The following is a 144,179-nucleotide window of genomic DNA, read 5'->3' as shown; positions in this document are numbered from 1 at the left end:
AAGCGCTGGAAATTACACTATGAAGGCTAAAACACAAACTGACCACAATGCCAACAAAAGGCGCAGCCCTTAGGGTTTAATATGCCCATCGTATTTATTAAGGGGCGGCAGTAAAAGTGGCTTACTAATTCAAAGTAAACAAAGCTACAGTTCTAAAGATCCTAAATTCTGTTATGCAAAACTCTCAATGTGGATCTTGCCCACACACTCCTGAATGTACAGTGTAAAATGAAAGATCTTAATTACATCTCTGAGCTGTAGTGCACCATTCTCCTTACCTATAAATCATCAAACCAAACTCTCATGGTTTTCTACATGTATAATCTTCCACAAGGAAACAGCCCTTAATTTTTAGGTCTCGCATAGGCAGCGCATGCGCTACCTCTACGAGGCATCAAGTAATTAGTATGTTGGGGTGAAGCTCCACCTATTGCCTGTCATTTCTGTTGCTGCTTGCCATTAGTTGAACGTAGTCATTGCTCTTGTTAGCGGGTTTTTAATTGGCTATTGATGCGATACTCACTTCCGGTTAAGACCGGAAGCAGCAGCACCTAACTACTGTGTTTGCCCGCGCTCTTCGGTGCGCACTATTTTCTTTTAGGCGGCCGGCCACGCGCGCTTTCACTTTCGATGCTGGCAGAATACTTGCGACTTCTCACCGAGCACAGTGCCAGACTCTCGCAGCTGCTGTGTCCCACTCGTTAATCTCAGCAACTGCATGCCGTCTACAAACGCCATGGAAATGCTGCCGCTCTCGCCACTTTCGCCTCTATGACATGGCTGACAGCAGTGGGCGGGCCTGAGGTGCTAGCGTCACTTGGAAGATGGCAACTGCATGCTGTCTACAAACGCCATGGAAATGCTGCCACTCTAGCCACTTTCACCTCTATGGCATGGCTGACAGCAGTGGGCGGGCCTGAGGTGCTAGCGTCACTTGGAAGATGGTGACGTCCTTTGTTGTGGTGCGGACAGGAGCAGTGCGATGTTCGCTGAAGGCTGCGTGAGGCGCCGAGCATCAGGTAATGGGCAGTAATATGTTTGTATGACCAGTAGCGACCACAGCCAATGCTTTCTGAAAGTCGGCCCATGGGCAGGAGCAGCTCAAAGGGATTGACCTAGTCTGTCTACAGCAGGGCACCCGGAATGTGCGCATTCCAGCCCCTGCCACCCTCCTTAATGCTGCTGCTCTACGCTGCTACGTCTCCACTGAGGCGATTTCAGGCGTGAGACAGGCAAAATAATACATTTTGGCGTAAAAAAATCCAGATCATCTCGCATGCACTGGGTCTATTAACGTGTATGCATTTGCCAACATCCTAAGACCCCCTGCGCAGGAATGCCGGGGCTCGGGCCAGGTTCCGAGGACTTGCTGCCAGTACCCCCACAGCCATTCATTTAACACTGCTAAGGAAGGGTTGTCAACATCCGACAGCTACCTATTACCAGACTGCCCGGGTGGTTTCAAAAGTCGTGTCTGTATCCCGTGACCAGTGGCTCGGATGCTGGCAGCATTGTAAGGGCACACCATCACATCTCAGCTTCACCGGGCTGGCCAGCTCCTGTCTGGTTTCTCTCCCTCCCTCACTCCACTGCCACGCTCACTCCTGTCTCCCCGTGCCTCTCACTTTTTTCTGTCCTGTGTGCCAGGTGTATATAACCCAGCACTAGTATTTACAAGTCACACTACTGTCGCTATCCCTTCACACTGCTCATGTTCTTACTCTGCCCCTCTTTCGCTGCTCTACCAGCTGCTCCTCTGGCCCACTCTTACCTTGTCTCACACAACTCCCTTTCCCTCTAATTCTACCCTCTCTCATTTTAGACTGCTGCTGTGTGCTACCCGGGCAGTTCCTGCTGTTTGTCAAATGCTTTCTCAGTCTGCTGCTCCTGTGTGGCAGGTCCCACCCGCTCTACTCCTCCTGCCCCCTCCCCCCCTTTGTCCTGTTCTTACTGTCTCCTCTGTCCCTTGCTCCTGTGGAGTCCATTTTTTTCTCAGTGATCTCATTGACTATAAAGGCTCCACTTCAAATGTATGATCATGTTTTACTTTTGGAATGTGCTGCTTTAATCGAAATGTATCCTAAATGCTCACTTTAAGGTCATTCCTGTACCTACTGTATGCTGAGCAATGTTTCAATAAAAATTGTTTGGAAACAAAAGCATTTTCTCACACAGTGCTTCTGATATGTATCCTGCCCCTCGCACCTCTGCACTTGCTGCTCCCAGTCTCCCTCACACACCTCATCTGTCTAAAGAAGGGTTGTCAACATCCTATTACCAGACTCCTAACGCTCCTGCACCTGCCCTGTTACAATTTTCCGCTCCACAATGGTGAACAAGATGAACTAGAAATCGCTACATTACCATGCATTGGTAACATCTGGTATTTCTATTTCTATTGCTACAACGCTGCACACCTGTGACAGACAGAAAGCGCTATGCAACAATATGATTGATTTTCACAGACTGAATCACTTGATTCTTGTAAACAGCGTAAGGCACATTGGCTGCTCATTACTGCATTTTAGATTCACTCCAGAGGTACTAGATATATCATATATAATATTGTTTCATTATTTAATGGCATTTGTAAAGTCGTGTTATGGTATGCGCCTTATTTTTGCAATAAGCAACAGAGAGCTGAGAAATTAGCGTAATTTCAATGTTGCAATCCAATAATTAATTATACAAATGAATTGTTTTGCTGTGACAATACCTTTTATTTATCTGTTTTCAAAACCAACACATAAATACAAAGTTTGTCATTTACAATACCAGTACCTCCAAGTCTTGCAAATGCAAGACCTATTGCATTGCAAATGCTTGTTATATTTGCAGTCCTAGGTTTTTGCATAGCAGTTGGAACAGGGAAATCGCTCCTAGTGTGTTTGAAAAACATCATTGACATCATATAGGAATCGGGAGTCTTCACAAACATACTGCACTTTCGAGCACGAGATTTGCGGATTATCTCTTGCAGGGTAATGGCTGCAATCCATGTTCACCCAGGACCTTGTCCTACTGTAAGTACGTGGTATGGGCAGGGTTATATTTCTGCCATCATCGCTTGCAAGCAGGCAAGGTTAAGCGAAAGAGACATAGTTAATTAACAAAATGGTGCTATAAAGAATGTTTTTAGATGAATGGACAATTTAGGCATAACGTGGGAAACATACCTTGCAGGGTTCAAGCCGACACCAAGGGGTCGATTCCGATTCGGGAAAAAAAACGTCCGTACGATTTGTATCCGGAGCCCTCTCCGTATGAATCGTACCCATCCGTCCGAGTCGCGAAGTACGTTCCGTATTCCGTGAATCCGTCCGAATCGTCGCGATCCGTACGTATTACAAGGCTGAAACCGTGAACCGTACGACTCGTACACATACCGTACGACTCGTACACATGCCGTATGACCTGACGAGTACGATCCGGACCGGGGTATGAGGACGCGATTCGTACGGTCCACGTCAGGTAAGGGCGAGTCGTACGGAAAAGCACACAAACACATACACACCGTACAGTCCGTATCCCCCATAAACGCAGGGGTACGCACCGTACCCCTGCGATCATGGGGTGTACGACATGTACCCCCATTGTACGATCGGTGTACGAGCCGTACCCCCATTGTACGATCGGTGTACGAGCCATACCCCCATTGTACGATCGGTGTACGAGCCGTACCCCCATTGTACGATCGGTGTATGATCCGTACCCCATGTACGATCGGTGTACGAGCCGTTCACCCAGGGTACGGCTCGTACACCGGATCGTACAATGGGGGTACGGCTCGTACACCGATGTACATGGGGTACGGCTCGTACACCGATCGTTCAATGGGGGTACAGCTCGTACACCGATCGTACCTGGGGTACGGCTCATACACCCATCGTACAATGGGGGTACGGCTCGTACACCGATCGTACATGCGGTATGGCTCGTACACCGATCGTACAATGGGGGTACGGCTCGTACACCAATCGTACAATGGGGGTACGGCTCTTACACCGATCGTACAATGGGGGTACGGCTCGTACACCGATCATACAATGGGGGTACGGCTCGTACACCGATCGTACAATGGGGGTACAGCTCGTACACCCCATGATCGCAGGGGTACGGTGCGTACCCCTGCGATCATGGGGGGTACGCACCGTACCCGGGGAGGCCGTTCCGTACCTGTTTCGGAGCGAACTCTGCTTTTACGGCTGTTTTCAGCTCCCGTAGAAAAAGGGTCGTAGGGTGCGTACCCGACACGTATCGTACTTGCTGGGTCCTAAAAACCACCCGCAAACCTACAGATGTCGCATACAGCGGGTTCTGAGGGAGAATCGTACAGAGATTAGAGTCGTACGGTGTCTTGTACTACTCATACTGAATACGGCTCCTGGTACGAATCGTACTTCATCGTACATACAGGACGTTTACAGGTACGAATCGTACAGGGAAAAAACGCTCCGTACGACGATTCGGAGTGCTTTAAACCGGATCGGAATCGACCCATGTGTTACGAAACACAATGAATGCTGATCACCCGCCCCGGCCTTCCTGAAACTTCTTCGATTTATCTGTTAGCAAGCAATTTTCCAGATACTCTAAATAATCTCGGAGAAACAAGCTGCTGTTCGGGGAGGACATTAAATGACTCCGGTGAGATTAAAAATCCGTACAACGCCAATATGTCACCGTAATAAATGCAGTAGGCTCGTTTTTTCAATATACCAAGGAAATGGCCAGGTGAGCAATTGGTCACGGTGGGATTGATAACTAGCAAGCTGCGAGGGACGTTCTATGCAGGATGAAGATAACAGCGGCCCCTGACCCTTGATAGTAAGACTGGGTGAAATGAGGATTTGAGAAAAAGGAAAATTGTGCCCTGTGTGGCGCTGTACCTGAGAGCAGGAGCTCCATGTTGCTGTTCATGACCGTGGCATTTACTCTTCCGTTGGATGCGTTGAAGTTAGTGACCGAGCTACCTCGTGCGCCACCATATGGCGCTGCACGCTCCTGCAAGGAAATCGCCAGACGTGCACGCGTAGCCATTGCAAGCAGTGCAACGCGTGCATGTATTTGCGGGGAAAGCTGTGCAGATGGCATTAGGACTCTCTCCTACACAGCGCATGTGCGCTGCGTAGGCGAGGCCTAAAAACGAGGAAAAATATAGCATTTCTTTAGCCCCTCCCCTTTTACTTTATAAAGATTTAAAAAAAGATCGCTTCCAATAATGCCTCTGGATTTACAAAAAATGGTAATAGTTGCCTTGGTTCTGTCACAGATTGACTACTGTAATGCTCTCTATTTGTGAGCACAGAAGCGCCTGCAGTCGAAGCTTCAGTCTTTGCAGAAGGCAGCAGCCCACTTACTGCTAAAAATTCCCAAATTTACTTTCATATCAAAGAGCATTAGAGATCTACACTGGCTGCCTGTCCAGAACAGGATAAAATCTAAGGCCGTATGCATTGTAAATCAGGCTCTGCATTGGTTCCCTATGTTAGAGCGAGTCTGTCATTTTGGTTGCTGCTCTAATCTTTTTAGGGAGGAGAGTATAAATGCACACGCTGACGCGATTATGCAGTGGGTGTGCCGCTGTGGTGCCAAAGGCAAGCCCGTCTGCGCCCGTCCGTGGCCGGAATGCGCCATGCACCATGACCCCTGGTAATTTTACCACCCTGGCTTATATGAAAGATGAGCTGCTACGTATTGGTAATACGAGTAAGCAAAGATGCCGTGTACCCTTTGACTTGAATTGGAGTGTTAAACAAACTTGTTGTCCTGTTTGCAAATATGCTCCTGACACTAATCAAATTGGGTGTCTGAGTCACAAGGCTATTTTGACACCCACTCAACCCTCACAGAAACCTGAACGAATGGATCAGGCACTTATCTGTGCGCTGCTAAATACTAGGTCACTCGTTAAACATAAAAATGAATTTGCAGACTTTATGGTACAGCCTAAACCGTATTTTATATTCCTTACGGAAACTTGGACTGATAGCACATTGGATCCAGATTTTAAAATTGCCATCCCGGAAGGATATGAGATGTCTAGAGTAGATAGAGATGGGAAAGTGGACAAGGGATCACGATTATTTATCGCAACCATAATAAAGCTGTATTATTTACTCCTATTTCTCATTTAGAGAGTGAAGCCCTGATGTTTCTTTTTAAAATTAATAATGTGGAATTCAATGGTGTCCTAATCTATTGACCACCAGGTCCTAGGAATAGTTTTATAAGACATTTATGTAGTCTTGCATGGAGTTTACATGTTTTACCCTACTGGGTGGTTTTAGTTTTCATTTAGACTTCAAGGAAAACCTGGTTGACTGCCTGATGTTCCAATCTAAGACAGATAGTTACGGAGCCGACTCACATGGCTAGCCATACCCTTGTTTGGACTTTTACTAATTAGTTAAAGGAAACAAGGTTAGGAAAGGGATAGATACAGCAACAGCAGTTTCCCAAGAAGCAGTAAAAGAACCTGAAGGGGAAGCTGGAAAGAACTGCATAGCAATGGTAGGATCTGGGGAAATAATTAGCCGAGGAACCGACATCAGCAAATTAGACAATGGAAAAATAACGCTCCCTAGTATTAACCTACTGCCAGAATCGGCTCAATACACGATAATATTGACTGGGGTACCAGAGTGTCAAAAGGGTAAAACTGAATCTTATAGCGAACTAAAAAATAAAGTCACCTTCTGGCTCAATAAAAATAGATCACTTACGGGGAATGTGAATGCCGAGATTATATTCGTCCGTAGAGTGAGCTGGATAGGCCAGAGAGTGAAGGAGCAAAGTGGGCACTGCATCATTGTTAATTTCAGAGACATGCGGGCGGTCAGATATATTTGTGACTGGCAAGACCATAGAGGTGATGGGGGTATCCAAAGTCTCAACTTGAATTATTTTTACCCATGCTCTGCTTTTAATATGCCCTTTACTAGATTATATGCGAGACCAACGTACCAAAGAGGCCCAATCCCTGCGCAGTACAGTGAATTTGGCATTCCCACATTTAATCGATATGACATGCTGCAGGGATTAGAAGGGGTTGATTGACTTGAGCTCAGCCCACATATTGAAAAACCGGATAGCCCCATGGAAAAGGGAAATTTGATCCGGGGGGAAGTGATCATAACGGCCCAAAAAATTAGGGTTGAACAGGATAAAGATTGAGGTGAAACTAATAATAAAAACACAGGCTCTACGACTAACGGTGGTCATGGCGCAAACTTATTAACATCTTAGGTTGCGGATAACTTTGGCACCCCAGGTATAGTGGAGGTTGGAAAAAGGATGGGTATTTGGCCAGTATTATTTTGGAATATTGCGGGACTTAAAACTAAAATATCGAATGGCATTTGGGTTAAGCTGGTAAATATGTACGATATTGTCAGTCTACAAGAGACCTGGACATTAGAGGCCATACACTTATGTGGTTTTAAAACCTTCCATTCCCCAGCAATTGGCTCAACTCATGGGAGGGCTAAAGGGGGGTCATTGTACTTATGTGTCAAACCAATTTAAGTGTTGTAAGATTGAAATGGTTTTTGACAATAGGTACTATCACATAATTAGAGCAACTATTGACCCGTACCTCTATGTAATCATTGTGAATTTTTATACCAATATACCGGTGGTAATTATGGAAGAAATATTTACAACCCTAGGTAAAAACATTAAGCATCTGCTTGAAGGAAGTGCAAAAACAGTCTGTATTATATGGGGTGGGACTTTAATTGCAATCTGTGTAAACGTGGGGAAAATGGTACCTGTGGCCTTATGTTGGATAGGGACACAAGCCTGAGCCATTTCGAACACACCATCTGTGGAAACTATCTAAATGAACTATTATTTGCGTATGACTTAGGTTTTGCCAATAGAATCGGCTGTAGTGATGTCCCATTTAGTCCAACGTTCAATGGGAGAGGTGCTTACACCACTATAGATTTTGTATTAATTTCAGCCAACTATGGTGGAAAGGTCCAGGACTTAAGACTTTTGGATAACCCCTTAAGTGATCACTTCCCTCTAAGTTTGGAGATTGCAGATTTAACTAATGATAAGCCCAGGTTACGTGCACCGATTGTGCATATAAATGATATTGTCTTGAGCAGGCAGAATGGCTATTCCTTAAAATGGAGTAAAATTGTACCGGGTGATTATTTTGACCCAACTAATAAAAAAATGTATCTCTAGTTTTAATGTATGTTTAGATGTAAATGCGGACGTCTTAGAAGTGATTACAAATGTTAAAACTATTGTTGAAAACATCAAAGAGAGTCTCTGGGTGGAATCAAAAATTTTTAAAGAAAAATTATCAAGCTGGTTTGATACTGACTGTACAAAAACTTACTAAAAACGTAAGCGTGCCTTAAATGCTCCCTTAAGAGATATTACCCTTGTTAAAGTACTACGGAAGGATTATAAGAGAACTTTAAAAATAAGGAAGGAAACTATTAAAAAGGAAGCTTGGGTAGCATTGTGTGAGGCCTCCCAGAATAAAGACTTGGCAGCTTTCTGGAGGATAATGAATGCGCCCCTCTTTTCTGACAATGTTAAGGCTAGGGTGGAAATCGCCATCCCCGAAAATGAGTGGGTTAGACATTTTGAAGACCTGTATCGGCAGGAGAGTAAATGGGTACAACCTCATACCCGGGATTATGCTGGGACCGAAATGGTACAGACTAGAACCTTGATAGCATTGGACATTACCTTAAAAGAAGTAGAAGCGAGCATAAAGGCTAGCGCTGGAGGTAAGGCGCTGGGCCCCGATGGCGTTCCAGTTGACCTTTATTAGAACAACATGGATCTTTGGGGCCCGCTCCTTACCCAGGTTTTTAATGCTACTTGTTCCAAGGGTCTGCTGCCTTCATGGTGTGAGTCAATTATTGTTCCCATATTTAAAAAGGGCAATAGATCTGGCTGCCATTGCTATCGCCCTATCTCACTACTTGACTCTACCATTAAGATTTTTGGTCAAGTAATTTTAAATAGGCTGCAAGCATGGGAGGAGGAGTATTCCATAATTAGTGAACTCCAGTACGGTTTTAGGAAGGGGCTGGGTACAATTGACCAATGCCTTAATCTGCATATACTTACAGAAAAGTATGCTACAGCCAAGGGTGGTCTTATGTTTTTAACTTTTGTCGACTTGACGTCGGCTTTTGACTGCGTCGCCCATTCCATGCTATGGCGGATATTACAGAATTTAGGGGTAGATATAAACATAATTAATTACCTCAGAGAACTTTATGCAGGGGCTAATGCCCGAGTTAGATATGGGAAAAACGGAGAGTGTACTGACACCTTCAGTGTCGCGAGAGGGGTGCGACAAGGCTGTGCCCTTGCTCCTTTTCTCATTACAATTTACATTAATGACTTGGAAAGAGTACTATTAGAGGAGTGTAGGGATATGCCGCGTGTCGGAAGAAGATCTATTCCGGCTCTCCTGTATGCCGACGATGAGGTCCTGATGGCCAGGACCACGCTGGCCATGCAAACGATGTTTAATACTTTTACAGTCTTCATGTCCAGACTAAACTTGAAGTTAAACTGTACTAAAATGTTTAGCATGATCTATGGCTGCAGGCAACATAAAAGAGATAAAATCATTTATGTCGGTCAAAAACCCCTCGAACCCACCCCTACTTTCCCATATCTGGGCGTATTATTCGATCAAACTGGTCGATGGAATAATATGATTTATACCAGGCGTCTACTGTTTTGTAAATCTATAATGGCGCTGAAAGGTTTTAGTAAAAGGATAGGTAAAAAACCACCATGGGAACTCCTTACTGTGTACAGAGCAACTTGCGTGTCAATTGCTACCTACGGTGCAGGACTGTGGGGACATGCAAATGTAAAACTGTTGCAGACGGTGGAGAATACCCTCCTGAGATTCCTCCTAGCAGTCCCTGAAAGCACATCAACCCATGTTTGCCACGTTGAGCTGGGGGTACCTTTTCTAGAAGATATAATACAGGTTGCTCCTGTTCTACTGTGGCATAGGGTGTGGACGACGGAGGAATGTGCTTTTAATCGCTCTATTCTTAGGGATGCAATGAGTCTAGAGAATCGAGGCAAAGTGAGGTGGTTAAGTTATGTAATGTCCTTTATGGTAAACATAGGTCACATGGAATATTATGAGGACCCCTCATCCATGAATCTTGTCCCTAGGAAAACTCTAAAGGATACATGCATGAGGTTTTTGGGCAAACAAAGAACTAGTGCAGAAATGTTGAAGAAAACTGTGGCCGCCCACCAATTAATAATGATCTCAGAACAAATGCAACCCTATATTGGACTATCTATGAGCAACTTTGAAAGATTTTTACTTACGCGCTTTAGATTTAACATGCTTTTTAGGCTTCTTAGTTTCCCTGTCATGAATTTTTGGGGTAAACAACTTATTAAGTGCCCCTGTGAAGATCTATCTGAACAGTCAGACATCCACATTCTTTTCTTTTGCAGATTTTATACCAATCCCAGAAAAATTTGGATTGTCCCCTTACTAATGATCATGGATTTTAATCAGTGTCGTCCTGCTTTTTTAGTATTGCAACGGCTTGATAATATTTTTACAGTAGCATCCCTGTCCGTATATTTGAAAACTGTTTTTAAATTTCGGAAATCTATCATTTGAATGTACTCTATTTAGGTTAAGTAAATTATTTAACCTGGATTGCATAATTACTGTGTTTTTATTTGTACTTTTATGGTTGTTTTCTGTTTTAAATAACCGAATAAAGTTTAAATGAATGAATGGTACTAATAACTTAGAAATTGGTTTCAATAATAATAATGATATCCTTTGATATGGACTGACCTTAGTGCAGTATTTTATAAGCTAGTGGTACTAGTAGAAGCATCACGAGCTTCTAACTTGAGAAAGTCCATTAAAGGGTGCCCTTGGCGGAGGATTATTACATTTGAGCTAGATCTTGTTTTACACAGTTATAGTCCACTTTTAGACACCGATATTGATTCTGCTGCCCACAACTTATCAAGCTGAATTGATTCTAGGGTCACTCAGCTTGCCCCATAAAAAGAAAGACTGCGCAATAGCAAAAATCCATCAGCCCCATCGTATTCATACAAACTGAGAAAACTCAGAATGAAAGGCAGGGCGCAAGAGCAAAGATGGAGGAAATACTATAGTTTGGAAGAGAATAATAAGTACAAACTAGTTATTGAGGACTATAAAGTGGCTATTGTCTCACCAAATCTAAGTTATTTACTGAGAATATTATTTGTCTGGGAACTTTACTAGAGAACCCTTCAAAACTGTCATCGCTCTTTCGAATTTTGACCAGAGTAAACCATTTACGCCAGATCAAGAATTTTGTAACAAACTTGCTGAATTATTTTGTATGAAAGTAAGTAGTGTTTACGAGGAGTTCTCTGCTAATCAGAATATAAGTCACTTGGCTGATGCTGCTAACTCCGTTCTTTTAAAGCCTGTTGATAACATTAATGCAGTGGTTCCCAATTTTTTTTTACCCCCGGCTCCCTTGACCTGTTGGCCGTTGGCCATGGCTCCCCATCATGTTACTTTTTTTGGGCAGATGGGGAGGATGTAAGCCCAGCCTTGGGAGTACTTCTATTTTTCTCACTGAAAAGATTTGGGATGAAGCCGATGAAGGTATTATAATCATGGAGTCTGGGAAAGTGTGTAGATAGTAGGCTTTGATATGTGTGACAGGTCATGATAAGACCTTTAGGTCAGTACTTTCATGTAGTCATTTTACTCACAAATGAGTTTTGAATAACTATTGCTTTAACACCAGACGTTGCATGTATGCCTGCTTGTGCACGTGGTGCTCTGTCACTAACATATGTGGCTTTATACAACAAATTGCATTGTTTGCATAGATGGGGAAATGTGGCATTCCGGCAGCATAGTGTGATTGTGCAGGTTGCATGATGAAGCATGTGAAATTCTGGATCATGGAATGGAATGGTGGCAATCACAAAACTAGGCTGATGTGGCGTATGGCCCTTGATCCTGTCACCCACTCTTTCTCTCTCTCTCTCAGAGAGCCTTGTTAGTCTAGCAGGGAAGGAAAAGCAAACCACTTCACTGGTAGAGATACATCTGGTATTTACAACACTAAAAAATCAAAATGCCAAAACTGAAATAGCATGCATTACAATTTACCAAGTGCAGCATATTTCACTGTGTGTTTTGGTAAAGCTTCAGATACGATGACAGCCAATACGGAAAGGCACTGTTTAGTGCAGTGCATTACTCACTTTACCAAGATGCTGCCAGGACATATTCTCCATAGTTTTCTTTGTTATCTGGGTCAGGTACTCACTTGCATGTTGTTTTTACTAAAGGAGGATTGGTAGGACCAATACAGGGGCACTGTCGCCCCTACAGCAGAGAGATGCAAAAGCTGTGACCCAGAGACACACAGAAAGTGATCCCGTGCAGAAACTGCTCAGGTGATAATGCAGAGCTCCAGCGCTAAGTAGGTTAAGCACAGTACTGGCACAAGTTTGGACCACAAATGAATGAGCATGCAATTACCAAATGTAACAGTAAGCAATACTGTTTTTAAACTATAAGATTTTGAACATATTCCTTTTAAATAGAAAACTCTTGTTTATAGTGTTTTTTTGTGTTAAATAGTGGGCATTTGCAGGATCTATATACAACTACTGCAACTCAATTTGGAGAAAAAAACCAAATGTGGTAGTAAATATGTTCTTGAATGTTTAAATGTTGCAAATGTGCTGCAATTTGAAATAACATGAGTTTAAGGTGCCTGCAACCAACATCTTTGTGTACCCAACAAGTTCTGTGGGGGGGGGGGGGCGTGCCTGTCAGTCCTCTTCGAATCTATGCACATGAGGTACTTTAGTCAGTGTGTTAATCCAGTTTTTATTGTTGTGATTTTATTGTATGGTTTGTGCTTATGTTATTTAATCGCGAAGCTTCATAGAATTCCTACCTCACAAAAACACAGGTCAAGAGTGCGCTGCTGTACACTGAAGGCTTCTTTAAAGGCAGGGTTTATTCACCAGGCACACTATTCAGTCTCCAGCTCTACCATAGCTGCCATCACTGTGTTCCCAACGTGTAATCAACACTTCAGTAAAGGCTTCCAATGGTGACGTCTGCGCCTTCTCCCTCCTCCCCTTGTAAAGCCTCTCCGGTCAGCCCCTCTCTCCATCCAGGCTTCTTTCTCCTCCGACTCGACCTGCTCTTTTAACCCCAGCTTGCCAGGTTCAGCCCAGGTCTCCGCGCAGCAGCTGCATCCAGAGCTTTATTTACAAACACGAGTGAATCTCGCCCAACCCCCCCGGCGGCCCCTGTAGGTACTGCGCCCCTCAGCAGTATTTCCCTGTTTGTGTACAGCCATGCATTGCTACTGTGGATCACGGACTTTCTCAACAAGTACATTTGTATTTTTTTAATGGATTTTTGTTATTAATGGCATTTCCGCATCTTCCATACCATGAATATGGTTCCCTTACGGTGCGTTTGGTGCGTGGCGCCCCTGGGTCGTTTTTACGGCGGACTGGGGTGCTGCAGCGCACAGATTGGGAATCACTGCCTTAATGAATCATGGAATGGTTTCCCTCCTTTAATGGAGGAAAGAGCAAAAAGATTGCTGGAAACCTCTAAATCAGGATCACCTATGGACCAGTGTCCGCCTTATGTATTACAACTGGTTCCCAGCACAGTTGCGACCTATCTTGTCAAACTTCTAAATAAAGTACTTACTTCAGGGCACTTTCCAGAAGTTTGGAAAAAAAACTCTGGTACGCCCGATCTTAAAAAAACCGTTCCAAGATCCCACAGATGTCAAGAACTACTGGCCTATATCCTGCCTACCGCTTCCCACTAAGATTTTAGAGAAAGCTTTAAATGAAAATTTGATAGCCTTTTTGGAGGAAAATGATTATCTGGACCCATTGTAACACAGCTTTAGGCCACCACACTGAACAGAAACATTATTAATTGCAGCTACTGAGGAGATTCAAATGCAGATGAGAAGGGGAGGGAAGACGGCACTCATTTTGTTGGAACTCTCAGCCGCGTTTGACATGGTTAACCATCAAATACTTACCAACCTGGGGATTACGGATAATAGAGAACAGACTGGGGTGCTTGGAGGGCATGCATCAAACTCTTTTTCTCTTCCTTGTGGGGTGCCTCAGGGATCATCATTATCCACAACATTATTCAACATCTATGTCTCCCAATTGGCACAACTTATTCGATCTCACGTTTTTTTCTGCAAAATCATATGCAGATGATACACAGATAGTGGTATCAATGAAATCGGAGTTGGACGGTATGGCCAAAGAATTTAACAACTGTTTGGCACATATTACAAGCTGGATACAGGAAAACGGACTCAAGTTGAATACTGAGGTGATACTCTTTGGAAAACAATACCTCTTTCTGGAATGATTCTCGTGGGCTGTTACTGATGGGCCGTTTCCATCTCCAGTTTGAAAAGTAAAACATCTTAGAGTCATGTTCGATGACCAACTCTGTTTCTCAGAACAGATCAATTAATAACATCTTCATGTTTTTAGCTTATGAAGATTTAAAAAAAGATCTTTCTCTTCATCCCACTGGAATGCTATCTAATTCATAGCACAGAAGTGCCTGCAGTCAAAACTTCAGTCTTTGCAGAATGTGTCAGCCCTCTTACTGCTAAAAGTTCCAAACCTTACTTCCACATCAAAGAGCATTAGCTTTCTACACAAGCTGCCTGTTCAGGACAGGGTAAAATTGAAGGCCTTATGCATGGTACACCAGGCTCTGCATGGATCTGTCCCTTCCATGTTTCAAAAGTCCCTGAGGTGGCATGTCCCTCGTTGTAACTTGAGATCATCTGCCACCAGGTTGGTGGCGATCCCTAAGCTAAAAAGGTGAATTGGGGTGGTAGAAGTGTCTTCCATTTGGCCTGTAAGCTGTGGAATTCCAATTCTTTCTCATTGAGGTCTCAAACAAGCAGGCTGGGTTTCAGAAAATCATTGAAGACCTGGCGTTTGCCTCCAGGGTTTAAGTTAGTCACTCTCTTTCTCGGTCGGTGATAGCATCATGAGGGCTAATACACCTTGACATTCACATGCTTTCAAAAAATATTACTTACATATACATATACACAAATCTTCATGAGACATCCCAAGCCCGACTCCATCTTCTTCTAAATGTGTTATCCCTACTGTTCTACTGCAATCTTGGTCCTAGGGAATTCTTCTCATTTCTTTTCATACACCTTTGTTAATTGTCTGTTGTCAAGTTCATTTATTTCAGCCTTTTATTTTTCTGTCTTACACACAGTTCATCGCATGCCATAACAGTTCTTTAGATTTCTGAGTAGTACGTGTTAAGTTCTTGATTGTAATTCCGTATTTCAGAAATTTAATTAATGTTGTTGAAGTGTGGCATATCATGGGGGTTCAAATGTCTCAGTTAATTGGGATTTGACCTGGTGCATTTGGCACATTCTCTGAATAATAAGTCCATTCGTGTGCAGAATGCTTGCAACAAGATACTCTTGCTCTCTTGGATCTCTTGTCTGTTTATCTTCTTCTAAAATCACTTATACCATTAGATTATATTTCCTTGATGATAATTTGTGGTATATATTCAACCGACACACTTGATCTCAATGGCTTCCTACCATTTAGCCATTACGGTCTCTATAGGGATCTTTCTCTTCTCACACTTGTTCCTTTGCCTGGAACATTTCATTGCTCTTATGATGCTTCAACTGTCCATTTATCCTCACCTCTCAATCCGTCTTCTTCAGTGTTGGTTCCCACACTGCATTGCAAGATTTCAAGAACTTGTACCTGTGTGAGCTGTCCTTCTGGACGTACTGACACAGAAGCTCTTGGATTTGGCTCAAAGAACACTGTTTCTTCATACGGAAACCTCGCTCTTTGCGTATACGAGGCATGCACCCAATTACTTATCCCTGTGCATTTGACAGCAGTGTTGATAAACAAGATGACCTGGTAGGGGCCTTTCCACCTGGGCTCCAAGTAGGATTTTTGCACATACTTTTTACCAAACATGTCATCTGGGTTAAGGTTGTGACACTGCTCTTGATGTGGACTGGCAACAGCAGCTCCAACCTGGTGAGTTATAGAACACACCACATCAGCTGTTCATTTGCTGTTATCGAGTACCATGTCACATGTGATATTTACAAGTGCATTTGCAGTCACATCAGGCTGTCTCGTAGCACATCCAGGAGAATTTTGTGTGGCGATAATCCAGTTCTCCTGTAAGGGGTGCTTCAAAGACTCATCAAATACAACAGCAAAGCATCAGATCATTTCAGAGATGTAGATGTACAGACTTTGGCCAATCAAGACTTCAACATTACATTTACCTGCTTAACTATCACCAAAGCCTCTGGAGAATAGCTATAGAGTAATCTCTGTTCCACTTGATGAGAAAAACACAGCATTGTAATGACCTCATTATTAAAATGGGTCCCTCGGTCTGACTTCAGAGAAACCAAGAATCCGAAACATTGAATGAGTTTACATAACAGCAGTTTAGCTACAGTGAGGCTGTCATTTCTCTGTGTTGATGTAGGCTTCCACTCATGCACACTATACCAAAGACAGATCTCAGACGATTGCATTTTGATAAAGTTTAACTGCATCCTATTAAAGGGTCATCCTGATCTTCTAAAGTGGCTAAGTGTTTACAGGGGTTCTTTTACCTACATCCATTCACTGGCATGTAAGACACCTATGGCATTGCTCTTTAGCTCAAACTCTGAATCAGGGATTAAAACATTCTGTTCAAACACCCTACCCATGGCATCCCTTCCAATGTGTGCAGAACCATGGAAATGTTGTGTCATGAGAAACAACAGGCTGTCTGGTAACACTGGTCTTCCATCAGCTGGAACTCAAACATCATTTGCATTTCAAACACATCCTGCTCTGATACATCCTTGCTGTTCTGCCTATACAACTTTTTCTTGAAGTCATTTTACTTCCTCCCAAGGATCAGTCACTGATAGCAACATCGAAAAGGTAGTGTCCTCATCATATTCATTTGTATATCCTCCACTAAATGTGCATGTCAAATCACAAGCGCACAATATCGTGCAACTTCATTAGCAGGCTGTTTTCCATCTGTGACATAGTCATTGCCACTTCTGTCAGCTGTACATTTAAAAACAACAATATCTTACTGTAACTGCAAAGCCTCTAATAATGTCATCACATATTTCCAATTTCTGATATGGGAGCCAGATGATTAAATAAATCCCCTCTGTGACCATAACTGCCCAAAACCATAGACCATATCAAAGCCATACTGCTATCTGTAAATATAGTCACTCGCGATTAAGCTGAAAGACAGCAAGCTCTTCTGCGGGCAATTAAGTCTGCCAGTTGTGCAGAGGTAACACTTCGAAGCCAAGAGGCTTCTACCACTTCTCTCGTTCCCTCACTGTTTTGTAAACATGAACCATCCACAAAAAGTATATAGTAGGGCTCACCAAGAGGTTCATCTTTCATGTCTGGTTTTGGTTTAGTGCAATAATCCACAATATCTAGGCAGTCATGTTCAGCTTCATCCTCATCAATTTCACTTCCAGGCAAAGGTAAAAATGTAGCTGGATTGATTGTTCGACACCTCTTCAGGCCAACATTTTCCGAACAAGTATTTGTTTTTCATATTTTGTAAGTCTGCTGTTTGTCAAGTACTATATTTTGCTGCTGGCGAGCAAAATGTTCACCGAGTGAGGGGCAATCACATGAAGAGGGTGTCTCATCAGTATGCCCTCACATCTGCTTTAAGGCAACCAGGCAGTCCTGCAGCAACAGGGTGAAGAGTAGTTGAAAATATGCAACAGGTCTTTGAGACTCTCCATTCAACTGAGTAAGCACTGAGAGAGCACAGTCCTCCTACTCACTGCAAAACAATGTGACCATTTTACTGTATTCAGGCTTTCTTAGTGCAGGCACGACAGAGACTTTCTCTCAGGTTTAGGAATGCTTTCAAGCAATGGTTTTCCCATGGAAACGGGTCAGGCACGTTCTTGTGCGGCAGCCTCAATGAAGGCTTGGCCACTGGGAAAATGTTTGATATCAACTGTGTACAATAGTCAACTATTCCCAGGAGCATTCTGACTTCATTCTGAGTTCTGAAAGGGCTCATCTTCAGAATTGTCTCTTCTGTGACATCTTTCTTATTCCCTTCTCAATGAGATTTCCAAAATATAGGACTTCTTTTTGATAGTATTATAGTTTACGTGGGGACACCTTGTACCTGTTCTCAGTCAGATGATTTAAAATAGCAATTGTCTCCTGTTTACTAGCTTCTTGCATACTTGATGCCACAAGCAGGTGATCAATATATTGCACAAGCACTGAATTGCAAGGTGTCTGCTGAGTCTCATGATTTTTTTTCGAGATCTGATTAAAGATTGAAAGACTCTCTGTATAAGCTTGTGGACCTCGGTACCATGCCAAAACTCTATCTCTAATACAAATGAGAACAAGAATTGACTGTCCTCATGCAATGGAAGAAAGAAAAAGGCCTAACAGAAATCCACAACGGTACACCATACTGCTGTGCAGGAAATTCGAAATAGTATTGTTGCTGGATATAGTAACACGGGACAACATAGGACAACTATGTGGTTAATTTTTCGAAGATCCTGTACAGTTCCATATTTTCCATTGCGCTTCGGTAAACCCATAATAGGTGAGTTGCATGGAGTTCCAACAATTGCGTTAAAAAAACCCTTGTTTTAACATGTTTTCAATTACTGGTGTTATTTGAGCCACTGTCTTTGATGTTAAATTATATGGTAGTGTTCTCGGAAAAACTACTTTTGGTTTTATTGTGATTCAGATCAGTTCTGCATCTTTGATTATTCTGATGTCTTTCCCTGAAAAATCCCATACTTCTGATTTTACAGTTTTTGTAAATTGAGATGTAAATCCTCTACCCTTCTCACAGGATACAATCCTACAGTTTTTCCTTGTCAGGACATTTTAAATTCAACATCTTCATCATGCATTTCAAATTCAACACTATCGGTGTGCGGTAAATGGTGCAATTTAATTTGCACAAGAGATTCCTTCATAACAGATTTACAATACTTGAGTCCCATAGCACAAATTCATGATCTTCCTCAAATGAACCTATTTTTTACAGGATTCTTGTCTGAAACAGGATTTGTTAAGTTTTTATTTGTGACACCTCCAACTTGGATGTTCTGTCCCATGGGGGGTAGGTCAGGAACATCTGCTGTTCTAACTGTGGAAAGGGTAGCTCCTGCGTCAATGAGAAATGACACTTGGTGGCCATTAACCTCTCCTTCAAACAGTTGAAACTCTCATTCTCCAACATGGGGAACTGTTGACACAGATTCTAATTTTGAAATGGATTTGAATTTGCTCTTGATACTTGAGTGATATTGAATCTGGGATTACCCATATTCTGTGGGGCTATTTGAACTTGTGGGATCTGCATCATAGAAACCGGTGACTGCGCTGGCATCTGCGTTCATTAGACTGGAACCTGAACTGGAATATTTTGCATTTGTGTTTGATCTACCCTTACATTCGCCTATCACCACTAACTTGTATAGTATTGTGTTGTATGGCATATTTGTATAGCGCTAACACTGTCACCCATAGGGTATCCTGGTGCTTGACTTGGTCAGCCATACGCAACTTTATGCTGCCCTATAGCTATTACACCAACCTGGGTAAAAGGTGTGTTTTTAGACCTTTTTTGAAGGAGGGGAGGTCTTCTTTACTTCTCAAGGAAAAGGGGAGGTCATTCCATAACTTGGCTGCAGAAAACCTAAAGGAGCGCCCGCCCATCCGCGACCTTAGGATTTTGGGGGTTACCACCAAGCATGCAGAGGAGGAACAGAGAGATATAGTAGGGACATACCAGGAGAACATCATCTGCAAAGAGGAAGGTCCCTGGCCATGAAGGGCCCTGAAGACAAGACAAAGTGCTTTAAAATCAATGCGCCGAGAAATAGGTAGCCAGTGGAGGTCCATGAGCGCCAAAGAGGATGAGTCAAGACGCCGTCTGGAGAGTGCCAGCTTAGCCGCCATGTTCTGCACTCGCTGCAGTTTACCCACTAGGGCAACAGGCGCACCCAGAAGTAGCGCGTTGCAATAGTCAAGCCTGCTTAAGATGATACCACGCACTACCTCTGGGCGGGCGTGAGCCGGAAGGAAAGATAGGATCTTCCGCAATGTTCGTAGCAGCAGCATGCATGTTGCCACGGTTTTATTGACAAACGCGTCAAGCTGTAGATTGGATTCAAACAGCACCCCCAGATTTCGAGTGGAGACTGCTGCTGCCCCTGTCCCCTGGAAGGTAGGAGGCCAAAATTCCGGTGGCAAAGGGCGAGGGATACGGTCCGAGGAGCAGTGCAATACCTCGGTTTTTGAGCTATTAAATTGCAGTGAATTCAGACTCAGCCATTCTGCAGTAGCTGACATGCAGCGGTGATAGGTCTACTGCGACACCGCATCCCTACCCTCAAACGAGAAGATAAGTTGCGTGTCGTCTGCATAATTGATGACTGCAATGCCAAAGGACTTAATTAAACTGATCAGGGGGCGGAGGTATAGGTTGAATAAGAGAGGGCTAATGGCCGACCCTTGCGGTACGCCCTGCCCCACCCGCCTGATGTCTGAACGGTAAGGCGGCAAGGCTACCACTTGGTGTCTGTTACCAAGGTAAGAGACCAGCCAGTCAAGGGCCCGGCCAGATACCCCAATCTCCTCAAGTCTCCTGATCAGTATGGCATGGTTGACCGTATCAAACGTGGCCAACATGTCGAGCAGCACAAGAAAGGCTGCTCGACCAAGGTCGACACGCGAACGAAGGTCATTCAGAGCAGTCACCAATGCGGACTCGGTGCCGTGGGCTGGTCTGAAGCCAAACTGAGCCTCGTCCAGACAGATGTTCGTCTCTAAGAAGCTGGACAGATGTTTTGTCGCCAGCTTTTCCAAGATCTTGATTGGTAGAGGAAGAAATGAAATAGGCCTATAATTTGCTGAGCAGGACGGGTCCAGTGTGTCCTTTTTCAGACGTGGCGATACCACAGCCAACTTCCAACAATTCGGGACTTGAGCCGTACTGAAAGATTGGCAGCAAATAGCGTGAAGAGGGGAAAAAAGCTCTTCTTGAAATAATTTCCAGTATTTGTATGGCAATGGGTCAAGGGGGGAACCTGACGAGATCCCATTTACCACAATGCAAAAATCCTCAAAGGACGGGAGGGGAAAACTGCTCAGCCGGACCTTCCTAGCATCCGACTCCAACGGGATCTCAGGGGTGATCCCTCCTGCCAGGTTAGACGTAGCATGAGGGGGCACCAAGGACAGAGGCCCTAAATTGCTCAGAATAAGGGTGATCTTGTCCTCAAAGGCCTTTACCAGAGAGTCACAGAGCAGTTGGGAAGCCGGTATATCCTTGGAGGCACATGCGGGGCGGGATAAATCCCTAACCATCTTAAACAGGGCCTGAGATTTATTTACCGCTGTAAGTAGAGTTTCCTCCAGGAAAGTGGCTTTGGCGCATTTAATCTGAGTTTTATAGTTCTGCAGTGCCTGCTTAAAAAGAGCCTTATCAGATTCGAGATATTGTCTCCTCCATGTGTGTTCCGCACGTCTGCACTGGAGTTTTAACTGAAAGAGCTCTTTAGTGAACCAAGGCATAGCCGGTCTGGCCCTATCTCTAATTTTCCGCAGCGGGATCAATTCATCCAAAGATTTGGAAATGTTCTGACTGAGTATTACATAGCTCTCCTCTGCGGTATTACCCAGGGAAAAACCCTCAGTTAACATGGTTGGCAGGCTCTGCTGTTTAAGGAGCTGTGACCATTGCCTACCCAGCTTTAAGGCAGCACCTGTCCTACCACATTTCAAAGAGTTAGCTGGTACTGATAGAAAAAAGTGGACAAGTGAATGGTCCGTCCAACATTGGGGGATGATGTCCCGTACTGACACCCGACTGACATCTGCCAGGATCAAATCCAAGACATGACCCTTTGAGTGAGTCGGGGAGAGTATCAGCTGCTGCAGATGAATATTGCAACATGACTGAACCAGCTCTTTATAAGCTGAGTCCGTCGATTCTCCTGGCCACAGATTAAAATCTCCCAAGACCAACAACCTAGTGTGAGAGTTGGAGAGCTCGTAAATCAGATCTACCAACTCAGATATGGCCGGTGAGGCATTGGTTGGGGGTCTGTAGCACAGCAGACCGGAATAAAGGACACCTCCTTGTCCCATTAAGGAGAAGCCCATTGTTTCACATCCTGGTATTTCTCTTGTCTCTAGATGGGAAAAGTCCAGACTTTCTCTGTAAATAAGGCCTATACCCCCCCTCTGTTCTCTACTCGGGGCTTGTGTCTGATTTTATAGCCTGGAGGGTAGGCTAGACTTGATTGGGATTCTGTCTACACTCTCTCTTCCAATGCCTGAGCCTATTATAGTAGTGACAAGGGGTTGATTCCTTCAGTGCTGCAATGTCTACTCCTGAGTTTGGATCAATCTGAACACCCCAACCTCTACCCTTCTAGACATTTACTCCACTGTGTTATCTGTCCTCCTTACCGAATACCACCACCCTAAATTCTACTAACAATTCCTACATGTGACTGATTCTGAAATCCTTCCTGAGCTAGTTTAGTTTGCGCCAACATAAACTTCTCTTTAAGTCTCTTCTGCTTAATTTCTTGCTCATCACTACACAATTTAGCATACCTCAGGATCTCATCCTAAGTTTATTTCTGCCAACTAATCTCATTCTGTTGTATGTGCATACTGATTTCTAGTCAAAACCCAAGAACGAACTGTGAAATAAAACTCCCCATATCTCCCTTTTCTGGATTTTCTTGTCTGTTGTGCTGTACACCTGCAACAATTATTCAGAATAAGCATTCACTAATTCTTTAGCTTCTTGGGTAGTTCTGTTGATCTTAAACCAATCGATGTCCCTCACAGGAACTTTTCCTTTCTAAAAGGTTATCCCATCATCATACTTGGTCTTTACAACAGGTGAAGGTGTACGAGTGCACACGTCTCTTGGAGGCTCAGTATGTGGCCATTGCACAGGAATTTTACATTAAGCCAACAGATTACTCATTACCACAATATCAAAAAAGGTATTCAAGTCTGTCCAGGAAACTGTTGAAATGTTTACAAATCTGTCAACTTGCATGTACTACTGAGTAGGATTCTCTTTTAGCCTTGGAAAATTGTTCATAAATGTTGCAAGGTCACTTCTGCTCCAAAAAACATGAACATAACCGCCACCTGGTATTTCCTTTATTGAAAAAGTTAAAGTCTCATCTTCATGTGGGGTATTGGTGGTATTGGTGGTGACTTAACATTCGCTTCTGTAGCATCTTTTAGCCTTGAAAAATTGTTCATAAATGTTGCAAGGTCACTTCTACTCCAAAATACATGAACATAACCGCCACCTGGAATTTCCCTTATTGAAAAAGTTAAAGTCTCATCTTCATGTGGGTATTGGTGGTGACTTAACATTCGCTTCTGTAGCATCTGATTGTTACTTTTTCCCCCTGTTTCTCTACCCACTTGCTTTCTAATCTATCAAAATCTCTCCATTTGAGGATCCACTTTACCAATTCCACAATGTGTAATCACACCCCTGAATATTGCAGTGTCTTAAAAGCTTCATCATCCAACTGTGTCCTGAAGCATTTTTTTAAAGGAACACTCTTCGAGAGATACACCTCATATTTTACTGCCAATTCAGGTAATTTGTCATGGGTGGCAGCCGCACGTCCTGTGATTTCTTTACTCAGCTATAGTAATTAATTTTCCTGGTATTGTTTCAAATGAGAAATATCTAGGCATCCTCAGACAATTATTCTAATTCCACCTTCAGTTTTGGTACATCTAAGGGCCTTACCCTTTCCTGACCAGTTGATGGTGTCTCTGTTTCTCCCACTCTTTTATTTTTAGACGTTTCTTCAAACCTTAGGGGAAAAATCACATTGTCAAATGGTCCTGTCTCTCCCTGTACAATAGATGTCATAAATACAATCCTTCTCTATTCTCTTAATCATTAAACATTTTGTGGTGTGGTCCAGACAACAATATGTGAGTTTTGCGAAGTTGGGATAAACCATGTTGCAGTTACTCCTCCTACAGCTCCTTAAACTACAGCATTCGGAGCAATATTTATTGGTGCAGTTGCAATTGGCATCACCGTTGTCTGAGCTGGTACAACTTGTGACACTGGGCAGGAACAGTCACAATAGAAGCAATAACACCTGGAGCTATTATAGTAGGGTCCACTTCAGCTGGTGCATTTGCAATGAGAAGCGCTGGAAGAGGTCTTTCAATCTGAATTGTATTCGGATCAACAGGGGCTGTCTATAGCCACTGGAGTATTAGGGGTTGTAAAACTCTCAGGGCCTCATTTATGAAAAGTGACGCATCGCTGCGTGAAAACAGCGATGCGTCACTTTTCACTGCGCTCTCCCTGCGACATGATTGATGCGTCATATTTATAATATGACGCATCATGTCGCAAGGAGTTACAGAAACATCAGTATTTCTGACGTATCTGTAGGCGCAAAAGTGACGCATTGCTGGAGTGTGTCACAAAAGTGACGCAACTCCAGCAATGCTTCCTTTCACATGGGGAAAGCCCCATGTGAAAGGGCTTGCATCAGTCTTACGCCTGCTGTGAGGCAGGCGCAAGATTTTGACGCAACAGCATCCTAAAAGTGACGCAGTGAAATCTCATAGATTTCACTGCGTCACTATTACGAGGCTTTTTGCGGGTGAACGCCCCCTCTGCATACATTATACCTGACGCAGGTATAATGTAGCGCAGGGGTTTACAAAGTGACGCATCCGCTTAGATGCGTCACTTTGTAAATAGTGCGCATCAGGAGGCATGTTTTACGCCGCCGATGCGTCACAAAAAGTGACGCATCGGAAGCGCAAAACTCACGCAAGGCCTCATAAATGAGGCCCTCAATGTTTATTGTGGGAGTAACATATGGTGGTGGGCGTGAGGATAAGAAAGTATCTAAAATGTCCTCTCTTGAATCACTATCAGTGCATGTTTTTCTTGCAGCTTGCTCACCATCATTTCCCTGCTTTCAACTCTTTATTGCCATATCTGCAGTTATGGCTGGGTGCATTTTAGCTCCCTTAACTATGAATTGAGCATCTACGTAGTTTTGCACTGCTCTCTTTGCTCTATTCTGATAGTTTTTCTTTCTCTTTTGCATGAGCACCTCACTTCCAAGCATTTAAAGCTTGATTCTGTGTAGGTCTAGGAGGTGGCTTTATTTCATATAATTTTTCTCTTAAGTTGTCAATAAAGCGGGAAGCCTCTGAGGCAGCGAGAGGTCGGGTAGGTTAATGGACCTGCAATTCACTACGAAAGTATTTCGAGGATTACCTCAGCTGCACCTCATGGGACATTATCCCCGCTCTATTTAGAGTACACTACTTAAGCAAGTGGCAATTTAACAGGCCACCACAGTATCACTCACAACACTCTGTACACTGGTCCTGAAGAAGCGCATAGGATCTCTTCCTGAGACCACGAAGCGCGAAACATGTCGACCTGACCTTCATCATGCCCAATACTGACATGACACCCGTTGTTGGACAGGCCACATGAAGGGCTCGCTCCCTCCCCGCAGGACAGGGCCCGGGCCACCGTCAGCACCATTGCCCGGCCCAGCCGCCATCTTGGACACGGCACCACGCGGCCGCGCGGCCTCAGCCCGACCCCAACCCCGGGCCTGGCCAGGCCCCGACATCCCGGCACCACCCTCCACCCAGGAGGTGAACGGACCACTTGGCAGGTCAATGGGAGTACGAAGTGTCGATGGCTCTCCCCCGCCAGGTGCCGAGCACCCCCAGACTCCTCGGGCGCTGGCTCCACCCCCCTGCTGGGTGTCTGGACTCCCTCATCCCAGACCTCCCGACCTCCAAGAGCGAGGGTCCGGACATCAAAGGGCGCCAGACCTATAACTGAGGCAGCCCCAGGACAGGAAGGCAGTTGTATCCTGGAGTCGAGAGACACCGAGAAGAACTCATCCTTGACGGACTGTTGGCGCTGCCACAGCCCTGCCCTGTGAACTATTGTCCTGCCTGCTGGCGCTGCCGCGGCTCTGCAACCTTCATCCTCGTGGGACCTGCTGGCGCTACCGCGGCCCTCTGCAACCTTCATCCTCGTTGGGACCTGCTGGCGCTGCCGCGGCCCGTAGTAACCTCCATCCTCGTGGGACCTGCTGGCGCTGCCGCGGCCCGTTGCAACCTGCATTCTCGTGGGACCTGCTGGCGCTGCCGCGGCCCGTTGTAACCTTCATCCTCGTTGGGACCTGCTGGCGCTGCCGCGGCCCGTTGCCACCTACGACCTCTTCGGGACCTGCCGGCGCTGCCGCGGTCCGACCCATCCGAACACCGAGCTCGAGGATTGTGAGCTATCACCGTTACACCTCAGTACCCGTAGGTACCAAGACTGTCCCGCTACCCCCTTCCCTTACTAGAGACTAGAATTGAGAGGATCATCGTGTCCTGATCGCCTTGTATCGCACCACTCTACTACCAGAAGTGCCTATAAAAGGTGTTACCCTGATCTTTGTGTGGTGTCCATCTGTGGGGGGGAAGTTACCTGTCTGTGCGATCACTGTGCTCGGCCGACCCTCCAGGTCTCCGTCTAACATTGGTGGCAGCGGTGGGATCCGAACCAACGCGTACCGTACAGACAGTAACTCACCCTACGACTAAAACCACAATGACGACCAAAGAGAGCGGATCGGCGGAGAAGTTCCAGATGGAAAAGCTGGAAGAATACAACCACCGAGAGCTCAAACAATTTTGCATGGACTTAGGCATTGCTACCACCGGGCTAAGCACAAAAGAAGACTTCAAAAACGCCCTAGAGGCCTGGGCAGAGACAAATACCGCAACCCCCCGGGACCCCGCAGCCCCGGAAGTCAACACCACCCGGACGGAGGAACGGAGAACAGGCCCTTCCCGTGAAGAGATCCAAGAGCGGGAAAAAAATAGATTACACGAGTTAGACTTGGCACGACTCAGATTAGACGGAGAATTGAAACTGGCGGAACAAAAAATAAACTTAGAACACTTACGGCTCAGAGAAGAGCGAGAGGAAAAACAGAGACAGAGAGACCTCGAAGAAAAAAGACTGGCATACGAGCACGAGTGCAAACTAGCGGAGATAGAAATACGCAAACTGAACAAAAACCTAGGGGTGCCCGAGCAACCGCACTCCCCGGGTCCTACCGAGCAGAAGGTCCACATCCCCAAGGATGTGGTCCGAGAATATCACCGGAATGACGACATACAGCAGTGGTTCAAGGCCTATGAGATTGCCATGACCGAACACCGGGTCGCTCGAAGTGACTGGGGAGCCGGTCTATGGGGGAGATTCGTCAACGAGGGTCGTGATGCCCTGCTGCAGCTTCCGGACCATCAAATGACGTCCTATGACCACATGAAGGCCGCCCTCCTCAGTCGATATGGGCTTACACCCGAAATGTACCGCCAGAGGTTCCGCAACTGCACCCGGATCCCAGGTACGACGTGGTTGGAATACGTGAACTATTTCAGCCGAGCCTTCGAGGGGTGGATCAAGGGTAACAACGTAACCACTTACGAACAACTCTTCAATATCATTGTGTGGGAGCACCTCTCCAACAACTGCTTCGTCGAGCTCAGGCAGCACCTCCTCGACAGTAAATTGACTGAACCCCGGCAGCTCGCCACCGAGGCTGACCGGTGGGAGAGCACCCGAGTGGCCCGGAGTGGGCCGAATGAGCAGAACAGAACCAACCAAGTCATCATCGTCCCCGAGGAGGAGGAGGAGGCCCGGGCCGGGGCAGAGACGCCGTCCCGGCCGCACCCACTAACGCCACCCCGGCCCCAGCAGGCCGGGGAAACCCCCCGATGCGCCCGGGGTTCCGAGCTAACGTGACGTGTCATCGATGCCAGCGAGTCGGCCACTATGCCAGTGACCCGACCTGCCCGAAGAACCAGGCCCCCGGGCCCCGCCAGATGGCGGCCGCCGCCCTGGGAGAAGAACAAGTCTCCGAAGACACGGAAACCTATGAGTCGGAGCAGTTCGAGTGGGAACCCGCCGCCATGACCCTGGCATGCCTAGGAGGAAGAGACATGGTCCCGCGGACTCCCCTGCCCGCCAACACTCGGAAGTACAGCCAATGGGTGAGCATCAATGGGCGCAAGGCCGAGGCCCTGCGTGACACCGGGGCCAGTGTGACGGCCGTCCGCTGTCACCTGGTGACCCCAGAACAAATCCTACCAAACGTACTTTGCCCCGTCCGATCGGCAGATAACTCGGAGAGCCTGTGTCGGATGGCCTGCGTCCCCTTCGAATGGGGAGGAGTGTCCGGCATGCTGAAAGTAACTGTCCGTGACGATGCCCCCGTAGACTGCCTCCTGGGGAACGATCTCGAGAGCTCCCCGTGGGCCGCTGTGGAAAGAAGAGAGCATCTGGGGATGTTGGGTCTCCCGGACTGGGCGTGCGTAACCACCCGGTCCATGGCCACCCGCACCATCCCTAGACCAGAAGAACCAGAATGGGCAGCACCTCCGCCCTCGATCACTTCAGAAGAAGACTTCCTCCAGACCGACCACCCGGACCCCACCCCAGAGGGGTCCACACAGCCCCCCGAGCTTCCCGACCTGGCTCAGTGGCGCCAAGAAGGGGGGCCCACCCAGGAACAATTCCGGCAGGAGCAAAAGACCTGCCCCTCCCTCGAGGGATTGCGACAGCAAGCGCTCGCCCAGAGCCAAGGAGACACCACCGGGGCCCACTGGGTTTATTGGGACAATGACCTCTTGTACAGCGAACAGAAAATCGCAGAACTGGGGGCCGGGCGAGTGCTGGTGGTGCCCCTCCACTTCAGAGACTTCCTGTTGAACCTAGCCCATGATGTCCCCCTGGCCGGGCACCTGGGCCAAGACAAGACCTACCACCGCCTGGTGACTCACTTTTTTTGGCCCAAAATGAGAAATGACGTATCCAACCATTGCCGGTCCTGTCCGACCTGCCAGGCCAGCGGGAAGAGCGGCCGCAAACTCAAGGCACCCTTACAACCATTCCCCGTGGTGACCACCCCGTTCGAAAGGGTGGGAATAGACATTGTGGGGCCCCTGGACCCCCGAACAGCACAGGGACATCGCTTCATCCTGGTCCTGGTGGACCACGCTACCCGCTATCCTGAGGCGGTCCCCCTTCGTACTATAACAGCCCCAGTAGTGGGTCGAGCCTTGATGGGGATCTTCTCTCGAGTGGGCTTCCCCCGGGAAGTCGTCAGCGACAGGGGTACGAACTTTATTTCAAAGTATATGAAATCCCTCTGGCAACAGTGCGGAGTCACTTACCGCTTCACCACCCCCTATCACCCCCAGGGGAACGGACTAGTCGAGCGGTTCAACCGCACCCTCAAGGGGATGATCATGGGGCTGGAAGAACCCCTACGCCGCCAGTGGGACGTGCTACTACCGTGCCTCCTCTTCGCCTACCGAGAAGTCCCCCAGAAGTCCCTCGGCTTCAGCCCCTTCGAACTCCTGTACGGACACCCCGTTCGCGGGCCTCTCAGCCTAGTGAAGGAGGAATGGGAGATGGCCCCCCTAAAGACCCCCCCGGACGTCTACAAATACCTCCTGACCCTCCGCAATCAGACCCGGAAATTCAGGGAAATCGCTAAAGCCAATCTAGAGGCCAGTCAAGAGGACATGAAGAAGTGGTACGACCAACATGCCTCCTCCCTCGAGTTTGAACCGGGTCAGCAGGTATGGGTGATGTCCCCCATCGAACCGTGTGCCTTGCAAGACAAATGGACGGGGCCCTTCAAGGTGATCGAGCGCAAGAGTCCCGTCACCTATCTCATCGACCTGGAGTCCCCCCGGAACCCCCTCCGGGTCCTCCATGCCAACAGGCTCAAACCCCACTTCATGCGCTCGGAACTCAGCCTGCTGATGGCTACCGACAGTGGTACGGAAGGAGACTCCGAGCCCCTCCCTGACCTGCTGAGGACTCGGGAAAGGGATGGCTCGGTGGACGGGGTCCGACTCTCCGAGGCCCTGACCCCAGAGCAGCGTCAAGATTGCCGGGCCCTCCTGCTGCCGTTCGCAAACCTGTTCTCCCTCGCACCCGGAGTCACCTCCTGGTGCCTGCACGACGTGGACACGGGGGACAGTCCTCCTGTCCGACACCGGGCGTACCGAGTACCGGATCGGGTACGTACATGCATCCAAAAAGAAGTCTCCAAGATGCTCGCCCTCGGGGTCATCGAGCCTTCGGACAGTCCCTGGGCCAGCCCGGTCGTCCTGGTCCCCAAGGCCGCGGCACCGGGCACCACACCTGAGCTCCGATTCTGCATCGACTATCGGGGGCTGAACGCGGTCACCCGAACCGACGCTCACCCTATCCCCCGCGCAGATGAACTGGTCGACCGCCTGGGGGCAGCCCGCTACCTAAGCATCTTTGACCTGACAGCGGGCTACTGGCAGATCGGCCTCACCCCCGGGGCCCAAGAACGTTCCGCTTTCTCCACCCCGGACGGACACTACCACTTCAGAGTGATGCCCTTCGGCATGAAGAACGCTCCAGCCACCTTTCAAAGACTGGTGAACCAGGTATTGGCGGGCCTCGAAGAATTCAGCGCCGCCTACCTGGACGACATCGCGGTATACAGCCGCCACTGGGCAGACCACCTCCACCACCTCCGAGAGGTCCTGCAGGCCCTCCAACAGGCCGGCCTCACCATAAAAGCCAGCAAGTGCCAAATCGGCCAGGGGTCCGTAACCTACCTCGGACACCAAGTGGGGAGCGGTCTGGTGGCTCCCCTCCAACTCAAGGTAGCTGCCATCCAGTCCTGGCAACCCCCCGAGACACAAACAGAGGTCCGAGCCTTCCTGGGGCTCACCGGATACTACCGGCGGTTTGTGAGGGACTATGGCAGCATTGTGGGGCCCCTCACGGAACTCACGTCCAAGAACAGCCCAAAGAGAGTCAACTGGACGCCCGACTGTCAAGCAGCCTTCGAGACGCTGAAGGCCGCCATGTGCACCGCTCCTGTACTCCAGGCCCCCGACTACAGCCGCGAGTTCATCGTGCAGACCGATGCCTCCGACCATGGGGTTGGGGCCGTCCTCTCCCAACTGAACACCGAAGGGGTGGACCAACCAGTGGCCTTCATCAGCAGACGCCTACTGCCCCGAGAACAGCGCTGGAGCACCATTGAGCGAGAGGCCTTCGCTGTGGTATGGGCCCTCAAGAAGCTCCGGCCGTACCTCTTCGGAACCCATTTCCGGGTACAGACGGACCATCGGCCCCTGCAATGGCTCATGCAGATGCGGGGGGAGAACCCCAAACTATTGCGATGGTCCATCTCCCTGCAGGGGATGGACTTCACTGTGGAGCATCGCCCTGGTCAAGACCACGCCAACGCGGACGGCCTGTCCCGCTTTTTCCGCCTCGACGAGGAAAGTCCCCAAGAAGATGGGTGACTCTCCCCGCCTTCAGCTGGGGGGGACGCATGTTGGACAGGCCACATGAAGGGCTCGCTCCCTCCCCGCAGGACAGGGCCCGGGCCACCGTCAGCACCATTGCCCGGCCCAGCCGCCATCTTGGACACGGCACCACGCGGCCGCGCGGCCTCAGCCCGACCCCAACCCCGGGCCTGGCCAGGCCCCGACATCCCGGCACCACCCTCCACCCAGGAGGTGAACGGACCACTTGGCAGGTCAATGGGAGTACGAAGTGTCGATGGCTCTCCCCCGCCAGGTGCCGAGCACCCCCAGACTCCTCGGGCGCTGGCTCCACCCCCCTGCTGGGTGTCTGGACTCCCTCATCCCAGACCTCCCGACCTCCAAGAGCGAGGGTCCGGACATCAAAGGGCGCCAGACCTATAACTGAGGCAGCCCCAGGACAGGAAGGCAGTTGTATCCTGGAGTCGAGAGACACCGAGAAGAACTCATCCTTGACGGACTGTTGGCGCTGCCACAGCCCTGCCCTGTGAACTATTGTCCTGCCTGCTGGCGCTGCCGCGGCTCTGCAACCTTCATCCTCGTGGGACCTGCTGGCGCTGCCGCGGCCCTCTGCAACCTTCATCCTCGTTGGGACCTGCTGGCGCTGCCGCGGCCCGTAGTAACCTCCATCCTCGTGGGACCTGCTGGCGCTGCCGCGGCCCGTTGCAACCTGCATTCTCGTGGGACCTGCTGGCGCTGCCGCGGCCCGTTGTAACCTTCATCCTCGTTGGGACCTGCTGGCGCTGCCGCGGCCCGTTGCCACCTACGACCTCTTCGGGACCTGCCGGCGCTGCCGCGGTCCGACCCATCCGAACACCGAGCTCGAGGATTGTGAGCTATCACCGTTACACCTCAGTACCCGTAGGTACCAAGACTGTCCCGCTACCCCCTTCCCTTACTAGAGACTAGAATTGAGAGGATCATCGTGTCCTGATCGCCTTGTATCGCACCACTCTACTACCAGAAGTGCCTATAAAAGGTGTTACCCTGATCTTTGTGTGGTGTCCATCTGTGGGGGGGAAGTTACCTGTCTGTGCGATCACTGTGCTCGGCCGACCCTCCAGGTCTCCGTCTAACACCCGTCTAGCTACTGGGGGCCATTACCACCCCTCAGGCAGCACAACCTTTTGTTTTTTTACTAATTACAGAGTGGTTATTATCAATCACAGAAGGCATTTAGGAGTCCTAAAGTGAGGATTCCTAACTTTAGGACTCCTAAATGCCTTCTGTGAATACCGAAAGTCTTAAAGTTAGGATTTTTCTCAGTTTAGGAGTAGTCAAGTCAAGTCAAATTACTTTATTCGTATTTCATTTGAAAAACATAAAAGTACAGATAAAAAAAGCATTTCCAGGAAGATAAATAATGCAATACAGTAGCTTTACAACCTAATTGTCTTTCTTAATCTAATCACACATTTTAAATAACTTATTACACTATCCATTGTCAATTCATCTTCCATACATTGTAACTTTAAGTATGACGCTCTACAGTGTCTCAACCCGTATTGTTTTTAAAATTGGTAATAGAAAACATCCTCCTCGGCGACGTATAAAACCTACAAAAGAGAGTTACATGCAATGTCATTTGTATCGAGCTACCATCGCAAGGACACAATGCAAGAGTACGTGACCAATCATTCATCAATGGAAATGTGCTGACCCTGTGCACAATATCCAGCCTAAAACGTGTCAATAACATCCGATCAAAGGGACTCGTCACAAATGACAAATATGGCTGAATCCCAGTGTATTACAGCATAATCTGGTTTTCCATAACCGAATGTTTAGTTTTTTCCACAAGCCATCGCTTTTCCTCCGGATAGGACAAGTTTTCCTTTTTTAATAACTTCCTAGAGGTAATATTCATGCAATCTGGATTTGTAAATAAATCTGGATGGCCAATTTCGTCCGCGATATCCTTAATATGTCGTAACCATGGAATGGAATATACATCGTCCAATTTTAAACAGTCCATGATGACATCCCGGTTAAAAACTGCTTCGGGGGTATTCCATATCTTGTGCCATAATAGAAAAGGGCCAGACTTTATAATATATACAATGTGCTTTAGGCCTACCTCAGAATGACATGTATGTGTAGCAGTTGAACTGGGCACAGCTAATAAATAGTGCAAGAAATTATTTTCACAGCTCTGTATGCATTGTGCGTTGGTAACGCCCCATATGGCAGCACCGTAGGTGGCTGTAGAGACACATTTAGGGGCTCATTAGGATGGCGGACGGACTTGCGTCCGTCCGCCACCCTAGAGGAGGAGGGACCGTCCGCAGGGGCAGCGGCGGTCCCTCCGTGCTAATTAGGATGTGACCGCCACCCTGGCGGTCACATCCTGTATTTTTATCATTGCGACAGGTGCTGCTTGAAGCAGCACCCGCCGCAATGTTAAAAAAGTAAGTTGTGCATTTGCCTGCACAAAGCGGCAGGCACCTCGCGGTGCCTGCCGCTTTGTGCAGGCAAATGCAGGGGGGTACCATAGGTACCCCCCATGTGCACCCCCCAACCCCCTTCACCCCTGGGGGCCCGCAATGGGCCCCCAAACACAAATCTGTATGCCTTTACACGGCGGAAATGCCGCCGTGTAAAGGCATCTTTCCGCTGTCATCCTAATATGGCTGGCGGTGTCTGATAGACACCGCCAGCCATGTTAATGCTTTTCCGCCGCGGGCGCAATCCGCCCGCGGCGGAAAGGTGGCGGACAGATAGGAAGACCCACCAGCCATCCTAATATGGCGGTGGGTCTTGCAGGGCTCCCCGGCGGATTTCCCGCATCCTCCGGGCCGGCGGTGGCTTCCGCCGGCCCGGTGGATGCGGGAAATCCGCCATCATAATCGGCCCCTTAGTTTTATAAATTGCGTTTAGGAGTAATATAGTTAGGAGTCCTAACTTTAGGACTCCTAAATGCCTTCTGTGAATACCGAAAGTCTTAAAGTTAGGATTTTTCTCAGTTTAGGAGTAGTAAAGTTAGGACTCCTAACTTTAGGACTCCTAAGTGACTTCTGTGAATACCGAAATGCGTAAGTGCCTTCTGTGAATACCAAAATGAGTAAGTGCCTTCTGTGAATACCAAAATGGTAGTAAGTTTAGGATTTTGTCTTAAGTTAGTTCTGTGAATCGGGCCCTGTGACTCCTCAAGTAACAAGCCGTACATTTGTTGCCATATAATGAGCTGCTGTACCTTTCGGTGGAGCCTCTTCACCTTCCTGAATAGGGACTCGTACATCACCCCTCATCAAATCTCTAAGAGCCGTAAAACATTTCATGTTTGCAAATATTCAACAACAAATGAACAATAACCAGATTCAGAAAACTTCAATGTTTTTGTTCAGTTTACAGTTCCATATACGCCAATAGTTTCCTCCAATCCTTTCACAATTTTCTTTTGCAAGCCTATAGCGGCTAAAATACATGATGACTCGTCAATCAATCTCAACTCAGCACATCACACCAACTGACCTATCCCAGTGCGGCACACTCTGACGTAGGTCTTCACTCCTTGTAACAGTTCAACCTCCTTTACAATTTCCTCATAGACAAATTCCACAACTCTAAACAAACACAATAAACTAATGACTTTTGTATGCTCCGCTAAAGAAATCAAAGTAGTTAATTTATTCATGCAAGAAACAAATGGAAATAAGGTTTTAACACCCACCACCTTCCCTACACACACCTATACACATGAATGAAACTCGACCAGTGGGTAATCACCCTGACTCCTATGCGCATTAGGTTCCACTAACACCAATCAATATTAGTACATTCATAACAAATTCTTATAATCCCTATCTCAATTGTGCAGTTGATGGTGCCTCATAATTCTGCACCACAAAACTTAGCAGACAAATAACAATACAACTTCGACTTATCCTGGGATTTTGGACTACTTCGAATCCGATACCTTTAACTGCTCAACATTTAAGCATAAACATACCTATTCTATTGACTTTACCATAACACAAAATGCACAACTTTAACATAATGACAATACTGTGCCTGGTTAGGTCTGCATGCTTATTGGTACAATGATTACAGAGGGCACATTTGTATTAGGCAATGTACTCCTCATGGCTTTCCTTGTTTGTTAATAGACCGTCATATTTATACTAAAAGAGCTGTCTGCCCAAATTTGGTTATGCATATTTGCTGCTTTATATGTAGGGCCATTGATTCATAAAGTGCTTGTGTGTCCTTTGTCATGATATGAATTTTATATTGTTTCATGGTATGTTTATCAAACTACAATAAACATTTTCACAATGCAAAATACTCATGCTGAGTCCTATATCCGCCACAACATTGACGAAGCCGGGTTTTCGATACTTTAATCATAGAGTGTAATCATTAAATAACCACATCACTGGACATATGGACCTTTGTTCATCGACAAGGAGAAACTAACAGAAGCAAACATCTATATCAATCCAATAACATGATAAATTGTAAATGGATTTTAGTGCAATCTATAAAGTGTTTTATATAAGTTAAAGGGTTTGATTTTAAGCTCAAGTTGTAATCATTTTATTGAATACAAATTGGTCTTTTAGGCATCTGCATTAGAAATGAACATAGTCCAAAAATGGATATATTAGTAGTAGGTAAAATAATATATTGGTTAAAACAATAGTATTTATTGTCATAATCAGCAAGAGTGTTCCATAAAGGAAGTTACATATTCTAAATATTTTAGAATAAAGTGAAAATAAGGTGTCAGTTCAGATACTCATAAAGAGTTCTGATGAGAGAAGCAATGTGTAAGCTTAAAGCCTTGCATAATAAGCTGGAAAGTATTCTCAGCTAAAAAATCAACAGACACTTAATGTAAGGCAGCCTCTCATGAAAAAAGGTATGAGAAACTCAAAGATGAGTCTCCAGTCAGAGAGTCAGGGAAGGAATTTGGCCACTACTCTAGGAACATACACTAAGATAAACTCACAATATTCTTTGCTGCAACATTATTTTCTTTTGTCTCCTGCATCCTCCAATTGCATTTCAGCCAACTCCTGGGAATAGGCAGACTCCTCATTTTCTCAGAGTGGTACAATAGTCTTTATACATTAGACATTGAAAATGTATTGTATTGTATTGTAATTGCATTTATATAGCGCTAACTACCTCTGACGAGGCGTGAAAGCGATTTTTCGGCGAGTAGCATGCTACTCCGGGACCCATAGAGGATTAGTGTTGAATTAGCATAGTGAAACATGCAAGTAAATTTGAAGTGGTTGATAGGTTAGTCAGTTATTTGGATTCGGAAGGATGGCAAAAGGATAGAAGAGGAGAAAAAAAAAGGTTTGTATTTATTGCTTGTTACCCCTTGTGGGGTGTTGAAGCACGCTACTCCAGAAACCCATAAAGGATTAGTGCTGAATTAGTATGGTGAAATATGAAAGTAATTCGAGTGGTGGATATTAGTCAGTTATTTGGAGTGAGATGGATAGCGGAGGGAGAATAGGGAAGAAAGGTTTACATTCATGTAGCACCTGTTACCTCTGATGGGCGTTGAAGCGCTTTTCTGGCGAGTAGGACTCTACTCCGGTACCCATAAAGGATTAGTGCTGAAAATTAGTATGGGCGGAGGAGCCACGCGCTGGACCAAAATGGCCACGTTAGTCCTTGGTTCCTCCGCCACCAGACCCTAAACCCAGCATCCTGTACATCATCCTGACTTTGTAGCACGCCAATGGAGAGAGGAGAGTAAGCGGTGCCGGTGGCTGCAATTCTGGCCTTCCGACGATATCGGAGGGCGGAGCTACAAGAAGCATCATCTGAGGCCTGGCTGTGGAGCCAGGGACTGCAGTGGATTTGGGGCCGCTGCGGAAAGGACTGAGACCGGCAACCTGGACTGGAAATTCCCGGTCGGGCCGGAATCACAGCGCGGAGTAACACCTGGTCCCCACGGCGGCTAATAGGCAGAAATCAGAGCAGAGGGGGCGTTTCTCAGAACACCCCTCCCCCCCTTGCGCCCACTCCCGTTCGGGGCCGGGCGTGCAAAAGGCCTAGGTGATGCAGCAACACCGCTCCCCGATTTGAGGTCTGGACGGGGGCCGGAACTCGGCAGACCTGCAGCAGGAGTGGGGGTGAGTAACACTGAGCTCCCCCCACTCCTTTAGACATCGATGCAGGACTGGTGCAAATTGAGCAGCTACCGGTGACTCCTGATTCCCGCAAGGACTGACCGGCTGGCAGGCGGCCATTGTAAAGGCTCCTGTGGAGTAGCAAGCTAACAACGGGACCCAGTGGGGGAAGTGGCCCCTTGAGACCGCATTTTTAGCTGCGAAGGGCATAATAATTGCATATAGGTCAGAGGGCAGCAGCTCCAAACCGGGGGAAAAGAAGAGGCATTAGAGTTTGCTGCGAGAGGGTGCTTGTCCTGGCTTGGGAAGAGTGGGCCCCCCTCCCCCACCCAACTGTTCTCCATAGAAGTTGGGGCAGTTCCCTGAGGAATGGAGTTGAAGCAACAACAACTGTAGCCCCAAGCACCGACGGGTGAATCGGAGTGATTGGGGGTGCCCTGAACAGATATTGATACTTGCTGTGGGTCCCCCGGAGATTGCCAGACTGACTGTTCCCACTGGACTGCGCTCATGCAGACAGCCCTCGGAGTGCACACCGACATCTACCCTTCGTGACGGGGTACCGGGAGAAGGCACCCCTGGAGTGACGATGTTCGAACTGGCGAATAAATGGCGACTAAACTGGACGGCGACAAACATCAGCCCAGGACAACCAAGGGGATGAGGCAAGTCCAGGCCAACAAGTTAGATTGCTATACCCTCCCCAAGGGCTCGTCAACAGGTCCACAACAAGCCCTTATGGTGGGGGAGGATTCCACGAGCCACATTTCGGACTTGACCTTAAACTATGTTATGGCGGCCATAGATGGGGTCAAGTCATCCCTAGGGCAGAAAATGGAGTGACTAGAACATATACTGGACACTGTTTCCATTGAAGTGAACCTCATTAGAGCGGATCTAACGAAGGTCAATGAAAAGGTCAAATCCCTGGACATAAAAACGGCCAGTCTGACTGACGATGTGTCACAGCTCCAACAGGAAGTACATGATCTCAAGTCTTTTTATGAAGTGGCCGAACGTAAGTTGGACGACTACGAAGGGAGGTCCAGGTGGAACAATGTCCTCATTCTGGGAGTGCCGGAAAAATCATAGGGTCCTGCCCCAGATCTGTTTGTAGACAAACTTATTCTGCAACACCTCAAGCCCAAGGGACTGGGGAAATTCTTCACTATTGAACGTGCACACAGGGTCCCAGGTGGCGACCAAAGCCCGGGTCGCCCCCGCGCCTGATGATTGCACGAGTCCTAAACTTTAGAGACAGAGATGCGATCCTGCAGGCGGTCCGAATGGGTCCCCCCTTGTGCTTTGAGAATGACACCCTTCTTTTTTTCCCGATTTCACACAATTGGTGCAGAAATAACAAAGGAACTTGCTCGCAGTCAAGAAAAAACTCAGGGACAAAGGAATTAAGTACGCCATGATGTTCCCGGCACGTTTGCGGGTAGAGGTTGAGGGAAGGGCGTGTTCTTTTTACAATTCTGAAGTGGCGTCGGACTGGCTGGACAGTAGTCCCCCCGGAGGCTTGGGGACACGAGATCGGGATGGAGACCAGGCGGCACAGGCGCAAGAGTGAGACCCGGCAAAGATATTTATAGACTGACCGCACACAGTCAGGCACAGAGGTGATAGACCCATGGTTGGACACAAGACTCTCTCCTTACTAATGCGTTAAAGTGATCTTTAAGGGACGATTTGTTTGTGTTAACATGGGTTTGGGGGGAGGGGTGGGGTGCTGGCTTTCCTCCTCTTTAATCCCTTTAGTTATCTAGTAGTTTTAGTGTGTGGGGCAACAGGCACTCTGCCAGTTTGGAATGGGCGAACGCCACGAGCAGGGGTGCAGGGAGGAGGGGGGAGTTGAGAGGGGTGTGAACAGTTTTTTTTTTATGTTCAAATCTTTTTTATTATGGCCCCGCAAGCGGGGTTATCTTGATAGTGACACAAACACAGCGGTAAGCCTACAACCCTGTCAGGGCCGGCAGCGTCAAATAGAATGCATAGAAACACAATAGGAACGCATAATAATACAACCTTCAGTTATAGCGGGATGCCTATAACCCAGAAGGGCCGGCCACACGCTTCTTCGTTATCTGTGCATTTAACAGTCACTGTCATTAATCGCTCAGCCCCAAGGGCCAGGTACAACCTGGGAACAAGAACTGGTGAGTCCTTAGGACCAAACGGGTCCAAACAGTAGTACAGAGCCAAAGGAGAAAACGGCAGAAAGAACAGAGAGGGGGAGGAAGTGAAGAGGAAAGATCAAGGAGTGAGGAAAGAGTAGAGGTCACAGGGCCCAGGGGGGTACGGGTAGCTCGCCTTTTGCGGTGTATGTCTACAGACTCCAACACACTCACAACACACACTCTGGGAGCACTATGGAGGGATCAATGCATCCTCTACCAGATGCAGGGTTCGCAACCTAGGGGGCACATGGCGCGCATGTTCTACTTTGCATAGATACTTCACCAGAGGCTGCCACACTTTGCCAAAGCGTGTGTCGCGGGCCTGTAGCTTAGCCGTAAGGAGCTCCATTGTTAAAACATGCCAGAGGCATACGAACCATGCCGCCATAGGTGGTGCTTCTGTCCTTTTCCAGTAGAGTGCAATGAGCTGTCTGGCTGCCCCCATCATTTGGAGCGCTATCATCCAGTCATTGCGGGTGAGTGCCATAAGCCCAGTTGGTCTGACCCCCAGTAAAATTGTGCTAGCGGCATCAGGCAGGGGAAACCCCAAGACCCCCCTAATATGGCTCAAGACCTCCTTCCAGAAGAGGGTTAGCGATGAACAGGTCCACCAGATGTGTAAGAAGTCCCCAGTCGCAGACCGGCACCTCCAGCACTCAGGAGTAGAGGCCGGGAACATCTTGTGAAGGCGCTGCGGTGTATAGTACCAGTGGGTCATCATTTTGTAAGCATTTTCTTGCTGTGGAATACTACGGTAGACTTTAGGTATGTCGCGCCACAGCCGCAGCCATTGCGCTGACGTGATGTCGGTGCTCGAGAGGGACTGCCAACAGCTCTGATATCTATGGGAGGGCGGCGTTTGGGGGTGCTGCAGGATATGATAGATTTTCGAAATCAAGCCTTTTGAATCAGTGAAGTATCGAGCCAATTTTTCGAACGGGGTGAAGGTGCGAGTGGCCGCCTGGTAAGTCTCATCCGCCATTACCCAGTGTCTCAGTTGAATATACAGCATTTCGGCCTCAGGTGGTAATCGGAAGTCCTCCCTACAGTGCGCAAAGGATTTAAAGGTGCCCCCATCGAAGAGGTCCACGAGCACCCTGCAATTGCCCTGGGACCACCTGCGAAAGGCTCTGGTGCGAAGGGCTGGTGGGAACCACGGGTTCCCCTCGATCGGAGTATGAGGTGATGGAAAGGTGGTGAGGCCACGGTGCACTGCCACCCGATCCCAAATCTCCAACACCGTTTTCGTTGGCACCGCTATGTAGGCGCTTGGAGAGCGCCCCGCCTTGTGGTTCCACGCCAGGTCCCAGATGGTATGCCAGTCACGGCTCTATCCATGTGGAGCCATCCCTTCTCGCTTTCTGTAGTACCCCACTCGACTATGTAGCGGAGATGAGCAGCCCAATAGTACTCCACCAGATTAGGACACGCCAGTCCCCCCCGATCTCGGGGCGCTAGAAGGAGTACCTGCGAAAAGCGGGGCCTCTTACCCCCCCAAACAAAATTGGTTAAGTCCCTTTGCAGGGTTTTTATATTGTGTAGCGGGATGGGGGTAGGTAAGCACTGAAACAGGTATAGTATTTTGGGTAGGATGGACATCTTGAGTGCATTAATTCTGCCCAGCCAAGATGGTATAAGTGGCTTCCAACTCCGCAGGTCCTCCAGCACCGCTCGTCGGCAGTCCCTCCAGTTAACGTGCGTCCAGTCCTCGAGCGAGGGAGTCAACTGTAAGCCAAGGTATCGGATGTGTTGTGCTGTCCATCGGTAGGGTGCTATCTGCTCTAAATGAGGAATTTCTATCTTCGGGATGGTAAGATTAAGCGCCCAGGACTTGTCATGATTGATTTTCAAGCCGGAGACGCGTTCGAATAGGTCAAGTGTGGAGTGTAGCGCTGGAAGGGACTTTCTGGGCTTCGTGAGTGTCAGAATGAGATCATCCGCGAAGAGTGCCACTTTATGGTCAAGGTCTCCTAACAGGATACCATGGATGTCAGGGGCCCGACGAATCATATCGCCAACGGTTCTATCGCCAAGGCGAATAAAAGAGGCGAGAGCGGGCACCCTTGCCTGGTCCCCCTTCCTATGGAGAATGGTTCTGCGAGTTGTCCGTTCACTCTAATCCTGGCCCGTGGCGCAATGTAGGGTGCCATAATTCTAGCGACAATCTTTGGAACGAGTCCAATCTTATGGAGGACTGCCCTGAGAAAGGTCCAGTCCACCCGCCTTCTCAGCGTCTAAGGAGAGGAGACAAGCCTGGATCTGCCAATGGTGGGCCTTGCCCACAAGATGCGCCACTCTTCGTACATTGTCAGCCCCCTGTCTTCCTCGGATAAACCCCACCTGGTCGGGGTCGATCAGGCCCGGCATGTGGGGGTTCAGACGTTTCGCCAGTACCTTAGTGTAAATTTTAAAGTCGGTGTTTAATAAGGCAATCGGGCGGTACGACGAGCACATGGCTGGGTCCTTCCCGGGCTTCAATATCAAAGCGATTTCAGCCATCCCCACGTCCAGGGACGGTCCCTGTCCGTCTGTGAAGGAATTAAACAACCGGAGCAGGTGAGGACCCAACTGCTCCCGAAATACGCGATAGAAGGATAATGGAAGGCCGTCAGGCCCGGGCGTCTTCCCCAGATGCAGCTCCTGCATTGCGGAAGTTATCTCCTCCTGCGTGATTGCATCTTCCAAGAGTTGGGCAAACTGAGGATGAAGCGTCGCGCCGCTATAACTCTCCACCACTTCCTCTATGAGTTCGGGGGGCAGCCTCTCCTCAGTATAGAGGGCCTCGTAGTAGTCCTTGAAGGCCTGACATTTATCTCTTGCCGCCGCGACTCTGGTCCCGTTCGGCAGTTGCACGTTGGTTATATGAGTCTTAGCAACTCTAGCCCTCAACCGTCTCGCCAGCATTTTCCCTACTTTGTCTCCTCCCTCATAATATTTTTGCTTCAATGCCACTAAGGAAGTTTCAGCCCTATTGGCGCGTAGCATCCTGAGCTGACCCCTAAGGTTGGCCAGATGCCTCCTCGACTTTTGGGTAGAGACGCTCTGATCTTGCACTTCAGCCCCCCTCAGCTCCTCTGTCAACTTATCCTCCAATACTCGCGCCTCTCGCGCCCTTGCTATCGAAAGGGACGTAATATGACCCCGAATCGTAGACTTGAAGGCGTCCCAAACCACTCGGAAGGGTGTCTCAGGTATGTCGTTATGCGCGAAGTATGAAATGATAGCCTCTCGAATGTCCTCAACATCTGCCGCATCCCGCAGGATACTCGGTGGGAGATGCCACTTCCTCTCCCTGGGAGGACCGGGATATCGGACATCTCCACCCCTAAAACATCGCGGGAGAGATCAGGGGATATGAACAGGAAGTCGATGCGAGAGTAGGAACGGTGAGCGTGGGAATAGTAGGAGTATTCTCTTTTATCAGGGGAGAAGTAGCGCCATGAGTCAAAAAGCCCGAGGTCTGTAAAGTGCTTACGCAGTTCCGAGGACATCGCCCCAGCTCCATTAAACGAGCCCTCACTCCGATCTAGCTTCGGGTCCCAAACTAAGTTCAGGTCTCCCCCCACAATAAGCGAGGAACCGTTCTGTGGCACATGTTCTCTCAGGAGATCTCTAAGGTAGCGGTCCTGCGCCTGATTGGGAGCATAAACATTACACAGTGTGAGGTGTCTCCTTCCCACCACCACACCCACCCTGAGAAAGCGCCCATAACCACTTCGGAAAGGCCTGTCTTCCCCCCGCCTGATGCCAGCCCTGCACAATATCGCCACCCCCGCTGTCTTTGTGTCTGTGGCCGCCCAGAATTGGAGGGGGTACTTAGGGTGAGCCATGCGTACAGTGTCAGCTTGTAGAAGGTGAGTCTCCTGTAAGAAAATAATGTCCGGGTTCTGACGGACAAGGTAAATCCACACCTGCTTGCGCCTATTAGGCGAGTTAGGGCCCTTGACATTGAGGGATAGGATCTTCAGGGGGCCATGCATGCCCACAGCCGCATTAGGCATCATCAAAAGTGGTTGTCATTCCCATCGCCGCTAACCCATCCACACCGTTCACACTACAGACTTGAGTCCACACCCAATCACTCCCCACCGACATCCAGCGTCCCCTCCCCAGGTCCCAGTCAGAAGAAAAAGGAAACAGGAAAGAGTACAGAGGGAAATAAAGAAAAGAAAGAAGAGAAATACAATAAGCTTGCACCCAAGGCGGCTGGTCACTCAAACCAAACAATCGCAGCCAACAGGGCCGAAGTTCTCTGACCCCATTACAGGGCATCCTACACCCGCAGGTTTGGACGCTCTATGGGATGTCACTCCCTAGGGGGCAAGTCAAGGGGGTCGTGGTGTTCTCAAAGTACAGTTGGACATGGGGCTCCCGCCGCCCCCGACTCCCGTCACCAGGATCCGGGCATACAGCGAATAAAACTCCCCGCAACTCGACCCGGAGGCCGGCAACGGGGTGTGCGAGACCATCACATCAGGAGGAAGGCAGCACCCTCGGACCCGCTTCAGGGTGTAAGAGACCCCCCGTCGGACTCGGTCTTGTCACCTTCAAGAGACCGAATGTGGGCTATGAGATCTTGTTTGGCCTGGCTGTGTGAGGCCTCCGTCGCAGGGGGAGTGCGCCGACGCCTCTGCACCGTGGTCCAGTCCGGGCCAGCCGGTGTCCTCTTTCGATTGGGAGGGCGGGTTGGGCTCGCCGGGGAGGACGTCGGCATGTGGAGAAGTTGTGCCGCCTCAGTGTAGGATCTCAGGACTCTGCGTTTGCCCTCCCATTGGAAAATGAGTGCAAATGGATGCCCCCATTGGTAGGCGATGTTCAAGCCCCGCAGTTTTTCAGTCACAGGACGGAATGCTCGCCTCCTCTTCAGAGTGCTGGGCGCCAAGTCCTGAAAGATTTGAATCTTGTGGCCCTTGTATTGCAGGTCTGGTTGATCACATGCGCTCTTCCATATTGCCTCCTTCTCCACAAAGAAATGTACCCTAGTCAGGATGTCTGGCAAGAGTCCCAGCCTCCCCACCGGGGCCGCCACACGGTGCGCCCGATCTAGAGTGGGGGGCGACGCATCCTCATCTCCCCGGACCGCATGAAGGAGCTGCGCCACATAGTCCATGATGTCCTCCCCTTCCTCTCCGAGCGGAACTCCCCGGATGCGAAGGTTGTTGCGCCGACCCCTGTTCTCCAAGTCTTCCTGTTTGACCTGGAGCTCGATGTTCTGCTCCTCAAGGGCCAGCAGACGCTGCCACAGGTGCTCTTGATCCTCCGTACGCGTGTCCATAGTTTTCTCCAGACCATCGACTCGATCCCCAAGTTCCGTCACCTCCTTTCTGAGTTCAGTTACATAGGAATGCACCTCAGACCGCAGGGACCCTATCTCCGCCTTGAGCTCAGTCATAAAGGCGGCCATGAAGGTCTGCGTAACCGGCGGGGATTCCGAGGCAGCCCGAGACGGGCCCTCTCTGGCCGCAGGCGCCCCCGCCTTACCCCACATGGCCACCATAGCGTTGTCCTTTGGGGCCGCCGCCGGGTCGGCCTTGGTGCCCTTATTAGAGCACGTCATCACCCCCTACGGCCGGGCACACCGGGGAGGAATCGCGCCCCTGCCTGGGGAGCGGGTCGGGTTTCCAGCAGGCCGGAGTCAGTTACACCACAGCACCACCACCGTAGGCCTCTACCTACGACCTCCGGTCCAAACGTCAGACAATGTCGGGGGGATGGTATCGCACTGATCAGGGTGTAGTACAGGGGGCTGGATCACCCCGTCCGCCCGAGGGACCCCCGGCTGGGCTACAGACCCCCCACTGCAGATGAACAACGGTGGGCTCTTTCTCACCCCCCCTCCGTTGAAGCAGTGCAGCTCACCTTACCTGTGTAACCATGTCCATTCTTCGCAGAGTCTCCCGAGGGCTGCTCCTGATTACCGCGGCTCACCACCCCCGGGCAGCACCGGCCCACCGGCAGTCCGCTTCACCCCCTCACGTCTGCCAGCCAGTACACCCCCAGGCGTAGCGCTGTCCGCCCAGGGCCCGGTCCCAGAAGGTCTCGAAAGCAGGGCCCCCACTCGATCTCCCTGTCGCTCTGTAAGGGTGTCTCACGTTTCGTAGGCCACTGCACAAGTTCACGGCCTGTTCCAGTCACTCTTCATCAGCTCCCAAAATGGCGGTCGCAGCACACCATAGGGCCTTGCCGCACTGCCTCTCACCTTCTGCCAGGCCGGGTTCACCGCCGGGGATCTCCAGTCAGGCCGCCATCCTCTCTCGTATTCTCCCCGCCGGGGCGCACTCCGCCGCGTTCTCCAGCCGGGTCCGGCAGCCAGGTCGTCGCTTCAGAGCTTCAGGCCCTGCAAGATGGCGGGTCCGCGAAGACCGGTCCCCCCCGGAGTCCGCAAGTCTCCCGGGTGCAGAATGGGGTGTGCGCCCCGGGTCTGTGCGGGCCGTCTATGGGGCCTCAGATCGCAAAGCCCCCGTATCTCAGGGCCGCCAGAGCTTCGACCCTGACAGGACAGGCAGGCACCAATCTCCAGTCCGAAATGGCGAGCTTCCGTCACCGGCCTCAGGAGCAGGTCCCCGCAGCCCCCAGCGCCCATATGCAGCAAGGCTCCGGGTGAGTGTCTCCGGCGTCCGCTAGCAGCGATCGACACCGAGAGTGTCTCGGGCCGGCCTCTCCTCTACCGCTGCGAGGCTCATCCACCGCCGCCGGGCTCTCAAAATGTCGGGCGCCGTTCTTAAGAATCCGTCCGTCTGCTCCGAGTGCCGCTTCGGAGCCGCCGCCTGCGTTGACCAGCTGCCGGACCCTCGACCATAATGCGCCCACACCTCTAGTGCACCCAAGTAGAGAGCAGACGCCCCACAGTCTGCTTAAATGGCAAAATATAGGCCGGTGGCAGCGGGAGCCCCACCAGAGCACGTCCGCTCACATCGCCGCTCAAGCCACGCCCCCGTGAACTGTTTTTTAACGTTGAGTTCAAATTGTTTGTAACCTTAAGTACTTCGATACCATCAGAGAAGGAAGCAGCGCTAGAACGACTTCTACAGAGACAAGATGATGAGCGAAAGCCAGGGGTCTGGGTTCAGTGTAGTGTAGTTCCTATTATCCCAATAGGCTCTGCGCATTGGAATAATACCTTCAATAGTATAGGCCTAGACCAGACGTTAACTAGGTCTACTACTGTCGATATTAGACTTAAAGTTTTGGGTTTGCCAGCTAGCTCAGAGTTCACTAGAAACTTTCTCGACTAGGCAAGGAGGAGTTGAACCTCCCTGGATAGACAAGAAGGGATTTAGTTTCTGACAACCATAGAACATGACAACTTTGCTCTCCCCTAATCAAGAGTGTATCTCTAGAGTCGTGTGAAAACAAAAGACGACTTATTTTACTCAGTCAGTACGTGCATTCTTAGTCTCACCAGATTGTAGAGAAAAGGAAGAGACGGGCGTGTTCAATAAAAGATGTTATTTATTGATCAGTCTCTTTTCTCATACAAGAGAAATGGATCGATATTATTGCAATACTTATGGTTAAGTAAAGTGCGTACATTAAAAGCAGAAGTATAAAATAATACTGTAAAAACATTGATATGGTTTCTAAGCCATATGATGGTTTAAAATGGATAAAATAGATACATACACATATACATTTGACTAATCGTACTCAACTGGTGTTTCTAACTACGCCTACCCCAGATGTACCTGACCTAAGCCTAATACGTGGGCGGGAGTAGAAAGTAGCAGTTTAAGTTAAGTTTGTTTTGCCAAGTGACTGACTCAAGAATTCTCTGTGAGGGGTTATTCAGTTCTGTACCTGGAGTCTAGGATGAATGAGGGATGGTATCTCTCGTCTCTGGTCTCGATATTCCAGGCTGCCTGCGAGGGCTACCCGGAAGCGCCGGAGCTGGATTTCTCGGCAGGAGAAAACAGCGTCTCGTTCTCAGCGCGTCAGGAAGGCGGGGCTGCGCCAGCGGGGTCTGCTCTGCTCTGGGCTTCGGCAAGTCTGGCTGCTCTGATCTCGTCACCACCGCGTGTGTTTGCATAGGGCAATATCGGTAATATTTATACCTTTAAGGTGCCGAGATTGACGTAAGGATGGACATAGATACGTCAATAAGGATGTCATACGACTTGGTCATTAGCACATTCTTTTGCTGAAGTTCTCGGTGAAATCAAAACAATGGCCGCAGGGTTTTTCCCAGGTCTGTCATAGGTTTGATTTGTTTTGAGAACTCCGTATGCCTTATCAGGGGCTGGAGGAATATCGCTTGTCTAATTAGATGCCAAGCGTTATGACCTAATCAGATAACACGTTCCTGTGTCCCGTAGTGTGGCGTAATCAGATAACGGTTTCTGCATCATGGGGGTTTTCTGCCTCATGGGATGGCTGCTAGTTAACTTGTTAACCAGAATAGGGTCAGGAATAGGGGGATCGATACAGAACCTATAGGAATACATCACACCCACTACACGCTAACTATGGACATATTTACGAATCTATGCACAGTAAAACATACTGTAGAGTATCGTGTATACCTTACCACCCCAAAATACATAAATGCATTTTGAAATTATCAAATATACGGAAAAAACAGTCACATGTAATATATGCACTCAAGCTGTAGAATAATGCTAAAGTAATCACGCATATCTATACATTATCACTAATTTGTATATGAGAATTTACACATGAAATGGCTCTTAATACAGAAAAAAGTTTCGAGACCATTCCATCACAGAATAAAATAATTATGAACATACCAGCGGGCAGCTAATGTCTTTAAAGTATCTAAAAATAGAAATTTTAGTTCTCTAAGAATAGTTCTTACTTTAAGCAGAAGATAAGTGTCCCGAAAAATTCTTAAAAATATTTTGGGGCTGCTGAAAAAAAATTGCTGTCCGTGAACTGGAAGGAAAATTGTTCATGGTATTTTGCTATTCTAGCTGAAGGCCAAATTCAGGGAACCCCGTGTGCGAGCTTGCTCAAAAGTCTCTATTTCTGCTCTGGTGAGAACATCATATCATTTAGACTGTCGAAAAAGCTGTCAACAGCTTCCTGGGAGAGTTCCACTAACTCGGAAAAGGATGTAACCATGCATTCGTGCGCATGATTGTCTCCATTGACGTTTTGATTAGAATTGCTGACAGAAGGTCGTACCTGATCAATGCTGCTTTCATCTTGAACTTCACTACCCCTTAATCGTAGTGGTGAAGCTTCCACGAATGCCGTCATCAGGATTGGTAGCCGTTGAGGGCAGCACAAAGCATGAGCCTTTATTGGACTCAACAATGTTTCTGCATCCATTGGCGCATCCGATTGTAGCGTCAGACAGGTGTCTAACACGCATTCTTCTCCGCATAGCAAGCACCTTAATACAGGTAAAACACATCGTTGCCACATTGGTCGAAATGAAAGAAACAAAGTCATGTCCAGGTCTCTAAGCCGGGATAGTCCCAGGATTTTTGATATCCGGTCCCGGTATCCAATGGCTAGGATTGTTTCTTCCCTTGTCGCAGGTGTTTTGTCTGTGACATGGTTTGCCATAACGAAATATGAGGACTAAGAATAGGATTCCTGCAATTAGTCCCAAAATGAGGGGAAGTCCGCCAAAAATCGAATGGACGAAATCTGGAAAAATACCCAGTATGGCTTTGAATGGTGTTAATGCCATCGAAAATACTGTCTTAAATACTTTTGAGACTCCACTGGTATCAGAAATATTTAAGATTTCATTCAGGATTTCTGCGAAATGTATGGGGGAATTAGTTGATAACAATGAGTGAATCTCTGCAGTCGTCCTTGCGACTAGGAGATCATACGTTTCTTTTGATGACGTGAGCCTGGTCGGCGTCTGAAGAAGCACTGTTTTCATTCTGCTTAAAGTATCTATTCGAATAGAAGTAATTTTCAAGTTGGGCCATGCCCTTGCCTCCCTGTCTGGAAGGGAGCTGGGGAACAATAAGCGTCCACAGCACTTGACCTTCGCAGTCGTAGTTACGAGATAAGGAGTCCCGGGCATAAGACTACAGCATCTGCGGTCCACAATTAGAACGTAACTCCCATTATAGAGTCTTTGAAAGAATGGTTCTATCTCTGTTGCAGGTGCGCCTAGTTGGTGACATGAAAGGTTATTTGAGTTCCCTTCACAGGCTCCATGCAAACTAATTCCGTTACACAGAAGTGTACCGCTTAGTGACATCGCACAATTATTGCCACTAAGAAACACTTTCTGTCCTTTATTACTGACACATGCATGTGAATAGGGCAAGTTCCATGTTGTTTTAATGTACCCTTTTCCCAATTTTTCGTACATGCCAGCCTGTATATATTTTTGGCAGTATTGAAACCTGAAGGTAGATATTGGAATATTAATTATCCCATGTATTATCCATTCACTGACAGGTCGTTCTGACATTGTCACTGGTAATCTCTCGAGTTTCTCAATGCTCAGGATTGTATAATCAGCACCCTTTTGTGCCATACTGATTTGTTTATCAGTAAGGTTAAAGATATTGAATAGTGACGTTGTGTTGATTAAACGCCAAGGCACATAGCCTGAACGCAGATTTTGTAACGTCCAGCCAAGCTGTACAATAGAACGCAATTGGGACTGACCGTGTTGTAACAACAGTAAGTCTTGCGATATTATGTCGATTGCTGAAGACACAATGCTGTCCAGAGAAAAAATTCTGGAGGACAGAGTCATTAACCCATTGTCCACTACAGAAAGTGATTTTTCCAAATTAATACGGTCAATTTCCCGTATTCTTTCTGCTGTCTCAATTTGAGTCACCTTCCAGGCCTCGTTGTATGCTGCATATACAGAGGCTGCTATGAAACGTTTCTGACGCTGTTTGCGCGGTCCCATAATGAAATCACGCAAGTCAGCACCATCAGTAAGTAAAGTTAGGTGTTGCTTAATTTCTGCCAGTGTGGAAGTTTGTAGCCATTGAAGGCATAATTTGCCCACACTGTAGGTGGTTATTATTCCTGGGTGTTGTCTTTGGGAATATCTAGGGTCTGGCCTGGTCATTTTGAACCCCTGTGTTTTGTTCAGGAATCTGTCTTGACAGTTATTAGTATCTGTGGGCCAGATCAACCACTTTTTCCAATCAGGATGTGTTCTGTTTTGGTTTAATACATAATCTACGTCTATCTCTTCATCTGTAGAGCTATTGCTGTTCATTGTTGGTTTTGGAATAGACGGTTTATTTAAGTCTTTGATTTTGGCTAGGCCAAGACAGGTAGTTTGTTGAACAGTGTCATTTAAAAATATAATTTGTTCTGGGATCATGCAGGCTCTAAACAAAGATTCTATACCCTGTACTTGCCATTCTTTTGTACCCCAAACACTCTTTACTTCAACGTTTTTGTCCCAATAATCAAAACCAAAAGTATTCATTTGTTCAAAGAATGAGTCTGAATATATCAATTTCGTGTTTGTTATCATGGTCTTTGTCCCTGTCTTATTTGACAATTTGAAATAAAATGTTTCAGCATTACTTGTGTTAAAACCTGAAAAGTATGAATATTTGTCATAAACGGTTCTTGAGCTTCCTTTTGGAGGGGTTGCACAATGTTCCCATTGATTATAATTTAAAACATTTCTAGGTTGTGCAGATCTATGTAGAAAATGGTTACCATAGTGGTTATAACAGTACATACTATCATAATTTGTCGAACCCTGCAAATAATCATGTTTGGTAAATTTAGCAGACATCACTAAGTCAGACATCATATTATTTATACTTTCAAAGTCCCAATCATCAGCAAATGAGCTTGGTTTTACAAAGTCACTCAACGAGATCTTGATTTGGTGTGGATATTTCAGGATTTCAACCGGACCATAAATTTCGTAGTCAGTGTTGTCCCATGCTACCCCACCCGGTATAGGATTGGCTGTGAAGTTGACTGTAGAAAGTTCTCTTTTCTCGACGTGTGAAGATGTGTGTGGTTTGAGGATCAAGTTGATTTTCTGACTTGCTGTGTCCATTTTAGCATATTTTCCCTCAATGAAGCGTCCCAAAGTTAGTACCATGATGAGCCAAAGTATGAGGATAAATGCACCAAAACCCACCCAAAATTCAATCCATGGAGAAATCAGATATGTTTCTTTCAGTTGTTTCAAAAGTACTTTAACTTTATCTTTAAAGGTTTTTGTTGATGGCTGTGTTTTTGATTCAGTGAAGCCTTCAGAGGAATCATCGAAGTTTATGAAGTAGCCGGATGCAGTTCTGTCAATTGTTCCAATTGCTTCAGGATTACTGTTTCTTGCATAGTCGTTTGTTACTTCATTATAGATTGGTGTGTCTCTGCTAAATGTTTTTATTTGGGTTTTCAGAGGTCTAAGTTCCATTGCATTGTTGCATAGTCCTTGTTGTAGTTCTGTAGGCGTTTCGAATGTGATTAGCCTCTTAGATTGAACCTCTGTGTTTGTAGCAAATCTTGGTGTTCTACTACTTTTCGGGAGTCCACTTGGCCTACTATTTGTTATCGGCCACATGATTGTGGTTTTACCAGGTCGATGGATACAACTCGGTTCTCCTTTTTACCAGCAAGCGGCGGTAGTACAACTGATCTTGTCCCGTTGATAGACAAGACAGGAACTGCTTTTCTGTAAGAAGGCCCAAATTCCTTCTTTACCGCAATCTTTTCTCTGACTAGATCCCCGACTTTTGGAATCCAGACAGGTCTTGCTGGGACAGGTGGTGGTTCTTCAGTGGTTGTTGGCTGCTGTTTCAACTTTATGTTGCTCAGGTCTTTTCTTGTTTCGTTTAAGTCCTGCAAAATAGCCAAACGATCTTTGATATCAAAGCATTTTTCCTTCACCACTGAAGTCTGACTGTCGAGGTCTAAGACTAACATCCTAGTTCCAAATAATAATTCGTACGGACTGAATCCCTTCAGAGAATTTCTTGGCAGGTTATTTAGACTACGTTGGACACTTATTAGATGTTTGACCCACCCAGCTCCCGAACCTAATATCCTTTCTGTTATAGATAGCTTTATGCCTTGGTTTTTTCTTTACACCATCCCGTATCCCTCAGGAAGGAAGTGAGAAGAGTCCCGCTGTGCTATGCTCATTTGGCCATGTTTCCCCTCAGGCTGGAGGGCTAGAGTGAAAACAATGGTCAAACGGAGCATGCTTCTAGCGTATATGCCATTTAGACTCGCACATCTTTGTATAACAGTCCAGACGTCAGCCGAGTGCTGGTGATCTACATTATAAGTGGAAACTAGCCTGTATATGTTAATCGGACGCTTTGCTTTTTACTGTTGATTTTTTCTGGAGTGAAACGACACGGTATTACACCGTTTCTCTCACCACTGCGATTTCTGTTACAGTTTGGGCAGTTCTTTACAAACATGGTATGATGCAGGCTCATGCCTGGCCACCAGTACCTTGATTGTAATTCTTCCAGAGAATCTTTTAGTGTGAGGTGTCTGAGACCCTCGCCCATATGTGCGTCTGCTATTAACAAGGTTCTCCTGTCCATGTTTGGAATCCCTCTATCCCCACTCCAGGGATTCGAGCAAAAGGGACGGAGTTTGAATCGATTATGTATGTATAATTGAGTGGTTAGTTGATCGGTAGCGCTGAGCAGTCGCCTTTTGATGACGTTTTCACCGCCAGCACTGTTTCACCGTCAATATACTTCACTGTACGCTTTTTTCGAGCTACGGAAGCCGATTTAGTTGCTACCACTGTGGCTGTCTCAGCCAATGAATTCCCTGCAACGTGAACGCCATCACGCTGATGACTCAGTGTATGTATCACGTGAGTCTTTGGTAGTTCTTTTTGTAACAGAACTATTTGTTCCCAAAGCAGTTTTTGCTTTATTGTAGCACCTGTGTCATCTTTGTAACCGTTTTGAATCCATTTCTGCAAATCGTTGTTATATGATTTGACGCAGTAATATGAATCGGACACTATAAGTGTCGGGAATTCGCGATCAGCATTATCTAGCGCCATTTTTAATGCTATTATTTCAGTCTGTTGTTCTGAATTAGTTTCTACTGAGTGTGTTTTTGTTAATAGAGGTCTTAGTTTACCTCCACGCCACACTTCTTTTGTAATCTCACATGTTGGGTTGTATGCTTGTTCTCCCCAAACGGAGGGTTGAGCATGGTCGCTGTATAGATTACACAAGCGTATTGTCGTAAGGGCAGAATGTCGATTGGCAGAGGGAATGTTCTTTCATATTCTAGATTTTTCAATTCCTTTAGTTCTGGATCAAAGTAGTAGTATACTTTGTCCGTTGTAATTGAATTCACCCATTGTATCCATTCCGGATCCAATGTTGTTGTTGGTAAATTACACGGTGTTGTTAATGCCTCAAAGGCTGATTCTGCTGTTCTGACTGTGATGTGTCTACCGTCCGCTTGATCTTTTTCTCTAGCTATTGCGGTTTGAACTGCATGAACAATGTTTTCTTTAATGCTGAATTTCTTTTCAGCTTCTGTGTACAAGTGTGATTTGAATGCAATTGGTACCTTTTCTCCCTCATTAGAGGTCAGGTATGTGAATCCGCATCTTCCTGGGATGACTCGAATCACAAGATTGCGTGTGTTATCACGTGTTTCTAATTTTGTTTTAATAAACATGTCTGTTTGTAAGGATCTCAAAATTTCTGTGTGTATTTGAGTCCAATTGGTTCTTTTAAAATCTGGTTTTATTAGATCATAAAGGGGTTTGACCCTTTCTGCGTAATTTGCAATGTATGTTCTTCCGAAATTTAGGAAGCCTAGAATTGACTGTAGGTTTTTTAGTGTTCTAGGTGCTTGGAGTACGGCACATTTCTCTAGGAAATTGTCAGCCAGGCTTTTGCCTTCACTTGATAATTCATATCCTAAGAACAGGACTGTTAGATGGGCAATTCTGGATTTTTTAAAATTGAATTTGTAACCCTCTGCTGCGAACCCAAGTATTATGATGTTCACTCTCTTCAAGTGAGTATCCAAGTCATCATCTGTTAGGTAAATGTCGTCGACATATGATAATGCCTCGTCATCGTATGTTTGTAGTAATTCTGTTACTCTCGCTGAGAATACTCCAGGGCTGTTCTTGTATCCCTGGGCTAACCGACAGAATTGTTTTTGAGTGCCATTTATTGAGAACGCAGACAAATATCTGCTCTCTGGTGCTATATTTTGACAAAAGAATCCATTAGAGATGTCTAATGTTGTTTTGTATTTTTTGCGCACTATGTTATTCATTAGTGCTGCACTATGCGAGTTTTGCACTGCAAAAGTTTTGCAACATGAGTTAAGGTGTCGGTAATCCAAAACTAGACGATATGAATTGTCTGGTTTGGAGACCGGAAACAAAGGGTTGTTCATTTGTGAGGTGCAAGTTTCAATCACCCCCTGGTATTCTAATTGATCTAGGATTTCTTTTACCTGTTTTTTAGCTTCTTGCTTAATTGGGTACTGTCTTTGTGCAGTAGGTTGTGATTTTAACTGGATTTTGTGAGGAGGAGAGTCCTCATCCCATCCTACATGATTTTTATATAAAGCAGGAGCTTGAGCTACTGCCCACTTTCTGGCAAGTGTGTATTTTTTATGAATTGGGATATGATTTGAGAAGGCAGGCATAATTATTTCTTCGCCATGAGGGCACTCCCTGACAAACTCTGGTGGCCAGTCTTTTTCAGCTAGAAGGATGTCATAGCCCTTGGAGAGATTATCCCAAAATAGTCCCCTTATTTTTCTAGTCTTATCCCCTTCTATACGTAAAGTTATTTCATATATTTTGTGAGGTTTGCTAACTCTGGTGTCTGCAGTTTCCACTTGAAGATATTCATTCGTGTCCACTGTCTCCAGAAGATTCATAAGGACTTTGCGAGCTATGCTCACTTCTGCTGCGCTGTCTAGCATTGTCTGAGCCCATTCTTCGTTTTTCAGTTGTGTCCTCAGTATTATCGGCATTGTTTACTACCTTGATACTGGCTACCTTCTTTTTTGGAAATTGTAGTTTCTTTTTTAGATGAGCAGATTCCTTGTCTTTGGACTTGGCGTGCTCTTCTCTTTGTTCTGATCGTCCTCTTCTTTCCGATTTTTGCGAGGAAGTCTGAAAAGATTGAGAGGGACGTGTATCAATGTCTTGATATCTATCAGGTTTCTTTATATTATCCCTATTTCTAAGGTTATATCTTTTCCCAGAGGGGTCACTTTGGGGTGACCTGTGTCTCTGGTTCGGAGATTTTTCTCTCCGCCGAGGAGACCTTCCTCTGGACTGGAATTTCTTTTCTTTAGGATTGGATTGTTTGTTTCCATCCCAGCTCTTTTTTTGTGATGTTGAATTATTATTAAAAAATATTTTTTCAGGACTTTCAATCAGTTGTGGTTTTACTGGTATTCCACCTAAACTATCTCTACCTAGTTCCTCATAGGATTTTTCTATAATTCTGGCAATTTCAGCTGGTTGGTCTGCTATATCTGTCTCCTTTAACCTCTGGCGGATCGCCACGTTTGCTGCTTCTCCCTTTATGTTGGCTAATAATATAGCCGAGACCTGCTTGAAGTCTTTCAGTAATTTCATACCAAGAGTTAAAGCGGGTTCTGGACCGTATTCGTCTTGAATTTGTTTTAGCACATCTGGTATTACCGAAATGGATGGAACACCGTGCGTTTTTGTGTAGATGGAAGCAAAGACTGTACCCCAAGTGTCACAGTCCTCCACGTGTGGTGCGATTCCCATTGGAAGACAGATAGTCAGAATCCTGTGTTTTTCTAACGGGGTGGTGTCTGGAAACACCGCCTCTATTTGGGTGATTTTTTGTGCTAACCAGAATGGTATTTGTTCCCGTTTAGCTGGTACTTTACCTAGGCAGGACTGTATGTTCTGTGGTGTAATTTTATTTGTGTTCCCCTGATGAGGGGTCATCTGTGGAATTTTAATTGCTGGTTGGATTGTTGAAGTCCGCATTACATGTTGGACTAATTGTCTATGTATTTTTATTAATTGTTTTATTTGTATTAAAAGGTTTGCTGCAGACATCCCATCGATGTCTGGATGTGGTGTGTATCTGGCTAGAACCGGCCACGTTGCTCCTGGTCTACCTAATGGACCGAGCCTGGTGATGTGATTGTTGTGTTTTAGGGCGCCATTAAATAAGAGCAGATGCTCTTGAAATTTAAGTGGTACTTCCACCTCCTCGAAAGGAGTGTACTCATTAGGAGGTTCCTCTGTTTTGTAATAGTGGAAGACCTTTGTTACAGCATTTGCTGCTGGAAAATGTATCCATGAATAGAATACCTCTGTCTGCCGATATTCGTGTGCCTCAATTACGAATATGACCGTTCCACCTCTAGGTGTCAGTCCATTTTCTATAAGTTTTAAAGTTACAGATTTTCTTGTGTTGACCGCTATGAGTATTATCTCCGGGTCAGCGTCTTGCAGTGCATTATCAGCTGCTGCGAGTTCAGTTGCTATTCTAACTGCCTCTCTGTCTCCTTCACCGTCTGACATTGTACTGTCCAGAAGGTTATTTTGTTTGTTTGCAGATCAGGTTCTTATGGAAACAAAGATTAGATGCACAATATTTTGGAACAGTGTATCCTTCAACGTTGACTAAACCAAGGACCATACATAGGAGTTTCCTCCTGCGAGGTCTGGCGGATATTACCTTTCACCCACTCCAGACGTCTTTGGAGTATTATGGGAAAAAAGGGGTCTGAGTGAAAAAGCACGACTGAGTTACTCTAAATGTCTTACGTTAGTTTTATCGCCTATCCAAACGCGTTGGGCGCCATGTAGTGTAGTTCCTATTATCCCAATAGGCTCTGCGCATTGGAATAATACCTTCAATAGTATAGACATAGACCAGACGTTAACTAGGTCTACTACTGTCGATATTAGACTTAAAGTTTTGGGTTTGCCAGCTAGCTCAGAGTTCACTAGAAACTTTCTCGACTAGGCAAGGAGGAGTTGAACCTCCCTGGATAGACAAGAAGGGATTTAGTTTCTGACAACCATAGAACATGACAACTTTGCTCTCCCCTAATCAAGAGTGTATCTCTAGAGTCGTGTGAAAACAAAAGACGACTTATTTTACTCAGTCAGTACGTGCATTCTTAGTCTCACCAGATTGTAGAGAAAAGGAAGAGACGGGCGTGTTCAATAAAAGATGTTATTTATTGATCAGTCTCTTTTCTCATACAAGAGAAATGGATCGATATTATTGCAATACTTATGGTTAAGTAAAGTGCGTACATTAAAAGCAGAAGTATAAAATAATACTGTAAAAACATTGATATGGTTTCTAAGCCATATGATGGTTTAAAATGGATAAAATAGATACATACACATATACATTTGACTAATCGTACTCAACTGGTGTTTCTAACTACGCCTACCCCAGATGTACCTGACCTAAGCCTAATACGTGGGCGGGAGTAGAAAGTAGCAGTTTAAGTTAAGTTTGTTTTGCCAAGTGACTGACTCAAGAATTCTCTGTGAGGGGTTATTCAGTTCTGTACCTGGAGTCTAGGATGAATGAGGGATGGTATCTCTCGCCTCTGGTCTCGATATTCCAGGCTGCCTGCGAGGGCTACCCGGAAGCGCCGGAGCTGGATTTCTCGGCAGGAGAAAACAGCATCTCGTTCTCAGCGCGTCAGGAAGGCGGGGCTGCGCCAGCGGGGTCTGCTCTGCTCTGGGCTTCGGCAAGTCTGGCTGCTCCGATCTCGTCACCACCGCGTGTGTTTGCATAGGGCAATATCGGTAATATTTATACCTTTAAGGTGCCGAGATTGACGTAAGGATGGACATAGATACGTCAATAAGGATGTCATACGACTTGGTCGTTAGCACATTCTTTTGCTGAAGTTCTCGGTGAAATCAAAACAATGGCCGCAGGGTTTTTCCCAGGTCTGTCATAGGTTTGATTTGTTTTGAGAACTCCGTATGCCTTATCAGGGGCTGGAGGAATATTGCTTGTCTAATTAGATGGCAAGCGTTATGACCTAATCAGATAACACGTTCCTGTGCCGTAGTGGGCCTACTCGTCAAAAATTCATTCCCTTTCACAATACAGGCCACATGGACAGACAAACGGGGCAGGTACATAGGGGTTTGGGGCCAATGGGAAGGGAAGGTAGCTACTTTCTTTTCAGTATATGTCCCACCGGGCCTACAGACGGAAACGTTTCGAGACCTGGGCGCGATTTTCTTGACACTACCACTGGGAGTCCTGATATTGGGAAGTGACTCAATGCAGTGATGGCCAGGGAATTAGACCGGCATCCCCCTCGTGCGATCAGACCGGCTCAGAGGTGGCTGACTGACTTTGTGGCACAGTGGGATTGGTGGATGGCTGGAGAATACACAACCCAGACAGAACGCAATTCACACACATAACGGGGGCACATCACAGTCTGTCACGTATAGACTATGTCCTTGCCCCAGCAGCACTGGCACGCTATTCGTGAAGTACGTCATCTAGGGTGGGGCATTTCGGATCATTCCCCTGTGTGGCTGAAAATGGAGTGGGAATACGTGAGCCCTGGCAGAGTAGCACCCATTAATCCATGGTTTCTGAAGGATCCGAATACCCAAAAAAGCATTGTAAGAGCCAGGAATAATTATTCCCAAGAAAACAAGGAAACGATTGACTCTGCGCAGAGAGGCGTACAAAACTGTCATCCGGGGAGAAACACTCTCCCTAATAGCTGGGAAAAAGAGGGAGAGGCAGGCCGAGCTTGAAAGAGCAGAAGAAGAAGTGGTGAAATCGGAATGGGAACTGGCCCGGGCGGTATCCCCTGAAGGCCTCCACCTCCTGAGGCTGAGGCAAGATGAGTTTCATAGCATAGCTAGTGATAGAGCCAGGGCGTAGAGTAGAGAGGTACAGGGTAGAGTTTACGAGCACGGAAACAAAGCAGGAAAGCTGATAGCAGTGGCGTCACTAGGAGGGTGCGGGGGGTGCGGACCGCACCGGGTGACACCTTCACATGGGGTGACTCCGTGAGCCTCTGCTTTAAATAATCGTATTGCTTTGCTACATATCAGGAGGCGAGGAACCCCTTGTTCCTCGCTTCCTGATATGTAGCAAAGCAATACGATTATTTAAAGCAGAGGCTCACGGTGTCACCCCATGTGACGGTGTCACTCGACTCATTAACCGGCCACAGGCAAAGATGAATTATTAGGCTGCTGTAAGACGTCAGCGTCCGTACGTCAATGACGTTCACTTCCAAACGTCACTCACGCAAGGAACGGCAGAATGTTTTGCGTGATCCACTCCACTGAACCCATCAACCCAGGAGTACCGGGCGGCCGATCCCCACCTGGTCCCGCCGGAGGGTTTAGCTCCCGGGGCTCGGGGTTTGACCTGATTGTGCCCCCACACCATGGCTCACAGGCGGGAGCCCGGCCTCCGAGACCGGCCGGGGCCCGCGGGACCTCATGTGCAGACTGAGGTAAGGAACGTGCCTGTGCTGGATAATATGCTCAAAGCAGGTGGTGAATTGGAGCATCAATCACGGAAAGGGGATGATGCATGTATACTGACTTTTGCCAGTTCTGAAACTGAAACGGAGAGTCAAAATGTTTCTTAAATCTGATCCATAAGACCTCAGCCTGCAGCCAGTTATTATTCATGTGGAAGGCACGAAGAGTTTTGTGCTTATGAATTGACTATTTGCTTCTTGATTAATCATAGGGTGTACCTCAGAAAAGAGTCATTGTTGTTTAATCACAGAGTGTACTTCAGAAAAGAAGCCACAAATGACAATACATAGAACATTCACAAATCAGTTGTTCTTTTTGGATTTGTTTTTGACTAGGTGCTCTTAATATGCTACTTTGCAAGACAGAGACTCAAATCATCACTAAAATCAGCATGAGGAAGCGAGCATAACATCACAGAAAATACTGGTATGTATAAGGTATAGATAGATACATGCACATCGGATAGAAGGAGGTGATGGACGAAGTGCTGAAACTTTTCAGACACTCACCTCCAGTCACAGATCTGGGTTGAATTCATCCTCATTATGTAGCTCACTTCACCACCTCAGTTCCGACCCAGCTCTTCCCTGAACCAGAAATAAGCATTCTGGGACCGGTTTCGTGGTAACACCCCTCATCAGCGAGGCTAGCTTGAATCCAGTGGCAAAGTGAGCAAGGGACCCACGTCTGCGCAATGGGAATACCATGTGGAGTTCCACTCAGTAAATCCAGCAAGGATCTCACAGTTATTGCACGTCATTTGAGTATTAACTCATAATTCCATGTTACTGGCGAGGTGTAACAGCATGGTTCCAGTATTAACGGGTTTGGAGTTAAAACGATGCCATCACCATGCAATTTATGAACAAGGCCCATGTATTATATGATAATGAAATGATCGCTTGGAATATGTGGCAGAAACGTACGTATGTGAAAATTCTTTATAAGCATCTCAGCATGTAGAAACTTTGTTTCAACATTATTAGATTCTGCTATGAGCAAGAACATGGAGTCCATAGGTTGCTTGGTGGCAATCTTTGGTACTGGGGACCAAATTGTTAATGGGTGGTTTTTTATTCAATTTGCACATGAACGTATTTCGGTTTTGGATGTGTTTTGTGTCAGGTGGTTCAGTATATATTATTCAGGATGGGCATTGTGGAGAAGTCTTATGGTGCTAGGAGGTTGAAAGTTAGTAATTTTGACAGTCGCCCTATTTTTTATGAGATGCTGTAATCTAGTTTATCATCTTTTTTTTTTTTTTACTTTATTTTTATATAGACCTTTTTTACGTAGATCACATCGTACAATACTCGCCTACAACCCAGCGGGCCGGCAAACAATCAAACTCTTCAGTATCATAGGATAAAGACACAGCCCTGTGCCGTCAACCCGGGGCTACGGCGGCGTAATAGAGTGCAAATCTATGAGATTTCGAAAGATAAGGAAGGATGAGGAAGGTCACATTTTACAGTTTTAGGTGCATAATAAGGTCCACAGTGTTAAATTTTTAAACCAAGAAAGGAAACTAATAGAAAACAAACCCCTTGTTAACTTGGTCGATAAATTACAGTACTTTAAGGTTCAGAGCAGTGCCGTGTGCGATTATGAAAACTAAACACACTTAAGTGCTAGGAGTCAGTCAGCAATGGTCTGTATTATATGTCCAATGAGCTGGATTGCGTGGTTAGAGGAGGCTCACATATATTTCCCCTGTATTCGTTCCATCTGGACCAAATTTCCACCCATTTGCGAGGACAGCCTCTTGTGACATAAACTGTCTTCTCCTGCAGCATGCACCAGTCCATGTCACATTGCCAGTCCCTCAGTTTTGGTGGGTTAGGGTCACCCCACAACCTCGCAATGTTCCTTTTAGCCACCATCAGCCCAAGCGTTACCCACAGTTTCCCTCTGTGCGATAAGTCAGTGGGTTCCCAGATGTTGAGCAGACATCTTTTGGCCTCCAGCCTAATTTCTACCTCCCACACCTCCTGCATGCAGTGCACCCCTCTCCCCCAGTACGTTTGCACTCTTTGGCACCCCCATATGGTATGAAAGAAGGTACCCTCTACACCACATCCCCTTCGACAGAGTCCGTCCCCACCTTTTCTCATCAATTGCAGCCTTGTACAGGAAATGTAAACTCTATGTAGTATTTTAAGTTGGATTAGGCGCAGTCGGGCTGATATTGCCACCTCTCGGGGGGAGGCAAGAGCATACATCCATTCCTCCTCATCAATTTCCAACCCATCGTCAATCCATTTCTCTTTTAAGGGCAATAGTAGGTCAGGGGAATTATTCACCAGCTTTTTGTACGTGAGAGATATAGCGTGTTCTGGCATATACCCATCTAATAGTCTGTCTTCTAGAGGGGAGCTTTGGGGCAGTGTGGTGCCGGGTGGAATATGTGTCTGCAGGGAGTGTCGCACCTGCAAATATCTGAAGTATTCGGTGTGTGCCAGTTCGTACGTCGCCTGCATATGAGCGAATGTGTGTATACCCTTAGGCCCCCAGATGTCTTTTATTTGGGAGATCCCTATCAGGTCCCAGTTCCGGAATCCTTTGGTGCGACCCAGGTTACCTAGCTTTTCCGAAGCCCAGAGTGGTGTAGCCATGGTGAGGACCCCGGACCACCCCAGTTGTTTCTGCGCTATGTGCCATATCTGTACCGAGTGCTGTGTAGGTCCGGTGAGTCGAAGTTTGCCCATTTTAGAGTAGAGTGCAGTTTCATAGTTCCCACCCGGGAGTTGCCATCTGTCCATCCCATAGGCCGGGTCATTACCGTCCCCATAAGTCCCTTGATTAATCGCTGAAAGATGGGCTGCCCAGTAGTACTTACGGATGTCAGGGAGGGCTATGCCACCGTCATACCACCCCAGTGTGAGTTTTGACAGAGCAATAAGTGGGGCGCCCACCCAAAGGAGGGTACGCTGGGCCGCCTCAATTGCTGTAAAGTCGGCGTTAGGCACCAGGTCTGGATAATTTTGGAGGGCGTAGAGAAACCTAGGCAGCGCCATCATTTTGAATAAGGCAGCTCGGCCTAGTAACGACAGTGGCAGATCCTGCCAGGACTTGGCCTCCCTTTGGAGATGCCGTAGGGGAGGTTGGAGATTGCGCTCGTAGGACAGGGCCTTGTCCTTGGATATGAACACTCCCAGGTATTTGAAGCCGTCCTCAACTACTGTGAGGGGACAGGAATCGGGAAGCCTAGGGGGGTTCCCGCTGAGGACGTAAAGATAAGATTTGCCCCAGTTGACTCTGAAGCCGGAATTACGACCAAAGCTCGCGAAGATGTCGAGTGCTGCAATGATCGACCTTCGTGGCTTGGAGAGGTATAGAAGAATATCGTCCGCGTAGAGGGATATTTTGTCTTCCCATCCCTCCGCCCACTCTATTCCACGAAGGTAGACGTCGTGTCTGATCCAGGCAGCCAGTGGTTCAAGGGAGAGGGCGAACAGGAGAGGAGAAAGGGGGCAGCCCTGTCTGGTTCCTCGTTCTAAGGTGAAGACCTCCGACACCTTATTGTTCACTAGGACCTGTGCCAGTGGTTCCGTATAGAGGAGACGAACCCACGCCACAAAGTGGGGCCCAAAGCCCAATTTACGCAGGACAGCGAACATGTACGGCCATTCTAGGGTGTCAAACGCCATGGTGGCATCCAGGGAGACCACAACCGCGTCCTCCTTCAATCTATGGCGTTGCCCGATCACCCCATGTAGGCGTCTGATATTGAGGGCCGTATTTCGGTGTGGCATAAAGCCCGACTGGTCAGGATGTACCAATGTACTCAGTATTGGTTTAAGCCTATTGGCGAGTGTTTTTGCCAGTATTTTGGGCTCCGCGTTGAGGAGGGAAATCGGCCTGTAGGAGGCACAGGATTCAACGGGTTTCCCCTCTTTCGGGATTGCCACTATAGTAGCAATGTGCTGGTCACGTGGCAATATTCCTTCCTTTCTGCTGGTATCGAACATGGTTTTAAGGTGCCTACTAATAGTCTCGGGTTTAATCTTGTACAATTCTATCGGGAGGCCGTTGGGACCCAGCGCTTTCCCCGGTCGGAGTTCCATTATCGCACGCTGTATTTCGGCCTCCGTGAGTGGACTATCAATGGTCTCCCGATCCTCATCTGATAGACACGGCATTCTGATATCAGCGAGGAGGTCCATAGAGTCCTCCTCTGGACGGTCAGACACCCTCGCATAGACCTGCTTGTAGTGGCTAGCAAACTCCTCCATTATATCCCGAGGCTCCGTGAGAATCGCCCCGGATTGCGCATGTATTAACGGCACTGTCTTCCTGGCCTGCTGCTTTCTGTCGAGCCAGGCGATAAGTTTTCCGGCTTTGTCGCCCTGATCGTACAGCCTACCCATTCTATGTCTAGCTACCGTCTGGGCTTCCTGAGAGACCAGCTCTCTGTATTCTGCCAACTTAAGCTGCCACTTATGTCGAACCGTCCTGCCCCCTTTTTCGAGCGCTTCCGCCTCAAGTTCTGCAAGTCCCGCCTCAGCTGTGGTGACCTCAGCTGTTCTCGCCTTCTGCCTGAGATGACTGATAGAGCTTCCCCCCTTACCACTGTTTTAAACGCCTCCCATACCGAGACAGGGGAGTCTACTGAACCCACGTTTTCTTCGAAATATTGAGTGATAGAGGTGTCAAGTTTCCCCCTTGTGTCTTCATTCAGTAGATGCCAGGGGTTTATCGGCGCCACACACCCCTCCCTCCTGTTTCCGAACGTGATGTGCGCAGTTACCGGCGAATGGTCCGAGATGCCTCGAGTCAGGAGTGTTGCCTCTGTACTATAGTGTGGTGCTGCAGGACGGTGAGGATGTAATCGAGGGGTGAGAAGGAGTGATGCGGCCCAGAGAAGAAGGTGAATTGGCTGGTCGTGGGATGAAGATGGCGCCAAACGTCAGTGAGTCCGAAAGCCTCAAGAAAGTCAGCCAGCCATTGCTGCCCTTGGGGGAGGTCTCTGGAGGGTTGCCTATCCAGGATGCCCGACACTACGGAATTGAAGTCCCCGCCGAAGACCAACTGACCTTTGGGGAGGGAGAGTAGCAATTTGCCTAGGTCTGCAAAAGTTTGAGCCTGCAATCCTGGCGGGATGTATGCCGAAAGCAGGTTCAGTGTGTATCCCTCCCATCTGCCTGTGACCACCGTAAAGCGACCCTGCGGGTCTGATTTAGTGCTATCAATATGGAGGGGCAACGAGCGGCGTATGAGGATTCCCACCCCCCTTGAACCTGAGGTGAAGCCGGAGTGTGAGGCGAGAGTGTATCCCCATCTGTTGAGGGCCTGGCATGTGTTACCCAATAAGTGAGTTTCCTGCAGCATCACAATATCCAGTTGGTGCCGTTTAATGAGTTGCAAGACTATAGTACGCTTGAGTCTGTCCCCAAGTCTGTTTACGTTCCAGCTCATGATTTTCAGGCTTTTTTCCCAATTCCTAGCCCTAAGCATTACTTTGGAGGCAATTCCTACTTAGCACCCCTGAACCATTAAGGGCTTCGTGAACATGTATTCTGTACGACCAAAACAAACCCCAAACTCCCCAATCCTCCCCGGATCCCCCCCCCCGCGGAGAGACTCTCCAACTCCGTCGTCCACCCTGGTGCCCCCCCCGAAAACACTATCAGTACAAACATCAATAGGCACAGCAGAGAGTTGACTCCACCCTCCCCTCCCCATTTCTGCCCCCCGCATCCCACCCTCCTCTGTAAAAGCAAAACCCCCCCTCCCTGCCCCCTGCTCCGTGGGTCTCAAACTACCCACCACCCCAATTAGCAGAGCGCCTGTCGCCCAACCCTACCCCGGTGAGACACCGAGGAAGTTTTAACTGGGGATAAACGCGGCCAGCTCCATCCAGGCCGCCCTCCCGCAGTGCCCCCGGTCAATAGGTCCCTCAGGCCATGAGCGTAAAAGTACAATAAGGGAGCCCGTCCCGTAGGCCACGGGCAGGCATCGCGCTGTCCCCTCAGAGTGCCCATGCATACCAACAATTACACTGTATACATTACTGTCCGGCTACGTCTCAGTCCAGTGTGCGCCGCCTCATCTCGCTGTGTCATCTCTGGGTGAGTCCCAGCGGGGACTATTCGATCTCGAACGCCAGGATCGTTGGCTCTGCTCAACATTCTCCGCTCCCCCCGCCGCTGACCCCGGGGAGGGGTGCCCTGTGTCTCTCCATTGTCCGCCGTTCTGTGGAGGGTGGACCACAGCCAACGACGTGTCGATCCACTCCTGTACTGCCGCTGGCGAGGTGAAGAAGTGGGACCGGCCGCCATGTATGATCTTCAGTTTAGTGGGAAAGAACATCATGTAGCGAATTCCGCGGTCACGTAGTGCCGCCTTGACCCCTTGGAATGAGCGCCTCTCCTGTTGCACCTGCAGCGTAAAGTCAGGGAAGAAGCGAACTGTAGATCCCTCGTACTGTAAGTCTCCATGTTGTCTAGAAGCCTGAAAGATCGCATCCCGGTCTCGGTAGTTAAGTATCTTGGCAATAATTGTTCGTGGTGGGGCTCCTGGTTTGGGTTTTGGAATCGGGGCCCGGTGGGCCCGTTCGACCGCGAACAGCTTAGATAGCCGCTTGGGTTTCAAATGGCGAAGTATCAATTCTTCAAAAAAGAGCTCTGTACTATCACCCTCAAGGTCTTCCGCCACACCCACCACGCGTATGTTGCTCCTCCAAGCCCTACCTTCCTGGTCATCGAGCCGAAGTGCCATCTGCCGGTGTTGGTGGACAAGTTCGCTGACCCTGCGTTCGAGCTTCCTCTCCGACTCCTGCAAGGCTTTTATGTCCACTTCGTTGGTTTTCGAGCGGTCCGTGGTTTTCCCCAAGTCGGCACCGAGCAGGTTTACTTCGATAGTGATCTTGTCCATCTTCGTTTCAAGGCTGGTGCCGAGGTTCTGGATTGCCGCCATTATGGACGTCAGGGAGGGTTCCGCCTGCCCCGTGCCCTCCTTCGTCACCCCCACGGGCTGCGTCGGCGTTTTAGGCACCGTGTACTGGTCAAGTTTATTGGTTTGGGTCACAGTACCCCCTTTGGGCCGCATATTCGATCTGGTGCCCTTAGGATCAGACGTTCCTCCAACCACCTTCTTGCGGGACAGCGCCAGCTCAGGTCCACTCCCCTCCGGCCGCCAGATCGCGGCCAGGAATATGGGTACTGTCCGAGATATATTGCCGCGTGGGGCCCACCCTGTGTGGTGCACTCCGCGACTCCCCGCCATAATCCTTAACTCCTAGGGTATGCAATCCCCACAATCGTCCCACCTGTCAGCCGATGTCACAGTGGTCAAGCCGCCTTTACAGCCGTGGACGAGTGTCCCTCCTTCAGTGGGCGCCTTCACGCAGCTCTCAGCAGCCGCAACCCCCAGGCAGTTCACGGCTAGCTCAGGCCAGTCGTCTCCCCCTCTCGCTCAGGTGGTCGCAACGCGGGGACTATCAAGCCCTTCTTACTTCAAGAGGTGGCGCAGAGCTGGACTTCATGTGCCGGCGTTTATGCCCTTCTGTTCCGCCGGGTCCCGCAGGCCGCCTCGCCAAGCGACCCCAGGGCACCGCTATTCTGGCGCCACTTCAGAGGCCACGCCCCCCGGTTTTCGCGCCTCTCAGGCCGCGGATGCGGCAGGCCCAAATCCGGGGCCTCGATTTACGGAGGCAGTGGCTCCCGGGTTCCAGGGGAGAGACGTCGGGCCGCCGCCGAGAGTCGCAGCCGCCTCACGGAGCCTCGGAGTGGTCTCCGAGTATGCAAGAGGCTCCGAGGGAGCACCAAACCTGAGGGTGCTGGGGGCTGCCGTCGGAGAGCCTCACAGCCAGGATTTTCAGCGGATTTACAGGGGACACGAACGGTCCCGGCGGAGCTCGGGAATCAGGCAGCCATTTCCCACAGCGCCTGGCCACGCCCCCCTAGTTTATCATCTTTAGTGCTTCTCTCAAAATAAGAGTTCCTTTCCTTGCATTTTGCAAGAAAGTGTGTTGACGGAGAGTGGCATAATTCTTGGGAGAATGTCACTTTGGAATCAGTGCAGTCTGGGTTCTGATTTTTTTTTTAAATGAGTAGTTCTCCATGTGGGTTGATTATTTCTGAGATGAGCTGAGAGAAGTGGGACCATATGCTTTTTTGATGGAGGCTTTGGTAACTTTTTTCAGGAGTCCCAGGGCAATCAGAAGATACTGCACCCAGTTTGTGTGAATCAGAGCTATTTACTAATTTCCACCCTAGATCTCATTCCTACTATTGCATCCAAAAGTGACTGCAAGTACATCCCGGTAGCACCTGACTCTCATGGCAGCAAAGTTAAGCAGTCCGAGGCTTACTTTAGAGGGTGGTGTGGGTTAGAAACTCAGCAAGCATCAAATAGCAGTTAATAAATTGCTATCCAGGCACTACTTTGGTTTATAAAAAAAATACCATTCATTATTTCTACTCACACAACTAGGAATACTGAGAGTAATCAATAGATGGCCACACATTAACTATGCAGGCCTCTTGGTGCTACAGAGTAAATGGAACCATTTACAATAAGGCGATCGTTTTAGTTTGCTTAGTGGGCAGTGGGTTGAGACACAGAAAACTGCCTGGCAATGGTTGTATCAACACAGAGTTAGTGGTTATTAAAAGTGGCTTCAGGAAAGGCCTGAACCAGAGAATAATTAAATACGGTGGAAACCAGTGAACTAAGTATAACGCCCAGACGCAGAGTGAACCAAACTGCAGTCAAGTGAGTGTATATTCAGCAAATACAGGCACAAATGCTCGCAAAATACAGGGGACAACGCTGGACACGCAGATGAGCGTCCTGAAACTCGCGCAGGGTACCCCTTGGTAAACAGTGGAAATGGTGCAGACTAGAAGGCAAACCCGCTGATGGCACATGAGGTCCATGCGGTAAGTGGTGAGGGGTTGACACCATGAGTTAGCCACACCGGGTGACACCAACCCTAGTGACGCCACTGGCTGATAGCGTGGCTAAATAGACATGAGTGGGCATCAAGACTGGTGCCCGAGGTGCAGGGGAAAGACTCCAGCCTTATAACAGACCCACAGGCTATAGCAGACATGTTTGCGGACAACTACCGAATGGTATATAGTACGACCGTGAAGAACCGGGATAACCCACTTACTGGGTCTCGCCGGCGGGGGAACTGCCCAAATCTTCCATACCTTCCATACTTAGTAAAAGGAGACACAGGAGCCTTCGTCTGCAGGAGGAACCCAGATTTATTTCAATAGCCCGGGCTATAGAACAGAGTCCCAAGCTAGTCAGAGACAAAACCCAGGAGGCTGCTACTTCACTCTGTAGCTTACAAGCCTTTTATACATTTTTAATCCCAGTCTTTTGGCTGTCAGACGATTGTTTAATCAGGGCAGTGTTTACAGTTGATAACCAGATCCAGACGATGTTTGTAGTTAGTAACCTGGTCAAGTCTTAGGTACACAGATCATTGTTCACTTGGCTTTGATCAAGGCTCAGTTTTTCAGGTCTTTGTTCAATTGCCTTGATCAAAGCCCGGTCCTTCAAGTCATTGATTAATCACCCTGATCAGGGCCCAACAGTCAGATCATTGTCTAGATAACCTGATCACGGTATCAAGGATGTTTACCAGGCTGGGAGCAGGAGATGGAAAACAAGCTTGTTTACACAGGGCGTGGGTGTCTCATGGCTTTCTGTTGAACTGCAAAGAACAGGGGGTTGGGTGTGCGACAGTTCCTGGGCAGAAATGCAGGCTGCAAGATGGTTTTTGTCATGTCAGTTTAGATTTTCCTCAGGCATCAGCAGAAATTACCAGGTGGGTCGTGTGGAAGTGTTTGACACGAGATGGCTATGAAAAAACAATGGAGTCCCGGTACAGATGATGCTAATCAGAAAAACACTTTTCCTCAGACCCTCGTTTTGCCATTGAGTGGCAAATACTTTTAAGAAATGTCAATGTTCATAAGACCATCTGTTTCTTGTTCGAGCATCATCATCATCATATTGGTGTTGTGAATTTTAGAGGGTGGAGGCTTGATGGTCTGAACACACATTGTACAGAGCACTGGCAGGCACTGAAAGCACAAACAGCAGGAGACCAGGACAGCTACTTCCAAGGCAAGGAAAATGAGGACCCTCCAACTCCACTGGAAAAGGAGGCCCCAGATTCAGCCGGTGAGGGACCAGCTGCCTTCATTCAAATGAATTTTGGAAGAAAGGCGATGCAGACGTCGGATGGCATCGTACACTGTAGGTGCATTGTCTGGGATGTACATGCAGTAGCTGGAGCCGATCAATTTACATACACCACCACGATCAGCAAGGATGACGTCGAGGACCATGCAGTTTTGGAGCGTTATAAGGGGGTCCGCCTGTAGCTCTGCAGTGCTATTGGAGAGGGCACCAGCTGTAACTGTGATGGTGGCCTCAAGGGCCCTGGTCAGTCCTCGTACAGCCTGACTGTTTGCCATGGGGCCCCAGAATGATAGGAAACCTTTAAAGAAGTCCCCGGCTTCCTGGCCCGCTGTATCCTTGGCTGATATGACGACCCTACGTGAGCGGCGCAGGGCGCCCTTCATTGACTGGTGGTAACCTCCATGGATAGAGTATGTTGGTGGAAGGAGGAAGGCCAGATAGCAGGTACCAGACCAGTTACGGGGGAGCCAAGTGTAGGCGGCAGTGCCACAGATGAAAAAGGTGTTGGGGGATGCCACCAGATTTGGAGGAGATGTAGAGTTCAACGCTTTTGTGATATCACACGTACTGGTACCAACTTTCTTAGTCCCTAGGCCATGGATGCAGACACGGCCTTGCACATTTATGACATTCACAGTGTCTCGTTCATCAGGCAGTATGCTTCTTGTGCGGAATCTGGAAAATGTTCGTCGAGTGGTTGAGTTGAATACTGCCATTTCACTGAGTTCATCTGGTGGTAGTAGCAATGTGGACGAGCTGGTTGGGCAAAAAGGAGCATTGGCATTGCCAGATCTGTTCCGCCAGAAGTCATCCCGAAATGTCTCAAGGATTGAATTGGCAGTACCATTGGCAGGTTAGGCCTCCTGCATCAGCATCCACCATGCAAGACAAGACCCAGTGATGGAGAAGGGGTAGGGAAAGAATGGAACAGGGTGTATCATGGAATGCGGCATCAGTCCACAAACCCAGCAGTTAGTATTGTTCATGATCAGCTGATGATGATGCAACATTTGGATGAAGGTGTTGTTGAAGAATTCTGCACGGCGGGGTAATTCGTGGCCTGGTAGCGTGTAATACTGGTGTTCAGCAGGAGTCGGGGTAGGAGTTGGTGAGGTAACAGGATGGTATATTAGTAACAGCCAACCAAGGATAGACAGGATGAGGGAGACAAACAGCGTCACCACGGTGGCTATGAAGCATTTACTATGTTGGGGACTGACATCTTGTTTCTGCATTCGGGCGTTTTGGACGGCTGCCATTGTGCTAAGTAAGTGTGGGCGTAAAATCCGTTTCGTTCGCGGAATTTGCGGATTTTTGACAAATTCGTGGTCCGCGAAACACACGAATTTGCCCAAAAATCCGCAAATTCGCAAGCGGCGGATTTTTTTGCTTGGTCGCGCTTGAAAAATACAATATCGCGCGCGTGGCATTGACTTACCGTGATTCTGAGTCCGCCGAGTTGTTTTTCTCCCGGTTTGCGTGTGCTGCGCTATTTTGGATCTTGCTGCGTGATCGCGCAAGAGTTTTTCGAACGCAATTACGTCATCGTGGCTCACCATCTTGCACAGCGAGAGTTTGACAACGCAAGTACGTCATAAGGGCCTGCGATTACACATTGCGGGAGTAAACAATGCCGAACACAAAGATGCGGCGCGCAGCTGACTTCCGGCGGGAGATTGGAACAGCTCGCTTTCCCGAAATTGCGAAAATTGCGATTCTGCACAAGAAATCCACCGCAGGAAGCATAAACCTCCTGAAAATGATGATTTTGATCAGAATAACTCCTCAGATTGACATTTGGCTGCAATTTTTGGTGCAAGGAGTCCATTTTTGGGGGGTGGAGGGGTGGGAGGAAGGAAGTGCCCCAGAGTCTCCAACTTCCTGTTCCTGTCCAGCAGGCTCCTCCCAGTGCTTTGTCCATCTCCTGGTCACTTTTGATTTGGATCTGGATCTGGAAGGATTACTTTTTGTGGCTGCTGCTGGATATTTGTATTTGAGGACTTTTTGTACTTTGGAGTTTGGATCACTTTTGGACTTGAGATTTTACAAGTAAGTTGGTGTTGTTTGTTTTGGGCATTGCAGTTGCTGCAACTACAGTTTTAAAACTTTTTTCACAACCTTAAAAAAAAATATATTGTGGGTAGCCACAGTATCCAGTAGGCCCAGGGTTAGTCATGGGTGCATGATACAACTGTTTCTGTGATTTTTTAATAACTTAATTCTCATTTATGTCATGGAATTTTAGCTCACTGTAAAAAGTTGATTTTTGTTTTAATTTTGGGGTGCCTGTAAAGCCTCACTAGCCAGTAGGCCCAGGGGTAGTGAGTGGTGCATGGACCAAGTCTTTCTGTGGGGTGTCTTGAATTTAAACATCATTGAGAGCATGGATGGCATTGGATTGTGGTGATTTCTGTGTGTTTTTTGACTTTTTGGGGTGTTGTTGGGGCCTGGCCATGTGGGTGTGGGCCATTTTGAGGCCTGGTACAGGCAGGGCCTGGCCATGTGGTGGGGGTCAAGGGGCCATTTTGAAGCCAGGCAGTGTGCTCAGGCCTGCACCCAGTTTGCCTTGCTTTCAACCATTATGCCCAGGGGTACTCAGTGGTGCATGGACCTAGTCTTTCTGTGGGGTGTCTTGAATTTAAACATCATTGAGGGCATGGATGGCATTGGATTGTGGTGATTTCTGTGTGTTTTTCGACTTTTTGGGGTGTTGTTGCGGCCTGGCCATGTGGGTGTGGGCCATTTTGAGGCCTGGTACAGGCAGGGCCTGGCCATGTGGTGGGGGTCAAGGGGCCATTTTGAAGCCAGGCAGTGTGCTCAGGCCTGCACCCAGTTTGCCTTGCTTTCAACCATTATGCCCAGGGGTACTCAGTGGTGCATGAACCAAGTCTGTCTGTGGGGTGTCTTGAATTTAAACATCATTGAGGGCATGGATGACATTGGATTCTGGTGATTTTTGTGTGTTTTTCGACTTTTTGGGCTGTTGTTGGGTCCTGGCCATGTGGGTGGGGGCCATTTTGAGGCCTGGTACAGTCAGGGCCTGGCCATGTGGCTGGGGGTCAAGGGGCCATTTTGAAGCCAGGCAGTGTGCTCAGGCCTGCAACCCAGTTTGCCTTGCTTTCTTCCATTAGGCCCAGGGGTAGTGAGTGGTGCATGGACCAAGCCTTTCTGTGGGTGTCTTGAATTTAAACATCATTAAGGGCATGGGTGGCATTGGATTGTGGTGATTTCTGTGTGTTTTTCGACTTTTTGGGGTGTTGTTGGGGCCTGGCTATGTGGGTGGGGGCCATTTTGAGGCCTGGTCCAGGCAGGGCCTGGCCATGTGGTGGGGGTCAAGGCTCAAGGGGCCATTTTGGAGCCAGGCAGTGTGCTCAGGCCTGCACCCAGTTTGCCCTGCTTTTAACCATTATGCCCAGGGGTACTCAGTGGTGCATGGACCTAGTCTTTCTGTGGGGTGTCTTGAATTTAAACATCATTGAGGGCATGGATGGCATTGGATTGTGGTGATTTTTGTGTGTTTTTCGACTTTTTGGGTGCTGTTGAGGCCTTTCATGTGGGTGGGGGCCATTTTGAGGCCTGGTCCAGGCAGGGCCTGGCCATGTGGCTAGGGGTCAAGGGGCCATTTTGAAGCCAGGCAGTGTGCTCAGGCCTGCACCCAGTTTCCCTTGCTTTCTTCCATTAGGCCCAGGGGTAGTGAGTGGTGCATGGACCAAGTCTTTCTGTGGGGTGTTATGAATTTAAACATCATTGAGGGCATGGATGGCATTGGATTGTGGTGATTTTTGTGTGTTTTTCGACTTTTTGGGGTGTTGTTGGGGCCTGGTCATGTGGGTGGGGGCCATTTTGAGGCCTGGTCCAGGCAGGACCTGGCCATGTGGTGGGGGTCAAGTCTCAAGGGGCCATTTTGGAGCCAGGCAGTGTGCTCAGGCCTGCACCCAGTTTGCCTTGCTTTCATCCATTATGCCTAGGGGTACTCAGTGGTGCATGGACCAAGTCTTTCTGTGGGGTGTCTTGAATTTAAACATCATTGAGGGCATGGATGGCATTGGATTGTGGTGACTTTTGGGTGTTTTTCGACTTTTTGGGGTGTTTAACTGATATTCCTCTGGCTTCCATTGCTTTTAGTTGCACAAGAGAACCACCAGTGCCAGGAAGAAGTCCTGCAGTGGTGTGTGCAGCACAACGTCACGTGACATCACGTGTGGCCACAGACAAGACAACTCTGCAACTCGTGCAACTGCGGCCTGCTGTTCTGACATCTGAAGAAGATGGGCCCAAAGAAAGGTGGCCGTAGCGCCTAAGCGAAAAAAGTTTCCAGTGCCACTGCCAGTAAGAAGGAGCAGAAGAAGCAAGTGGCACCGCCTACCAAGGAGACTGGTGTGCCCACCGACATCTTTTTTGGGAAAAAAAACTACGCCTGCAGCAGCAGCGGTGTTCGCCGGGGACCAAGCTGGAAGCAGCACCTCCGCTTTATTGGGCTCAGTGCCACCACGCCAAGTTAGGTCCAAGACCATGAGTGCTGCTGAGGCAGCCACTTTACTTTCTCAATCACCATCGACCAGTGATGTTGGATCATCACAAGAAAGTACCATCCAATCAACGCCGGGTGTAACTCAGCTGATGAGTGTTCAACAACCACAGCCGCAACGACAACCACAGGTGCAACTAGTACAAGCGCAAGTACATGGGCAAGGAGAGGCGCAAGGAGAGGCGCAAGGAGAGGCGCAAGGAGAGGCGCATGGAGAGGTGCAACTAGAGGTTCATGGAGTGGCACAACTGACTACAACGCTTATTCCTCCAGAAGTAGGGGCACATCAGGAAATTGATATTCAAGCGGAGGTATCATCCGAGGAAGCCACTCCTCCTGATGATGATCCGTTGTCTTCCAGATCCCCAGCAAGAAAAAGGTCAAGGAGAGCTACTACTACTACTACTACTACAAGTTCTTCTTCAGGCCCCCTTCATTCTGATGACCTTGATCCTGATTGGAACCCACAAATGCAGTCTGAGAGTGAGGCACGCCATGAGCCGAAAAAGGTAGCTAAGCCTAAAAGGAAGGTTCCCGCAACGCTTCGACTTATGGGTGATGACGACGAACAAGAAGTGGTGTCTTCTGCTGCTGATGAACAGTCTGACAACGACCCAGTCATCATAGTCGTCACTCCAGCCCCAGCGGGCATGCAGCAGACAGACATTTTCACCCTATTCCGAATGGCTTCTGAGCGGGATGTGGGCGGCGTGGCACTGGTACCACCACCAATGCAGTTAACTACAAGACAAACACGACCTACAGCTTCCATCTTTTTTAGTCAGAAGGGCCGGCAGGGACCTCCATCCAGCTCGACCTCCATTACCTCAAGTAGTGGTGCTGTAAGTGAACAACAGAAACAAATTCAGCCACGCCCATCCTCCACTTCATCTGGCATTGAAAGTCAAAGTAGCACCTCCACCACCAGCAGACATCTCCAGTTCCCAGTTTGGGACTTCTTTACTGTTAGCGAAAAGGCGGAAAACATGGTCGTTTGATCGATTTGTAAAGTATTAGTTAGTCGGGGTAAGCTTGGTACCAACTATGGTACCGGAGGCCAGAGAGGTCATCTCAAAAACACCACACTATCCAGTGGTATGCGCACCTAATGAACATCCAGGAAGCCCAAAGTAGAACTGATCCAAATGTATCCATTCACATTGCATCTGATGCTGATGAGGGGCTGATTGTGCAGGGGGAAGTCAAGAACCGACCAACATTTTTACACGCAGTACCCCTGGCAGCAGCACTGCAGTGGTAGCGCCCACACCCTCTAACCCTGCAACATGTATGAGGCACACTAAGAGTCTGGGACAGACACCAATGCAAAAAAGTACATCAATGAGCCTAACTGGTTTAAAGTCTGCATCATCATCATCATCATCACGTAAAATGGTCCAGCCCACCATTAGAAGCATGTTTTGGTCGGAGGCGCATTTTGAACGCAACCACCCAACAGTACGTCTGTATAACGCAAAGCTGGGTAAAATGCTAGCGCTAGACCTTCTCCCTTTTTCTTTTGTGGAAGGGGTGGGTGTTCTAGAATTTGTGGCAACAGTCTGCCCTAAATGGAAGGTTCCTAGCCGGTCCTTTTTTGCCAGAGTTGCGGTTCCAGCACTGCATCAAGATGTGCTGGAGGTGATTGGGGCAGCTTTGCAGAAGAGTGCTGTTCACACTATCCACTTGACAACAGACATGTGGACCAGTTGCCAAGCCCTTGATTACATGTGCATCACTGCACACTGGGTCTCTTTTGCAGGGGTTAGAGACAAGACAAATCCAGGTGTTGACCCGGACACAGTTTTTCAAGCTACTCGGAAACATGCAACATTAGTCATGTTTGCCATGGAGAAAACTCATACTGCACCTAACCTTTTGGACGAGTTTAATAGGAAGGTCTCTGAATGGTTGCATCCAAGAAATCGCATAGTTGGTTATGTTTCCACGAATAATGGCAGTAATATAGTTAAGGCCATGCATCAAGGTGGCTATTTCAGAGTGCCGTGTTTGACGCACAATTTTAACATCGTGGTGCAAGATTTCTTGAAAAAAGAAAACACAGTCATCAAGTTACTGACCACCTGCCGAATAATCTGCACACATTTCAGCCATTCGTATAAGGCCCGGAAGGAGCTGAGGAGCATTCAACATGAACGTAGACTGCCAGTCAAAGGACTCAGGAGGTGGCAACACGTTGGAACTCAACCTTTTACATGCTTGAGCGTCTGTCTGAGCAGTGGGGGCTAATAAATGATTATGTCTATAAACTGGGTTCTACTATGAAAGACATGAGGCTAGAGTTGGAGGAATGGAAGCTAATTGCTAGCCAGACAGACATGCTTCGTCCTTTTGAGGTCTTCACGCGTGAAGTCAGCAGGGAGGACTGTTCTTTGAGCAAAGCTATCCCATTTTTGGTCATGCTAGAGCACCAACTGAAGGCGGTGTCTTCAATGTTCCGAGGTGATGCTGAAAAGCAAGACGCATATCAGTTGGCCGAGAGGTTATTAAGCCGCCTAGTTGACAATGAAAGGCTTAAAAACATACATACAGAACAACATTACATTTGTGCCACAATTCTGGATCCACGGTACAAAAAGGCAGTGGCCAGCAAAGCATTCATTCCTTTTGATGAAGCAGATGTTTCAAAGTACAAACATTGGCTAGCTGTGTCAGCCACTCGGTTCGAAAAAGAGCGACAGAAAATTCAAGGAGCCGGCAGAAGTACAACTGAATCAGCAGGCCATCCGGCGTCAAGTTCCACTTCTCAATCTGTGGCCGAAGGGAGTCACTTTCCCTCACAGCCGTTAACGACACCAGCAGCAACCGTATCATCACCCTCACCTGCACCAGGCCCAGCCATAATATTGTCGGAAGTGGATTGGCTAACTCATCAAGGGTTTGCTCGTTCCAGTGCTGCAAAGGCCACAGATGGTACGCAAAGTGGAGCAACCATGGAGAACCTTGAGTCGATGGTGCAGGCCTATCTGGATGACCCGACAAAGGTCTTTGTTAATCAGAACCCATTGCTGTATTGGTATAGGAAAAGGCCTCTATGGCCACTGATCACCAACCTGGCTCTAAATTATTTGTCTTGCCCACTCGCAAGCGTGTCTTCTGAACGTGTTTTCAGTACTGCTGGTGCCATTGTAACTTCAAAAAGGACCCGCCTCTTGCCCAAAAATGTGGAGAGGTTAACACTGATCAAGATGAATCAGCACTTCATACCACCAGATTACAAAATACGTGAATGAATGCAGGAAGAAGAGGACACCGACTTAGGTGACGGAAGTTCTTCTCTGTTAGCTGACCTACTCCCATCTCAATTCATAGAGTTTGAGGACGAGCTCTACTTCCCTGACACAGAGGCCTGAAAATGACTTCCTTTATTTTTCGTCCTTATTCATGTGTGTCTTTCTTTGTTTTGCAACTTTTACCACAACAAAACTCTCACAATAAGTCCATCAGCAGCACTGTCTTCATCTTATTTTCCTTATTGATTTGAAGGTGCCGCAGTCTGCATTCCTGAGGTTCACAAGTTCACAACTCAATCATGCTCCTCTATCCTCTTCCTCCAGACTCCACCTATCCATTTCCCTCAAGGCAGATGGATTACGAAGAAATAAATAAAGAAACTTTGTTTTCATAGACGAGTCCCCTCAAGTGGGACAGAAATTACTGACTGACTACATGCTTGCTGATTGCTGACAGAGTTACTTCTGAAATTGACAGGAGAGGCTGCGCTGTGGGCCCTCACTTTCCGAAGAAGATGCGGATAAAAAGTAGAACAGGTAATGAATAATTGAGAAGATGGCATGCAGTGGACAGTAATGGCTGTCTGGCTCTGATGAAACCAATTGCTGTTTGTTTTTTGTGCATGAAATGAATCATATGTCTTGTTTTAGTTAATATTTAATCTTTTACACAGTAATTGTAACTCATATCAACTACTCTGTGTTTTTTTACCTTGTTTAATTCAAATTGTACTTCAAATTCAGGGGCCACTATGTTGCATTTTACAATATGCAAAATGTCCTTGGGGTAGACTCACTTGCCAATATACCATGATAATTGATTAAGTAATATATCTTTTTTCTTTACAGTCACTCACTGGGATGGATGGATCACCAGCGCCGATTTACGGAAGAACTATGGCCAATTCGTGAGTGGCAAACAGGTAAACCAGTCTACAACAACTACTGCAGCAGAACTACATGTCTGTCTATTCATGGTATGTAGTGGTCGAGGGTGAGGAAGGGTACTGTTGTTGTTATGCCAGGCAGAGTCCGCTCCAGACAGCATTTCATGTAAAATTGGGGCTAAGTGGCTTGCTGCATACAATTAGATATGCTTTGTCTGTCTGACAAAGAGCCTAGGTATGCCACATCAGGTTGCTTCTAAGCATGGGCGGATTTTGCGGATTCGCAATCCGCGAATTTGCAGATTTGCGTATTTGCGGATTGCGACAATACACAAAATCCACGAATTCTCGTGGATTTGCGTATTTCTTTTTGGGGTGTGTGTTCGCAAGGGTTTCTGCAAGTTCGCGAGGGTTTTGTACAATTTCGCAAACTGCGAACTTACTTGTCGGGTCGCCAGTTTTGCGAACTTGTTGTTTCTACGTGCCCAGCCTGTTTGCAAGGCTTTCTTCATCACTGCCACCCTCTGTCACCACTGGCACTCTCTTTGGTCACCCATGCCACCCTCTGGCTCACCCATGTCACACTCTGTGTCATCACAGCACCCTCTGGTTCACCAGTGTACATTATTGGGGCAAAGCAAAGCACTGCCATCCTCTGTCAACACTGGCACTCTTGTTCACCCATGCCACCCTCTGGCTGGCACACCCATGCCACCCTCGGTGTCATCACAGCACCCTCTGATTGACCAGTGAGTGTACATTATTGTGGCAAAGCCAAGCACACCTGCTAAGTGCTTTAAGTTTTGCAAACAACAACACCTGCCCTGCCCCAACTGACATTAATGAAGGCTGGCACCTGCTTGTCTGCTCCCTTTCCTTTTTGTTGCAATAACAGGATGCAATGGCATACTTGTAACTATTCTGTGACTGTCAGAGCAGGGTCACACAATAGTTGCAAGTAGGCAAACGGATTCTGGAGGGCCCCTTCAGGAAGCACTACAGGTAAATGGTTACAAATGATGAGCTCGAACTTTTGCACCTGCTCGTTGGTTTTGCTTTTGCAAAACTCGTTTTTCGGTAATTTCGCCCTATTCGCGAGGCGCGGCGTCGTGCGAAATCGACCGTGGAAGCCGCGAACTCGTGCGAGTTACCCCAAGGTTGAGTATGGGCGCCGCCATTTTGTTTGCATGACGTATTTCCGTTTCCGCCCGCTATGTGTAATCTCGCGCAATGAGCGCCTTGCGAATGCAAGTTCGCACGAGTTCGCGAGAGAAATCGCGTGCGAACTTACTTACACGCACGTGTTCGGGCCGCCATCTTGTTTTTCATTCATTCCTATGTGTCTGGGCATGGTGTTTCTATCCTCTGTATATCTCTGCCATCCTTTGCTTGTTTTAATATTTTTTTGATCTATTTAACTTTTTTTCTATCCCTCTATTTTTCTAGGTCTATATTTTTGTGTTTAAGGCTACTTTTGTTTACTTTTCAACTACTTTTTTAAACTTTTATTTCCTTCTTCCCTACTCTTATTCTTTTTCATTTTGTCTCCTTACTGCTAACACCTGCCCAGAACATGGTGAAGACAGCTGTCAAGCTGCCCAAGACGGCCCCCGCAGCCCGTGCACGGCTCCCGTGTGGCCGTTTAAGGGCGGAAATGGTGGTGCCCAGGGAGATCTTCAGCCCTGAGGAGGTGGGCTCACTCGTTTTTTATGTGCAGCGCCGTCTCCCCAGGACCATCGCGGCAGGCGGCAGGATCGCTGCTGGTTATACCAACAGCCAGGAGCGACGGAAGCGGTGGGGGGTGGGGGGTGGCGGTCAGGCAGCTGTGCGCCTCGCAAAAGTGCCTGCGTGAAATCTACAAGATTTAACGCAGGCACTTCCGCGACGCTGCTACGTCAATTCTTTATGCCTGCTTGCTTGAAGCAGGCGTAAGGACTGATGCGGTATGTTGAGTATTGGGCAGCCCTGAGCATTGCTATAGTTGCATCGCGCCTGCGATGCGACTCTAGAGATGCGCCCCTCTTTCATCACGAGATGCGTCACGCATCTGCCTACCCTTGCGCCAGGGTTTGCCGCATTGTAATTGCGGCGCATCTGCCGTGACGCAAGGTTAGTTTTGCGTTACGCATTTGTTCTGGTGCACATCTGGAGGTGTCCAGCTCAGAACTCGTAAGTATGCCCCTAAGTGTCAGATTAGCAATTACCTGCACATCCCTGCAAAGTGTGCGGCACGCCAGCACCACCCATGGTGCGCCGTATTTACAATGCGGCACACCATGGTCCCAAAACGTCACCGAAGCGTTACGCATCGGTGCCGTAAAGGCGGCTCATTGATGGAGTTGCGTTGCAACGATGGCGCAGCTCCAGCAATGCTGCGTCAAGCCGTAAGTCTGCTTCATGCAGGCGCATGGTTTCAGTGACGCATCATTGTCCTAAATGACTGATTGAAATTTTATATATTCCCCATAGCCACTTTTAGCATGCGTTCCTGCGCAGGAACGCCCTCCCTTGCGCTGGAACGCTCCCTTATGGCGCAGGGCTTTAGAATGGGATGCATCTCCCATATGCGTCACGTTGTTAATATACACCACACCATGGCGCCTCTCTTGTTGTGGCGCTGCGTCACAAAATTGACGCAAGAATGGAGCAAAAGAGCTGCAAGGGGCTTGTAAATCTGCCCCTAGAGTAGAGGCTCAGGTGCAGTCCTTCCTTTGTAGCCCTCTTTTTGGCTGAAATAGTTGGTTCTTGTACTTTCTAAATGTTTGATTTGGTTGACAAGGACATCGACAAGCAGCAATCATCAATGTTTTCTGTTCATTCTTTCATGTTGTACGTCAGGTCCGCCCAGGGGCAAGCGGACAGAAAAAGCGGATGCAGTGGCTCCAAAGGAGGAGGATGCAGGCCAGGGTGGCGAGTGCTCCTTTGCTGGCCCCAGTAAGTTTTCATTTAAATATAGAGGACCTATTGTTGTCCAAGCGTTCCTAATTTAATTTTTTCGAAATAGTGTTTAGATAGGAGCAAAATCAATAATACTACTGTTGCAGGGACAATTCTCCACAAACCTAACTATGGACACCAAAGACCAGAGTAATAATATTTCAGAGTGGCGTGTTTGGCACACTGTATAAACCTGGTAGTGTCAGCGGCACGGACTCCTCCTTGCAAAAATTGCAAAACCTTTCGCTCAGTCACTCTAGTCTGGAGGACCAAAAACCACAGAGTCTATTCAAGTTTAAAAGCTTTATTAAAAGTTGAAGTAAACACATATATTAAAATAAAGTTAGTTGGAAATGGAAAAGTGCTTGGTGCTGAGTTGATGAGTAATGGAACACATTTCTTGTGGTCGAGCCGAGCTTTCACCTGGTTTGAAGTTGATGTTGCTCTTGTCCTTAGAAGTCCAGTTTCTGTCTGTTCAGAGAAAAATGATGTGTGTTAAAATTAATCAAGCATTCATCAATTATGACAAAAAAATGCAGCAAGACAACAGCCTTCCCTGGAAGGAGGGACATTTTTACTTTAGACTAGAGTAGACAGTCAATTACTTTTTCTGTTGTTTTCACATTCTTCATTCATAGACCAAATACTAGTGAGTGGTGTAATCTAACATTCTTAAATCTACTTTGTAGGTGGAACATCTGGTGGCGGGGCCAGCTCGGATGTGGTAATAGTGATCGACTCCGAGTCCGAGGATCACTCTGGGGAGGAGGCGGCGCAAGAGGAGTCGGACCAAGAAGTACAGACTGTGAGGAAGGAGACAGTGGTGGTGGCGGGTACAGGTAAGCTGGATCATGGTACTATCTGACTCTTAGATAGCATATGATGTGTATCTACAGAGAGTAGACGGTCACTGGATGAACTACGAACATACTATGAAATGTTTCCAGGGGGGGGGGGTGCAACATCATCACCATCTCCTGAGTCCTACTCCTGACATGATTGATAGTGTGGTTTGTGGCCAAGGGCCGCACCGAAGGGGGCAGGGTCAGTGGGGGAGGGGGGTGGATCTAGAGCAACAAAAAAAAATATGACCATGAAATTGAAATCATGCCCCTGCAGCGGATGCCTTTGTCCACTGAGCCACCAGACCTGGCATACACATTACACACATCTTTCTTTCTTTCTCTCTCCCCCTCCCTCTCTCTCTGTCTCCCTCCCTCATCCTCCCTCTGTCACCCTCTGGCTCCCTCCCTCTCTCTCTCTCTCCTTCTGTCTTCCTCTCTCTCTGTCTCTGCCTCTATCTGTCTGTCAGTCCCAGCCTGCTGTAATTACCATATTGTAATTTGTCACTGGGCCAGCACTGGATGGACCTGCTATCCAGAGGGGGGCAATCGTGCCCTCTCTTGCCCATCCCTGTGGACGCCCATGATATTGGCCTGAATAGTTTCTTTTGTACTGTGCTGGCTAGTTGCTAGTTGTACTGTGACACAACTTCCTGCTGAATCATTTTGTGTTAATCATATTCTTAAAGAGCATTGGTTACAGAATATGTCTTTCTTTCTTCATATAGTTGGTCATACTAAAACAAAACCTACAAGGAGTATGCAGGCTGTACTGGCCCGGCAACGGAGGCTAGATGCAACTGTTGCCCAATATCGGCGGCTGGTGGAACTGGAGGGGGACGACACGCAGTCCAGTAATTCCAACGTGACATCTGCATCCTCCGTGACCCCACGTTCTGCCGGTTAGCGCAGTGCTCCAGCCAAACGGAGCCGTGCTGGCAGACGCCACCGCCGAGCAGCAAAAGCTGCACCTCACAGTACTGTAAAGGCTCGCTTGCGCCGAGCAATCCGCAGAGTGTCGGACCTGGAGGCGGAGGTCCGGAAATGGAAGGAGTACCAAAATTTGGTGGAGGGCCTCCGTTTAGATCACGCCACCCTCCGGGAGCAATACGATGCCCTGGCCCTAAGGCATGATGCCCTGGAGGCCAAAGTTAACAACACCATGCATCCCTAGAGTGTCCCTTGCCCCTATTTTTAGAGACTTTTGGGGGGTGGGAATTGGGAGTTGGGTTTTTTGGGGACTTTTGAGGGACTATTTATTTGTTGGGGTTAGGGAGGGTCTTGCGGGAGATTATTTTGTTAGGGATATAAAAATATACTTTTTCAAACTTTATCTGAGCATATCTTTTTTTTTACTACTTTTGAGCCTGTTCGGTGGTGGTTTTGCAGTAAGTTCGTTTTACTGAACACTGTCATCGTGTTGGTTCACGTGTAATTGGCCAAATGTTTTCCAAAGTAAATGCCTGTCACAGAGTTTGTTAATTGAGGAGTCCTAGGACTTTACTACTAGTACCACTGTCACTCTCTCGCCTCTCCTAATACTCCATTATACTACCTCCCATCCAAACGCTTATCTTACCTGTAATTTGTGTTTGAGGGCTGGCTCCACCTGGAATTCACAGTGTCCTAAAGCGTTCTGCAGCAGGGCCCCAACTGGAGTTTCCCGGCGTGGATTGTCTGCAAAACAAAAGCAATCAACATTAGAAATATGGCAGCGGTGCTCACAGACCCCAAAATCCTAGAAGCCCCACAGACAGCACCCCTAAGACAGGCAAGCGAGCAATAATAACGCCTAAACGTTCACGTGTAATAGGCCAAATGTTTTCCAAAGTAAATGCCTGTCACAGAGTTTGTTAATTGAGGAGTCCTAGGACTTTACTACTAGTACCACTGTCACTCTCTCGCCTCTCCTAATACTCCATTATACTACCTCCCATCCAAACGCTTATCTTACCTGTAATTTGTGTTTGAGGGCTGGCTCAACCTGGAATTCACAGTGTCCTAAAGCGTTCTGCAGCAGGGCCCCAACTGGAGTTTCCCGGCGTGGATTGTCTGCAAAACAAAAGCAATCAACATTTGAAATATGGTTGCGGTGCTCACAGACCCCAAAATCCTAGAAGCCCCACAGACAGCACCCCTAAGACAGGCAAGCGAGCAATAATAACGCCTAAACGTTCACGTGTAATAGGGCAAATGTTTTCCAAAGTAAATGCCTGTCACAGAGTTTGTTAATTGAGGAGTCCTAGGACTTTACTACTAGTACCACTGTCACTCTCTCGCCTCTCCTAATACTCCATTATACTACCTCCCATCCAAACGCTTATCATACCTGTAATTTGTGTTTAAGGGCTGGCTCCACCTGGAATTCACAGTGTCCTAAAGCGTTCTGCAGCAGGGCCCCAACTGGAGTTTCCCGGCGTTGATTGTCTGCAAAACAAAAGCAATCAACATTTGAAATATGGTTGCGGTGCTCACAGACCCCAAAATCCTAGAAGCCCCACAGACAGCACCCCTAAGACAGGCAAGCGAGCAATAATAACGCCTAAACGTTCACGTGTAATAGGCCAAATGTTTTCCAAAGTAAATGCCTAACCAATTTCATCCCTTAATAGACCTTGCCAGCAATGGCCCAGCCAAGACCCGTAAACCCAAACGCAAAAAAGTCACACTTAGCAAAATGTATTTAAATGAGGACTCACTACTTCCAGACAGTCCCTCTTTAGGGGACTCGTCAACGTAAGTTTCTTCATTGTGCAGAATCCAGGCATCAGCATTACGGGAAATGGATAGGGTGAGTCTGGAGGAGGAGGATAGACGACCAGGACTGAGTTCTTGTCAACTAACTGTTGTGAACCTGAGGAATGCTGCGGCATCAAAATCAAGACAGTTCTGTTGATGGGCTTGTTGTTTGATTGATTACAGTTTTGTTGTGAATGTGATGAAGCACTTGCTAAAAAAAGAAAGACAGACACACAGGAATAAAAGTGAATAAGGACTAATATTAAAGTTAATGGATCATTGACTCATTTTCAGAACTCGCTGTCAGGGAAGCAGAGCTCGTCCTCAAACTCTGCAAATTGAGTCGGTAGTACTTCTGGTAACTGAGGAGAACTTTCCTCAGGTAGGTCGGTGTCCTCTCCTTCCTGCGTGCATTCTCGTACTTTGTAATCTGATGGTATGAAGTGCTGGTTCATCTTTATCATGGTGAGCCGCTCCACATTTGCAGGCAAGAGGCGGGACCTTTTGCAAGTCACAATGCCACCAGCAGAACTAAAAACACGTTCTGAAGACACGCTTGCGAGTGGGCAAGACAAGTAATTGATAGCCAGGTTGGTGAGCTCTCGCCATATGTTTCTTTTCCCATGCCAATACGCCAATGGGTCCTCAGTAATATTGACCGCTGTTGAGTCATCCAGATAGGCCTGCACCATTGAAAGAATGTCCTCCCGGATTCCTGTACTTTGCACTTCTGTGTCCTTTCTGGGACAAGGAAACCCTAGCTCACTTAGCTAATCCGCTTCAGACATATCGCCTGGGCCTGGTGCAGATGATACGGTTGCTGGTGTGGTTAACGGCTCAGAGGAAAAGTCACTCACTTCTGCCACAGGCACAGATGCAGAAGTGTTTTTTTGGGACGCCTGATGGCCTGCTGATTCACTAGTAGTACTGTCTTCTCCTACAGTTTCCTTCCGCTCTCTTTCAAAACGAATGGCTGACTGAGCTAGCCAACCTTTGTACTCTGTAACATCTGATGTTTCAAAAGGAATTATTACTTTGCCAAACAATGGCTTTTTGTAACGTGGATCCAGAATAGTAGCACAAATGTAGTGCTGTTGTTTCTTGATATTTACAAGCCGTTTATTGCTAACTAGGCGATGTAATAATCTCTGCGCCAACTCATATGCTTCATTCTTTCCAGCATCTTTTAATTCTGAAGACACCACCTTGACTTGGTGCTCGAGCTTCAGCAACAATGGGATAGCTTTGCTCAAAGAACAGTCCACCCTGCTGACGTCACGCGTGAAGACTTCAAAAGGACGAAGCATGTCTGTCAGGCTTTTAACTAGCTGCCATTGCTCCACCGCTAGCATAATTTCTGTCGTATCACCACCCAGGTTGTAGAAATACTCATTGACTACTGGAAACAGCTCATGCAGACGCTCAAGCATGTAGAAGGTTGAGTTCCAACGTGTTGCCACCTCCTGGATAAGTGCTTTCACTGGCATTCTACGTACATTTTGCTGGCGCCTCAGCTCCTTCCGGGCCTTAAAAGAATGGTTGAAGTGTGTGCATATTCTTCTGCAGATGGTCAGTATTTGGTCGACTGCAAGTTCTTTTTTCAAGAACTTTTGCACAACAAGTTTCATACAGTGCGCCAAACACGGCACTCTGAAATAGTAACCGTTCTCCATGGCCTTAACTACATTGCTGCCATTATCAGTAGAAACATAACCAACCTTGCAATTTCTTGGGGGCAGCCATTGCGAGACCTTTTTATTAAAGTCATCCAAAATGTTGACTGCAGTATGACTTTTCTCCATGCCAAACATGGCTAATGTTGCATGTTTACGAGCACCCTTAAAAATCTCGACCAAGTCACCACCTGCATTTATCTGTTGTGCAACCCCTGAAAAAGAGACCCAGTGTGCAGTGATGCACATGTAATCAAGGGCTTGGCAACTGGTCCACATGTCTGTTGTCAGGTGTATAGTGTGAACAGCACTCTTCTGCAAAGCTGCCCCAACCAACTCAAGCACCTCTTTATGTAGTGCTGGAACAGCAACCCTGGCAAAATAGAACCGGCTAGGAACCTTCCATTTAGGGGCCAGTGTTGCCACGAGTTCAAGAAAACCCACATTTTCGACAAACGAAAAAGGGAGAAGGTCCACCGCTAGCATTTTAGCCAGCTTAGTGTTATACAGGCGTACAGTTGGGTGGTTGCGTTGAAATTGCGCATCTGAGGAGAACATGGCTGAAATGGTGCGCTGGACAAATTTACTGGATGATGCTGATGCCTTCTTCGACCCACTTCTGCTCAGTGTTGACATTTTCCGCATTGGTGTGTCTCCCAGACTCTCAGTGTGCCTCCTATGTGTTCCGGAGGGTGTGGTGCTGCCAGGGGTACTGGGTGCAACCAGACAAATGTCTGACGCTTCTTCTACCTCCCCGTCATCTTCAGATGAAACACCTAGTATGGGTATATTTTGGCCACTTGCCCTTTGGGATTGCTTTCCCTTGATGTTTGCTAGGTGCGCAAACCATACGACAGCGTGCCTTCTTTGAAGATGACCTATCTGGCCTCCGGTTCCATAGTTGGTACCAGTCTTACCACGGCTAACTGTAGTCTCACAAATGCAACAAACGGCTATGTTATCATACTTTGCATGGACACTAAAAAAGTTCCAAACTGGGGACTGGAAACTTCTGGTTTTGCCGCACGAGATGATACTGCCAATGCCAGATGAAGCAGTGGTGGATGAGCCTTGCAGACATCTACTGGGTTGTGCAATTATTGCAGCAACCCTACTTGAGGGAGTCGAGCTGGATGGAGTCCCCCTCTGGGGAGAAAATATGGGAGCTGTAGGTTTTGTTGAACTTGTTGTACTACTTGACTGCGTTGGTGGTGCTACCAGTGCCACGTCGCCAGGGTCACGCTCAGCATGACGTCGGGATAGGGTATAAATGTCTGTTTGCTGCATGGCCGGTGTGGCTGGAATGACGTGTGTGATGACTAGGTCATTGCTGTCATCCTGTTCAACAACATCAGAATGCACCACTTCATCAAGTCCGACGTTCGGATCCATAAGTATGAGCTTTCCGGGGCCCTTCCTTTTAACATTTGATACCTTTCGCAGCTCATGGTGTGCCTCCCTCTCAGACGTCGGAGATGGTTGCCAATCTAGATCCAGATCATCATCTGATGGAGCGGGGCTTGAAGAGGAACTTCTACACACACTCCTTGATCTTTTCCTTGGTGGGGAGCTGGGAGAAAATGAATCATCAGGAGGAATGCCTTCGTCTTCCTGACATGATACCCCGGCTCCAAAGTCAATTTCCTCCTGTGCCCCTACTTCTGGAAGAACAACCATTGTGGGCACTTACACCGCTCCATGCGCCGCTACATGGGCCTCTTCACTGACCTCTACTTGCAACTCTCCATGGACCTCTCCTTCTCGGCCTTCTCCTTCTCGGCCTTCTCCTTCTCGGCCTTCTCCTTCTCGGCCAGCTCCTTCTCGGCCAGCTCCTTCTCGGCCAGCTCCTTCTCGGACAGCTCCTTCTCGGACAGCTCCTTCTCGGACAGCTCCTTGCGCATGTACTTGTGCTTGTACTAGTAGCCCATGCAGTTGTTGTTGCGGCTTTGGTTGTTGAATAGTACTTGTGAGATGAGTTACAACCTGTGTTGATGGTGTGCTGCTACTTTCTTGCGATGAGCCAACATCACTGGTCGTTGGTGATTGAACCACTAAACAGGCTACCTGTGCAGCACTCATGGTGGGCCTTTGTTTGTTCCACAAAAATGTAGTGGTCGAGCCACCAGTCTCCTTGGTAAGTGGTGCCACTTGCTTCTTCTTCTCCTTAGTAGAGACATTTTTCTTGCAAGAGGAGCTACGGGCACCTCTTTTTGGAGCCATCTTCTTCAGATGTCGGAACAACAGGCCGCAGCAGGACTTCTTCCTGGCACTGATGCTCAACGATGATGCGGAGTTATTGACTTTGTGCACCTAAAAGCAAACGAAGACAGAGGAACATCAGTAAATATATGTTGCATATGTAGCGCTTCAATAAATAGTTTGCAAGTAGGCATTTATGAATACACGCATGCACACCACACAATATGGAAATTTCAAAATTAGGATTTGCTAAATTTTTGGGAAACAGGAGGAAACAGGAATTTAACATTGATCCAAGAGAGCACACACAGAGAGGGTTATAGTTTCATGTACCACTGACTCCCCCTGGGCTAAATGGGTGAAAGCAAGGCAAAATGGGTGCAGGCCTATGGCACAAAGCTCACTGCCTGCCTTCAAAATGGCCACTTGACCCCCATCCACATGGCCAGGACCATGCCTCAAAATGGCCCCCACCAACATAGCCAGCCCCCAACCCCTACTCCAAAAAGTCAAAAAACACAACACCAATCAAATCACCACAATCCAATGCCATCCATCAAGTTTCAGAAGGTTTAGGCTGCCTGCTGGTGGTTGTCTGGTGCAGAATTGCAATGTTTGCAATTTCGCGAGTGCGAGATTGTTGCTTCACGACGCGAACGTGGCGAAAAACCAGCAAAATCCGCGGACAGACGGATTCTGGGCCCCCTGGGCATGATAAAATCACAGCACACTGGGTGCAGGCCTATGGCACAAAGCACACAAAATGGCTTAAAAATGGCCCCTAGACCCCCACCCACACGGGACCAGGCAATAAAATGGCCCCCACCCACATAGCAAGCCCCCAACACCACCCCAAAAAGTCGTAAAACACACAAAAATCACAACAATCCAATGCCATCCATGCCCTGGCCAGAATAATGTTAAAATTAAAAAAAACAGTTGTATCATGCATGCACCCATAACTAAGCCTGGTAGTTTTCAATTCATGTGCAGAATTGTAATTTTTACAATTTCGCGAGTGCAAGATTGTTGCTGCGCGGGACGCGAGCAGTGCGAACACAGGCAAATTTTTGTTTATAAAATCCGATTTTCGGGTAATCCGCGGGAGTTCGAGGCCCCCTGGGCATAATGAAAGCAATCAGAGCAGACTGGGTGGGCATAGGGCACAAAGCACACTGCCTGACTTCAAAATGGCCGCTTGACCCCATCCACATGGCCAGGACCTGCAGGACCATGCCTCAAAATGGCCTCCCACACATAGCCAGCCCCCAAACCCACCCCAAAAAGTCGAAAAACACACACAAAAATCACCACAAACAAACAACATCAACTTATCAACTTACTTGTAAATCAAATTTCTAATCAAAAAGTAATCCAAAAGGCCTCAAAGCCAAATCTCCAGCAGCATCCACAAAAAGTAATCCTTCCCAGTCAAGATCGAATTCAAAGTGGCCAGGAAATGGACTAAGCAATGGGAGGAGCTTGCTGGACAGGAAGAGGAAGTTGGAGACTGGGTCACTTCCTTCACCCCTCCCCAATTGTAATTTTTGTAATTTCGCGAGTGCGAGATTGTTGCTGCCCGCGAGCAATGCGAACACAAGCAAAAAATCCGCCGCGCGCAGATTTGCGTATTTTCGCCACATCCGCGAGGTTCGCGGATTGCGGATTTACCGAAAATCCGAAAAATCCGCGAGCGGAACGGATTTTGCGCCCATGCTTAGTTGCTTCACTCAGTGGTGCCTGCCTTGACTGTCTGCATGGCACAGCCTCAAGCTTGGGCCAAACATCCGTCATGTTTGCGAAATTTGCTGTTTTTTGGTTGTTCGCGAATCTCGCGAAATTACCGAAAAATCGCAAATTCTTGGGCGGAACGGATTTTTGGCCCATGCTTGCGGCAGGGCCATGCAGGCGGTCAAGGAAGGCACCACTGAGTGAAGCATCCTGATGTAGCATACCTAGGCTCTTTGACACAGACAGACAAAGCATATCTAGGGTTTAGGGTTCAGTGCGATTTACTAGGGTTTTTGGGTTTAAGTTGGTAGGGTTCCCGCTGAGTCTAGGGCTCAGGGTCCGATGCAGGCTCCTTCATAATGATGTTGGCAAGGTTTTAGGGGGTTTGGCGTTCTTTGGTCCAGAATTGGCTGAATTTTGCCTTTTTTGGTGTTTTGCGGGCGCATGTGTTTGGGTGAAAACTAAGTGAAAACTAGTCGTAGACCTTCTTCTTCTTCTTCTTCTTCTTCAAAGTGCGCAGTGGTTCGATTTTGTTCTGCCTTGCTGAGATTCTTGGGAATCGCTGGAACAAGTGTCCAGGTAAGTTTCAAGAGGATCGAAGTAGTGGAAGTGCTGAAAAGTTGAACAGCAATTTTTGGTGAACAGCGCAATTTGACATGTTTTGAATATACCAGTATTGCATGTTTTTGGGGGGCTGTTTAGGGGTGTTCTAGATTTGTGGGGGTGAGTCGGGGGGTCTTGGAGCACTGCTGGGAAGGTCTAATTTTGATTGCAAGTGGTTTGAAGAAAATCCATGGTGGAAAAGGGGGGTTTGGGCCTAGTTGCAGACAGCGTTTTGGCACAATTTAAACTGAGGCCTAGCAGTATTGCGTGTTTTGGGGGGCTGTTTGGGGGTGTTCTAGATTTGTGTGGGGGGGTCTGGGGGTCTGGGAGCAATGCTGGGATAGTCTAATTTTTGCGAGTGGTTTGTAGAAAATCCATGGTGGGTAAGGGGAGTTAGGGCCTAGCTGCAGAGTGCGTTTGGAGTGATGTTGACTGGTAGGCCAAACATTTTCTAAGTGTCACATTTTCCATTTTTGCTTTTGGCCTGTTTGGGGGTGTCCCCATTTTTTGCGGGTGGGTTGAGGGGCCTGGCGGCATTGCTGGGAAGGTGTAATATCGGATGCAAGTGTTTTGGATAAAATCCATGGTGAAAAAGTTTTTGCGTCTTTGCTCACTTGCTTGTTTTGGGGGGCTGTTTGGGTGGGTTCTAGGTTTTTAGGGGGTGTGTGGGGGTCTTGGAGCACTGCTGGGATAGTCTATTGTTGATTGCGAGTGGTTTGAAGAAAATCCATGGTGGGAAAGGGGAGTTAGGGCCTAGCTGCAGAGTGCGTTTGGAGTGATGTTGACTGGTAGGCCGAAAAATTTCTAAGTGTCACATTTTCCATTTTTGCTTTTGGCCTGTTTGGGGGTGTTCTACTTTTTTGCGGGTGGGTTGAGGGGTCTGGGGGCATTGCTGGGAAGGTATAATATCGGGCGCAAGTGGTTTGGAGAAAATCCATGGTAAAAAAGTTTTTCTGTTTTTGATCATTTGCCTGTTTTTGGGGGAATGTTTTGGGGGCTTCTAGGTTTTTGGGGGTGGGGTTTGGGGTCTGGGAGCACTGCTGGCACAGTCTAATTTTGATTGCATTTGTTTTTACTCGGTTACATCTAGGGCTACTGCTCAATGTAATGATATCTTTTGCACTGCCCCCCCGGGCCTTGACTACTACAAAAGAAGAATGAAGATTATTCAATTCTGATCATATATCATTATCCTGCCGATCACATGATCTTTGGTTATATGATGGATGCCTTTAGGTGCTTTGTTTTGATAGATTGAGTGAACTACAGCGATAGTGCACCCATGACACAGCTGAAATAAAATTATTAACATAGAGTGTGGTACCCATAATTGGTGGAGGAAGGAACTTGACTTGATATAATGTTGTCAACTATACAATCCATACACAATAGATGCTGTGCTTGCAAAGTAAAGTACTGTAGTGTTAGTCAAGGCAGAGAGTATTTGTGCACAATCACAAATTCTAGTATTTGGATTTCCTCAGCTTTGCTACTCTGGCACGGACATGCTGTTCAAAGTAACAATCTTCATCCACTCAGCGTCTGCTCTACTACATCATACACCTCTGCTATCGATGAGGAAAAAGAAGATAACATCCAGGCTTCCAAAGTACGTCTATCATTCTTCTTAATGTCTCAAATGTACCAAGTTTTCTTTTTCTCAACAACCAACTAACACCCTTTACATTATATTTTGGAAACCACCGTCTTCTTCTCTTGACTTGCATTCAAAAACACCATTCTTTACAGTCATAAATGTTAAGACTCGCTCGTCCTTCGTTTCACCCTTCTTTCACTTTTCGTTCTTCACATCCCTAAAGTACATCTGATATGACTTGGCTTCACGATAAAAGTTTGCCAGCTGAGTTGAAGTCAAATAGAGGGGGCCATTGCTTACCCGAGAAGTAGCGCCGCTAATGCTATTACAAGTCAAGGTTGACTGTCTTCTCCGTGATAGCCAAAAAAGTAGTTCTAAATTAGTAACTGTTCTTAACAGTACAGTGTACTTGTACTAGTGTACTGTGTACTGTACGGTACATCATACACTCCTTTGCGAGCCTACTAAAAAATTTCAATAAGTAAGGAGTATAATAACTTACCACCGTCCGCCGCCGCTGAGCCTTCCCCCCAGCTCCTCCTGGTGGCGCCGCCGCATCCGCCCCTAGAGTGGAGCCCTCCGCATTGCTGGCCCCGGCACTGGTGGTCATCTGTGCCGCATCCGATGTTGTGACGTCTAGAAAAAACATGTCATATTTTCAGATGCCATACATAACTCCCTATTTCGTCTCGTAATGGAAGAAAATGTTACATAACACATTTTTTATTATTGGGATTGAAAAAAAGTAACGATTTTGGGGAGGGTGTTAACTTTTTATATGCTTATTCCATTAAATGCACACTTCTTAGGACAGCTGATGAATGCTTGCTTAACGTGCACCATTTACAGAAAGAAGATTACATTGCCCTACTGCCAACAGGACGGTTCACCAACTACTAGTAAGTCATCACCAGCAGTACTTTAAGTACTTTGAAGAAGGTGGGGGCTTCCGCACAGTTATTCTAATAATTTCATGTGTCTGTTAACTATTACGCTAAAGTAATTTGATTCATGGGAATGTTGTTTAAATTTTACCGTCATCTATCAGCAGTGCTCGCTCCGAATACTACGCTATTAAAAATAATGAAATCATTTTTTCATTTCTTAATTGAAAATAAAACTATAAAACTAACAAACACTGTGTGGTTTTTGTTCACGAGTGAGTGAGCGGAAGGGTTTGAACTACTGCACTTGGCAGTCATGTTTCAGTGACTCAGATAGGCCGGGACTCGGCGGTAGTCTTCTTCTGTTCTTCTGGGTCGTAAAATCATTGGTCAGGCACACTAGATAGTCGGTCAGGGGATTGGGGGTTCAACTTTGTTCGGACTGAGGTATGTGGAAAGTCGAACTGCACCTATCATCAATAATGTCCTATTTCTCTTGTCTATACTTCTTTATGTGCAGAATAGTCCCTGAAACACTAGCGGTATGGTATGTGCTCCTAGCAAATCAAAAAGGCAACTGCTACCTTTTTCTTGGTGTAAACATTGACATTTTGTTGTTGGAAATTGTCAAAGCACTTACATTAAGAAGACTGGAATAGACAGCAAGGGCAACCCAGATGACTGCACTCAGTGCCTAGAGCTATTGCTGGATCAGAGTTTTGTTCAACACCGTTTGCCAACTGGGCAAGCTTAGCAACCTACACAGGCCGACTCATAATCGTAAATAGTAGTAGCACAGAAAGTGATGATAGAGGCAGGATAAGAATATAGAAAGTAGTCTAGATTTGAAGAAGATCAAATACTATTTTGTAAAAAATAGAATTAGGAAACAGTTTGTAATGAATAGGAGCTGTAAAAGTTAGGGAAGTAGAAGTATTAATATAACAATAGAACAACTTACTGGGGCAGCAGAAGAGCCTGCAAGGGACCGATCCTGTGACTGTCCACCTTCTTCCACCAGAGTCTCAATGGTGCTAGTTGCCTTGCCCCTGGGAGGTGCTGATGATCATGAAATAAAGAAACACAACATGGATGATTGTTTTTTTGAAATATTTGATTTCTTTGACCACAATCTAAAATTATCTCGGGGAAACAAATTAGCAACAATTGCACTACACGTATTGACCTATCTGATCTGGTCAACTAGGAGGATACTACTAGTACAGTATTGCTTAAATAAATCACTAACTAAACCAACAACAAAAAGGTTCTACTACGACTACCAGCACTCAGCAGCACGCGATGTGACAGGCACAGTCCGTCATCATGATTGCAGAGCACTAAAAATTTACTACTACTACTAATAACACGTCATAGTATACTCAACCTATCAATCCATCACTATCTCTTCTTCTTAGTGGCAGCAGGAGTACAAAGGAAGGACTAGACTTGAGGCTCTAGTCTCTCTAGCATTACGCAGTTCTGTAAAGTACTACACTCATACAAATTCTCAGGCCAAATGAGCACAAAGTTGCAAACAAGTAAGCATAGTAGCAACGCCACTGAGGAGGTGAGCACCTGCAATCACAGAAGCTATTTAAACACTATTTTACCTGCAATGTAATTGAATAGGCAGCATTCTTGCTCTTCGGGAAAAACATATATTAGCAATATAACACAGAGCAGAAGAATACAAAGTAGTTATTAAATAGCTACTCTTCAAGGCCAGGGATCTCCACACCTAGCTGGTGGAGCAGTTCCTGCTACCGGTCGAGGACGTCGGCCCACCGGTGCGTCGCTTGGTCGTAGATGCGCCGGACCCCCGACTCCCTCCACATGGCCGGCACACCTTATTCCACCGCTGGCGACGCTCCCGGAGGCCATACCCTTGACCGGGCCTGCCCCCTGCTGCCACGGTCTTAGGGAGGTGTCGCTGAACAAAAAATATCAGGGCGGCCACCTCGACCGCGGTAAAAACCTCCCTGGCCACTACACATACTCCCCTCAATCGCCCGGGAGCCGGCTACGGGGTGCAGGACCTTTCCCCTTTGATTTGCCGGCTCCCTTTGCCAGGGTCCTGGCCGAAAGAAGAAAAGAATAGGGGGAAGAAAAAAAAATAAAAGAGAGAGCTAAACAAAAAAAGTAGTTATTAAAGTAACAAAAAGTTGAAAAAAACACAAAATATAGATCTAGACAAATAGAGAGATAGATAATGAGCAAAAAAGAGCAAAAAAAGTTCAAAGAAACAAAGAAGTGCAAAGATTTAAAGAGGATAGAAAAGCCAGGCCCAGAACCATAGCAATGAATGAAAAACAAGATGGCCACGCCCATTGAGGACCGCGTGGGTATTTCCCCGCGAACACGCAAAAACACGCGCAAACCCGTAATAGCGTGCCGCACACAACGCGAGATTGCCAATAGCGCCCGGAAATGGAAATACGCAACGCGCACAAGATGGCCGCGCCCATGTACGACCGCATGGGCAGCTTCGCGGTCGGTGCGCTGCTAGCGGTCCGCAAATACGCAAAAAACCCGGCGAACACGCAAAAAAAATTATCCGCAAATTCATACGAATTTGCGGATTATGCGGATCGCGAATTCGCGTACCGCGAATTCGCGCATTTCGCCCATACTTAGTGCTAAGCCAAGGACCTCTAGCGGCTGTCTGAGATTGGTGGTTGCTTCACTGGGCGAAGGTGCCAAGGAGCCCTATGGCATACCTTAGTCTGACACACCAGCACTACTCTCATCTGGGAAGATCACAGCCCTACAGCCTATCGGCACTTGGCGAAGTCAAGGGCAAGTCTTCCCTCGGGGCGCAAGTTATATCGGTCGAAAGTAGGAACAGTATGTTCGGAAAACAATTGTTATTGGTGTTGAGCAGAGTTAGGGGAAGGTTCCACGCTTCCTTTCAGTATGTTGTCACTCTCTGCTTCCGTAGATGTAGAATGCAGTCTGGCATCGCTGAATGGGACAAACGTCGGAACTGTTTCTGTTTCTGAGTTTCCTTGTCCTTCCCTCACCTACTGATCATAGGGGAGGGGCAGAGGCACACACCGGCAGTGAGACGAATGAACCCAATTCTTCCGACCTTCTACTTTCACAGCAGTGCGGGTGGTCAGTACACCTGACGGGGCTGTGTCCAGCGGGGCTCGAGGCTCTTAGTCCATTGAAAGTTCCGGATCAGGACATATTCTCCAGGTTGGATAACAAGTCCTGGGCCCTCGCTTTTGTCAGGTATGGCCTCGTGCACCTGGTGATAAAGAGTACAAAAGGTATTAGTTAGACTGTACAGATAATCAGTTAATAAAGGGTATTCAACATCAGACAGTTTCTTAGGTCGTGGGACACCCCAGACATCTGCAGGCCTCCCGAACACGATTTCTTCGGGGGATAGCCCTATCCTAGTTTGTGCCGTTGTTCTTGTAGACAGTAGGTCTAGGGGCAGAGCATCAACCCAAGTGACACCTGTCTCGGCTACTATTTTGCCCATTTTAGTTTTTAGGATGCCATTGTACACCTCTACTAGACCTGCTGACTGGGGGTGGTTAGCTGCATGAAATTTTTGTTTTATACCCAATGTTGTACAGACATATTCCATAATTTGGGCTGTAAAATGGGTCCCGTTGTCACTCCAGACCAAGCGGGGCAAACCGAATCATGGGAGGTATTCTTTTAATAGCCCTTTGGCGGTAGTGATAGCGGTGCAGTCTTTGACGGTGTAGGCCTCCACCCATCGGCTGAAGGTACAGACCACCACCAGGACATATTTTAGATTGTTACATCTGTCCATCTGGATGTAATCCATTTGGAGGACTTCAAAAGGGAAGGTAGGAGGAGAGAATCCTCCTTTAGGAGAAACTGTGCCTTTTCCTGGGTTATACATTAGGCAAATCATGCATGTTTTAACCAGCTTTTCAGCATATGCTGGTATCTTAGAGTTGTACCATGTAGGTTCCAACAGCTTGCATATCCCTTTTTCACTAATGTGAGCAGGACCATGCGCCATCGTAACTACTGGTGACACGTGACTGTCAGGTAACATCCATTGTCTTTCCATAGTCGTACGGACCCAGCAACCATCAATTCCCTCCTTTGCTAATTGCTCCATCCACACCCTTAGTTCCTCAGGAGTAGCATGGGACTGAATATTAATCACGCTTTGTACTGTGTTTTCAACCATGCCCTCATCTGTCACCTACTTAGCGGGACCTCCTACATACATTCCTTCTCTTTTCCGAAGAGCTGTTTGTCTAGCCGTCTGGTCAGCCAGGGCATTGCCTTTCCCAACATCATCTGTCACTTTCTTATGGGCCTCACATTTTATAATGGCCACCTTTCTGGGGAGTGGCAGGGTGTCTAACAGTCTGTGAATTAGGGGGCCATGTTGGATCTTGGTCCCATGGGAAGTAAGGAAATTCCTTTCTTTCCACAATCTCCCGAAGTTGTGGGCCACCCCAAAGGCATACTGACTGTCAGTATAGATATTTACTGTTATTTCCTTGCGTGTCTCACTGGCTCTAGTAAGGGCCACTAATTCTGCTGCCTGAGCAGAACACTGCGGAATCTGAGCTGGTACTACTACTTGCCCCAATGTCGTGAGGGCGTAGGCGGCTGAGGTGTTACCATCTGGCCCTCCGAGACATGATCCGTCCACATACAGTGTACCTTCTGGTTCCGCTATCGGGGTATCCTGTAAGTCAACCCATTCCTTTGTCTCCTCCTCTGTCCTTAATATGCAGTCATGTGGGTCTAAGCGGGCATCCTGAGTATCCAGTGGGAGTAATGTGGCGGGGTTCAGTACAGTGCATCTTTTGATGTTGGTGTGTCAGTTCATATCCTGTGAGTCGTGCGCTGGTGGGATGTATGATGTTACAACGCATGCTTTTACATCGCATGCCTTTACAACGCGGTTTTTACATCGCATACTATTACAACCCATAGCGCTTTTGGGTGTTGGATAGTGAATAGTTTAATTTACTATTCCAACTCCAGTCCCCGTGGACACTAGGGAAGGTTATTGGATAGTAAATTTACCTATTCCCTATCCTAGAGCGCCCCCCAGCCCAATGCGTTGTAATGGTTTGCGTTGTAATGGTAGTGCGTTGTAAAAGTTTCGTTGTAAGTGATGTTTCCCGCGCTGGTGAGGTACTGTGTCTTGATGTTATTAAGGAGGGTATCTACATAATGGGGGACCATCAGAGTCAGGGGGGAGTTCATGACGATTCCCGCACTCTGACAGACCATGAGGGCGGCCACAGCGGTCGCCGGTAGGCATCCTGGGAGATCCCTTGCAACAGGATCTAAGGTGGCTGAAAAATAGGCACATGGCCGTTGGTGACCTCCAAACATCTGGTTCAAGACAGCGCATGCACAGCCGTCTGTCTCATGTACAAAAAGAAAAAAATATTTGCTATAGTCAGGAGTACTGAGGACTGGAGCAGTACACAGGGCCCTCTTCAAATCTTGGAAGGCCTGCGCATGCTCTGTAGTCCATTGAAAGGAACTGTCTGATATGTCCTTAGTGGGTAGGGCAAGAAGAGGTTTGACCATGGCTGAAAAATTGGAAATCCACTGTCTACAGTATGAGGTTAGGCCTATGAAGGCTCGCACCTGCTTTTGTGTTCGTGGGGCCGTCATAGCATTGATAATGGCTACACGATCAGCAGTGAGCTGCCTTCCCTCCTTCGAGAGGAGATGACCTAAATAGGTCACCTTTTCTTGACAAAATTGAAGCTTTTTCAAAGAGACTTTGTGATTATGGAAAGCAAGGTGGTGTAACAAACAGAGAGTAGCTTCTTTACATGCTGGGGCAGAATTTGCAGCAATGAGGAGGTCATCTACATATTGTAATAGTGTGGAATTATCAGGGAGTTCCAAGGAATCTAGTTGACTTTTTAGGGCTTGACTATAGATACTGGGGCTCTCGGTGAAACCTTGAGGGGCGCGGCAGAATCTAAAGCTCCGCCCACCAAAGGAGAAACCCAAAAAATGTCTGCTGTCAGGATGTATAGGAATGCTGAAAAAAGCATTCTTCAGGACTATGACAGAGAAGTGCGTGGCATCAGATGGGACCATCGTTAAGAGGGCTGTAATGTCGGGGACAACAGGATATTGTCAGGATATTGGGAGATTGTTTTTTTGTTAAGGGCTCTCAGGTCAATCACAAATCGGTAAATTTTAGGGGAGAGAGCATCTCCATTGGTCTTTTTAAGAACAGGGAATAATGGGACTGTTACAGATATTGCCACGTGTCTCCTCCACTACGCCCTTTTCCATCAATTCAGATATTATTTTCAAAAGGGCCATTTCTCCTTCCGCGGGTAGTCGATACTGTCGGAGGCGGGGGAAAAGTGCACCTGGCTGGATGCGTACCACATGAGGGGGAATGTTGAGTCACCTTACATCAGTGTCCGATGATGCCCAGAGGGAGGAAGGTAAAGACTGCAACTCTGGTGGGAGGGGACCAGACATATACATGTAGGAAGTTGCGGTGGGAGAAATTGTTAGGGATACACCTTGGGGATTACATGATATGGTCGCATACAGAGCTTTCAGTAAATCCATGCCTAACAAGTTTTCACTGCAACCTGTAGTAAGGACCAAGCGAGCGTCAACATGTGCAGGGCCAATATCGAGAGGGAGGGGTTCAGAGACAGGGCTGGTCACAAGAGTTCCTGCAAAACCCACAGAGATATTCATATTGCCAGAAAGGGGCACCTCCGGGACTGACAGACGAGCAATAGAAGACCTGGTGGCCCCAGTATCCAAAAGAAAATTCTTATTGTTCCCCGAAACTGACATTTGACCATACGGGCCCCTTTGATCCACTGGAATTTGCACTCTGGTAATACCCCTTTCCTGGCTGTCCTATGCTTGGTAGGATCCTGTCTCATCAACTTCGTCATAATCATCATTGTAATAAGTGTGTGTTGCTTCGTACCCACCAACCATGTTGGCCGGGCGTGGCCGGACGGGAGCGTCATCCCTGGGCCTACGTTCTTTATCCTGTGGATGGGGCGGGCCATGGTCCCTAGTCGGCCTCGCTTCCCTAGGAGCGCGAGGCCGAGTCTTCCCTGTTCGGATGTTTTCAGCTAACACGGGACACTCATCTATCCAATGGCCGTACCCGTTACAATAAGCACACTGATCTGTTTGGAGGGCTCCTGTGCATTGAGGGCTGGAGGGGGTAGACTGGCGAGCCCTCGAAAGGGGTTGGAGTTGAGGTCTAAAATTCCCACGGGCATCGGGACCTCAGGGAGGGTAAGCCTGCTGCAGAAGTGCCTTAGACTTAAGATCACTAACCTTCCTACTTTCCCAGTCTCTATCTTCATTCTCCCTATTCTTGTGATATTGTGCCATAGCCAAGATACCAGTCATAGTTTGGGAAGACCACGTACTTTTAACTTTCTTAAGCCTGGCGGAGATCTCAGGAAGCAAGTAGCTGACAAACTTATCGACAAATACCGGGCCAGAACCTGGGGTCCAGGGATCCAAACCACTGTGTCCCTTGTATTCTGTCTCAAAACAGGTAAAGAAGTCAGCCACATTCTCATCTTTTCGCTGCCTACAGGCGTTTATTTTATCCCAGTTAATGACAGTTTCCGGCAAAAGTGTTTTCATGAACGTCATTATTTGACCGGGCAAAGTCAGGATGGCAGCTTCTGGTTTAGTCCCTCCTACCCTTGCTTCTTCCATAGCCTCTAAGTCAGCCCATTTATCTCCCAATGCCACTTCATGGTCAGTATGTCGAATCTTGTCCCAAATTTCAGTACGGACAACCGCCCCCAAAAAGTAAATCTATATCCTCAAGAACGAGAGTACCTGCAGATATAATCTGACCTAATTCTCTGCAAAAGGCAGCCGGATTCTTCCGGGGAACTGGTAATTGTCCTTTTAACTGCATTTCTTCTGACCTTTTCCAAGGAACATGAACCCAAAGCCTGCGCCAGTGTGCTTCAACAGGCCCTCGGCCATTATTTTGGGCATCAGTAAGTGCGTCAACAAAGACAGGGGCCGCCTCTCTCATCGGCATAGCTGTTTCCAGAAGGGTGTTGAGAAAAGCTGTCATATCACGGTAAGCCATTACAGCTGACATAGCGCCAAACATCCCCTCTCCCTGAACATCGCCTCTTTTTATTTGTGACCTAAGGTCCATTAATCCGGTGGGTACCTGTTTAAGCGCATTCTCAAATCTTTGCATGACCAAAGTACACATATATTCAGCCCAGGTGGTCTGTTCCATAATTGTCCACTGAGAAAAGGTGGACCATATTTCTTTAAAGGTATAAATATTCCCGTTATTTATCCAACATTCACACTGTTGCCTCTGTAGGTCATTTTCTCGAAGGGACGAAAAGCTGACTGCAGAGCGCAGGGAGGCCAGTCGGGGGGAATTCAACAATTTATATAAATCCTGTGCTTCACTATAGACCACAGGGAAGTAGGAAAAGGGCGGGTAGGGGTAAGGCCGCAGGGGTTGGGTGGATGAAGACTTGTTGTCATTCCCGCAGCAAGGACAGGGTTAACAGGCGTGGTTGGTGTCATAGGAAAAGTCGGGAGGGTCGGTGTGACAGGGAGAACAGTTGGAGGGGCAGTGGGGGCAAGAGTGGGTGGTGGCGGGGAGACATGCGGGGTGTGAGGCGTCAGGGCAGGGTACATTGGGGCATATGCAGGAGGGCTTTCTAGCATGGCATCAAGCAAGGAATCACCTTCTTCTCCCCCTTCCATATGGCCCTTTCGTTTCTCCTCACGAGCTGGATAACATTTTTGTACCCGTGCCCCATGCTCCCTATCGGCTATTTCCACTAATTTTGTCATTTGATTTTGTAAATTTTCTCTGGCGTGGTCGGCCATTGACATACGTTCTTGTTTTCTTTCTTGAGCCTTCTGTTTTCTAACACTCTGCTCTATCTCTTTCCTCCAAAATCAGACAGATTCAAACATAGACGGGCGCATTTTTCTTTTCATTAATTGTTCCTCTAAGTTGGCAAGAACTTGGGAATTAAAGGAGCCATAAAGTGGCCACTGTAATTCTGTGTTACTTTTTTTTGTATATTTTACCCAGAATAAGGAAAACATTATGGCAGAAGGGCCATGTTTAACATACATCGTATGGCCAGGGGTCCCTTCTGGAGGAAGCGGACAGGCAGCCTCCAGCTGGGAGTAATGCGTACAAATACAACATAATCTCTTGAACTTACTACTGACTGGCATGCTTAAAAACAGATAACAGACACCAGCGGGTTTTTTAACACTCACCTCGCTTGCTTGGCTTTTGCAAAAGTCAATAACAGCAGAATCATACAGAACAGACACCAGCAGGTTTTTAAAACTTCACCTCGCTTGCTTGGCTTTCGCAAAAGTCAATAACAACTTGGGTTTTGCGAAAGTCAATAACAGAATCATACAGACTTGGTGGATGATCAGTCCACCCTTACCTTACAGGGGTAGTTCTCTTCTGCAGACATAGGGCTGTGTCCTGCTCCAGAAATTATTTGCTAGGGGACTCCAGCGAGAACGCGGTCATGTGGCCCAGACCGGTTGTGGAGGGACAGCGGGCGAGTCGTTTGGTCTACCGGAATACAAGAATCCCTTGGGTAGGGCACCTCAGTCAGAGTCTCTCCGTGCACCTCCTCACATCGTCGTGCTCGTGGAGTCCCTGTTCAGGCGCCATTTGAAGAACCGGGATAACCCACTTACTGGGTCTCGGTGGCGGGGGAACCGCCCAAATCATCCATACCTACCATACTTAGTTATGTTATGTTATGTCAATGGCCGACCACGCTAAGAGGGCTGTAATGTCGGGGACAACAGGATATTGTCAGGATATTGGGAGATTGTTTTTTTGTTAAGGGCTCTCAGGTCAATCACAAATCGGTAAATTTTAGGGGAGAGAGCATCTCCATTGGTCTTTTTAAGAACAGGGAATAATGGGACTGTTACAGATATTGCCACGTGTCTCCTCCACTACGCCCTTTTCCATCAATTCAGATATTATTTTCAAAAGGGCCATTTCTCCTTCCGCGGGTAGTCGATACTGTCGGAGGCGGGGGAAAAGTGCACCTGGCTGGATGCGTACCACATGAGGGGGAATGTTGAGTCACCTTACATCAGTGTCCGATGATGCCCAGAGGGAGGAAGGTAAAGACTGCAACTCTGGTGGGAGGGGACCAGACATATACATGTAGGAAGTTGCGGTGGGAGAAATTGTTAGGGATACACCTTGGGGATTACATGATATGGTCGCATACAGAGCTTTCAGTAAATCCATGCCTAACAAGTTTTCACTGCAACCTGTAGTAAGGACCAAGCGAGCGTCAACATGTGCAGGGCCAATATCGAGAGGGAGGGGTTCAGAGACAGGGCTGGTCACAAGAGTTCCTGCAAAACCCACAGAGATATTCATATTGCCAGAAAGGGGCACCTCCGGGACTGACAGACGAGCAATAGAAGACCTGGTGGCCCCAGTATCCAAAAGAAAATTCTTATTGTTCCCCGAAACTGACATTTGACCATACGGGCCCCTTTGATCCACTGGAATTTGCACTCTGGTAATACCCCTTTCCTGGCTGTCCTATGCTTGGTAGGATCCTGTCTCATCAACTTCGTCATAATCATCATTGTAATAAGTGTGTGTTGCTTCGTACCCACCAACCATGTTGGCCGGGCGTGGCCGGACGGGAGCGTCATCCCTGGGCCTACGTTCTTTATCCTGTGGATGGGGCGGGCCATGGTCCCTAGTCGGCCTCGCTTCCCTAGGAGCGCGAGGCCGAGTCTTCCCTGTTCGGATGTTTTCAGCTAACACGGGACACTCATCTATCCAATGGCCGTACCCGTTACAATAAGCACACTGATCTGTTTGGAGGGCTCCTGTGCATTGAGGGCTGGAGGGGGTAGACTGGCGAGCCCTCGAAAGGGGTTGGAGTTGAGGTCTAAAATTCCCACGGGCATCGGGACCTCAGGGAGGGTAAGCCTGCTGCAGAAGTGCCTTAGACTTAAGATCACTAACCTTCCTACTTTCCCAGTCTCTATCTTCATTCTCCCTATTCTTGTGATATTGTGCCATAGCCAAGACACCAGTCATAGTTTGGGAAGACCACGTACTTTTAACTTTCTTAAGCCTGGCGGAGATCTCAGGAAGCAAGTAGCTGACAAACTTATCGACAAATACCGGGCCAGAACCTGGGGTCCAGGGATCCAAACCACTGTGTCCCTTGTATTCTGTCTCAAAACAGGTAAAGAAGTCAGCCACATTCTCATCTTTTCGCTGCCTACAGGCGTTTATTTTATCCCAGTTAATGACAGTTTCCGGCAAAAGTGTTTTCATGAACGTCATTATTTGACCGGGCAAAGTCAGGATGGCAGCTTCTGGTTTAGTCCCTCCTACCCTTGCTTCTTCCATAGCCTCTAAGTCAGCCCATTTATCTCCCAATGCCACTTCATGGTCAGTATGTCGAATCTTGTCCCAAATTTCAGTACGGACAACCGCCCCCAAAAAGTAAATCTATATCCTCAAGAACGAGAGTACCTGCAGATATAATCTGACCTAATTCTCTGCAAAAGGCAGCCGGATTCTTCCGGGGAACTGGTAATTGTCCTTTTAACTGCATTTCTTCTGACCTTTTCCAAGGAACATGAACCCAAAGCCTGCGCCAGTGTGCTTCAACAGGCCCTCGGCCATTATTTTGGGCATCAGTAAGTGCGTCAACAAAGACAGGGGCCGCCTCTCTCATCGGCATAGCTGTTTCCAGAAGGGTGTTGAGAAAAGCTGTCATATCACGGTAAGCCATTACAGCTGACATAGCGCCAAACATCCCCTCTCCCTGAACATCGCCTCTTTTTATTTGTGACCTAAGGTCCATTAATCCGGTGGGTACCTGTTTAAGCGCATTCTCAAATCTTTGCATGACCAAAGTACACATATATTCAGCCCAGGTGGTCTGTTCCATAATTGTCCACTGAGAAAAGGTGGACCATATTTCTTTAAAGGTATAAATATTCCCGTTATTTATCCAACATTCACACTGTTGCCTCTGTAGGTCATTTTCTCGAAGGGACGAAAAGCTGACTGCAGAGCGCAGGGAGGCCAGTCGGGGGGAATTCAACAATTTATATAAATCCTGTGCTTCACTATAGACCACAGGGAAGTAGGAAAAGGGCGGGTAGGGGTAAGGCCGCAGGGGTTGGGTGGATGAAGACTTGTTGTCATTCCCGCAGCAAGGACAGGGTTAACAGGCGTGGTTGGTGTCATAGGAAAAGTCGGGAGGGTCGGTGTGACAGGGAGAACAGTTGGAGGGGCAGTGGGGGCAAGAGTGGGTGGTGGCGGGGAGACATGCGGGGTGTGAGGCGTCAGGGCAGGGTACATTGGGGCATATGCAGGAGGGCTTTCTAGCATGGCATCAAGCAAGGAATCACCTTCTTCTCCCCCTTCCATATGGCCCTTTCGTTTCTCCTCACGAGCTGGATAACATTTTTGTACCCGTGCCCCATGCTCCCTATCGGCTATTTCCACTAATTTTGTCATTTGATTTTGTAAATTTTCTCTGGCGTGGTCGGCCATTGACATACGTTCTTGTTTTCTTTCTTGAGCCTTCTGTTTTCTAACACTCTGCTCTATCTCTTTCCTCCAAAATCAGACAGATTCAAACATAGACGGGCGCATTTTTCTTTTCATTAATTGTTCCTCTAAGTTGGCAAGAACTTGGGAATTAAAGGAGCCATAAAGTGGCCACTGTAATTCTGTGTTACTTTTTTTTGTATATTTTACCCAGAATAAGGAAAACATTATGGCAGAAGGGCCATGTTTAACATACATCGTATGGCCAGGGGTCCCTTCTGGAGGAAGCGGACAGGCAGCCTCCAGCTGGGAGTAATGCGTACAAATACAACATAATCTCTTGAACTTACTACTGACTGGCATGCTTAAAAACAGATAACAGACACCAGCGGGTTTTTTAACACTCACCTCGCTTGCTTGGCTTTTGCAAAAGTCAATAACAGCAGAATCATACAGAACAGACACCAGCAGGTTTTTAAAACTTCACCTCGCTTGCTTGGCTTTCGCAAAAGTCAATAACAACTTGGGTTTTGCGAAAGTCAATAACAGAATCATACAGACTTGGTGGATGATCAGTCCACCCTTACCTTACAGGGGTAGTTCTCTTCTGCAGACATAGGGCTGTGTCCTGCTCCAGAAATTATTTGCTAGGGGACTCCAGCGAGAACGCGGTCATGTGGCCCAGACCGGTTGTGGAGGGACAGCGGGCGAGTCGTTTGGTCTACCGGAATACAAGAATCCCTTGGGTAGGGCACCTCAGTCAGAGTCTCTCCGTGCACCTCCTCACATCGTCGTGCTCGTGGAGTCCCTGTTCAGGCGCCATTTGAAGAACCGGGATAACCCACTTACTGGGTCTCGGTGGCGGGGGAACCGCCCAAATCATCCATACCTACCATACTTAGTTATGTTATGTTATGTTATGTTATGTTATGTTACGATATTGGTAGAGCGCAAACAGCTGCCCCAGCAAAGGGGCGTCCCGGCGCTAATAATTCACATAACATCCTGGGGGTAGATATTCGGCAAGGCCTAGAGGGGAGGAAATAGGTGGGTTTTCACAGCTCTTCGGAAGGCGTATAGATTTTCCAGTGAGCGGATGCTGAGGGGCAGATCATTCCAAAGTTTGGCTCCTAATACTCGGAAGGAGCGTCCGCCAGTGCGAGCCAGCTTAGTGAGGGGGATCTTCAACAGTTGTTGTCCAAGTGAGCGCAGATTACGCTGTGGAACATACGGAGTAAGGAGAGGCCGGAGGATTTCTGGGCGGCCCGTCTTGAGGATTTTGAAGATCATGACGAGGGCTTTAAACTTGATTCGGGATTCGATAGGCAGCCAATGAAGTTTACGGATTGTGGCCCTGGCCGAACATCTGCGAGGAAGTCCGACTAAGGTTCTTGCCGCGGTGTTCTGTATGCGCTGCAGACGCGCAATCTCTGCTTTATTGGCACCCAAGAGTAAGACGTTAGCGTAGTCTATGCGAGACAGAATTGTAGCTTGGATGATCATTTGGCGGACCTTGGGATCAAAGAATCCGAGTATGGGGTTAAGGCTTCTCATCAGGCCCACACAGGTGGCCGCTACTCTTTTAGTGTGGGTTTGAAAATTGAGTGATGAGTCCATCCATACGCCCAAGTTTTTGACCAGTGATTTGGGGGGAGGGACAGTGCCCAGTGAAGATGGCCACCAGTGTTGGTTCCAGTGACTGGTGTTCTTACCGAGGAGCAGCACCTCCGTCTTGCCGGCGTTGAGCTGTAGGCAGTTGTCTGTCATCCATTGGGCTACTGCTGCCAGCCCGTCCCTGAACCTTGCTGCAGAGGAGGAGGGGCCCTCAGTTAGAGTGACAGCCAGCTGAGTGTCGTCAGCATAGGACACCAGCGACAGGCCCCATTCTCTGGCTACAGCCGCGAGGGGCTGTACGTATAGGTTGAAAAGGGATGGGCTGAGTGCAGAGCCTTGAGGGACCCCCTGCCCGATAGAGTGGGACTGTGAGAGGAATGGTGGGGCTGAGACCCTGAATGCTCTGTCCTCCAGAAAGGAGCGGAACCATTCCAAAGCACGGTCCGCAATACCAGCTGTGGCCAGACGATTTAGAAGGATGTTATGGGAGACCGTGTCAAAGGCCGCGCTGAGGTCTAGTAGGATCAGCGCGGCACTTTGGCCGGCATCTAGGATCGTCCGGAGATGTTCTGACGTGGCTAGTAGGGCGGACTCGGTGCTATGGCCTGGTCTGAAGCCGTTTTGCGATGGATCCAAGGTGTTATTTAGATCCAGATGTTTGGACAGGGCGATGTTTACGTGGGCCTCAGCAATTTTGGATATCCAAGGGAGCAATGAGATGGGTCTAAAGTTCTCCAGTTTGGAGGGATCGAGGGTTGGTTTTTTAATAATGGGAGAGACCCATGCTTGCTTCCAGACTGTCGGGACCGTGGCCGAGGAAAAGGATAGGTTTAGTATATGTGCTAAGGAGGGGAGTAGGAATTCAAGTGATTCCATGAAGTGTGCCGGTCTCATGGGGTCTGCTGGGGAGCCGGATTTAACTTTCTTGCAGAGTACCCTCAGGTCTTCTTGCGAGATTTCAGGTATATGCTCCAGTTTTGTACCATTGTTGGTAGATAGAGGGGGGTTGCGAGAGGCTGCCAAGTGATGCGGGAAGGATTTATATATATTTTGTACTTTGTCGACAAAATAGGACGCGAGGTCCTCACATTGCTGTGCTGACAGGGTATGGGAGGAGAGAGATCTCTTACTCTGCAGCTCATCCACAAGTTTGAACACCACTTTAGAGGGGTTGGGGCTGGAGCTAATCTCTTCCGCATAGAAGGCGGCCCTGGCGGAGCAGATTGCTTTGTGATAGAGCTTTTGTTTGAGCCGGTAGGTGGGTGGATTTATCTGTGTTGCTATATACACGTCTCCAAGCTCTTTCGGCAGTCTTACAGTCCTTCCGCATAGCTTTCAAGGTGTTATTGTACCAGGGGTTGGAGGGGGGGCTGCGGCCCCTAGTCCATTTAAGCGGTATAAGGGTGTCTAGCCCTTGAGTGATCCAGTTGTGAAAGGCAGCATAGGTAGAGTCTATATTTGAATGCGCCTCAGGATGGAATTCACCTAAGGTGGCGCGCAGGTCGCTGGGTAAGAGTTTGTGCCATGCTCTTTTGAGGTGACGGGGAGGTACGGTTCCGGTGAATGCTTCTTTGATCGGTATACTGAATTTGATTAGATGATGGTCCGTCCATACCATGGGTTTGGGCACCTCTGTTCGGGTCTCCGGTAGGTTAGTGAAGACCGGGTCCAGGATGTGACCAGCCGAGTGGGTAGCATCCTGAATCAAGGGGCAGAGTTGTAGGGCTGAGAGGTCAGCCAGGAGATTTTTGATATTAGGGTCTTGATTCCGATCGAAGTGGAGATTTAGGTCGCCTAGGATGGTGAAATTAGCCGATCTTACAACTAGGGAGTTTGCTGTTTCAAGGAGAGCTTCAGTGAACTTAGAAGAAGGGCCAGGGGGGCGATAGATGTAGAGGCCGGACAGTGAGAACTGCGGACCTATATTGATTTTAAAGTAGGCGTTTTCACAGTTCGAGATGGATTCTTTAGTGAATGAGCACAGAAATTGCTTTCTGTATATAACAGCGATACCGCCACCTCTAGTGTCTCGATTAATGGATTTCATGTGGTAGCTCTCAGGAAGCGCGGGATTGATGATACTGGACATGTCGTCATGTAACCAGGTTTCGCACATGAAGAGAATGTCAGGGTCTTCTTCCATTAGTAGTGAGTTGACCTCTTGGTGGTTCTTACTGAGCGATCTTACATTGAGTTGAAGGATAGTGAGGGGGATGGATTTGTGCATAGCGGACAGGTGTTTGGGGAGACAAGGATTGGGTGTGGAGAAATGACAGGACTTACAGTGGAGGTAGGTCTGACCAAGATATCCCGAAATGATCTTACAGTTTTTTCTGGGGTTCAATGCGATAAGGGTGTTTCTGTCGTAGCGGATGGGATCCCGGATCGATTGGCCAGGGGGACAGGCGAGAGGCGATGTCTTGGCGATGACGGGCGCAAACGGGCTTGCCTTTGGCGCGCCTTCGGCGCGCTGACGGCGCGCCCGCTGCGCCCGTCCGCTGCGCGTCCGCGGTACGCACATGTTTTTGTAGGAGGGTGGGAGGGGGATGGGCGTGGCCTCAGAGGGGGCGTGGCTTCGCGGGTCGCCGGAATGGCGTCAGGAAAATGCAATCTTTCCCTCAAGTCCGCGGCAGCTTGCAGTCAGCTGCGCGGAAGAATTATGATCAGGCTATGACCAGAATAGGCGGCGAAGTGCAGTGGGTTAAAAGAATACACAAAGTAAGTGACAGTCAATTTTAAAAGTATCCTCCCGGCTTTCCGCCTCAGGAGTGCGAGTGATTACTGAAAGGCGCAGGCAGTCAGCGTCTATTTAAGGCGCGAGCAGGGGGCGTGGCCTCAGAGGGGGCGTGGCTTCGCGGGTCGCCGGAATGGCGTCAGGAAAATGCAATCTTTCCCTCAAGTCCGCGGCAGCTTGCAGTCAGCTGCGCGGAAGAATTATGATCAGGCTATGACCAGAATAGGCGGCGAAGTGCAGTGGGTTAAAAGAATACACAAAGTAAGTGACAGTCAATTTTAAAAGTATCCTCCCGGCTTTCCGCCTCAGGAGTGCGAGTGATTAAAGGAGACTCAGGAGCCTTCGTCTGCAGGAGGAACCCAGATTTATTTCAATAGCCCGGGCTATGGAACAGCGTCCCAAGCTAGTCAGAGACAAAACCCAGGAGGCTGCTACTTCACTCTGTAGCTTACAAGCCTTTTATAAATTTTTCATCCCAGTCTTTTGGCTGTCAGACGATTGTTTAATCAGGGCAGTGTTTACAGTTGATAACCAGATCCAGATGATGTTTGTAGTTAGTGACCTGGTCAAGGCTTGGTACACAGATCATTGTTTACTCGGCTTTGATCAAGGCTCAGTTTTTCAGGTCTTTGTTCAATTGCCTTGATCAAAGCCCGGTCCTTCAAGTCATTGTTTAATCACCCTGATCAGGGCCCAACAGTCAGACCATTGTCTAGATAACCTGATCACGGTGTCAAGGATGTTTACCAGGCTGGGAGCAGGAGATGGAAAACAAGCTTGTTTACACAGGGCGTGGGTGTCTCATGGCTTTCTGTTGAACTGCAAAGAACAGGGGGTTGAGTGTGCGACAGTTCCTGGGCAGAAATGCAGGCTGCAAGATGGTTTTTGTCGTGTCAGTTTAGATTTTCCTCAGGCATCAACAGAAATGACCAGGTGGGTTGTGTGGAAGTGTTTGACAAACAATGGAGTCCCGGTACAGATGATGCTAATCAGAAAAACACTTTTCCTCAACCGGATGGTTCTCTGAGGCCGAAAATGCTGAAATGATACCGGATATAAAACTTCCTCTGCTTTCAGATGACAACAGGGACTACCTGGATTCTCCGCTGACAGATGATGAGGTGGCACAGGCTATCAGGGGTGTGAATTCAGGTAAAGCTACAGGGCCTAATGGTATCCCCATTGAATTTTATAAACTGAGACCTAATCAACTCGCCCCGTATATCCGCTCCATGTTAACGGAAAGCAGAGAGACGGAACTGCTCCCATATGATCAACACGTGGCTAACCTCATGGTCATATATAAAGAAGGCAAACCCAGAACTAGCTGCGCTTCCTATCAGTCAATATCGCATCTAAATGTGGAGCCAAAAGTCCTTGCGAAATTACTTGCGACACGTCTGATTAAAGTTATCACCACTCTGATCCACCCGGATCAGACAGGCTTTATGCCACATCCAAACACGGCCCTTAACCTACGCCGCCTGCATGGAGTACTGAGTAGAACGTCTACTACACTGGAACCGGCAGCTCTAGTATCCTTATACGCCACTATGGCATTTGATATGGTAGAGTGGCCTTACCTGGTCGTGGCTTTAGGCAAACTGGGATTCGGCCCGGAATTCATAGGCTGGATTCGGCTCCTGTACTCAGGCCCGAGTTGTGGTAAATAACCGCAAATCCCCGGAAATCCAATTCAGCAGGGATGCCCCCTGTCTCCACTCCTATTTGCATTGGCGTTAGAGCCACTGGCGGCGTGGATTAGGCAGGACCGATCAATCCGCGGAATGAGATGTCACTGGACTGGGAGGACAAAATATTGTTAAATGCAGACAACATCCTTCTTTACTTCACAAATCCAAGGGCCTCCTGGATGTGCCTCTTGGATGTGTTGGCAATATTCGGAAGGTATTCTGGGTTCACAGTAAATTGGTCCAAATCAGTAGTGTACATCCTTCAATGCGACCCGCCTCTAATACCACAAAATTGCCTGATCCAGATAGCCACAGAAGGGTTCCTATACCTCGGTATCTATGTGACGCTGGATTCGAAACTCCGATATGCCCGTAATCTTGTCCCGCCCATGCAGAGGCTAAAGAGAGATGTTGCACATTGGCGATCCCTTCCTCTCTCTCATTGCTGGGCAGAGCGGTCCATTTTAAAATGATGGCTTTGCCTCTTTTTCAATACGCACTCCAAAATACGATGGATCCGGTCCCAGTGTCTTCTTTAAAAGAAATTGAGAGTCTCCAGAGACAACTTTTGTGGGAGGGCAGGCCCTGCATAGCGTTTTCAAAACTGACTCTTAACTGGTATGATGGGGGAATTGGTCTTCCGGACTGGCAGTCATCAACCACGGACTCTATGGACACCCAGAGGATCCCGGGTACGCAATGGACAGGTGGCTGCTCCCAGGGGGTACTGGAGCGTTATATGCCAAACCTCGTAGATTCCCACTGACTGGTCCAACTGCACAAGCAGTCCAGGTATGGCACACAGTTACCAAACACCTGAAATGGGACAACAAGCTCACGCTGGCCACTCCACTATGGAGTTTGGAGAAATTGGGAAACCTCTGGAAATCCAAGGGTTTGGATAAGTGGGACCTCATAGGGATCTCATGAATCAAAGATATCTGGGGGGGAGGAACGGTTCAACCATTCGCGTCACTCAAAACACAGTTACAGCCCGACAAACACTGAACATTAACAATACCTCCAAGTTAGCCATGCATTACTCACTGAGATCCCTAGAGGCACAGCACTCCCGGAAGCCTCCCCCCTTGAGGACAGGGTGCTGGATGGACATCTCCCAGAGAAGACCATATCCCTAATATACAGAAAATTGATTAACAACATGGAAGACCCATTGCTGACCCTCAAAGAGAAGTGCAACAGGGACGGGTTAGAGATGGACGATGAAGATTGGCAAGAGGCGATTTCCTCCCCAGGAGTAGTCGCAATCCAGGCCAGGCTAAGATTAGTGCAGCTCAAAATCCTGCATAGAACCTATGTCACGGGACCCGGCCTAGTTCACATGGGACGGGCGGAAAGCGGAGAGTGTAGAAGGGGGTGCGGGGAATTGGGAACATTTATTCACATACAGTGGAACTGTCAACAGGTGCAGCTGTACTGGAGAGACATCCACCGCACACTGCGGTCTGTGCTGGGGGTCGACATGCAGCCGGAAGCTAGGAGGTGCATATTAAATGTTTGGGAACCCACAGATCTCAACACGTACACCATGCAATGGGCAACATTAGCATATATGATAGCAAAACATAACATTGCACAGCAGTGGGGTGCTAGTCAGCCGCCCCAATTGAGGAGGTGGAAGGAAGATTTAGACTGGTGCATGTACTGGGAGAAGTCAGTTTACATAGCTAGAGGATGCCCCGGGAAATGGCTTAAAGTATGGGGAGCTTGGAACTGATACAGAGGTGACATCTGTCTTCCACCTGGTCCGCAGCTAGATGCTGACGCTCTTGATACCCCTTGATCTACGCAGTACGATAACTATAACAATCTTGTATAATATACGATGTTGCTGTAAGAGATGAAGTTGTCTGCTTGTACTCAATAGATGTGCTTTTGTCGAACTGTTCAATAACAAAAAATATACATAAAAAAAGGAAAATTAGTATAGTGAAATATGAAGTAATTTGAGTGGTGGATATGTTATTCAGTTATTTGGATAGAGAAGGATAGGTTGCGGGATAGAAGAGGGAAAGAGGTTTGTATTAAGATAGTGCTTGCTGCCCCTTGATGGAGTTTTGAAGCGTTTTATTGGCGAGTAGCATGCTACTCTGGAACCTGTAAGGATTACTGTTGAATTGGTATGGCAAAACATGAAAGTAATTTGAGTGGTGGGTATGATAGTCAGTTACTTGGATTGAGAAGGGTTGGGGAGGGGTAGAAAAGGGAAAAAGGTTTGCATTTATATAGCGCTGGTAACCCTGATGGGGTGTTGAAATGCTTTATTGGCGAGTAGCACGCTACTCTGGAACCCCTTAAAAGATTAGTGGTGAATTAGTATAGTGGAATATGGAATTTGAGAAGTGAACATGTTACCCCCACCCCACCACCACCCTCCGCGCCTGGACCCCGATCCGCACTGAAGACACCATCCGCACGATGAACTCCATCCACTCCGGATCGCCGACCGACCCTTGCCCTCACCACGTCTACAACAAGGCCGACGCTGTCATCGCACCCCACCTGCGGGACATCATCAACACCTCCTTCAACACCGCTACCTTCCCGGAGAGCTGGAAACACGCCGAACTCAGCGCCCTACTAAAGAAGCCCTCAGCCGACCCCACCGACCTCAAAAACTACCGACCCATCTCGCTGCTCCCGTTTCCCGCAAAAGTAATCGAGAAGACCGTCAACAAGCAGCTGGCCGCCTTCCTCGAGACGAACGGATCCCTCGACCTTTCGCAGTCTGGCTTCCGGGCCAACCACAGCACCGAGACCGCCCTGATCGCAGCAACCGATGACATCCAAACCCTGCTCGACAACGGAGAAACAGCGGCCCTCATCCTCCTAGACCTCTCCGCGGCCTTCGACACTGTCTGCCACCGTACCCTAGTACAGCGCCTCAGCAACGTCGGAATCCAGGAGAAGGCACTGGAGTGGATCATCTCCTTCCTCGCCGGAAGGACACAGAGAGTCCGCCTCCCCCCGTTCAGATCAGAAGCCACCGAAGTCATCTGCGGCGTTCCTCAAGGCTCCTCGCTCAGCCCAACCCTCTTCAACGTCTACATGAGCCCCCTCGCAGCCATCGCACGCCAGCACAACATCAACATCATCTCCTACGCCGACGACACCCAGCTGATCCTCTCCCTCACCAACGACCCCGCCACCACCAGAGCCAACCTACACGAAGGGATGAAAGAGGTAGCCGAATGGATGAAGAACAGCCGCCTAAAACTGAACTCGGACAAGACGGACGTCCTCATCCTGGGATCCTCACCCTCTGCCTGGGATGACTCCTGGTGGCCCCCCGCCCTAGGCAGCGCACCCAAACCAACAGACCACGCACGCAACCTGGGCTTCATCCTGGACTCCTCGCTCTCCATGACCAGACAAGTCAACGCCGTCTCCTCGTCATGCTTCAACATCCTACGCATGCTACGCAAGATCTTCCGGTGGATCCACACCGAGACCAGGAAGACGGTCACCCAGGCCCTCGTCACCAGCCGACTGGACTACGGCAACTCCCTCTACGCCGGAACGACCGCCAAACTCCAGAAGAGACTCCAGCGGATCCAGAACACCTCAGCACGACTCATCCTGGACATCCCCCGTCGCAACCACATCTCCGGACACCTGAGAGACCTGCACTGGCTCCCGTCAACAAGAGAATCACCTTTCGTCTCCTCACCCACGCACACAAAGCCCAGGATACCTCAACAGCCGCCTCAACTTCTACGCTCCCAAACGCCAGCTTCGATCGACCGGCCACGCCCTCGCCGCCGTCCCCCGCATCCGGAGAGCCACCACAGGGGGGAGGTCCTTCTCCTACCTCGCCGCGAAGACTTGGAACTCCCGTCCGACCCACCTCTGCCTGACCCAGGACCACCTCGCCTTCAGGAAGCAGCTCAAGACCTGGCTGTTCGAGCAGTAGCGGACCCCCCCTCCCCTAGCGCCTTGAGACCCTCCGGGTGAGTAGTGCGCTATACAAATGCATTGATTGATTGATTGAGTCTGTTATTTTGATTGAAAACGATAATGGAGGGACAGAAGAGTGAAAGATTTTTTTTTGCGGTAGGTAGGAGGAGGCTTTTGGATGAGTAAAAAGGGTTTTTTGAGGGGAAGAGTCAGTGGGAAGAGTTTAGTAAGGTTTGTTTTGGGGGATCGGTATAGTAAAAGAGGTGTCAGATGATGCAAGGAGTGGTAGAGTAGGAGAGAGTTTAGAAAGGGTTATTTTGGTGATCATTGACCTCTGGGCCAAGGCCACACGAGTACAGAGCCCTTCTTCGAGCAGGGTTCGAGCCGGCAGCCCTTCCTTGCGCATCAGGATCACCTTTTGCCTGCCATCCATTCCGTTTCTCTGTTATTTCCCCATTGTTCCTTTCCTTATATATTTATTTGCATTCCCCTCTGGTGCTTATTGCTTACTGTATTACTGTGTTTCTTTTCTCCATGTAATACTTGCTCCTTGCTTTCCCGCCGCTGCTGCCCCTGCGGCCCGCCCCCTGACTCAGTCCCGCTCCTGCCTCCCTACCTCTTCTCCCACCCCCCTCCCCTACTTAATGGGGACCGCAGTGTGGTCGTGCCCCTGGCGCACCGAAGGCGCACCTAAGGCAATCCAGTCTGCACCTGTCCGTGGCCCGTCCGCGGCCCGTCCTATATAAAAGGTAATTCTGTATGTCTTCGTTTGTTGTCTCGCTAATTTCCGAACACATTCATTGATTGAGATTAAGTACATTGGAACAGCAACTGCCACTAGATGGCAGCGAGAACCTGAAAAAAGAGAGCACTTTCTTCTTCGTTTCATTCTCTCCTCTCTCGCCTCCCTTGAACCGAAGAAGAGTTCAGTCAGCAGGTGAACTTCACAGTTATAATTCCTCTATCCTTTCCCTGAGATGAGAGACATCTGGACGCAGTAAAACGAAACCCCTGGGGCATATCAGCAAAGAACAGCGAAGAATAACACAAAGCGCTTTGTTATTCATCGCCGTCTATCTCTGGAATTTATCACCCTGGTAGCGCGTTATCAACAACGCGTTGCTCCAGGGCGATAAAAATTCCAGAGATAGTGGGGGAAATCGCCGTTTTGCAGGGAACATCGCTAGTTTTCCAGCGATGTTCCCTGCAAAAGGGTGTTAACCTTGCTGGTACGACCCTGTGGTCGTAGCAGCATAATCCACCCCCTATGTTAGGGACGGGTAAGTCAGGAGTTAGGCAGACGTTAGTTTTTGGAGAAAACAGCAGTTTTCTCCATAAACTAACGTCTGCTAAAATGCTGGGGCAGCCTTGTAAATATCGCGATGTGCACATCAGCGATATTTGCAAGGCTGAACTGCCCAGTGATACCCACTTTGCATCTCATTAGAGATGCAAAGGGAGACGTCGGGAAAAACGGTGCTAACATATGATTATGCATGCTAGCACCCTCTTGTAAATAGGGCGATAGTTTTATCTCCGCTTTTTTGGCTTTTAAAGCAAAAAAAGCAGTGATAAAGCCCTTGTTAATATGCCCCCTGTTTCTTGAAAACGTTTGTCATTCGTATAATGGCACATAAAACACAGTACATTGTTACCTGTTAGAGGAGCATCTCTATGAGAAAGGAGAGCATATCTAAGAGAAAAGAGATGAAAATAAAGAAAATGCACAGGTTGTATGCATTATCAAAAAGTGTGCAATTAATAATTATAACAGAGAATAAACACAACTCTCTTACGCGAAAAGTAAAAGTGCTATATATATTCAATCTAAAGAGTGGCACTGTGTAGCCATTACGTAAACTGGTTTGATAATTGGGAATATATGGGAATACGGTAAAACACATTAAACCACCCACAAGTAAGACTGTAGGTGCGCATTTTTCACATATTTTAGACTACATTTTGACTTGAGAGAAAAATAGATAAAGAAATAAAAAGAAAGACTGACATGAGAGGAAAAGTTAGCAGACCCTCATGAGAAGATTAACGAATTAAAGATGACGGATGATTGTACATCAGTCAATATAATTGTTTAGGTATTTCTGAAAGTACTCATAGTGCCAACAATGGGAGAGTAGACCTGGAAATCTACCAAAACGAGAATATATCCAAGGTATAGCTACACGGCGAAAGGATTACGTGATCCCGGGAGTCATATCCAGAGAAGCAGTTTAAATCTGAAGAAAAATATGTGACAGTCTGTTAAGACAGTGAAAAATCTTTGTAATATTATATATACTGCCATGCCGATGGATGCATGATCCAGAGAAAGGACAACCCAGGAGAAGGACTCGCCATTGCACACAGACCCCCCTCTGACTCTCCATATCTAGCACGAGTGACCCCCACTCCAACACAGAACACCTCCACTTCCAGATCCAGACCAGCTCCAGGACCATGCTACGCGGCACCCTCATCTACAGACTGCCGGGACCTCGCACCCAGTCCGCAACCACCAATGCCGAGCTCACCACACCACATGCCATCACCTCCACTGACTACATATTACTCGGGGACCTGAACTTCCACCTCGACAACTGCGACAACCCTGACTCGACCACTCTCCTCGACAACCTTGTCAACCTTAGACTGAAGCAGCTGGTCAACACGCCCACCCACAAAGCTGGACACACCCTCGACCCAATCTTCGCAGGAAGAACCAACACGTGCTGCCGCATTCTGGACCCGCTGCAGTCTATTGAGCACGGATTTATTCGCGCAGGGAAGAAGCACATTGCAGTAGTCCAGGCGGGCCAGGATAGAAGCTTGAATAACCAACTGGTGTATTTGGGCATCAAAAATTGGTCTAAGGCCACGCAGTAGTCCAAAACACTTTCCCACCACTAATTTGGCATGTGTTTAAAAATACATGGGCAGATTTATGATAACTGGCGCATCCCCAGGGATGCGCCAGTTATTTTGCGGCGCTGCTCCGCCACCCATGGTGCGCCGCATTTACAATGCGGCGCGCCATGGGGCAAAAACGGCACAGATGCGTGACGCATCTGTGCCGTAAAGGTGGCGCATTACTGGAGTTGCGTTGCAAGCGCGATGCAGCTCCAGCAAGGCTTGGGGGTGCCCCAACTATACAATGCTGCGTCAAGACCTACGCCTGCTTCAAGCAGGCGCAGGGTTTTGACGCAGCATTGGCCTGAAAGTGACTGAGTGAAATCTTAAAGATTTCACTCAGCCACTTTTGCGAGGCGCACCTGCCCCGGAACGTCCACCCTGTGCTGGAACGCCCACAAGTGGCGCAGGGCTTTACAACGTGATGCATCTGCCTAGATGCATCACATTTTAAGTGGGTCGTAGGGATGCGCCACGTTTACGCCGCAGTTGCGTGACGCAAACGTGGCGCATTCCCATCATAAATCTGCCCCTAAGGTTTTTGTCAAATATAATGCCCAAATTTTTCACCGCGGGTTTAGGATCCAGGGGGTCAACAAGTGCCCGGGGCCACCATTCATTCGTCCAAAGATGAGACTCTTTGCCAACCAGGAGAATCTCCGATTTGGTGAAGTTCAATTGCAAAAAGTTCACTGTCATCCAATCTGCTTTAAGTTTTATCTTGTCTTGATCAGGATTATTGGACAGGGCAATCACCAGTTGGGTGTTGTCAGCGTACGACACCAGGGAGATTCCTCGTGCTTTGGCTATCCGTGCCAAAGAGCTCATATATATATATATTGAAGAGCCCTGGGGAACCCCGCAGTGGAGAGGGTGGACATGTGAAGAGAAGGGGGCAGAGGTCACTTGGAAGATCCGATCGGCCAAGAAGGAGGAAAGCCATGATAGAGCTTTATTTCCAATTCCTATCTCCTCCAAACGGAGGAGCAGGATTTCATGGGACACCGTATCAAATGCTACGCTTAAATTCAGCAGCACCAGAGCTGATGTGCTGCCGGCATCCAGCATGGACTTGAGTTGCTCAACCACAGCAAATAATGCCGACTCGGTACTATACCGTGGTCGGAAACTGTTCTGTGAACTCTCTAGTATATGATTGGATTCTAAGAAATAAGTTAGCATAGAGTCCACGTGTACTTCCAGGATTTTAGAAAGAAAAGTAAGCAATGAGATTGGGAGGTAGTTCTGTTGTTTAGACGTGTAAAGTGTCGGTATTTTTAGTAGAGGGACCACTTTTAAATGCTTCCATGACTTAGGCATCATCGCTGTGGAGAGGGATAAATTACGTAACTCCAGACACTCAGGTAGAAGACCTTGTGGAATTTTCCTGAAAGCATCTGGTTTAAGGGGATCATCTGGGGATCCTGATTTGATTTTGACCACTAATCTCTCTAGTTCACTCAGGGGGGTAGAGGGAAGTGATGCGAGAAGGACAGCCTCCGGGCCGATGTGTACATTCTTCTCACAAACACTGGAGGAAGTGCCCTGATCGAACTTTTGGTAGATGTCTTCGACCTTCTTCATGAAGAAGGTCGCCAGCTCTTCACAGTGTTGGTTGGAAGAGATAATATTGCATGATTCTGTTGGGGAGGAAATCAAATCCTTCAGTAGAGAGAATACAGTTTTGCTGCGATTGGTGCTTGTATTAATCAGGCTAGAATAGTGAGCTGCTCTGGTTTAGCGCACCAGCTTATGATACGATTTAATAGCCGCTCTGTATAGTGCTTTGGCCTGGGGGTCGTATGATCTCCTCCAAGATCTTTTCCAGGATCTTGCAGTTTTTCCTGGCAAGAGTTAGGTCTTCATTGAACCAGGCGTTGGCCCGGGTACCTTTAGTGTTAGTGAGTTTGAGGGGAATGCATGTGTCTAAGGCTTGGATTATCCACCTTTGGAAGAGCGTTTCAGCCTCTTCCATGTTGGTGGATCTTACCAGCAGCTTTGTTCTCAGGGCTGTAAGAAGGTCTATTTGATACAGTTTATGCCAGGGCCGTTTTAATGAGGGATGTTGATTCAGCTGGGACTTATAGCCAGCTATTGTTAACCTCATTAAGATAAGAAAATGATCTGTCCAGATCATAGGAAGCGTTGATAAAACGTCCAATGACTCTACATTAGAAAAAATAGGGTCAAGGAGATGTCCCGCTCTGTGCGTAGCACTGGGGGCCAGTTGAGTCAACTGCCAGGCTGCAAATGCGCCTTGAAAGCTGAAAATCTCTGAGGATTCTTGCAGCTCTAAATGGAGATTCAGATCGCCTGTAATATTGAAATTGGCAGTCAGGAGAGCCAGTACTGTGACAGTGTTTATCAAGGCAACTCTAAAGGTTTTTGATGGGCCAGGGTGTCGATAAATGAGGAGGGCAGAGAAGGTGAAGTTAGCACTCAGTGTGATTTTAAAGAGTGCACTCTCACAGTCGGGGAGATCTAGGGGCGACAGACTACAAGAGTGGACTGATTTATAAAGGATCGCGATACCACCCCCTCTCCCTACAGTTCTATTTATGCTACGTATAGCATAGCCTGTAGGAAGGGCGAGTACTGGTATAGCCACAGAGGACTCAAATAGCCAAGTTTCCGTGAGGAAAAGGATCTCAGGCATATGTTCCATAAGAAGATAAAACACCTCAGTGTGATGTTTAGGTAGTGAGCAGCAATTAATGCTCAAAAGAGTATGTGTCGGCAACCTAGGGCTAGAAGGTGCAGGGGGCTTCAAGGGAAGCAGTCTAAATTTACAATGTTCACAGAGGGAAGGGCAGTTGTCTGGGTCCCAGATATGAGTCCTGCAAGAATCTGCTCTCTATAATGCCCGTAGTTATTCGCCGGAGTAGCTAAATCTTTGGGCTTTTGAAGGAGCAGAGTCCCTGGCTCCTGGCGATGTCCAGGCATGGATGGGAGCGGACAGGCTTGTCTTAAGTGCTCCTTCGGCACGCCAGCGGCACGCCCGCTGCGCGCGTCCGCTGTGCGTCCTCGCAGTGGGGAGCATTTGAAGTCACGAAAGTAGAGAGTGCAATGGGCAAAATTGTGAGTATAATTTAAAAGAATTTAAAACAATGCAATCAATCATTCCCCCACCAATTCCCCAGTCAAGTTACCGCTCAGTCAGCTGCGCATCCTCGCATCGGCGAGCTTTTGAAGTCACGGTAGCTCAACAGGCTCCGCCCGTGCTGCACGTTGATTGGCTAAGAGCCAACTAATCAGCGTGCGAGAATACTCAATCAGGAAGTATGAGCAAATACGTGTAGAAAGGCTTTGTCAGTTTTCCTTTTTTTAGGAAGCAGAGGGTGCAATGGGCAAAATTGTGAGTATAATTTAAAAGAATTTAAAACAATTCAATCAATCATTCCCCCACCAATTCCCCAGTCAAGTCACCGCTCAGTCAGCCGCGCGTCTTCGCAGCGGCAAGCTTTTGAAGTCATGGGAGCTCAACAGGCTCTGCCTGTGCTGCGCGTTGATTGGCTAAGAGCCAACCAATCAGCGTGCGAGAACACTCAATCAGGAAGTATGAGCAGATACGTGCAGAAAGGCTATGCCAGTTTTCCTTTTTTTAGAAAGCAGAGGGTGCAATGGGCAAAATTGTGAGTATAATTTAAAAGAATTTAAAACAATTCAATCAATCATTCCTCCACCAATTCCCCAGTCAAGTCACCGCTCAGTTGGCCGCGCGTCCTTGCAGCGGCAAGCTTTTGAAGTCACGGGAGCTCAACCCGTGACACCTAGAAAAAACCTGGCGAAACCAGAAAACCACGGAAGCATGGAACAACCACAGAGACACCCCTGGAGGACTACCACCAGTGCATAAGAGACACCAAACGGACCTTCATAAGAGACAAAGTCCGGACCAACTTGACCAACGCCAAGGAACTGTTCAACATCATTCAGCAGTTTGTAAAAACCCCCAGCAAAGCCACGTACGTCACACCTTCCCAGGAACTCTGCAACAAGCTCAGCTCCTACTTCCATGTGAAGATCAAGGTCCGCTACGACAACTTCAGTGAACTGACGCCGGACACCACCACCCCCCTAAGCCGCGATAAACCAACCATCATGACGTGGAATCCCACCACCGTAGAACACATCACCGTGACCATGAAGAAAACCCACTCAGGAGCCCCAACAGACCCCTGCCCACCGCACATATTCCACAGTGCTGCCTCCGCCATCACACCCAAACTAGGACGGACCATCAACGCCTCCTTCATGTCCGGCATCTTCCCAGACGACTAGAAGCGAGCGGAGGTGTTGGAACTGGCCCTTCTTGCAGGGTCATCCCAAAACATTTTGCTTCTTCCTCCATTATTTTTCCTGACCCGTGGCTGTTGGCAATAGGACTCTGCGCACTTTACCACTGCTGATCAGTGCTAAAGTGCATATGCTCTCTATGTAAATTGTTATTGTGATTGGATATACATGTTTGGCATATTTGTATCACCATGAAGTCCCTAGTAAAGTGCACTGGGTGTGCCAGGGCTGGTGATGACAAATGCTACTAGTGGGCCTGCAGCACTGATTGTGCCACCCACATGAGTAGCCCTAAAATGGTGTCTCATGCCTGCCACTGCAGTGCCTGTGTGCAGTTTAGAACTGCCATGTCCTCCAGGTCAGTGTCCCCACTGACCAGGCCTAACCCTTCCCCTTTTGTGCACATCAGTCACCCCTAAGGAAGGCCCAAGGTACCCCCCTGGGCAGGGTTCAGTGTATGTGAAAGGTAGAGCCTGTACTGGTGCAGGTAACATGTTCTGGTAGTGAATTACAGCCATTTTCGTTTTTCACTATTGTAAGGCTATCTTGCTCCATAGATTAACATGGGGGACGCTGGCTACAGTGGTTAACAGCATTTCTTCCCATAGGAACAAGATAGGACATAAGTATCTAGTATCCCTGAACTCAGAATTTAATAACACATCTTTTAGGAAAGGTTGTTTTTAAATCCTGTGTTTGAGAACAGCACTTTTAGAAAGTTGCTGTTCTCTTGTCTGACCCTTCTGTGTGCCTGGGCCTGTTTGTGTATTGACTGTCTGGTTTGAGAGTGACAGGGGCTGGGGAATTCCCCAGGAGGATGGATGAGTCAGCACTAGGCTGAATGACTGCATTTGCAACTGGAGTGGTGGGAGGAGTTAGCACCTGGGCTGAATAGGGCTGTGCCTGCCTTCCACAATGCTGGCTCCACCCCCCTGCTGGGCGGCTGAGGACCCTGCCCCTCACTCCGAAAGGAAAGAAGCAGCCAGCAAAACAAAGTACTCAGGAAACCCCAGAACTGGTTCAGACCGGGCTCAGGGCCCACATGCACAGAGAGAACAAAGACTTTAGGGGTATAAGTACAGGACCCCTGACAACAGAAAATTAGATCATCCTGGAAATCAAGAAGGAACCTCTGCCAAGGAGAAAGCTGAAACTGAAGAAGGAAGATTGTCCTGCTGTTGCTCTGCTGGACTGACCTGTTGCTTTGCTGCCAAGGAGAGGGGAAGGACTTTGCTGTGTGCTGTGTCCCCTGTCTTGAAGGAATCTCCAAGGGCCTGAGAAGAGCTGGCTCCCTGTTTTGAAGTCCCAGGAACAAAAGGACTTCACCCCCAGCTTCCCTGAAGTCTGCTGAGAGAGTTCTGTCCTTCCTAGAGTGCTTGATCCAGTTGTGGGGCCTCTGGAAGTTGTACCTGTGCTGGGAAGCTTGAAACTAAGCTTGAGTGACTTTTGGAACTTGAAAAGTGTCGCATCGCTCGCTTGCGGAGCGCATCCCTGACAGTGCGAGAAGTTTCCCGCCGCTATGGAAGTCAAGATTGTCGCAGCGCCTGACGCCGCTGCCAGAGACGTCACATCCTTCGTTTGCGGGACGTACCAGACCGGTGCGGGAGAATCGAACATCGCTACGAGTATCGTCGCAGAGCCTGTCGTCGCTGGGTGAGATCGCCGCACCGCTTGCTTGCGGACCGCATCACGTCGCTGCGAGCATCGTCGCAGAATCAACGCATCGAGGAGCTGCGAGAGAGAGGATCCCCGCTGGACCGCGCATTGTCGCCCCGGAGATCGTCGCAGCCCCTACGAGATCGTCGCATCGTGCCTTTGCGAGAACAGACTTCCTACGGAACCTACGCACCGGAATCCATACAAGTGGCCTTCCTCCCCATACAGACCGGATTCGTCGCAACACGCCCGCTGCTGCAGCGGGGCTGTCGCATCGCCTCCCCAGGGTCTCAGGAGCAACGCATCGCTTGTTTTCTACCGCACCAGCTTCTGCTTTTGGAACTTTGTTGCAACTAAAGGTACTGTGAGTAAACGTGACGCAACTGTGAACTTTTCACGCATCTGTGGTTTATTTTACCGCAACTTGAAGAATTTTAACGCAACCTTAAGAACTCTTTTTGAAACCATATTCTTGAACTGTGTATGTTGGATTTTTGTCGTTTTGGTCTTGTGTAGTTTAGATTAAAAATACCTTTATTTTTCTAAACTGTTGTGGAGTCAGTTTGTGGTGTTTTCACTGTGTTACTGTGAGTGTTGGTACAAATACTTTACGCATTGCCTCTGGTTAGCCTAGACTGCTCGTGCCAAGCTACCTAGAGGGTGAGCAGGGGTTATCTCAGAGGGTTATCACCTTGCCCTGACTAGAAGCAAGGGTCCCTATTTGGACAGTGGTACCTACCTCTGCCAACTAGAGACCCCCAGATCTAACATTGGTGGTCAGGCGGTGGGATTTGAACTTGTATTTGTACTTGACCCACAGTAATTGGTGTACATCACTAGTGAGTGCAGACCACTACGCCACCACATACTGTTTGTTTTTTCCGGTGTCCTCCTGAAAGTATTTTTTGGATATTGAGACTCTGGCTAGTGTTGCACCTGTAAAATCCTGCCAAAATGGAAGTCAACTTTTTCCACCTGTGCATCTACACAGAAGAGGAGATAAAAGCCTTTTGCAAGAAGAGGGGGCTGCCTGTGGAGAAAGGTTCCACAAGGAGGGATCTTGAGGCATGCCTGTATTCCCATGAGGTCAGAATTTGGGAAGCAACATTAGCAGATGATTCTGAGGAGGAGGACTTCTCTGATAGTGAGGAAGAGAAAGATGAGTGGCTCCTTGCTGCTGAGCAAAGGTGCAGAGAATTAGGCCGGCTAAACAAGGAAGGTATGATCCGGTGGGCCTTAGCCCAGAAAGAAAAATGGGATGCTCAAGGAAAGAGCTTTGCTGAGTTGGAGGTGGAGTCCAGCTCAGATGGTGGCAGCATGTTTATGATATCTAGTGCTGAGAGAAAGGTACAAACACCCAGAGATGAGGCGCCTGACTTGAGGGAGGGGGTCGACATACACCAGGGGGTGCAGGTTTATGATGTAGTTCCAGTGGAGTGCAGTGTCCCTGAAGTAGATTGGGGGACTGGCACAGGGGACCATATTCCTAGTGGTGGGAGGGACACTCTACTGACTCTAGATGAGAGGTACAGGGAGAGGGGTTCCCCATAGTAGAAACCTTGGTGTGTGTGTGTGAAGACCAGCCAGAAGAGTGTGGGTTGTGTGACAGAGACAGTCAGATACTGTCTTGCCAGTCTCAGGAGAGTGGTGTGGGGTACTTGTGTGAGGCACTGGAGGGTGAGGCAAAGGGTAGCTTGGTTAACAACTGTGGGGGGCTGTGTGATTCATTTGTTGGAGAGCATATTTTAAGTCCCTGTTTTCCAGAGCTATGCCAACACCCGGTGGAGTGTGAGTTCTCTGACCCCAGAGAGCTTGCATTGGAGGCAGACCTCTTGGTGGATTCCAAAGGGTCTGAAGAGGCATTGGGGAGGGCTCCCAAAATGAGTGGCTTAGATATCTTCCAGACCTGTGAGGTGGAAGCGGTTCAGTGTAGCCCAGTTAGGTCCCAGTGTAGTGGGAGGGGTGTAGGGGCTCATGTCCGGTCTCAGTGGAGAAGGAGTGAGTATGGGACGGTGTGTCTCACGGTGCCTGAAACCCAGTCTCAGGGCCTGGAGGGTTTCTTAAGGGAACACCAGGTTGGGGACCTAGACTGTACTTGTAGGCCATTTGAGGAGGATCTCCTAGTGTCTGGTGAACGGGGAGTGCCTGTAAACAGGCCTCCATCGGTTCTGGTGTCTGGCAGTGCCGCTCCATTTGGGAGGGTACAGAAGTCCAGACTGAGGGGTGAGAGGTGGAAGGAGTCCCCAGTGGGAGAACCAGTGGGTCAGGGACCAGTCAGAAGGGCTGAGTCCCCAGTGAGTGACCATGGTGACCTCACTTCTGTCCTGGGGGATCTTCCCGCACTGTCAGGTGGACAGGGGTCGGGAGATCTGCACCAGGCAGACTGTCACAGGACACATGAGTTGTGTGTCACCCTCAAGGGGGTACCATGTGAGTCCCCAGAAGTCCTGGCGTGCCAGGCAAATGCACAACCGCAGATTTTGGTCCCTGGGTTGGGAGACCAGGTTCAGGATTTGCCTGACCTGGAAGGAAGGACATCTGTAACCAGTGTCCTGACCAATATGGTTCCCAGGGGTACCCCTCCAGTAGGGAGGGTGCAGCGCTTTGGAAGGGGGTGCAGAGGGAGGGAGTCCTCGCCTCTGACCCCGGTACAACCTGAGGGGTTAAACCCTAGGTTGGGAGACCAGTTGCTGAAGGGAGGTCCTGAACTGGTAGGAAAGTTGTGTTCTTGGTTGTCTTGGGGACAGGGTTGCCCCTGGAAGGAGGGCAAGAGTCTCACCATGGGGGTGGACTGGGCCACACCGTTGTGTTGGCCAGGTGGGTACTGTCTACTAGTGTGGGCACATCCGAGAGGGAAGTCCTGGTGCGCCAGGCAAGTTTTCCACCGCAGGGGTTGGTCCCTGGGTGGGGATGCCAGGTTCAGGTGTTGTCTGACCTGGAGGCTTTGGAGCCTAGGTTTGAGGGCCAGGTCCGGGGTGTCCCCCCTGACCTGGAATACCAGTTGCAGGATAGAACCCCTGAACTGGTGGGTGAATGGTGCAGGACAACTGCCACAGGTGCCCTGACTATTCTAGAAGGAGGTACCGCTCCAGGTTGGAGGGTACAGAGCCCCAAGGAAGAGGAAGACCGGGTGTGGAGAAGCCCACCTCAGCCTCCTGTCCAGCTGCTGGATACAGGTCCGGGACTGGTGGGTCAGTGCCAGAGTGTTATACCTGACCTGACGAGAGAGGGAGTGGACAAAGGGTGCCAAGCACCTGGGGCTACTGCCCCCCACCCTCTGACGCCACAGAGGTTTGAGCGCCCTGAGAGGCATGAGGCCTGGGTCTCATCCCTGATCACTGTTGGTGGTCACTGTGGCTTGCTGTCGGTCTGTTGGGACACACCTGTGAGGAAATTCAGGTTAGGTGCTGCACAGGTGGTGTCCACAGGTGAGGAGAAGGGTTCCACATGGATTGGCATGGTGGACCCTGAGAGTATGGATAGAGTGATCCAACTGGGTTTTGGACGGCGTAGAACAGGACTGCCCTGCTGTGTGGGCCAGTTTCCGTGTTCTATCGCCTTAAGCAGGGAATACCATCGAGGTATCGTTTGGTCTACCCTGGCTTTAGGCTGGAAGGGGGTTGTGTTGGAACTGGCCCTTCTTGCAGGGTCATCCCCAAACTTTTTGCTTCTTCCTCCCTTATTTTTCCTGACCCGTGGCTGTTGGCAATAGGACTCTGCACACTTTACCACTGCTGATCAGTGCTAAAGTGCATATGCTCTCTATGTAAATTGTTATTGTGATTGGATATACATGTTTGGCATATTTGTATCACCATGAAGTCCCTAGTAAAGTGCACTGGGTGTGCCAGGGCTGGTGATGACAAATGCTACTAGTGGGCCTGCAGCACTGATTGTGCCACCCACATGAGTAGCCCTAAAATGGTGTCTCATGCCTGCCACTGCAGTGCCTGTGTGCAGTTTAGAACTGCCATGTCCTCCAGGTCAGTGTCCCCACTGACCAGGCCTAACCCTTCCCTTTTTGTGCACATCAGTCACCCCTAAGGAAGGCCCAAGGTACCCCCCTGGGCAGGGTTCAGTGTATGTGAAAGGTAGAGCATGTACTGGTGCAGGTAACATGTTCTGGTAGTGAATTACAGCCATTTTCGTTTTTCACTATTGTAAGGCTATCTTGCTCCATAGATTAACATGGGGGACGCTGGCTACAGTGGTTAACAGCATTTCTTCCCATAGGAACAAGATAGGACATAAGTATCTAGTATCCCTGAACTCAGAATTTAATAACACATCTTTTAGGAAAGGTTGTTTTTAAATCCTGTGTTTGAGAACAGCACTTTTAGAAAGTTGCTGTTCTCTTGTCTGACCCTTCTGTGTGCCTTGGCCTGTTTGTGTATTGACTGTCTGGTTTGAGAGTGACAGGGGCTGGGGAATTCCCCAGGAGGATGGATGAGTCAGCACTAGGCTGAATGACTGCATTTGCAACTGGAGTGGTGGGAGGAGTTAGCACCTGGGCTGAATAGGGCTGTGCCTGCCTTCCACAATGCTGGCTCCACCCCCCTGCTGGGCGGCTGAGGACCCTGCCCCTCACTCCGAAAGGAAAGAAGCAGCCAGCAAAACAAAGTACTCAGGAAACCCCAGAACTGGTTCAGACCGGGCTCAGGGCCCACATGCACAGAGAGAACAAAGACTTTAGGGGTATAAGTACAGGACCCCTGACAACAGAAAATTAGATCATCCTGGAAATCAAGAAGGAACCTCTGCCAAGGAGAAAGCTGAAACTGAAGAAGGAAGATTGTCCTGCTGTTGCTCTGCTGGACTGACCTGTTGCTTTGCTGCCAAGGAGAGGGGAAGGACATTGCTGTGTGCTGTGTCCCCTGTCTTGAAGGAATCTCCAAGGGCCTGAGAAGAGCTGGCTCCCTGTTTTGAAGTCCCAGGAACAAAAGGACTTCACCCCCAGCTTCCCTGAACTCTGCTGAGAGAGTTCTGTCCTTCCTAGAGTGCTTGATCCAGTTGTGGGGCCTCTGGAAGTTGTACCTGTGCTGGGAAGCTTGAAACTAAGCTTGAGTGACTTTTGGAACTTGAAAAGTGTCGCATCGCTTGCGTGCGGAGCGCATCCCTGACAGTGCGAGAAGTTTCCCGCCGCTACGGAAGTCAAGATTGTCGCAGCGCCTGACGCCGCTGCCAGAGATGTCGCATCCTTCGTTTGCGGGACGTACCAGACCGGTGCGGGAGAATCGAACATCGCTACGAGTATCATCGCAGAGCCTGTTGTCGCTGGGTGAGATCGCCGCACCGCTTGCTTGCGGACCGCATCACGTCGCTGCGAGCATCGTCGCAGAATCAACGCATCGAGGAGCTGCGAGAGAGAGGATCCCCGCTGGACCGCGCATCGTCGCCCCGGAGATCGTCGCAGCCCTACGAGATCGTCGCATCGTGCCTTTGCGAGAACAGACTTCCTACGGAACCTACGCACCGGAATCCATACAAGTGGCCTTCCTCCCCATACAGACCGGATTCGTCGCAACACGCCCACTGCTGCAGCGGGGCTGTCGCATCGCCTCCCCAGGGTCTCAGGAGCAACGCATCGCTTGTTTTCCACCGTACCAGCTTCTGCTTTTGGAACTTTGTTGCAACTAAAGGTACTGTGAGTAAACGTGACGCAACTGTGAACTTTTCACGCATCTGTGGTTTATTTTACCGCAACTTGAAGAATTTTAACGCAACCTTAAGAACTCTTTTTGAAACCATATTCTTGAACTGTGTATGTTGGATTTTTGTCGTTTTGGTCTTGTGTAGTTTAGATTAAAAATACCTTTATTTTTCTAAACTGTTGTGGAGTCAGTTTGTGGTGTTTTCACTGTGTTACTGTGAGTGTTGGTACAAATACTTTACGCATTGCCTCTGGTTAGCCTAGACTGCTCGTGCCAAGCTACCTAGAGGGTGAGCAGGGGTTATCTCAGAGGGTTATCTCCTTGCCCTGACTAGAAGCAAGGGTCCCTATTTGGACAGTGGTACCTACCTCTGCCAACTAGAGACCCCCAGATCTAACAGGAGGTTAAACCCCCTCCTCAAGAAGCCAACGGCCAACCCAACAGACCTGAAAAACTACCGGCCCATCTCTCACCTCCCTTTTACGGCCAAAGTCACAGAGAGACTTGTAAACGCTCAACTGACTGCCTTTATCAAAGAGAACTCCATTCTGGATGCCTCCCAGTCTGGATTCTGCAGCAACCACAGCACCGAGACCGCCCTCCTTTCCGCCACTAACGACATCAGCATGCTACTCGACCAGGGGCACACTGCGACCCTCATCCTTCTAGACCACTCCGCAGCCTTTCACATCGCAATCTTGCAGCCAGATTCACGTTGCAGGGATACAAGCAGCCATCCTCGACTGGATCCCATCCTTTCTCTCTGTCACAAAGTGTACCTGAATTCCTTGAGTTTCCGTGGAAGCTGATGGCGTGAAGGTGAAACTTCCAGCCGAATATTTCCCAACTCCCCCACTCCCCTAGACCCAGATTTCTCTAAGTCCAGAAGAGTAAGGGAAAGGGGAAGTGGAATGAAAAGAGAGACTGCCACCCTGGTGTCACCAAGACTCTTCAGTATTTCTGGTCTGGTCTCACCTGCAAGATTTAGCACATCATTAATACAGTTCTAATTGTACTATGGAACTGAACTAATTTCCTCCTAACAAGAGTCCTACCTGTATACTGAGTGGACTTAGCTGCTCTCTGTAAAATGTTCCAAGGAATGAGAGTGTGCTGTATGACCCAAATTCGACAAGCCAAAAGGGAATCAGTCTTTGTTGAATCCAGGTGATGAATTAAAGATGGTATACACTGGTAACAATTATATGCATATCATTAGATACCCTTATATACTTGCAGATTAGAAACCTGGAGGTGGGTTCTGCAGCTTGGTATCCCAATGTGTTTGGAACATTCAGTGAGTTCATGGAATGTACTTTCTGTAGACTGTATTTTCAGGACACAGTCATGTCACAGTTTCTTAGAATGAACTGGCTGAGATATACTGTATCTGGAAGGTTGGTACTAAAATGTCTGTCACAGTTCTTAGTATATACTAGCTTAGATAATACTATATCTGGAAGGTTGGTACCATAATGTCTGTTGACGGTAGTTCAAATAGAATAACAACTAGGCTCTCCTACCAGCTGTCTTCTTCATACTGGAACTCAGCCAAAACGGAACTTTCACCTACAGCATGCCTCTTCGAAACTCAGAATACTGGCAACGGAAGAATTATATCTTATTCCGAACTCCCTTGGAATTTGCTGGATACTTCGTAGGAGCTGCTGAAGAGACTCAACCCTGAACCGCTTACGAACACCAAGCGGCAATTACGGAATTGAGCGGAGGTCTTAAATCATCGGAATATGCTCTGCCCTAAACGTTGAACAACTAAATGGTTTCTGAATTCTAAGAAACGAAAAACAGGCTAACAGAAACCCTGTCAGAATACGGATTTAAAGGCGCGCAAGGAAGCATGTCTTGCCGCCGGGAAAAAACAGTTGAAGTGCGCAGAGAAGAATTCTCGCGCACCTGAAATGGCGGTCTGCAGATTACCGCTAGAACGCTAACCTTCTGTGCTAATGGAACAACCAGGAACCCACCGTCCTAGCATGACCAGGATTTGGCCAAACGCTGCCGCCAACTCCAAAGGGCCAAAACAGTGGGAGCAGCCTGTTGTCCCAAACTCTTGCAAACCAAAGATATCGTTTTTGAGCGGGGTCTGACAGTACCCCCCCCCCCAAAGACCCCTCCCTGGGTTTCTGTGGATAAGTCTTGTGAAATTCCGCAACCAGCTTTGGAGCATGGACATTAGAACTGGGCTCCCAAGATCGCTCTTCTGGGCCAAAACCTTTCCAATCCACTAAATAGAAAAGGCGATCTCTCTTCTTCTTAGAGTCCAAAATTCTCTTCACCTCAAATTCTTCAGCCGAATTAACGTGAACAGGAGTGGGTGGACGAGTTTGTCTCAGCATTGGGGGGCTCTTTTTGATTAAGGAGACATGGAATGTGGGGTGAATTTTCATGGACTGAGGTAAAGTAACCTTCACACAAACGGGATTAATCATGCGTTCAACTGGGAATGTACCTACAAACCTAGGTTGAAACTTTCTATTTCCAACTAGCCTCATATGTCGAGTAGAGATCCAAACCAAATCCCCAGCATTAAAAATTGGACTCTCTCTTCTCCATTTGTCTGCCTGCTTCTTATATCCGAGTTTTGCCTTGGAAAGATTTTGAGAAGCCAACTGAAATGTCTTTTGTAGGTTCTGAATCACTTCCTCAGCTGCGGGGACTTCTGCCTCCACCCTACTCAAGAACATATTTGGATGTCGACCGGAATTTAAAAAGAATGGGGAGAAGCCTGTAGCTGAATGAACTGAATTGTTATACGCAAACTCCGCAGTGCTCAACAAATCAGGCCACTCTCCTTCCTGATCCATTAAGTACAAGCGAAGATACTGCTCCAGATCTTGATTCACTCTTTCCGTCTGACCATCAGTCTCTGGGTGGAAACTGGTAGACAAATGGGAATCCACACCCAACCCTTTCAAAAATGCTCTCCAGAATCGGGAAACAAATTGTGGGCCCCTGTCAGAAATCACTACTCTTGGGACACCGTGTAGCCTAACTATGTGTTGGACAAACAACAAGGCCAATTGCGGGGCAGTGGGTAAAGCTTTCAAAGGAATGAAGTGACTCATCTTGGAGAATTGGTCTACAACTACCCAAATGACTGAGTAACCCTGGCTGGAAGGTAATTCCACAATAAAATCCATTAAAATGGTGTGCCAAGGAGAAGGGGCTGTAGGTAAAGGTAGAAGCAAACCCTGAGGAGACTGTCTGGAACTTTTTCCCTTAACACACTGCTCACAAGTGGCTACGTGCTGTCTCACCTGAGTGTCCATCCCTGGCCAAAAAAGAATTCCTCTTTACAAGTTCCAAAGTCTTGTCGGCTCCTTTATGTCCAGCCAAAGGATGATCATGGAGCTGTTGAATGACTTTCTTTTGCAAGGTCTCACTTGGAACAAAAATTTTTCCTTGTACATAGGGCTTCCCATCCCTTACTTCCCGATCCTGCCCTTCCGTGGTCCAATTGGAATATTCATCTTTGCAAAATTCTTCTCTGATTAAATCTCCAATTTCCAACGTGGCCACCACTCTTTCTTGAGGAATGATATAACCCTCCGGGCTCTTCTCTGCTTCTCCTTCAGTACTGAGACGAGAAAGGGCGTCAGCCTTTCCATTAGCAGATCCAGGTTTATAAGTCAAGACAAAGTTGAAGTCTGCAAAGAAAAGCGACCAACGTAATTGACGAGGGGTAAGGGTGCGTGCTGATTTCAAAAATTGCAAATTTCGATGATCCGTGAAAACTGTCACCACATGCCTTGCTCCCAATAGATAATGTCTCCAAACCTGAAACGCATCTTTTACTGCCAACAGCTCCTTGTCAGCAATTGAATAATTAATTTCTGCGGGAGACAATTTTCTTGAGTGATATGCCACTGGATGCAGCTGACCCGTCTGCCGATGGCGTTGGGATAAAATCCCACCAATGGCCAGATTGGAAGCATCAGCCTCGATAAAAAAGGGCTCCTTAATATCTGGATGTTGCAAAATGGGGGCCGAAACAAAGGCTGCTTTCAAAGATTGAAAAGCTTCTTCCGAATCCTCTTTCCAGTCAAAACGGACATTCTTCTTTAACAACCTGGTAATGGGACTAACCTTTTCAGAAAAATTTTGGATGAACCTGCGATAAAAATTTGCGAAGCCCAAAAAGCTTTGAATTTCTTTCACTGACTTAGGAGCTGGCCAGGAACGAATTGCTTGTAGCTTAGAGTCATCCATGAACACTCCTTCCGGAGAAAGAATAAATCCCAGGAATTCCACCTTGGTTGAATGAAAAACACATTTCTCCAGTTTCACGAACAGATGGTGCTCCAGTAGCGGTTCCAAAATTGCTCGGACATGGCTACATGTTCTTCTTGATTGTCAGAAAATATGAGTATATCATCAATGTATACTACAGCAAAACGGTCCAAAAACTCTCGCAGAATATCATTGACAAAATGTTGAAAGGCTGCGGGGGCATTGCATAACCCAAAAGGCATTACTTGGTATTCAAATAACCCCAGCCGAGTTCGGAAGGCCGTCTTCCACTCCTCTCCTTCTGCCATCCGAACCAGGTGATAAGCCCCCCTCAAATCCAGCTTGGTGTAGATGCGAGCATCCTTCACTTGATCTAAAAGTTCTGAGATGAGGGGCAGCGGATAGCGATTCTTCTTGATTACCTGATTCAAGGCTCTATAATCAATGCAAGCCCTCAGAGAGCCATCCTTCTTTGGAATGAAGAAGAGAGGAGAAGACACTGGTGACTGGGACGGTCTAATGAAGCCACATGCCAAATTCTGCTCAATGTACTCTTTCAAATGGAGATTTTCAGGTTCTGATAGAGCATAAATCCGGCTACAAGGTAATGAGGCTCCCGGCTCCAACTCGATCCGACAGTCGTACTCTCTATGGGATGGCAATTTATTTGCCTCCTTTTCATTAAACACCTCTCTTAAATCTTGATATTCAATGGGAATCTCGGGCATTTCCACTGCACAAATCATCTGAGCATGATCAGCCAAACCCTGTGGCATAGAGGCCTGTATTTTTTCCGTTGGTGTATGAAAACAATGCTCCAAACAAAAGAGGGAATTCATTTCCACAGTACGACTTGCCCAATCAATGTGAGGATTGTGTTCGGTAAGCCACGGTAATCCCAGAATCATCTGAAATTGTGGAGCATCAATCAGATTGAAATGAGTATAACTTCGGTGCTCTCCAGGTCCCAAAACAGCGATCATCTCGGTGTCAAAAACGATGGGTCCGGATGATAGGTTGGTTCCATCGACTGCCCGCACCGGCTCTGGGCGAGATTTTTTCTCAAATTGGATTCCCAGTGATCTTGCAAACTGGATATCGCAAAAATTTCCGGTTGCCCCAGAGTCCAACATAATTGCAACCTCTTCCTCACTGTATTTCCCAAATTGAATCTTGCAGGACAAAGTCAAATGAGGTGCCGCCGACTGTAATGTGTTTGCTAATGATTGAGATTTGGGAGTTGTCTCTTGCGAAACTCCCACCAGAGCAACTCCATCTACTGGTGGGATTTGTCTTTTACCCATTGCTTAGACTTCGATCTCTTGGGACATTCTCTGACAAAATGACCAGACTGGCCACAGTACATGCAAAGTTTTCCTATCCGACGTTTCTCCCTTTCTTCCAAAGTGAGAGGGCCTCTCACTGTGCCAATTTGCATGGGCTCCTCTCCGCTGCTGCCTTCCACATTCTTGACAGGTTCTGACCGCACTCGATCCAGACAAGGAGGAAACGGCTTAAAATCCTTACGCTTCTCACTCCGCCGCTCAGATTGCCGTTGATCGATTTGGAGCACAAGGTCAATGAGTTCAGAAACATCAGTAGGTCTCTTGGGAATCTGAGCGAGACCATCCTTCAACTCATCCTTAAGTCCTCTGTAGAAAATTGCTGCCCTTTTTTCTGCTGGCCAATTAGTCTCGACAATTAGTTTATTAAACTGCGCCAGATAAGCCACCAATTCTTTATTCCCCTGTTTCAAATCTAAGAGTTCATTGTCGGTGATCTGAGAAATGGTTCTCCTATCAAAAATTCGCAAAAATTCCGCTTTAAAGTCTTCAAATTTATACAAGACTGGACTATTCGTAGTTACCAAGGGCATGGACCACGCAGCGGCGTCTCCACTCAGGTAAGAAAGCACGAAAGCCACCTTGGACTGATCCTCCTTAAATAGAATTGGCTTGCAAAGGAAATGCAGAGAACACTGGGTCATGAATATCTGAGCTTTATGAGGATCTCCCTGAAACCTCTCTGGGGCCGCCAAAGGAATGGTTGGTGACATGGCATGTACCACCTGCGTAGTTAAACTTGAGGATGAGGAAGGGGAAGGATCAAACGTTGGAGCCCTTAACCCCCCGAAGTTGGGACTGGGACTCACAGACAGTTGATCTAATCTCTGACGGAGGTAACCTGCCTCTAAATTGGATTTTCTAACCTCTTCCCTGGTTTCACTCAATTGCTTCTGTAGTCCCTCAAGAACGGACGCTAACGCCTTCAAATCTAATTTTCAGCCATCTTGCTCAGACGGAAGAAATACAGGGCACTTCAATCTGTCACAAAGTGTACCTGAATTCCTTGAGTTTCCGTGGAAGCTGATGGCGTGAAGGTGAAACTTCCAGCCGAATATTTCCCAACTCCCCCACTCCCCTAGACCCAGATTTCTCTAAGTCCAGAAGAGTAAGGGAAAGGGGAAGTGGAATGAAAAGAGAGACTGCCACCCTGGTGTCACCAAGACTCTTCAGTATTTCTGGTCTGGTCTCACCTGCAAGATTTAGCACATCATTAATACAGTTCTAATTGTACTATGGAACTGAACTAATTTCCTCCTAACAAGAGTCCTACCTGTATACTGAGTGGACTTAGCTGCTCTCTGTAAAATGTTCCAAGGAATGAGAGTGTGCTGTATGACCCAAATTCGACAAGCCAAAAGGGAATCAGTCTTTGTTGAATCCAGGTGATGAATTAAAGATGGTATACACTGGTAACAATTATATGCATATCATTAGATACCCTTATATACTTGCAGATTAGAAACCTGGAGGTGGGTTCTGCAGCTTGGTATCCCAATGTGTATGGAACATTCAGTGAGTTCATGGAATGTACTTTCTGTAGACTGTATTTTCAGGACACAGTCATGTCACAGTTTCTTAGAATGAACTGGCTGAGATATACTGTATCTGGAAGGTTGGTACTAAAATGTCTGTCACAGTTCTTAGTATATACTAGCTTAGATAATACTATATCTGGAAGGTTGGTACCATAATGTCTGTTGACGGTAGTTCAAATAGAATAACAACTAGGCTCTCCTACCAGCTGTCTTCTTCATACTGGAACTCAGCCAAAACGGAACTTTCACCTACCGCATGCCTCTTCGAAACTCAGAATACTGACAACTGAAGAATTATATCTTATTCCGAACTCCCTTGGAATTTGCTGGATACTTCATAGGAGCTCCTGAAGAGACTCAACCCTGAACCGCTTACGAACACCAAGCGGCAATTACGGAATTGAGCGGAGGTCTTAAATCATCGGAATATGCTCTGCCCTAAACGTTGAACAACTAAATGGTTTCTGAATTCTAAGAAACGAAAAACAGGCTAACAGAAACCCTGTCAGAATACGGATTTAAAGGCGCGCAAGGAAGCACGTCTTGCCGCCGGGAAAAAACAGTTGAAGTGCGCAGAGAAGAATTCTCGCGCACCTGAAATGGCGGTCTGCAGATTACCGCTAGAACGCTAACCTTCTGTGCTAATGGAACAACCAGGAACCCACCGTCCTAGCATGACCAGGATTTGGCCAAACGCTGCCGCCAACTCCAAAGGGCCAAAACAGTGGGAGCAGCCTGTTGTCCCAAACTCTTGCAAACCAAAGATATCGTTTTTGAGCGGGGTCTGACACTCTCCAGCCGAACCCAGAGGATCAGACTCCCTCCCTTCCTCTCCGAACTCACTGATATCAACTGCGGAGTACCCCAAGGATCTTCCCTCAGACCCACGCCCTTTAACATCTACATGGCCCCCCTCACCGCCATCGTCAGACAGCAGAGGCTTAGCATTGTATCGTACGCCGGCGACACCCAGCTCATCCTCTCACTCATGAAAAATCCCGAAGATACCAGACTGTGCTTCCAAGAAGGAATTAAGAACGTGGCGGCCTGGCTGAAAGACAGCTGTTTGAAGCTCAACTCGAAGAAGACCAAGGTACTCATCCTTGGACCCTGCACCTCCGCCTGGTACAACACCTGATGGCCCTCCACCCTCAGGAATCCACCCATCCCTACAGACCACACATGAAACCTCGATATCATCCTCGCCTCCTCCCTCTCCATTAACCACCAGATCAACTCCATCACTTCCACCAGTTTCAACTGCCTGCGCATCTTCTGCAAGACATTCAAATGGATCCCCCAACTGCAGAAGGACCCACCCAGCAGACTGGACTATTGAAATGCCCTATATGCCGAAATCAACAGAACCCTTCTACACAAATTCGAAACCATCCAGAACGCCGCAGCCAGACTCATCCTCAGGACACCGCGTCACGAACACATGACTCAACACCTACGAGACCTCCACCGGCTCCCCGTCGAGAAGAGGGTCACCTTCAAACTCCTCACCCACGCCCACAAATCCCTCAACAGCATCAGACCCAAATAACTCAACATGAGAGTATCCTTCCACGTACCCAAGAGGAACCTCCGCTCCGCTGACCTCGCCCTGGCAGAGGTCCCCTGCATCTGCAGAAACAGAACAAGTGGGAGAGCCTTCTACATCGCAGCCAAGATCTGGAACGAGCTCCCTGTGTACATAACACGCTCCCCAACCTTGCACACATTCAGGAAGGACCTCAAGACCTGGCTCTTTGACTGATACGGAGCTGCTCCCGCCCAACCCCCTAGCGCCTTGAGACCCTCTCTGGTGAGTAGCGCACTCTAGAAACCCCTGATTGATTGATTGATTGATAGTAGTGGTATGGGGTTTGGGATAAATGAGAGAGTGGATGTAGAGGATATATTGATAGATGTATAGGGTGAGAGAAAGGGTAGTGCATTGGAAAGAGTAGTAGAAAGCAGTTTGAGATGAGTCAGAAGTTTGGGCTAGAGGATATATTGAGAGAAGTTTAGGCTGAGAAATAGGGTAGTGCATTTGAAATGCTAAATTAGAAGAAAGTGATAAATATATCGATCCATGAGTATATTAAAAATATATAGATGCATAAAGGAGGTAAGTATGTGTAGATTAAAGATATTGATAGAGGTACAGGATGAGAAATAGGGTAGTCCATTGGATATACTTTTTCAGGCGAAAAGTAACAGACACACAGATCCAAGTACATGGAAGGTACATAGATGCACAATGGAAGTAAATACATGTAGACCAAAGATGACTTTTATTTATTTATTTATTTTCAACAACATAATTATTGTATATGTTTATACAAATCAATACACAAAGATAGGTACATATCTATAGTGAGAATAAATGCTTATATACAGAGGAACATGCTGTTTGTCTATTGTGCTTATTTGGGGAAGAGCCAATTCTTGAGTAGTTTTCTGAAGATAAGGTGGTTGTTGGTGGATCTTATGTTGGGGGTAAAGAGTTCCATAGATTGGCTGCTTGAACAGAGAAGGATGTACCACCGATGTTTTTTTTCTTGTGTTTTGGGATTTTGAGGCGAGATGACCCTTTAGAGAGTAGGTTCCTTTGTTGAATGTGTTTGGTGATTTTATTCCTGATGAAAAGTGATCCCATTCCATGTATTACTCTGTGGATGATACAAAGTAGCTTGAATGTGGATCTTCTGTGAACCAGTAACCAATGCAGGGCTTTCAAGGCAGGTGAGATGTGGTCTTGCGGTTTGATATGCAAGAGTAGTCTGGCAGCAGAGTTCTGTGCATGTTTACATTCTGTGCTCCAGACTGTTCTTCTGACTCATTCTTTTTGTTGCCTCCTCTCCTTCCAGTGAGTCTCACTATTAATTTGTAAATACAAAACAAGTGCCTATTCGCTATCAGATGGCTTCTGGAAAATTATAACATCTGCAGAAAGGAGAAAAATATCTCGTGCAAACAATAGTTCAACATAAAAATAGACCTTTGAATTTTAATTGAGTTTTCTTTTGAATCATTCTTGATACTGGCAAGACACGAGACACAGTAATGTTGCCATGGGTATATAACCAGGGGTGTAACAAGCTTTCGGGGACCCCAACCCTTCAGGAGGGCCCACTCAGCCCAAGGCCAATAAATATTTGTGAGACATGTGAGACTCAGAAGATTGCCTTCACACTCTAAAGGGGCGTGGGGGGACTCCATCATTTTGCGTTACGCCACTGACTGTAACCCAAGCGACGAAGAAACGGACCCTCTTATGCATCCATGCACTGTTCTGTATGCCCCTGTGAAACATGCCGAACCCGTGAATGGAACCATTTCCACACGATGAGAACCATATATAAATAGATCGCATCAATGGACATCCATGTGGCATATATTCAAAATCAAGAATACAGTATATAAAAGGTAAACCTGTATGTCTGCGTTTGTTTCGCTAATTTCCGAACACAATTCATTGATTAAGATTAAGTAAATTGGGACAGAAACTGCCACTAGATGGCAGCGAGAGCCTGAAAAAAGAGAACACTTTCTTCTTTTCCTCCCCTCCTCTCTCGCCTCCCTTGAACCGAAGACGAGTTTAGTCAGCAGGTGAACTTCACAGTTATAATTCCTCTATCCTTTCCCTGAGATTGGAGACATCTGGACGCAGTAAAACAAAACCCCTGTTTCTGGAAAACGTTTGTTATTCTTATAATGCCACATAAAATACGGTACATTGCTACCTGTGAGAGGACCATCGCTATGAGAATAGAGAGCATAGCTATGAGGAAACAGAAGAAAATAAAGAAAATGCACAGGTTGCATGCATGATCAAAAAGTGTGCAACTCTCCTTGTTAATAACAGCACGCGAAAAGTAAAAGTGCTATATATACTCAATCTAAAGAGTGGCACTGCGTAGCCATTAGGTAAACTGGTTTGATAATTGGGAATATATGAGAATACGGTAAAACACATTAAACCACCCACCCACAAGAATGACTGTTGGTGCACCCTTTTCACATATTTTAGACTACATTTTGACGTGAGAGAAAATAGGTAAAGAGATAAAAAGAGAGACTGACATGAGAGGAAAAGTCACCACACCCCCATGAGAGGATTAACAAATTAAGGATGGAGGATTATTGTCGATCAGTCAACAAAATTGTTTAGGTATTTCTGAAAAGCACTGATAGTGCCAACACTAGGACGAGTAGACCTGGAAATCTACCAAAGCTAGAACATATCCAAGGTATGGCTACACAGCGAAAGCATTACGCGATCCTGGGAGTCATATCTAGAGAAGCAGTCTAAATCTGAAGAAAAAGATGCAACAGTCTGCGGCAGTATTTTCAAAGTTATGCAGGGAAAAAAGGATAACATTTGTTGAGACAGTGAAAAATCTTTGTAATATTTCTTTGCTCATTGCAAAACATAATTGGAAATAAACAGCAAGCTGCACTCACTGACTCGATTTCACTTTTGTACCACTTAAAGTGGTACTCCAGGTGCCCTATTACAGAGAGAACACACTCTCTCTGTTTTCTCCACAGCTCCCTTTAAGCAGGTGTGCAGGGTGCAAACTGGGAAAGTGCGCCCCATCAAGAGAAATAAGGAGCAGTTGTTTCTCTGTGCTGCCAGTAACCCGCCTGCATTTTTAAGAGGGATTAGAGATCCCCGTGCAGGCAGATGCAAGGGAATGTCTGGGGGAGTTCATGGGACCCCCTTTCATCCCATTAGGAGGTGCAGTGAAAATGGCCCACCTTTTTGTGGCACACTTTCAGCTCATCTCCTAAAGGGATGTTTGCTTCAGCGGATATGTTAGTAATACGATGTGAGCACAAAGGTAAAGAGCTTCCCTTGTTTGCCTGGGGCCACGCCCCCATCCAAATGAGAGAACACCCTATAATGTTAGTGCTGGCACTACATATCCACCAGCACTATCTCTATTACAGAAGAGGCGCACAAGCATTTACGGCCCCTTCTGTAATACCGAAGTCCCGAGGCGCACAAAGTGGGCTCAAATGCCCGTTGCAACCCTGGGGCACTTTTGTAATACAGCCCCTGAATTACTACTTATGTACTACAAAATGCAATTCACAAACCTACAGGGGAAGATTTCTACTTTTGCCTCACCTATCTTTTCTGTGCAGCTATCTCTTCCCTGGTGGCAGAGATCTCCACAAACGTATATACTATTTTGTAGTAAATGTATCAAGGACCAGGGGGAGTGGTGAGATAATGGAGAATAATTACTAAAACAAATAAGTAAAAAAACATATAGGTGTGCAGAGCAATGTTCCCCCAATTTATTTTTCTTCTTGTGCGCTGCAGTTCAAGAGCTCTGTGCGCTGCAACCAAGGCTATGCGCAATAAGCAACTGATCATGCATTTGAGTGCTTCGCTCAGCAATATAAATTTGTGGCACTCACCACTCCAAACCTTTGTTTACAAAGAGTACAAAACAGGTGCATGACACACACACACATATAGCTCTATTTAATAAGGTCTTGAGACAGTTTTGCAATGTAGATACACACCCTCGTTATATGAATGGTTTATTCCTGTAGCACCTACACCCTAGATTTCGAAAAGGACAGGACAACTAAGGTGTTACCATTGCAAGTATATACTGACCAGCAGGGTTGATGCAAGTAGTCAGAAGAATGAGATATTATTGAGCTCGAAACGGAATCTGGGCTGAATCAAGTGAAATATGCTAATT

Source organism: Lissotriton helveticus, chromosome 6, assembly GCF_964261635.1.
Source record: "Lissotriton helveticus chromosome 6, aLisHel1.1, whole genome shotgun sequence".
Classification (NCBI taxonomy): Eukaryota; Metazoa; Chordata; class Amphibia; order Caudata; family Salamandridae; genus Lissotriton; species Lissotriton helveticus.
This window is presented reverse-complemented; position numbering follows the sequence as displayed.